The sequence below is a fragment of the Prionailurus viverrinus genome, chromosome C1 (genome assembly GCF_022837055.1).
Source record: "Prionailurus viverrinus isolate Anna chromosome C1, UM_Priviv_1.0, whole genome shotgun sequence".
Classification (NCBI taxonomy): domain Eukaryota; kingdom Metazoa; phylum Chordata; class Mammalia; order Carnivora; family Felidae; genus Prionailurus; species Prionailurus viverrinus.
The window spans coordinates 13,612,577-13,724,779 of record NC_062568.1 but is presented as its reverse complement, the minus strand read 5'-3'; the positions used below and the strand labels follow the sequence as shown (position 1 = coordinate 13,724,779).

General features: G+C 49.3%; 3 protein-coding genes and 2 long non-coding RNA genes across 6 annotated transcripts; 3 read left to right on the top strand and 2 right to left on the bottom strand.

Moving 5' to 3' along the window:
* Nucleotides 1-28,812: 28,812 nt before the first annotated feature.
* Nucleotides 28,813-41,856, top strand: WNT6 (Wnt family member 6). The gene is made up of 4 exons (XM_047873840.1): nt 28,813-28,892; nt 38,641-38,861; nt 39,111-39,445; nt 41,036-41,856. The coding sequence occupies exons 1-4, from the start codon at nt 28,813-28,815 to the stop codon at nt 41,495-41,497; spliced, it is 1,098 nt and encodes a 365-aa protein (XP_047729796.1). The 3' UTR covers nt 41,498-41,856.
* A 6,433-nt stretch (nt 41,857-48,289) lies between these two features.
* WNT10A (Wnt family member 10A) lies at nt 48,290-60,453 on the top strand. The gene is made up of 4 exons (XM_047873839.1): nt 48,290-48,745; nt 49,795-50,057; nt 56,495-56,874; nt 59,293-60,453. Exons 1-4 carry the CDS (start codon nt 48,636-48,638, stop codon nt 59,788-59,790), a joined length of 1,251 nt encoding a protein of 416 aa, XP_047729795.1. The 5' UTR covers nt 48,290-48,635; the 3' UTR covers nt 59,791-60,453.
* A 544-nt stretch (nt 60,454-60,997) lies between these two features.
* On the bottom strand, nt 60,998-64,063 carry LOC125173272 (uncharacterized). 2 transcript variants are annotated; one of them, XR_007154981.1, is made up of 4 exons: nt 63,774-64,063; nt 62,593-62,816; nt 62,134-62,304; nt 60,998-61,445 (listed from the first exon to the last, which is right to left on the bottom strand). It is a non-coding gene; the product is annotated as an uncharacterized LOC125173272 (long non-coding RNA). The 2 variants fall into 2 exon arrangements; XR_007154980.1 differs by having other exon boundaries at nt 62,134-62,816.
* Nucleotides 64,064-79,303: 15,240 nt separating this feature from the next.
* LOC125173160 (uncharacterized) lies at nt 79,304-96,096 on the bottom strand. The gene is made up of 3 exons (XR_007154943.1): nt 96,085-96,096; nt 81,212-81,219; nt 79,304-79,455 (listed from the first exon to the last, which is right to left on the bottom strand). It is a non-coding gene; the product is annotated as an uncharacterized LOC125173160 (long non-coding RNA).
* A 9,289-nt stretch (nt 96,097-105,385) lies between these two features.
* Nucleotides 105,386-106,498, top strand: CDK5R2 (cyclin dependent kinase 5 regulatory subunit 2). Its single transcript, XM_047873368.1, has one exon. It carries the CDS (start codon nt 105,386-105,388, stop codon nt 106,496-106,498), a length of 1,113 nt encoding a protein of 370 aa, XP_047729324.1.
* The last annotated feature ends 5,705 nt before the right edge of the window (nt 106,499-112,203 follow it).

Sequence of the window (112,203 nt, the reverse complement as noted above, 5' to 3'; positions counted from 1 at the left end):
GCGCACCTGGAATCTGGAGGCCTGGGCCCGGGCTCCCTCCTGGGTCTCCAAGGACAAGCTCGAAGGACTTTGCGATGGAGGGAGGTGGCTTGGAGCGCTGCGGGGGCGCCAGGTGGGAGGAAGTGGGCTCTCAGAGTCCTGGGTTCCTTCTCATCGTTGTCAGGCGCCAAAGGAGGGAAAATGGACGCAGGTAGAGCTTGACTGTCTTCCTTGTACACACTTCAGTCGTGGGAGGTGCTGAAGTTAGAAAGGGCAAGTTGGAGCCAGCAGAGAGGCTGGGGACAAGGGGTTTGTGGGTGGTCGCGGGAGAGCGGGCATTGTATGCCCAAATGTCCTCATTTGAGTCCCAGGAGCCTGTCCCTCTCTCTGCTGGGGGAGCTGGAGTGGGATGGGCGGGGCAGGTGGGGAGCTAGAATCACTGTGAAGGTGTGTGGTGGGCTGGAGGGCCCAGAGTGAGAGACCTCTGTTTCTACCAGTGGTTTGGAGGTGGGTCCCAGTGTGTGGGAGCCCCCGTCCCAACATCCCTCTGTGCCCGCTGTCCCTACATTTCCCGGTGCCAACAGGATCCCAGCCCGGCTCTGGTGGCTGCCCACCCCCCTTCCTTGGCATTCCTGGGGCCTGAGTCAGCGTCCAAATCGGGAATGCTGACCCAGCTGCCCTAGCTCCCCTCTCTCTGCCCCTCCTTCCAGCCTCTTCCATCCCAGTCTCTGGCCCTGGAGTGGACACTCAGTAATGGGTTACTGGATTTTTTGCTGAATGTATTGAACACATTTCTCATCACCCCTCAAAGCCCCTGCACTGCCTACAGGGAGGGTGGAAGAGAACAGATCGGGAAAGAGACTCTGCCTTTCCATGTGCCTTTCCATGTGACTCTGCCACCCCATGTTTCCAGGGGTGAGCACAGCTCTTCTTCGGTGGGATGTTCTTGTCTTGTCCCAGCCGATGGAACGTCTAAGGTACAGCTAGTGGGACACTTCACCTGGTGGAAAGGTCAAGTGGACCATCTTTGGAGATATGTGATGTGTCTACCTCCCCCACCCTTAAGCTCTGGGCCACCTTCACAAGCAGGCCAGATACAGAACAGGTGCAGCTCACACCATTGCCTTCTCCTGCCATACTCCATTCTCCCCTCTACCTCAGGCCTGTTCCACCTACAGGGCCAGTAGGAGAGCCTCTTCTTCAAGAAAGTCTTCCCTGGGGGGTCTGGGGGGCTCGGTTGGTTAAGTATCTGACTCTTGATTTCTGCTCAGGTCATGATCTCATGGTCTGTTAGTTCAAGCTCTGCATAAGGCTCCCCGCTGACAGTGAGGAGCCTACTTGGGATTCTCCCTCTCCCCTCCCCCTTTCTGCCCCCACCTCAAAATAAATAAATAAGCTTAAAAATGGTTAAAAAAAAAAGAAAAGTCTTCCCTGATGGCATCATTGTCCCTTGCACTGGTGTCCTTATAGCTCAGGATCTGTGTGCATATCTCAGTGTGCACGGAGCGGACATTTACGTAACTATTCACGTGTGAATATCCTTTATCTCCAAGTAAACAGTGGGCACTTTGATGACCAAAATATGTTGGCTGCGTGTCATGGAAGGCGTGTTTTATGGTCAGACGGACCTGATTAAAATTCACACTCTGCTGTTAGTTTGCCACATGACCTTAAAAAGCACTGCTTGTTTTCTCCGAGGCTGATTCTACTGATGTAAAATAAGGATGAAAACATTCTGGGGCAAACTGCCAGTCGCCTCCCAATATCTATTTTTCTCTTCTTATTTTAGTAGTAGAATCACTTGAACTTCAGCTGAAGCGGCTGCATATAATAAATACTCAGATTCCCAATCTTCTAATCGAAGCCAAATGAGGCCTTGTGACTAAATTTGACCAAAGGGATGTGAGTGGAGAGGATGTGGGCAACTTCCAGGTCAGGCCTTCCACAAAAGAGGGGTGGGTTCGCCTTTTCCTTTTCCCCTTCTGCTGGCTGGAATGCTCCTGCAATGGCAGGAGCTAGAGCAGCTATCTTGCACCCAAAATGGAAGATGCTTGTTAAGGGTTTCAAAGTCACCCTACCAGCTGTAGACCGTCTTACAGACTATGATATGAGAGAGAAATAAATTTTCCTATTTAAGTCATTCTTAAATCGTGTCTTTGGTAAAGCAACCAAACACGCATCCTAAGGAATGCAGAATTTGGTGTCTGTAAGTGGCACTGCTCTAACAGTATAAAACAAGTGGCATTGGTTTAAAGACTGGGGAGCAGATAGCAAAGAAAAGTATTGTTTGCTGGTAAGGTGGTGACCATTGTTATGTGACAGCAAAACCTGTGGTGTGGCAGTCATCTATAATGCTTTGGAAGGTCAATCACGTGCTAACAGAGCCTAGAAGTCACAGAAACTGGATGGAAACAAGACTGTTGGTGAGTATTGGCAGTTGTTGGCTGTTGTCAGCGAAGACCTACAAGAGGGATGAGCTCAGCCTAGTTGTAAGAGGTGGTTCGGAGGAGGCAGACTTAACAAAGGTTGTGCCGGGAGTTCCAAGCCTCTCTCAAGCACTCTGTTCAGCAAACAGTGGGAGCTGGCCTCGTAGGCAGAGCAAGGGAGGCCCTCTTTACAGCCAGACATCTTTTTTTCAGATGACCTCAAGAGAGCCACCAGCAGTTTGAGAGAGAATAGAAAGTATACCACAGAAATTGTGTCTCTATGAGAGCATTGGCTGTGGTTACTCAAATATGGAACCAGTCAGAAGGCTTTTAAGATTTCGAGGCTGTTGCATTGGCCGAGAAACGATAAGCTTGGTCACCAAAAGCTGGTATGACACCCCCCCCCGGTGACCCCCAGCCCCCCTCAGACCTGCGCCAGCAGGAAGAGGTCTGTGGAAACTGTAAGGTCTGCAGAGACATGTTTTCCAGTGCAGCCGTGGAGGGTGCTGTGTAAGGGAGAACTTCCCAGGATGCAGCACCGGAGGCCAACAGGACAAGAGAAAGGGGAGGTCTTCTCAGAGAGCAGAACGAGTGGCAGCCAGTTGCATTGCCCAAGAACTTACTCCTCTGTGGGGGGAGCTGCTTTGCAATTCCAGCCCAACTAGATTTAGTAATTGATAAGATTCGGGGACTCCTGTTCTGAGGGGATGTTTTAATTGGGTTTATCCTGTTCCTCCTCCGCTGTTGTCTGTGGGGAGTGGGAGGAGCAGATTACTTGCCTTTTAGTTTACAAGTCACGGGACCATGGGATCCCATCCACGCCTCATTTTTCAGAGCTGGTGTGGTGCCCGGATGCCTCCCTTCGAAGGCTGCTGAATGTGTTCTCTGCTCAGGGTGGCCAGATGGTGGGCTCTGGCAGAGCAATATCTATTCTCTCCTTCTTTTTCCTCTATGAGTGATCCCCACAATTTTAGCTAAGTGTAACGTTATATTTCCCAGCTTCCTTTGCAGGTAGTATGGCCACGTTACAAAGCTTGGCTATGGGATCTGAGCATCAGCATTGTATGCAAACTTTCAGAATGACCTTAGAAGGAAGGGGCAGATTTTCTCCTTCCTATTGACTGGAATTCTGATAAGAAGGTCAGAGCTGGAGCAGCTATTTGAACCCCATGGTGGAAGATGCAGGTTGGAAATAGTAGAACCTCTCCCATCCCCGTGCGACCTTCCTCTGGACTGTTATGTTAAGAGAAATTAACTTCCATCTTGCTTAAACCACTGACATGTCAAACCTTTGCTACAGCAACCAAGCCTCTCCCTAGCTAATGCATTACACTGCAGGATCAGGGTAGGGTTAGAAATTCCAATATATATAATGATCCTTCACAATTACACAGCAAACCACGTTGGGCGCAGTATCTCTTATAATCGCTCGCAACCCTGTGTGGTAAATATTATTATGTATTTTTACTTAAGTGGTAAATATTTAATATCTATGAATGTTGTTATATACTCCTTATTAAAGTTCTACAGATGAGAGGGGCTCCTGGGTGGCTCAGCCGGTTGAGCATCCAAATTTGGCTCAGGTTGTGATCTCATGGTTCGTGGGTTCGAGCCCCTGTGTCAGGCTCTCTGCTGTCGGCATGGAGCCCGCTTCAGATCCTCTGTCTCCCTCTCTCTCTCTCTCTCTTCCTCCCCTGCTCATGCTCATGCTCTGTCTCTGTCTCTCTCTCTCTCTCTCTCTCTCTCTCAAAAATAAATAAACATTAAAAGAAAGAAAGATTTTACAAAAAAAATTTACAGATGGGGAAAATTGAGACATAAGGAGGTTAACTTGATCGAAACCTCAAAGCAGGTGAGATGGAGCTGAGAGTCAAAGTCAAAACCAGCGTTTCTGGGCTCTGGCCCCACACTCTTAAGCACCAAGTTTACTGTAAATAAAGCACAGGCCTGTCATGTAATAGATGCTCAGTAAGTGGTTACTATAATTATTGCCTCGCCACCTGCTTTCAGTCCCCCTAGACCTCCGGCTACAAGGCTCTGAAGGCAGGCAGGCACGGGGCGCTCTGACCGTCACCATGGGATGGTGTCATCAAGGATGGCATGGAGGAGGGCTTCAGCTGGGGCAGACCCAGCACTGCTCAACACTACAACCGTAGCGATCTTCCAGTTGAAAAAAAAAAAAAAGCTCCCTGCCCTGCCTTGACCTGCCCCTGCCCTTTGCCTCTCAGAGCTCCCACACCTGCTCCTGTGGCCAGGCGAGCCCTACCCATTATCATTGGCAGGACGAATCAGCAGAAGATACTGGCTTTGGCTGGGAAATAAATACTCCTTGGATGTTTGCTTTTAGTCTCTGGTCATGGTATCATATTTCTTGAAACCCTATTTCTTGGTTTGCTCTCAAAACTGGGTGTAATAAGGACTTGCACCCTGACCCTAGGGTGAATTTGGCTGCCATATCTGGATAGCTGATTTGCCTGGGACATGGGGTCGGGATCCTGTTTAAGCGTTATTTTTATATCAGAGGGAGAAAAACAGCTTGAGGAGGCCAAGTGGAGTAGCCTGATGAATTACAAATGGGGTCCGCTGTGCCAGAGTGGTTGGGAGGCTGTGAGAGCACCCTTCATGTCCGTCATCCAAGTGTTCCGGCTCTCATCCTATCTGTATGTGGCTGAAATCTATGTCAATGTTCCAGAGACCTAGTGAGAACCAGCACCTAGTTAATGCAGTTTATTCTGCCTCAAAGGCCTCATTGCTGAGCTTTTTTTCTGTGAGCTGTTGGAGACTGAAGTGGACAGATGGTGCTTTTGTCCACTCAGTATCCACTTACCCCTCTTTTGGCAACCCCCCAAGTTCTCCTTCAGGGAACCACAATTTCTCTGATCTCAAAACACATGGTTTGCAGAGGGGCTTAACTGTGAGCTCCAGGAGGTATACCTCTGATTCAATCTTGGCCAATCAGCACATCACATTCCCCTAGCCACAGCGAAAGAAGCGTTGACTGAACTAGTTCCGATACGGGTGAATCTTGGGACTTTTGTTAGAGTGAATAGGAGCACTTTCCCACTGGATTTGGAGCTGTGAGGATGTGAATGTGAAGATTTTGCTACCACACAGACTACAACTGCCTGAGAATGAAGGGAAAATGAAGGGCAAAAGAACCGTGACATGATGAGAAAGACCAAGTCCTCCTGATAATTACTGAACCCCTGGATCAAGCTATACCTGAAGACTTACCACTGGGTTTTTCAGTTACGTTAACCAGTAGAATCTTTTTTTTAAGGCAGTTTAAATTGAGCCTTCTGTTACCTGTAGCTGAAAGATTTCTGATACCAGAGTTAACAAAGAAACAATATCTCTATACTTTCAAAGGCTTCTGGGGATGATCTTCAGTCACTGAACTTTCCCAAGAAAAACTGCACATTTGAAAAAGCTATTAGAGCAAATCAATAGGGTAAAAAGGTACTTGGAGAAAATACAGTGAAGGAAGAATTGGAATGGGACAGGTTCATGATTAGTGAAAGAAGGTTTCCTAAAGAAGGTGAGTTTGGATACAGAAATAATAATGATAACAACAGCAACTATTTACTGAGCCCTAACTATGTGTTTGACACCAGGCTAAGCAGTTTACAAATGTGGCAGAACAATATGTTGAAACAGTAGCCCAATCGAGGGGTGCTTTCTTCTACTCTGTAGCCCTTTTCTCCCTCAAACATGGAGTTTCCTTATTTATTGCTTCAGGGAATAAATGATACAGTGCAAAGAAAAGCAGCCTCTGGCTTTTAAGTTTCAAAAGTGAAGTCTTCTGGGAGGAAAGGGAATACCGTTGGCTTAAACAAAAGATTTGGGAATTTTGGCAGGCTAACTTATTCAGAAAATATATCCCACTAAAAGCAACTAAAATTGCTGGATAAAATATAAAGGGCATCTTCCTAAAAGCCCTGAAAAGACAAGATAGTAAAGAACTTCCTAGGCTCAACTGAAAGGAAAATGGGCACACAACAGAGTTAGTGAAAAGAGACGTGGCTCTGCTCTAGGGCATCTGACAATTCTAGCAAGAGCCATCCATGTAATGGGAGCCCAGGATGCACACAAGCTGGGAGTATGAAAAATTGGTATCTAGGGGCGCCTGGGTGGCACAGTCGGTTAAGCGTCCGACTTCAGCCAGGTCACGATCTCGCAGTCCATGAGTTCGAGCCCCGCGTCAGGCTCTGGGCTGATGGCTCAGAGCTTGGAGCCTGCTTCCGATTCTGTGTCTCCCTCTCTCTCTGCCCCTCCCCCGTTCATGCTCTGTCTCTCTCTGTCCCAAAAATAAATAAACGTTGAAAAAAAAAATTAAAAAAAAAAAGAAAAATTGGTATCTATAAAAAAAACTGGGATCTCAAAGGACCACACCCTCAGAGTAAGTGTAATCCAGAAGCAAACTAGCTCTTACAGAAATATACAGACAAGGGTTTCCTCATCTGAGTGGTTCAGAGAGTGTCAAACCTTGAACTTGGTTTAAGGTGGTACTAAATCAGTCATGACTCTAGCTGCCTGGAGGAAGCAAACACAAATGCCCTCTGGACAAAGCTTCTTCAAAGCAACAAATGATTCCAACAATATCCAGCACATAGTTGAAAATAACAAGATACCGTAAGAATTGTGAGTAAGAGCCAGCAGAAAAGACAGAGCAGGAATAAACCCATAAAAATTTCAGAAACTGGAATTATCAGACACATCATATTTTGACAACATGCTTATTACGTTTAATGAAATACGAGACAGTTTGAAAAAGTATGGAGCAAATAGGAAACTAAGAAAAACAGCATAATGGATTCTTTTGTTTTTGTGTTTGTGGTTCTTTTTTTCATTCAAAAAATGCTTATTTATTTTGAGAGAGAGAGAGGGAGGGAGGGTCAGAGAGAGAAGGAGAGAGAGAATCCCAAGTAGGCTCAACACCATCAGCACAGAGCCCCATGTGGGGCTCAAACTCATGAACTGTGAGATTATGACCTGAGCTGAAATCAAGAGCCAGGCACCCAACCCACTGAGCCACCCAGGCACCCCTCATTTTTTTTAAGATTTGATTTTTAAGTAATCTCTGCACCCAACATGGGGCTCGAACTCACAACCCTGAGATCAAAAGTCGCACACTCTATCAGCTGGGCCAGCCAGGTGCTCCCAGACTTTTTGAAAAAGCAAACAGAACTTCTGGAAATGAAAAAGACATAAGTGAAAGTAAAAAATAAATGAACTTAACAACAGATTAAGTGCAGCTGAAGAGAAAACTGAATGTAACATCAAAAGATGTTGCCTAGAGTATAATAATACAGAAAGTAAAAAAAACTAAAATTTATATGAAAGAGAGTAAGAAACATAGAGGTTAAAGCAGAAAAGCGCATTTAAATGGAGTCTCAGAAGGAGAGTGGAGAGAGAATGGGGTACAAGTGCTATTTGAAGCGATTGCTTGATGTGTTCTGGAACTGATATATAATAACAACCCCCAGATTCAAGAAACCTATGCATCCCCAGGAGGATACATGAAAGAAACTCACACATAGAAACATCATAGTGAAAATTGCAGAAAACCAAGGAAAAAAAAAAAAGATTACAATTGAGCCTTGAACACATGGGGTGAGGGGCTTTGACTTCCTGTGCAGTTGAAAATCCGAGTGTAACTTTTGACTGCTCCAAAAGTTAACTAATACCCTCCTGTTGACTGGAAGCCTTACCAATAACACAAACAGCCAATTAACACATATTTTGTATGTTATTTTTATTATATAGTTTTTTTAAATGTTTATTTATTTTTGAGAGAGACAGAGTGTGAGAGAGAGAGGGAGACACAGAATCCAAAGTAGGCTCCAGGCTCTGACTTGTCAGTGCAGAGCCTGACGCCGGGCTTGAACTCATGAACTGTGAGATCATGACCTGAGCTGAAGTTGGATGCTCAACCGACTGAGCCACCTGGGCGCCCCTTAATATATACTGTATCCTTACAATAATACCCAAATTTTCTTAATTTTTTCAATATTTCTATGCTATGTGGTTTGTGAGTTTTTTCAAATTGCCATAAATCTCCAAAAAATTTTCCAATATATCTATTGAAAAAAACTCACAAATAATCAAACCCACACAGTTCAAACCTATGTTGTTCAAGGGTCAAATATACTTTCTTTTTTTTTTTTAACTTGTTTTATTTTTTATTTTTTAAAAATTTACATCCAAATTAGCATATAGTGCAACAATGATTTCAGGAGTAGATTCCTTAGTGCCCCTTATCCATTTAGCCCATTCCCCTCCCACAACCCCTCCAGTAATCCTGTTTGTTCTCCATATTTAAGAGTCTCTTATGTTTTGTCCCCCTCCCTATTTTTATATTACTTTTGTTTCCCTTCCCTATGTTCATCTGTTTTGTCTCTTAACGTCCTCATATGAGTGAAGTCATATGATATTTGTCTTTCTCTGACTAATTTCACTTAGCATAATACCCTCCAGTTCCACCCACGTAGTTGCAAATGGCAAGATTTCATTCTTTTTGATTGCTGAGTAATATTCCATTGTATATATATACCACATCTTCTTTATCCATTCATCCATTGATGGACATTTGGGCTCTTTCCATACTTTGGCTGTTGTTGATAGTGCTGCTATAAACATTGGGGTGCATGTGTCCTCTCAAAACAGCACACCTGTATCCCTTGGATAAATGCCTAGTAGTGAAATTGCTGGGTCGTAGGGTAGTTCTATTTTTAGTTTTTTGAGGAAACTCCATACTGTTTTCCAGAGTGGCTGTACCAGCTTGCATTCCCACAAATATACTTTCAAAGAAATAACAGTCTAATACCTAACTTCTCAATAGAAAGTGGAAACCCAGACGATGGTAGAATATCTTCAGTGTGCTGAAAGAAACTTCCAACTTACAATGTTACACAAAAAGAAAATTTACAAAGAAAATGAAAAATGTCTTGTATGATGGACAAAAACAGGGGGCTCATCACCTCAGTAAAGGAAATTTTTAGGGAACATGCGTCAGAAAGAAAATGATCCTACAGAGTAGATCTGAGACTTCAGAAGGTATAAACATCAAGGAAAGTGGTAAAAATGTAGATAAATGTAAATTAATCATAACTGCAAAAAAAAAAAAAGAGAGAGAGAGAGAGAGAAAGGGATAAGGATTATAATGTCCTGTGGGGTTAGAATTAAAAGTGGTGAAAAATGGAGTACCTGAAGCATTTGAAAATCCTTGTATTATCTGGGAAGAGGAAATGTTTTGGGTTTTGATTAGCTTTAGATTTTGATATATTAATCATGAATGCTTTAATGTCTAGAAAAATAATACAAATAGGATTAATAAGTAAAAGAAGAAGAAACTGAAAGATTGGGAGAGAGAGAGAGAGAGAGAGAGAGAGAGAGAGAGAGAAAAGAAACAAAAAACAGAGAGAGAGAGAGGGAGAGAAAAGAAACAACAGAACAGGCAGGACAAACAGAAAGCACAAAACATTTAGGAGAATAAATATAAATAAGAGCGAGACTTTCCTGGCCCCAAGAGGAGACAGAGATGTCTTGATTTGGCAGGAAGACAAGAATCATATGGGAAACAAGGGTGAGCAGAGGTGGGCTCTTAAGGAAGGAGAGCTCTGCCCTCTACACCCTCACCCCCATTTGGTTTTTTGGGATCTGAGAGCAGATGTGGTCTGTGCCTCCTGACAGAATCCAGAGTAGAAAGGGATACATGGTGTATGTGGGGACACAGGACCTTACAGTGCTCCCCCAGACCCAGCACAGTAAAGGGGCGGCAAAATGATCCTAGCACCCAAGAGCAATGCAGCAGGGGACCAAGCTTTTGAAAATTATATAACATTTCCTATGACCCAGCATAGCATCCACACAGCAAGAATGTTTATTGTGTGCCCAAGAGTGGGACAGAAATTGAGAGAGAGACAGAGAGAGAGAGAGAGAGAGAGAGAGAGAGAGAGATTGCTGTTGGGAATGAGGGACAGCACAACAGTGACCTGTACACCCCACCAACTGAGGACCAGATGGCTTTGATGGGTGCCTCAGTGGATGCTGGGTGGAAAGATGATGTCTGGGGACCAAGTACCTATTCTCACACCCCAAAGCTCAGCCTTTACAGAAGTGCATGGGAATTTAGACACAACCCCAGGGAAGCTGAGGAGACTCTGATTTAATTGAGATTAAATGTCTCAGAGGGTAAGCTGTATCAGTCGGGATGGTTTCAGACACAAGTAATAGAAAACTCAATTCAAGTTGGTTTAAACAAGATGGAGACTTATTGATTCACTTAACAAGTTGATTGATTCTGGTTGATTTAATCCAATGGCTCGGGGCGCCTGGGTGGCGCAGTCGGTTAAGCCTCCGACTTCAGGGGTCCGTGAGTTCGAGCCCCGCGTCAGGCTCTGGGCTGATGGCTCGGAGCCTGGAGCCTGTTTCCGATTCTGTGTCTCCCTCTCTCTCTGCCCCTCCCCCGTTCATGCTCTGTCTCTCTCTGTCCCAAAAATAAATAAACGTTGAAAAAAAAATTTAATCCAATGGCTCTGAAATATTTTTCTTTTGATTCTCTTACCTCTCCTTTCCTCTGGTGCCAGCTGTAGGTATTAAGGGAATGGAAGCAATTCTGGGTCCTTTATCCATGGCCGACAACATCCAGAAGAAAAGACAACCTTTTTCATTTTTTCCTGTCCTTTCTTCTAAGAGATGGAAACATCTTCCAAAAGCCCTTGGAAAACTTGTTTCTTTTTTTTTTTAATGTTTATTTATTTATTTATCTTTGAGAGAGAGTTGGGGGGGCAGAGAGAGAGAGAGAGAGAGAGACAGAGTATCCCAAGCAGGCTCTGCTCTGTCAGCACAGAACCCCCTGTGGGGCTTGAACTCACAAACTGTGAGATCATGACCTGAGCTGAAATCAAGAATAGGACGCTTAACCAACGGACCCACCCAGGTGCCCCTGTTTGTTTCTCATTAGCCCAAGCTGAGCCATGTGCGCATTCCAGAACCAGTCTCCGTCATTGAGAGAATAGATTTGACTGAGATTAATCAGGGGTCATCCTCAACTGAAGTCAATTCTCCCAGTTGCATGGCTAGCCCAAACGAGGAGGAATAGAATGGCTATTACAGAACCACCAGAACCACAGTCTTCTCCTGCAGCTGCCCAATAAGCATATACATACTTCATGCCATGTTACAGACCACTTCAGACATCCCTGTGTCTAAATGACATGCACTCGTGCCCTTCTGAAATAGTACCACCTACACTTCATCTAGTTATGTATCCAGTGGCAAATCCAGGATCTCTGGGAGACGTGCAGACCTCTCCATCACATCAGTAATGTGCACCTAGATGTAAAAGAAAATGGGTAGGGGGATGAAGTGACCACTTCTGGTTGTGTGAGCTTGGAAAACTCTGACTCTGGTGCCCTCATGTATTAAATGAGAATAATAATGTCTGCTATGCAGGTTGTGAGGCTGGTTTAAATTGAAATCGTGACAAAAATAAACCAAGGAGAGCTGTGTATATTTATATCCCAGCTGCTGATCCATAATAAAGCTGTCACGTTTGCAGCTAATGTGCCAAAGTTCTGCAGCTCAAAGTGATCCCCTTTTGATTAGAAAAAAAAAAAAAATCTCTGCTCTTTTCCCCTGGGACTAACCCTCTTCCTTACCAATTCCTTCTAGGAGGTTGAACACGTTCTGCACATTGTGAGATCCGTTATGCTGGGCTGCAGTCTCACTGCCATGCTGCCCTCTGCACTTGCCATCCTTCTCTTTGTTGACTGAGGCCACCCTACTGTCCACACCACTGCCTGTGCCATTTCCTTATTGCTCTGACCACAGACCTCTGTGGCTTCTGTCCCTCTCTTTGGCCAACAGAAACTTTCCATCTACTTCTTCAGATTAGCTATTTCAAAACCCAAGCTGCTGGCCTCAAGTAATACCCTTCATTCCCTTGCACCACAGCTTCCCCATTTTCAGAATCTCAGAGTGTGGAGGGGGATATGGATGATGGTCATGTGTAGCCTCACTTCCCGCCTGGATTCACAGCATCCTCCAACATCTTGACCCTACTTGACCCTCTCTCCCAGATTTCTTTCACACAGTAATTTATCTTGGGGACCTATTAATGATCTCATTCTCTCTTTCGTTTCCTCCCTCAGTGTTATGTTCTTCATAAAATCCCAGTCCAACAACTGTACATGTTTAAATAACAATAATAAGCCAGGTTCAAGTTCTCTCCTACATAGTCCCTGAGTAGTATGCACACTTGAGTGGGTATCTTTCCTAAAATGCCCTGGTTTACCTAGAGGCCACAGAGAACCTTTGAGAAGAGTCTGGGTCTCAACAGAGCTCCTGCTCTGCCCAGCCAAGAAATGTTACCACACTAGCCGTGTGACTATCAGCAAATCACTTGCTTTCTTTGAGGCTTGATTTCCACATCCCTGTAATGACTAAAGCAGGGCTGAAAGGGGAATATATAGCAGTAAATACTCTGCAAAAGTATTTTGCAGAGTATTTTTGCAGAAAAGGGGGAAGGAGAAAGATGGGAAACATATTTTAGTAATAGAAAGATATCCGGGACACATTGCTAAATGGAAAAAGCAAGATGCAATCATGTACATAATAATATGTACTACCTTTTGTATATGAAAGAGGGATTAGACTATACATTTATGTGCTTGATTCTGCACAAAGAAACACTAGTAGGATTACATGAAACAACAAAAGTGGTCATCCAAAAATAATACATTAAATGGATCACACGTCATGATCAAGTGGAATTTATCCCAAGGATGCAAGGATGGTTCAACATCCACAAATCAGGCAATGACATAAATCACATTAACAAAATGAAGGATAGAAATCACATGATCATTTTAGTAGATGCAGAAAAACCACTTGACAAAATTCAACATCCATTTATGATAAAAATTCTCAACAAAGCTGGTATGGAGAGAGCATACATTAACATAATAGAGGCCATATGTGACAAGTCCACAACAAACATACTCAGTAGTGAAAAGCTAAAAACACCTTTTCTTCAAAGATCAGGAACAAGACAAGAATGCCTCTCTCACCTGCTTTACTCGACATAGTATTGGAAGTCTTGCCAGAGCAATTAGACAAGAAGAAGAAATAAAAGGCTTCCAAACTGGAAAGGGAGAAGTATAACTGTCACTATTTGCAGATGACATGATACTATAAAGAGAAGACCCTAAAGACATCATCAAAAAACCATTAGAACTAATAAATGGATTCAGTAACATTGCAGTATACCGAATCAATACACAAAAATCTGTTGTATTTCTATACACTAATAATAAGCTATCAGAAAGAGAGATTAAGAAAACAATCTCATTTACAACTGCATACAAAAGAATAAAATACTTAGAAATAAATTTAAACCAAGAAGGTGAAGGACCTGTATACTGAAAACTAATGATATTAATGAAAGAAATTGAAGAGACATATATAAGTAGAAAGATATCCATATTCATGGATTGGGAGAATCAATATTGCTAAATTGTCTATACTACTCAAAAACAGTCTACAGATTCAATGAAATCTCTATCAAAACCCTAATGGCCTTTCTTACAGAAATAGAACAAATAACCTTAAATTTTGTATGAAATCACAAAAGATCCTAAACAGCCAAAGCAATTGAGAAGTAAAGCTGGAGGCAACACACTACCTGATTCCAAACAATATTACAAAACCACAGCAACTAAATCAGTTTGGTATTGGTATAAAAACAGACCTGTATATCTATGGAACAAACCAGAAAGCCCAGAAATAAACTCACATATATAGGGTCAACAAATTTACAAAAAAGGAGCCAAGAATGTACAATGGAGAAAGAACAGTGTCTTCAACAAACGGTGTAGGGAAAAGTGGAGAGCCACATGCAAAAGAATGAAAATGGGGGGTGCCTGGGTGGCTCAGCTGGTTAAGCATCTGACTTGGGCTCAGGTCATGATCTCACACTCTGTGAGTTCAAGCCCCATGTTGGGCTCTGTGCTGACACCTCAGAGCCTGGAGCCAGCTTCAGATTCTGTGTCTCCCTCTCTCTCTGCCCCTCTCCTGCTCATGCTCTGTCTCTTTCAAAAATAAATAAACATTAAAAAATTTAAAAAAAAAGAATGAAAATGGACCCCTGTTTCACACCATACATAGAAATTAAAGTGGATTACAGATTTGAATGTTAGACCTGAAATCATAAAGATCCTAGAAGAAAACAGGTGGTAAGCTCTTTGACATGGGTCTTGGTGATGATTTTTTTAATTTTTTAATTTTTATTTTTTTTTTACTGTCAAGTTAGCTAACATAGAGTATAGTCTTGGTTTCAGGAGTAGATTCCCGTGATTCATCACTTACTTACAACACCCAGTGCTCATCCCAAAAAGTGCCCTCCTCAATGCCTATCACCCATTTAACCCACCCTCTAACTCCCCACCCCATCAATTCTCAGCTTGTTCTCTGCATTTAAGAGTCTCTTATGGTTTTCCTCCCTTTCTGTTTGTATCTTATTTTTCCTTCCCTTCCCCTGTGGTCATCTGTTAAGTTTCTCGAGTTCCACAGATGAGTGAAAACATATGATATCTGTCTTTCTCTGACTTACTTCACTTAGCATAATACCCTCCAGTTCCATCCACATCGTCGCAAATGGCAAGATTTCATTCGTTTTCATTGGTGATTTTTTTATCCTGACATCAAAAGCAAAAGCAAAAATAAGTAAGTGGGACTAAAGTAAATTCAAACTCTTCTGCACAGCAAAGGAAACCATCAACGAAATAAAAGGCAACCTAACAAATGGGAGAAAATGTTTGCAAACTATATATCCAATAAGGTGCTGATGTCTAAAATATATAAAGAATTCACGCAACTCAATAGCAAAAATACAATCAAATTTTTAAAAATGGGCGGGAGATCTGAATGGACATTTTTCCAAAGAAGATATACAGATGGCCAACATGAAAAGATGCTCAGTATCACTAATCATCAGAGAAATGCAAATCGAAACCACAATGAGAGATCACCTCACACCTGTTAGAATAGCTATCATCAAAAACACAAGAAATAACAGGTGTTGGTGAGGTTGTGGAGAAAAAGAACCTTTGTGCACTGTTGGTGGGAATGTAAATTGGTGCTGTCACTATGGACAACACTATGGAGTCAAAAGTGAAATTACCCCGGCCGCCTGGGTGGCTCAGTCGGTCAAGCATCTGACTTCGGCTCTGGTTATGATCTCATGGTTCATGGGTTCAAGCCCGGCATCAGGCTCTATGCTTTGTATTCTGTGTGTGTGTCTCTCTCTCTGCCCCTCCCCCACTCACTCCCTGTCTCTCTTTCTCAAAAATAAACAATAAGACATTTAAAAAATGTTTTAATGGAATTACCCTATTATCCAGCAATCACACTTCTGGGTATTTCTCTGAAGAAAACAAAAACACTCACTCAAAAAAGATATATGTATCCCCATGTTCAATGCAACATTATTCACAATAGCCAAGATGTGGAAACAACTTAAGTGTCTGTCGATGGATAAACAGATAAAGAAATGTGGTATATACGTAAATGGAATATTATTCGGTCTTTGAAAAATGAATTCTTGCCATTTACAACAATATGGATGGACTCTGGGGGCACGGTGCTATGTGACATAAGTCAGACAGAGAAAAAACAAATACCATATAACCTCTTTTATATGTGGAATCTAAAACAAACCAGAACCAAATTCATAGCTGCAGAGAACAGATCGGTGCCTGCCAGAGACGGGGCTGGGGTGGGACAAATGGGTGAAGGGGGTCAAAAGGTAAAAAAGAAAAGTGGTTGCCTATGGGATTTGGCAGAAGATGGGCAGGGGGATGGGGTAGATGAGAACAGGGTGGGAATAAGATTTCTCCATGCATACTTTGTTATATTGTCCTGGTTTTTTGAACCTTATGTCACCCATTCAAAATAACAAATTTTTTTTCTTTTCAAATTTTTGTTTAAATTCCGGTTAGTTAACATACAGTGTAATATTAGTTTCAGCAAAACATTTTTGTCTTAAAAAATGAAAAGCATAAAAATAAAAAGATACAAAGTTGGCCCATAATCTTACCATCAGAGAATCCCTGTTGAGGTTAAAAAAAAAAACAACAATACACAAAATCCACGATGTTTGAGAATTCCCAGTTTTATATACAGAGGTATAAAATTGAAAAGTAAAGCTCCCTTTTCCTGTTTTCCCAAAGGTAGCCCCTGTGAACAGTTCCTTGGGTTTCTTTCCAGAAGTTTACCCATTTATAGAATTTATCCTGGCATACTGTTTCTTGTCCGCTTCGTGAACCATATGTCTTGACCCTGTCAGTACATGCACAGAGCTTGTATTTTATGGTATTTGCTGTAATATAGATAATTATTTTCCTACTGATGGACATTTTAGGTTGTTTCTAGTTGTTTCTCCCCCCCCCCCCATTACCAGTAATGTGCTAATGAGCTGTCTTGTTTAAACATCTTGAGGGGGCCTCGATGGCTCAGTTGGTTGAGCACAAACCTTTGATTTCTGCTCAGGTGATGATCCCAGGATTATGGGATCCATCCCCGACTCTGGTTCTGCACTGAGCAGAGCATGGAGCCTGCTTAAGATTCTCTCTCTCTCTCTCTCTCTCTCTCTCTCTCTCTTCCTCTGCCCCTCTCCCCTGCTTGCATGCTCTTTCTCTCTCTAAAACAAAACAAAAATCCTGAGATGGCAAATACATTTTGAACTTAGATGAAGCAAGAATGATGAATTTTGAATCTTCTGTAGAATACAATACTTTCCCATGATGCTGCATTACTTTTCTCCAAATATTTAACAATATTTGTGTCAGGAGAGGGGTTGGGGAGAGATCTCCAAACCCCACCCAACAACAGAGGCCGTCAAGGGAGGGTTGTGCTAGAATGGAAAGTTGCCTTTTTTTTTTTTTTTAAGTTATTTATTTATTTATTTTGAGAGAGGGAGAGAGAGAGCACCAGTGCGAGCAGGGGTGGGGCAGAGAGAGAGAGGGAGAGAGAGAATCCCAAGCGGGCTCCCAGCTGTCAGCACAGAGTGCCGGATGCGGGGCTTGAGCCCACGAACCTGGAGATCAGGACTTGAGCGGAAATCAAGAGTCGGAGGCTTAACCCGCTCAGCTGAGCCACCCAGGCGCCCAGGAATGTTGCTTTTGAATGCCAGCTGTTTGGTCTCTAATTGCCGTTAGTCCAGAACCAGACTGGGACACCGCTCTCCCTGTCCTTACCCAGAGCTCTTTCTTCTGAGGAGCCTGCCCTCTAGTCAGTCTCTTGGGTACCCCAACTCCCGACCGAAGCTTGCACGGTTCCCGTCTCACTATGGCTCTTTCGGCCCTCTACTGGATGGTGCGAAGGGAGCCTCGAATCTGCGCCTCAGGGTCTGGCGCCCTCTGCTGGCATAGAGGACTCACCACAATTGGCAAAGGACGGTCAAACGAGCACCTTGGCTTAGAGCTCATTCATTCCCAGCCCCCACTGTCATATGGGGAAACCGAAGCAGCAAGTGGGGAGGCGATTGGCTCAAGGACACAAAGCAAACGAGCTCCTAGGACCAGAACTTATGCCTCCTGACCCATCTTCCAGCACTGTTTCCAGCACACCGTTGTTGGAAGGAATGAAGACATAGGAGATGCCAGACTGGACTCCAAGACTGGGAGAGTCCACCGGCCACACATCCCTGGCAGCTCTAAGGAACTCTCATCAGGGGAGGGAACCCTCTGCTCAGCTTGCCCTCCGCTGTGTTCTGAGGCAGTGACCCTCCTGCCCTCTCTGGGACATGTCATTATTCCCCCTCAAAGCACGGAGTAGATTTAATAAAGCTCTAAGTATAGACTGTGCTTCCCCGTACACCATTATTTGTAGGCCCTTTCGTGGATTTCGCCATATCCACAGACCACCTAGACTATACTTCTACTTAATACTTTTCTTTAAATTGCCTCATCTTAAACTTAAAAGGACATACATCACCCTTTCTGCGGATGACGATCCATAGATACCTCTGGTTCCCTAGGAATTGTCTTCGAGTCTTTGCTGTCTTCATTTACTGCAAGAAGGCCTGATCTTCAACCTGAATTCTTTATTTAGAAAGTAACCATTAGGGGCACCTGGGTGGCTCAGTCGGTTGAGTGTCCGGCTTCGGCTCAGGTCACGATCTCACTGTTTGTGAGTTCGAGCCCTGCATCGGGCTCTCTGCTGTCAGCGCGGAGCCTGCTTCGGATCCTCAGTCTCTCTCTGCCCCTCCCGTGCTTGCATGCTCTCTCTTTCCCAAAAATAAATAAATACATAAACAAACAAGTTAGTTTTTAAAAATAAAAAAATAATAAAAACCATTACTAGCGAGTGAATGAGAGCTCGGTTTATTTCAGATACTGACGTCTGTGTCTTCACTATATTATTGAATCCTCATTACATCTCTATGGGGTGGGTATTCTTTTTAAGAAAACTTTTTGATGTTTATTTTTTTATTTTTGAAAGAGAGAGAGAGAGCAGGGGAGGGGCAGAGAGAGAGAGGGAGAGAGACAGAACCCAAAGCAAGCTCCAGGCTCTGAGCACAGAACCCCACGCAGGGCTCGAACTCACAGACCGTGAGATCACAACCTCAGCCGAGGTCAGACGCTTAACCGACTGAGCCACCCATGTGCTCCAGTGGGTATTCTTATCTCAGGGGAAGGTGAGGCACAGGCAGGATCATTAGTTGCCCAACAGCTGGCAGATGGCTGAGCTGAATTTGATCACACTCTTTCTAAAGCCAACCGATGTGACCTTGTTGTCTTTTGAAATTAAAAGTAAAATGATGCAAAGCTATAGTGAAGAGATGATGACGGGAGGGACTCTGAATGCAGGGGAGGCAGACAGAGGACATGAGAGGGCAGTGGGCGGGGCCATGTTGTGACGGGGCAAAGTATGGTATCCTGGCTTATAGGCATAGGGGGCATCAGAGGACCTGTGTGGTGTAAATCCAAGGGGGTGGGGGCAGAGGGAGGAGATGCAAGTAGCTAAGAGGGGCATTCCAGGTTCTATCTTCCTGATGTCCTGGGGAATGCCATTGACACTGTTAGATATCCTGTGGCCCCTTCTGATCACTTACGGGTCGTTCAGTAACATTTTCTCCATGGGAACCCCTTTCAATGGGCACCGGTGCTGGGCCGTGGTGGGCTGCGTGGAAACAGGCAGCGGTAAGGTGCAACAGAAGCACAATCTGGACTCCCACCTCTACCACCCGATGGCCATGACCTTGGCCTCAGTTTCCCCATCTGCCGAATGTCCCCCTAGTAAACACAGAGATGCACCACCCAGGTTCCCTTTCACAGAAGGAGCTGCTGCCCACCCATGAGGAGTGGGGTCAACAGACAGTGTCTGGGTGTCAGCTCCTTCAGGGTCCGCTGCAGAGAACATACTCTTCCTTTCCCGGGGATGCGCGCATATCTGGTGACTGAGTGAGATAGGGGTATTGGGGCCTGGCCATTTCAAGCCATGAGGGACACTCTAGTGGCAAAACTCCCCCCAGAGCAGGCAGTGCCTGTGCTGATGGAGGCTTAGCTGAGCCTCATCACAGCCCCACTTCTCCCTCTGCCCAATCCTGCTTCGGCCTCCTTCCTTTTCAAAAACACCCTTTGCATCCCAAAAGCCATCTTGGCATCTGGAGGACCCAATCTGTGACATACCTATTTTACATGCCCAGGACAAAGGAGGCGTGATGCTAGGTTTGATGAAATGATGCTAGATATGAATCCAAATCCAGGACCTCCTTCCTGGCCAGTCCTAGATGCATTTTGGGTAGAGGCATGGAAGGCAGTAGGGAGGTAGGGCTATGAGGTTCAGTGCCAGCCCCAAGGCATGATCTGGCCCTTATGGAATCAGGGCAAGTGACTTAAAGACATAAGGGCTGAAGGGCAATCGAGGGAAGCTTCTTGAAAGAATGGCACTGAGGAAGATGGCTGGTATTTCAGGCATGACATCATTTTCGTTTAGTGGCTCCACAGACATTTACTGAACATATATTATATACAAGATCCTGTGCTAGCAGGTGGAAAAATTGGGGGGAAAGCTTCAGGGAAGGTCTCTGACCTTGATTGTCCCAAGGGGCATTCCCCAGCCCCATGAGCTTTGGACATCTTCCTAACTAGTTCCCTCCTTATTTGATTTCTTTTTATTGAATAGCTGAAGTCTCTATAAGAAAAAAAAAAAAGTTTCTGTGGTGCCTGGCATGGCTCAGTCAGTTAAGTATCCAACTCTTGGTTTTGGTTCAGGTCATGACCTCATGGTTTCATGAGTTCAAGCCCCACGTTGGGCTCTGAGCTGACAGCGCGGAGCCTGCCTGGGATTCTCTCTCTCTCCCCCTCTCTCTCTCCCTCTCTCCCTGCCCCTGCCCCTCCCCCACTCATGCAATCTCTCAAAATAAACTTAAAACAACAAAAACAAAAACTGAAAACAAGCTTCCACCAGAGAGCCAATACGTAAGCGAAATAACTCAAAATGCTTCTTCACTGTTGAATAAAATCAACTAATTATAAGACTTTTAATTCTCTTCTGATCCTTATAGCTGCGTGAATTGTTTCTACTTTGTAGTCTTTGTAAATGAAAATAACAGTTCGGGTGCTCTTTTGGTAATTCAGCATTATTTCGTAGAGACTGTTTCTTGTGTCAATGACATGAACATTTTTGTCAGTTTAATGCCTGAACAATATTTTATAGTGTGGCCAACATACCCCACGGCTAGCTAGGCATTGCATAAGCCTTGGGGTCTCCACTAACATGGAAAAGGCAGCTGTTTTCCCATGCATAGTTTCTTTGTTTTTCTCTTAAGTAACCTACACTGGGTATTAGTCCCCAGTGACATCACACAAGGGATATGATCAGCGTTGAAGCATGCTCTCCAGAAAACTGGGAAATTATATATCTTCGAAAGTTTTATTGTTAACAGGTTGGTGTTCTTCCTGGTTCGCGTTTTTATTTTGTGGTTTTTTTTTTTTTTTTTTTTTTGAGACAGAGAGAGAGACAGAGCATGAACAGGGGAGGGGCAGAGAGAGAGAGAGAGAGACACAGAATCCAAAGCAGGCTCCAGGCTCCAAGCTGTCAGCACAGAGCCCGACGCAGGGCTCGAACTCACGGACCGCGAGATCATGACCCGGGCCGAAGTCGGACGCCCAACCGACTGAGCCACCCAGGCGCCCCTCTGGTTTGCATTTTTAATCTGCATGTCTCTACTACACAGACCTTCCAGAAAGCATTTGCTCCTGAGGGACAGTGTGTTATCTTGCCAGGAGGTGGCGCTGTGACCCTGTCCTTAGGCACCGTGGTATCAGTGGTCGGCCGGGGAGTGGGCCGTGTGCATGCATCAGCAGAGAGGATGTTAAGAAATCCCCTGGTCTCCCCTGGAGCCCCAGTTCCCCCTGAGTTCAGAGACCTGGTTTTTGGTGAGGCGGTGACACCACACGTGCTGGGGCTGCTATGCCCGGCCCTGCAGTGTACCTTCCGTGCTTTCAAAGTTCAAAAGAACCCAAGTTTATGAAGGGTTCACTGCAGGCCAGATAGTTCACACCCTGCGAAACCAAACAAAAACAAAACCAAAACAAAAAACACCTCATAAGCAAGTGGAGGAAGAATATACAGACAAAATCAACTCTAAATGCTGTGCTTCCTATAAAAAAGGTTCAAAGTGCTATGAGTTAATGAGAATTGGAGAGGCCACCTTCCACAGTGTGTGGATAGGTGTGTGGGATCCGGGAGGAAAGGCACAGCTGGGCCTGCTGGGGCGGGGAGGCGGGGGAGCCGAGTGTGGAGGAGGCCGGGGTTTGGGGCCTGACCAAGAGCCACAGTAAGCCTGGAGCTCTGGTGGAGACGAAAAGGAAGGTGAGGCGGGGAGCCCAAAAAGAGACAAACCGTGGTGGGACCTGAATGCCAAGCTAAGGAGTCCGGACTTGATTCGGGAGGTGAAGTTATGCAGGTTTTTACAGCAAGAAAATGGCAAGGTCGTATTTGTGCTTTGGCAAAATCAGCCTGAGGTTGAGCTGATCCAGTGGTTTTCCTTCCGTGTTCTATGGACACATTTTCCTCCTCATCTCACTGACAGCTCAGAAATGGTTGCTACCATTGCCCCCTTCCCTCATCTGGAGGTGCTCTTTCCTCGGCTTCCATGAAACCACGGTGCTTTTTCCTCTTACATTCTGGAGGCCCTCCTCATTCTCCTCTGCAGCCTCTTCCCCCTTCATCTGGCCATTAAATACTCACGGGGGCTCCTCTCCCTCTGTATTGTCTCCTGGGAGATCCTGGCCCTGTGCTTGGCTTAATTACACCCTGCACCAGGATGACTCAGCCCAGGCCTCCCCTCTGAGCTCCAGAGCCATATATCCAACTGCCTACTCCCGACAGGGAATGTTTTGGAAGCATCTTTAATCCAGGTCCCAAACTCCCACCCAGCCTTGCCTAATGCTGGCCTTCTTCCGGTGTTCCTTAGCTGAGCGGACCCACCACCATTCATCTGGCCAGGCCAGGGAAACATCTCAGAGGCACCCTTGACGCCTCCCTCTTCCTCGTCCCCTTTTCCAGCCTCTCCCCAAGCCCACTTGACCCTACTTTCTTGACACTGACCAGAACTGTCCACTCTTTTTTATCACCCCTGCCATTTACCCTGGCTTTTCCCCCGGGCCACTGCAGGGCCCTTGAGCTGGCCTTCTGACTTCTGCTCGGGCTCCCCTGCCAACCCCCCTCCACACCACGACCATCTCTTCAAAATGTAGAACTGGCCATGCCACTCACTGTCCCGGGGAAATCTCTACAGTGGCTTCCTGCAAAGGCCCAAGGGAGTGGTTTTCTTCTTCGCCCTTTCTTTTCTTAAGCCCTTAACCCTGTTAAGATCATGAACACAGAAAAGAGCATAGAACAAATGTACAATTGAACACCCTGAAACCAACTGCCATAAAGGGAGACAGAACGTTGCCAGACATCCCATTCCGTGTGCTCCTCAAAGTAGGACAACCACCTCCCCCCACCCCTGAGCAACTACCTAGCCTGACTTCTATGGTAAGCATTTACTTATTTCTGGCATCTGACCACGTGTCACTAACTACTGTAGTTCAACTTTGCCTGTTTGGCTTTTTGTTTATATGTTAGTTCTCCTTTAATCTAGAGACCACCCCCCCCCCAATCTCTTTTTCTTCCCTCTTGCAATGTATTTGTCTTGTAGAATTCCCATTGCGTTTAAAATTAGAAAAACATTCCCTTCCATGCCTGTAAGGCTTTACTTGGTTTGATCCCCCTAAATCTCTCTAGCTTCAGCTCCCACCAGGCTGCTTTTCACTCTCTTTCAACCCATGCCAACCTTGATTCAGTGCCCCCACGCCTTCTCCATCCCCCTGCAGGGCCTTTACCAAGGCTGTTCCTTCGGCTTGAAATGCTCTTCCTTCTCTTGGGTCTCCCGGTTAACCCCACCTTATTTTTGTATCTCAGTGGGAGCATTCTCTCCTTGAGAAGGCTGCTCCTCCTTCCCTGACCTGGCCAATCCCCACCACCAGAGCCTCACAGCCCTTCCCTACTCCTCAACAACACAGGTCAAGGTTGCGTTTTTCCATTTGTTTGTAAGATGATATGATTAATGACCATGAGCTCCTTGAGGTCTGCTTTTCTTCACCATTGTTTCTCCGCTACGTAGCTGGGTGCCTGGCACCTAGTAGGTGTTCAATTAAAAATGTGCTGGCTGCTGCCCAGGGATAGCCAGCAGATACCAGCACGATTAGGAGAGTCACCGAGACTGAAACGTCCTGATTCCCTCAGAGGTGGGACCTGAAGCAGTGTGGAGAGGGGGTGTCTCCTGGAGAAGAATGGAGAGGAGGGTGGAGGCTCCCCTCAGAATACCTGAGGCCATGCCAGGGTCCTTCTGCCCACCCCCAGGCCCTAATGCAGGAGCCAGGTCTGGACTGGGATGGCCGGAGAGGCTCCTGGGTCTGACCACTCCCACCCGGGGCCACTGGGGCTGAGCTAAGTGGAAACAAATGTTCCCTGGCTTTTCCTAGCCCAGTCCTGGTGGGCGAGCAGCCCCTCCCTCTCAGCCCCTGCTCCCCTTCCCCTCCTCAGAGCCCCTTCCCAACCCCCTCCAGTTCCTTCTCCCTTTGACTGATGGGGTGATTGAAAGGTTGGGGCATAGGTAAGGGTGAGAGATACGGAAGATGTGGGGGCAGGTGGGCCCTGTGGGGAACTGGAGCCTGGGGTCACCTTGGACAAAGGCCCAGAGGGCGTCTCAGGAAACTAGGTCTGCAAGGCAGGGATTCAAAGAGCTAATGCTGGGAATCAGGGATCCAAGCTCCCACCCTGGGCTGGAAAGTCGCACCATCCTGACTTCAGGTGGGCTGGGAAAGCTGGGGTAGGGCCATGTGGGGGTTCGGGAGGGAGAAGAAAGTGACCCTTTTTATTTCCCCTTCTCTCCATCTCTTTAGAGAGGAGGACTAGCCTTTCCCCTCTATGTTCTCCGGGGCCCTAGACACCCAGGGCCCTTAGGAATTCTCAAGTCCTGTCACCACCCTAAAGGAATGGCAGTTGGGTCCCCTTGCTGGGGAAGAGGGAGGGCGATGCAGAGGGAGGGAGAGAGGGAGGTCCCTGGGAGGGGAAGGGTCACAGGCCCAAATTCCTGGGCTCCTGCAGCTTCAGTCATTCTGAGAAACAAAGAAGCAGAGAAAGTGATTTAGAGACAGACACAAATGGAAACCAAATTCTGGAGATGGGAGAGACACACTGAAAAGACACACGGAAAGATGGGGAGAGAGGATCTAACAGACAGAGAGCTCTGCTTTCCCTGCAGCGACTCTGATGTTATCTGTCTCCAGCTGCCTCTCTCCCCCTCCCCAGTCCCCACCTCTGCCCCTCCTCCCGCTCCCACTCCGCAGCCAGACATCCTTGTGCTCCTTCCGCCTCTCTCTTTTGCATCAGGGCCTACATGTAGAGTTAAAAGGTTTTCGGGACTGAAGGCAGAGCCACGGAGGAAGAGGTGGAGGGGGCCCAGTGCCCAGAGGACAGGCAGAGGGGGATCAGAGAGGCACCACCCCCCTCCATGCTGCCCCCTTCTGGGCTGCTGTGTTCCCATTCCAGTCTCCTGTGAACGTTCCTCCACATTCATGCGTGTGCAGAGGTGGGGGAGGGGGGAGGGGGGAGATGGGGTTGCATGTGCATGTAATCTCCAGAGAGGCAGGCATGTGTCTCCGTCTGAGTCAGCCCATCTGTGTGTCCATCTGTACCTGTAAGTGAAAGTTATCCAACACTGTCGAAGGGAGGCGAGGGTGTTCTTTGGTGTCTGTGGGTTATCTGGACGCCTGTGCCCAGCTGTGGGTATGTGTGAGTGTGCACGTGTGTGTGCATGCATCTTGATCTGTCTTTGTGTACTTCCGTCTCTATCCCCAGGCCTGCTCCATGAAGTTTTCTAAGCTAATAGTGGGGGACTGAAGCCTCAGGGGCATCCGAACTCATCTCTCTAAAGGTTCGGAGGCCATAAGGGCATTTGCTCTGGTTCTGCCCATACGCCAGCCAACCCCTAGAGGGGGGTGCAGAGAAGGCAAAAGAGAGTGAGCAGAGACACAGTTGCCCTGGGAGCCGAGGATTGCCCATCACAGACTCCAGCAGACCCCTTCTCTGCCCCAGTGCTTTTGCAGGCACTACTGGGCCAATAGATTCTGCAATGGGACTCTGGGTGGGGGGGTTGCGGGGAGATGAGGGCTTAGGGAATCCAGGGATGGCCAAATATTCTGTACGATCTGGCCAGAGAGTGCTGCAGGAGGGGTGGGGCGATCTGTGTGTGTTTGTAGGAAAGGTGGGGGGTGGGGGCAGAAAGGCCGCCTGCGGGGGAGAAGGCTTCTTGGCAAACGCCCCAGTTTCCTGCGCTGATCCCTGCTCCCTGCCACTGCTCCCAATTCTGTTGTTTCAATAACATCATTTTTATCCACCCCACAGAGAGACTGTGTCTTAGGAGAGGGAGGCGAGGGGCAGGGCTAGGACATGAGGGGGTGGTAATGGAAAGAGGCTGGGGTCTGGAGACAGCAGGGACTAGATTTGGGGCGCTCCCTCCTCAGGCAGAGGCAGGGCGGTCCCAGAGCCCTGGTCCCCTGATGACAAAGACAAATACATTAAAATTCTTGCCTCGGAGAAGAATGCAGGATAGGGAGAGCATTTCATAATCTGCAATAACAGTAGCTGGGTGGGGGCAGGGGTGGGTAGGGGACTTAGAACCCAGGCAGTGATTCCCAGGGGTCTGGTCACTGGCCACCTGCAGCCTTTAGGAACCCTCAAAGCTCTCCAGATGCCTGTTGAGCACCATCTGGCCTGAGTGTGTGCCCAATCTGGGTATGTCTTTGAGTATGTAGTGTCCACAGTTGGCATTACCCTGGAAAAACAGCAACTGTGTACAAAATTAATAGGTGCAAGGGCCATGGGCGGCAGCTGGATGCTATTAAAGGCTAAAATGGGAGGGGGCAACATTTGGGCCTTGTGCCCCTCACTCTCTCTCCCTCAGCCACTAGGGGCCCTACCTCTTCTCTAGAGTGCCCCAGCCACCACCACCACCCGCCCCCCCCCCCCACCAAAATTCTCTGTACCCAGTACAGGGAATTAGACTGACACAGCTTGGACACGACAGCCATGGAGTTGGGTTCGCAGCAAACCTAAGGAAGCAAAACTTCCCTCTGCGCCTAGGGCAATGTTTCTCCATTTCGGTTCTCCACTAGCTCCTCTGACCTTCCGCAGATCTGCCTCCTCTCCTGGGTTAGGCATCTATGGTCTTCTGTCGCATCCCCTTAGTCCCTCAGCTTCATCTCTATCCACTTGTCCTCACTCTCTTGGGGACTCAATCTTGCCTTGTCTCTGCTCACCAAGGATGTTTATCTCTTTAGGCGGTGGCTTCCCTCCCTCCCAGAGTTCAGGTGCTATCTCCATCCTAAAAGACCAGGAGCTTTCCTCTGAGTACCTGAAGTTTCTACCACTAGGGAGACCCCCCCCCCCCAACGGTTGATGCCACTCTAGCTGGTGGTGACAGGGAGACTGGCCCTTGCTGAGGAATGTCCTGCACCACCTGTCCTTCGGCACTCCTGGGGCACGCGGGGGTGGAGCAGGGACTGCAGCCACAGCCAGTACGCTAGGCTTGATGAATGGAGCTGTCCCTCCTCCCCACGGAGCCTTTGATCCCTCCCCCCCACCTGGGGGGTGGCAGGGGCATCAAAGACATTTTTGTGGCATTAGAGAATCAGATAAACGCCATCTCACCTGCAGCTGGCTCTTCCACCCCTTCTGGCCCGGCCAAGTTGGGGAAGCCACGAGAGGCAGGCACCCGCGGACACGCGAGGCCCGGCTGCCCTGAGTTCTGCCTCCACTAATCTCTCGCAAGACTGCAACCTCAGCTCTATCGCTCGCTTACACGTGCGAGCGCTTGAGCGCAGGCCATCAAGAGGTTCCTCTTGCTGTCTAATCTCCCCTTCGCAGCCCTCCACCCCCCTCCCCGAACGCGGGCTCGAAGAGGCGGGGTGGCTGGGGGAGCGAGAGCGGAGGCCTGGGGCTTCCTCCTTTCCTGGGGAAAGGCTGAGAAAGGGGCGTGCGGCGCGGAGGCGGGGCCGGTAAGGGGTGACCCCTCCAGAGTCCGCCCGGCAGACAGTAGAGTTCGACACCCCTTCCCGGAGCACCCAGCGCCCCAGGCAGACTTCCTCTCCCGGCCCCCTCTCCAGCATCTCCCTCCGAACCACCGCCCCCACCCCCCCAACTCCCTCATTCCTGGGAAGTTTTCTCTCTTTACAGTCAACAAACCTGTCAAACGTCTCCCTTCCAGCCCGTCCCCCATTCCCCAGCTCCTCTTCACCCCCCCCTTACCCCTCTCCACCCTACTCCCCCGCCCCTCGTTGCCCCCGACTCTGGGAGGCGGCGGGGTCTCCCAGTCCGAGAGAGGCAAAGCGAAGGGGCGAGGCAGGCGGGTCCCGCAGCCACCGGCGCGCTCGGGCCCCGCCCCGGGACCTCGCACCCGCCCTCCGCGGAGCTCCGCGCCTCCAGCCCCGGGGCGCACGGCTCCCTCCCGAGAGTCCCGCCGCCTGACTGTCGCAACTGCCACCCCACGGCCCCCCTGGCCCCCGCCCCCGCCCGGGCCCAGCTCCCCTCCCACCCCCGCCCCCGGCTCTGATTTCTTCTCCCGAGCGAGCTCGGCGGGAGACACAGGCGCTGGCTGCCCCGTCCGCTCTCCGCCTCCGCCGCGCCCTCCTCGCCCGCGATGGGCCCCCCCGCCGCCGCCGGAGCCATCGCCTCCCGGCCGCCGCCGCCGCCGTAGCCGCGCTCGCCCCGAAGCCCGCGCCGCCGCGCGCACCGGCTGGCCCCGCAGCCTCGCCCCCTGACCGCACCGGCCCGCGGTAGAGCGCTCACGATGCTGCCGCCCGCGCCCTCCCTCCTCGGGCTGCTGCTGCTGCTGCTCCTGTGTCCCGCGCACGTCGGCGGACTGTGGTGGTGAGTGCTGTGTCGGGCTGGCTGTCCCCGTGTGGCTACTGAAGCTCAAGGGTGGGGACTTCGGGACTGACTGGCGGGGAGGGGTGGCGGGTGGCTCAGAAACGCGGTCCCGCTGCTTCTGGGCAGTACCTGCGAGCGAGCGGGAACCCAGCCCTAGGGCAGCTGGGGAGGTGCCGGGAGGTGCGTGCCGCTGTCCTGCCAGACACCGCCTGGGCCACTTCTAAACTGCCACTCAGATGTTCCTAAACCCACACCCCGCACATTCTATTGTATTTCCTCCTACCTTGTGCTACACACCCTCCCCACTCTCTTTCAACCCCCTTCGGTTATGCGCTCAATCCAGGTCCTCAAGGAACTGGCACGCGGGTAGGAAAGAGCTACCGGGTAGACGGCGGGAGGATCTGCAGTGAGAGATCCAAAGAAAAGAGTGTGTGAGGAGGGCCCTGGATTTAGGGGAGGAGGACTGGATTTGTGGGAAAGAGAAGAACAAGGTGGTAAGCCACAAAGCAGGGAAGGTCCAACAGCTGTCTCTTCCCCGCCTTACTTTGCTTAACAACCCACCAGCTTCTCGCTGAGAAGCTGAGTGCTACTTCAAAGTGGTAGTGGCGGGGGAAAAACGTAAAGGGAAACTGAGTCAGGACCGCGGTTTTCTCTACATCCTCCCCCCAGAGCAAAGAAGAGGAGGAAAGACAGGAAAGGGACCTAGGCTCCGACCCTTCCAGATGTGGGGGGTCAGAAATGAAAAAAATGCAGCTCGGGAGGTACTGAGAATCGTGAAGGGTCGTGGTGGAAGAGAGGGAGGCCTGGCCAGCCAGGAGATGGGGACGTCTTCCCAGACCTGGCCTCCAGACCGGGCCCTAGCTAGAGCAGACACCTACGCAGCTAAGGTCGCGGGAACTTTGAGCCTTGGGGATGGACAGCAACTAGAAAGGTGGGTGCCGGGTCGAGACCTCTCAGAGATCCGGATCCCGGAGACTTTCTTTTCCTTCCTAGTCTCTCTGGAGCTGCAAAGACCCGCCTGGAATAGATCAGAGTTTAAAGAGGAGGGACTTGGACAATACCGCTGATGCGTCAGCCAATCCTAAGAAAGCAGGGTCTAGTCTATTTGCATAGGGCCATGTCATTGGCTGGATTCCCTATCCTCCGCTCCTCTTCCACCCTCCCCCCCCCCGTTTGGATGGAGGGGTGGGGCAGGCAGATCCTTTCCCCCCCCCCCCCCCCCCCCCGGGAGATAGAGAGCTGGATGCCCACACAGGGAGCTGCTGGCTGCTATCCCTCTTTCGTGATGCGGGAGAGATGTCCCCTGGGGGTGTCAGTGAGGGAGCAAATCGAGGATGACCCAGTCCCGGCCAGGGAACATGCGTCCTTCGATCCTGGCTTGCTATAATGCTGTGTCAGTTTTGAAATAGACCTGAGATCTAATCTCGGCCGACAATAAGTCTGTGACCTTGGCAACTCACTTCTCCTGCGCCTCAACGTCTCAACTTTAAAACTGGGAAACAGTCTCCCTACCTGGTAAGCTAGATAGGAGGATTAGATGGGAGGATCTACAAAATGATCTGACACTGGGAGGTGCTCCATCCATAAGTGTAAGTCTCCTCCTCCACGCTGCGGGTTTTCCAGGCTAGAGTTTGTAGGGGTGAAAAGGATTAATTTAAATTTAAAATTCCAAGAGTCCCAAGCAAAACTTTGTAAAAGAATCTCTGTCTTGTTTCCCAGACACACATTTCTAATTTTGCCCTTTCTCAAGGTATGGGGTCAGAGGTCTCTCCCAGATGGTAGCCGCCCTCCCTCCTCTCCTTTTCCATTTATTCCAGCTCATTGTCATCTTTCCAGTTAGAACAGCACATCTTCCACGACACTGTCTTTTTGTCTTTCCTCCCTTGCCTTCTGTGTGTTCCTACTGCACCCCATGCATGGGACAACCATGCCAGTTACTGCGTTTTACTGACAACCGTCCCCTCTGTGGTCTCTCTTCCCTGCTCCGGGAAGTCAGAGCCTTTGTCTTTGGGCCCTGGAGGCTAAAGGTGCTGGGGAAGTATTGTGGAATGTTGCTGAATTGGTTGCTTCACCTTCCTGGGGCTTGTATTGTGGGGGTTCTTTTGTTCAAGAGGGGCTGGTGGGTGGGTGACAAGCCAGAGGGAGAGAGGTCTGGTCCCTTGGAGACTGACCCTGAAGCTGGGAAGCAGGGAGTGGGGGAGGAGGTGAGGAGGACAGGTGTAGGAGAACACAGGGGCCTTCATGGCTGCAGCTGCAGAGCAAGCTGGGTGAAGAGTGAGAGGCTGGGGTGATAAGGTGTCCAGCAACTGCCTCGCTCAGATGCTTCCCACAGAGAACCTGCCTCTCCCACCTGCACTGGCCCCCTCACTCTCCTCTGTTTCTGACACTTCATTCCTTTGGTCTGAGCCCAGATTCCTTTCTTGGGATCTTTGACTCTACTTGCTGACACTCTTGTCCCCACCCCATCCTACCATTGCTCTCTGAGATTGGGCTTGGGCTGGTGGGCTGGACCCAGCATCCCTGTGGCCTAAGGCTCCCGTCACTCTTTGCCCACCCCTCACCCCCACACTGCCCTTTACCCCAGCTTCACTTAGGCTAGTAACTTTATCAGGCTAGGGGCTTCCAGTTCGTTCTTTGACCTGCTTGCTGGCCCTCTTTTCCCTGCTTCTCAGAGAATGCTAGCCGGGCTGGGGCTCTAGCAGTAGGCAGGGAAGCAGCAGCCCTGCACACCATCCTGACATGCTAATAGCCTCCAGGGTGGGAACAGAGAGGACCCCAGGAACGCTGAGTGACTGGATTGTCCTGATTAGGAAAGGAGGGCTCCTGTAGGGGAATGATCTAGGGCCTGGAATAGGCTCAGGTACCTGGCTCCAGGTTCCAGAAAAGTCTCCCTTCCGCTTCCTTTCCCCCTCCCCCTCATCCCCCCTCCATGCAATGCATGCTTTCTAAACTCTGCCTCCGGCCTCTCTGTCTGTCTCTCTCCCATCTGTAACCATATCTTTGTAAATCACAGAATCCCAGATTCCAGGACATTGGCCAGGCTCTCTTGAGGTCATCTTGTCCAGCCCCCTGCCTGCAGGCCATCCAGCATGTGCCCTGGCCCCGACAGATCCCATTTTGAGACCGAGGCAGAGAGAGAAAGTCTGTGGCTTCCTGGTCACCAGCGCCCACCCCACCAGCCTGGTCTCTGAGCCCCTCCCCCCTCCCCCAGGAAGTCCTCCTCAATGTCTGACCCATCTTTATTTATGCTCTCAATCAGTGCATGTGGAAAATAGCTCACTCTCACAGAATAGATCAAATCAATCTCCCTTCTCTCTTCCTCTTTCCTCTTTCTGTTTTATATTTTCTATGAAAGAAACCAACCCTCCCCCTTGTTCCACTAGCAAAAATACCACCCAGTCTCACTCCCTTCCCCCATCTCATCTTGCCTTTCTCCACTCCCCCCCTCCCCCTCACCCATTATGGAAAGGAAACAGGAACCAGAGGCCTAGGACAACCTCATCTCTGGCCCCACAGGGAGTCAGGGAAAGGACCCAGGCTTCTTCATGACACCCAGGTTTTCCAGCTGGGATCCCCCCTCCACCCCAGGCTGGGCTTGGCCATCCTCCTCCATCCTGTCTTTATCTGACCCTTTGTGGACAGTCCTATTCCTGGCCCCCACCAAGCTCCCGGCGGGGTGGGAACTGGGGTGGGGTGGCCACCCAGTACCCCCCTCCAGGCCTCCCGCCTTGGCAGCTTCCCCTGGAGGGAGACAATGGGGCTGTGAGCAGAAAAGGGCAGGGGCAAAAGGAGGCTGGCTCTATCTGGGCCAGAGCATGCCCCAAGCCCACCAGAGCCCTGGCACTGTGACATTTCCTGGGGGGGGGGGGGGGCAGCCCCCTCCTGCCCTGTTCTCATCGGAAGCCAGGAGTTGGTGGGGGGAGGTCAGTGGGAAGTTTGATCACCAGGGCCCAGCGAGGGGGATTCCAGAATGTGTACTTTGATGGAGAAATGCAGCTGTGGAGGGGATGAGGCGAGGGCGGGGTGGGGAAGCCGGGCCGGGGTCAGGCTGGCAGCAGCAGGGCGCCTGGCCAGCGGGAGCCGGAGGCGCTAGGGAACACAGAAGCCTGTCCCTAGGGACTGGGCAGAGCGCCCTCTAGCCTATGTCCTCCTTCCTGCCAGAGGCGGGGTCGGGCGAGACCATGGGTGCTTCCCCTGATCCACCTGAGGAGGAGCTGAGGGAGGGAAAAGGTCGCTGGGAGGGAGCTAGGGAGCTACGGTTTTCCACCTGGCTTCCAAAGCTGGTTCCTCCAGCTCCAAGCCCTCCATTTAAGCCAGAAATTAGAAATTAGATCTAGAGAGGACTTGGAGATCATCTAGGCCAATCATTTCACTTATGGTTAGAGGTCCAGCAAAGTCCAGGAACTGGAGGGGACTTGCCTCAGGCCATCCAGAATGCAGGCAGTGAGCACTAGGGCTGGGAGTCTACCTCCTGCCGAGTACCTCATCCCTGCGTGCAGTGAGGGGTGGGGGGGTGCGGTCAGGAAAGGGGTACAGGGCCTTCCACAGGCCCTTTCTGCTCCCCACCCCCACCTTCACATGGGTGCTCCCCACCTCACTATGGGAGACCAGAAGACACATGACAGATTCTCCTCAGAGAATCCAGTGTGTGTTTGGCGGGGGGGGGGGGGGGGGGGGGGGTCAATGTGTCCACTCCTTTGCCTCCCACAGCCCTGACCAGTAGGAAGCCCTCTTGACTGGTGACGTTCATCAGGGAAGGGAAAGCCCCTGCCTCTTCCAAGAGCCATGAGAAGGAGAGCAGCGTGAGGAGGTGGGAAGGACAGTGTCCAGGACGGGGCAGAGGGAACCAAATTGGGCCAGCGTGGGAGAGGGGTGGAATGGGGTATCTGGTGGGCGGTGGGGAGGCAGGGGTTAATGGAGCTGGGGCATCACTGGCTTTGATGTGGTGTTTGGGGTGGGGGTAGTGGCTGGGGGATGGGGAGCAGTAATTATCGAGTTAGACAGAGCAGGACAGGACAGGCGGGCGGGCACAGGCCCGGGCCCAGCCGCCTCAGCAGCCGTCAGGCAACATTTTTCTGCCCCTTCTCCACCACCCACCTCCCCACCCCCATACAGCCCCCACCCACAGCCCCAGGGCTCAGGGCTCCCTCTGCTGGCTCCTAGGAGGTGGGGGTCAGACTAAGGACCCTGGGGGTGGGGAGTGTGAGGAAATAGAGGGTGGCTGGCCAGGAGGCCCTTCAGAGGAAGTCGGGCACCAAAAGGGTCTGTGATCTCCTTGGCCTCGATAATCCACTCAGGAGTGCTCTCTGGGGAAGGGGAGGGTCCCGGAGGGTGCTTCTGGTTCACAGGCAGGGCCGGTGAGGGAGGAAGGAACACAGGGATCCCAGCTGAGAAGTCAGGGCAGACAGCTGGAGGAAAGGGTGTTCTCGTGAATCCACAAACAGCTGCCTGCACGCCTACCATTTGCCCTGCTCTGTGCAGGCCCAAGACATGAATGGGGGTGTGAATGGGAGGACAAAAAGCACTTTGCTAGAGCTCACCGTCTGGGCAGGCTCTTCTCATGTGTACCAGGGAAGTTGTCAGGTATCATGACTCCCATTTGATGGTCATGGACACTGAGGTTGCGAAGGTCAGGTCTCATTCATTCAACAAATATTAAGTGCCCACTTCACATGCAAGGGACTTGCTGACGTCTTAGGAGAAGCAAATGGCGGAGCCCAGATCGAAACCCAAGTCACAGACTCCCCAGACTCTGCACGTGTGCCACGAATGACATCGTGACACATCGTGACATCGTGACAGCGTGAGATCTTTGTCTTTAGTGTGTCTTTCACCTAAGTGGAGAGAGAAGACAGGGCGACACGACAAAATAGTTATGCCACTGGCAGGATAATGAGCACCCCCAGATGAGCGACACCTGAGGTGATGGGGGGGAGAGGTGGTCAGTGAGGGCTGGGCTCAGGGGCAACAGGGATCTGAGGTGAGCTCGGAAAGATGCTGGATGTGATTTTGATGACTGAGGGATTGGGAGGGGGTAGCTCTGAGTCCAGAAAGCTGGAGGTGTTATCTGGGATGGATGCAGTGAGCCAACCCTGCTTGGCAGAAGGGCTGTGTGGAGGATGGTGTGCGAGGGCATCTCAGCTCTTCCGAGACCCCACGTGGTCATTCCCTCCAGTCCCTTTGGTTTTAAAGAGATTCACCCAGAGGCGCCTGGGTGGCTCAGTTGGTTGAGCGTCTGATTCTCGATTTCGGCTCTGGTCATGATCACAAGGTTTGGTTCATGAGTTTGAGCCCTCTGTGGGGCCCTGAGCTGACAGCCCCTCCCCCGCACACACACATGCTCCCTCTCTTTCTCAAACAAATAAACTTAAAAAATAACATTCACCTAAACTCCTTGAAGTACGGATTCCTCCATTGAGTGGCCAAGGTCGGCCACCTCTTTCCTCAGATGTTCGTCTGTATAACGGGGGTGAAGTGGGTAGAGGAGGAGTAGATGGTTTCTGGCATTCCCTTTGGCCCTCTGAATCTGGAGACGGAAAGGTAGGTTAGGCCAGAACCTGGGGCCCCCAGGGCTTAGAGCTACAGATGTTGCCAGTAGGAGCTGGCTGTCCCTAACGCCACCTCACTTGGCTGTCGATTCTACCAACCAAGGTCCTGGGAGGGAGATTTTGGCATCTGCCAAGCCAGTTAGAATGGCCAACCTTAGGCCTGTCCCTTCTTGTCTGCAAGATTTCCTTTAGGACTAGCCTCATTTTTTCTATGCCCAGGAATGGCTATTTGATTAGGATCTCAGATCCTACCTGCTATATATTATATAACTCCTACACCACTGTGCTTAGCTCCCCAAACAAGCAAATGCTCCCAAAAGGGTACATCTTCTCTGGGCTGACCCAGGCCAATGCTGACTCAGAGGCCAAAAAAGCAGAGTTGATTCCCTGAGGAAGCAGAAGGGAAGAAAGGAGGGTAAAGAAAGAGGGGAGATGGGGGAGTTATTTCTTGATGTTATGTCCAGTGTTAACTTGGAGGGGACAAGGGAGCTTCTCGGGCAACTTCTCCTGTTTCTGAAGCGCGGAGAGAGAGCTGACTTGCCCACAGTGGCTCAGCTCACCCAGAGTTGACAGAGACCAGGGTGCAGAAGTGACGCTTGATGTTTTGCCCGATGCCCTACCCCCCCACCCCCACTCCTCTTCTGGACTTTCCTTTCCTGTGACTTGGGGATGGGAGCGAGGACGGGAGGGCAGGGAGCAAGCTGGTCCCTTGGGATTCTAGCTGCTACTACTGCCCATCCCTCCTCCTGACCAGCTTGTAAACAAGCCTTGTTCCCAGGCAGCAAGCCAGCCTGGGGAGCCAGACCCGGACCAGCAACTGACTCTGGGGCAGCCCCTCAACCCTGCAAAGGGCTGGCCCCACCTCTGGGAGGGCCCTACCCTTCCTGCTCCTCCCGATTTCTCTCCTATCTCTAGCCCCTGGCAAGCAGACAAGGTCAGGAGGTTTTTGCTTTTCTCCCTGCATACCCCCACCTTCTCTTGCTTCCCTAGGGCAGGAGGAGGGAGAGGAGAGGGATGGGGTCAGAGTAACCTTGAGAGGATAAAACCAGTCAACCTTGGGAAATTAGGGAGTTAGCAGAGGGCAGGGCTGGGAAGAGAGACTGGGGAGCTTAGTGGCATGGGGGGTGGGGTGATTTGGGGAAGAAGAGTTTGCAGAGCCCCAGATTCCCAGGTGGAGGCCTGGACAATCAGGTGGCAGGAAAGGAGCTGGACAGTCATGGGGAGGCCTGCTTCCCTGCCTCTGCATCCAGTGGGGGGTGGGCAGAGGAGGGGTGGAGAGAGAGGAAGCTGATTAGCAGCCATGGAATCTCATGTGGACAAGGGCCTGGACTCAAATGAGGACATTCTCCTTAGAAGGCTCATTCATTCATTCATTCATTCATTCAAAAACATGGATTAAATGGTGTTCGTTGTAGTATTAGAACAATCATTTGTAATATTGTAGTATTATAGTAATCATTTGCACATTTTCATAACAAAAGTTGGGGGAAATACGAATTAAGCACCTAAAAATCTGCCACAGGAAACAAAAGAAAATGTCAGTTCTAACTCCCAAGGTGCTCATAGTCTTATCTACTGACCATGCTGGAAGTCTTCTCAAATCCTTTTTGTAATGAGGTGGATAAATGGATGGGGGTAGGGGAGGATCGATGATACACGGAGAGAGAGAAAGAGACTGACAAACTTGTGGTCACTGGGCCACTGGGAACCACCTTGTGCTGCCCTATCCATGGCACACACTATCCACTGCTCCATCCACCACTTTTCTAGGGTTGGGAATGGGCTGGGGCTGGACCTTTCCAGGCTGCAGTTGGAATGCAGTGATGGTCAGGTCCTAAGCATGGAGGAAGGAGTCTGGACTATAACTCTTCACTGAGAAAAGAATTTTGGCTCCAGGACTACTTGGGTGGGGAGGCTGACAATGATCTGATGGGGTGGGGTGTGTGTGTTGGGGGGGGGGGGAGTAGGAGACCTTAGAAAGAACTGAACTTACACATCTTCTTGCAACGGCCTCTTTAAGCATCTCGCTCCCCAGAGTTGAGAAGTTCTACCTTAAGACCTAAATTCTTCTTGCTGCTGTTCAAGCCCATTACATCTCATTGTTGTGGGGCCAGAACATGCCTGGGCAGCCTGTTCTTGTGGAGCAAATGGGGACAGGGGGGCCGATGGGCATGAAGGCTAAAATGAAAAGTAGGCCACCTTGACCTTTGGCACCTATCTCCTACCATTTTCCTCGACATTTTCTATCTCCTGGTGCTACTTCTCCCCACCCGGAGTCTTTTTCTGTCCTCTGCTGAAGGGTTTTTGTGTGATCTCAAATTACTCTCAGGTCCAAGTGCTCCGCCCACTCATTCCTGCAGCACAGGGACCACAGCTAAGCGTTCATCAAATAAGAGCGATCTGATTCAAGGAGTTCCACTCAGCTGCGAGTAACCTTAACCTTCAGGGGTCTGGTCTATGGAAACCAAATAACAGCTCTCTCCTTAGGTGGAATGAAGGCTGGGAACGGAAGGATTTCTGGAAGTGTGTGGAACTTCCCATTTCGGTCTTTACCCACACCAAGCCAAACAGGCATTCCCCTTCCCCAAACCAGTTAGGTCACAACCAGTGACGTCAGGGCCTGGCCTGCCTTGCCGGCCATCCTGCTCTGAAAAAGTCACAGACCCTGGAACGAAAGGGTAGTGTCACTTACTTCACCATAATGCTTCAGAGACTCAGTCCCCCAGCTACTTCCTCCTGCTCTCCAGCTCAGAGAGATAGAGGATATCCTCCTGCAAGGGCCCACCTTAGGGATCAAAGCCCAACCTTCCCATTTTACAGAAGGACAAACTGAGCTAGAGAGGGGGTGTGAGCTTCATCACCCTTTGGGGTCAGGCCTGTTCTTTGTCTCCCTTTTGGCTCACCTGGTGCCGGGTGCCCTCACCTTGAGTCAAATTCCTAGAAGGACTTATTAATGAAGATGTGCACGGAAGGATAAGGCTGAATCCTTGCTCTATAGCAATTTCGGTCTCAACTCTAGTGAAAGGGGACATGGGACAGAAAGAGAACCAGATGGGACAATCTCACACTCAGTTGGGGTGGGGGGAGAGAAGAGGCGCGTCCCAGCGCCTAGCTGTGGGCTGAGCGGGACTGGCCTCCCTCCCCGCCCCCGCCCCAGCCCTTTGAGTTATATCTTGGACGTGCTGTTCTTTGCTTTCCAGGGCGGTGGGCAGCCCCTTGGTCATGGATCCTACCAGCATCTGCAGGAAAGCGCGGCGGCTGGCAGGGCGGCAGGCTGAGTTGTGCCAGGCCGAGCCAGAGGTGGTGGCAGAGCTAGCCCGGGGCGCCCGGCTCGGGGTGCGGGAGTGCCAGTTCCAGTTCCGATTCCGCCGCTGGAACTGCTCCAGCCACAGCAAGGCCTTCGGGCGCATCCTGCAGCAGGGTCAGTGTGGGGAGAGCACCTGGGGGGGGGGGGCTGCTTTTTCTTTTCGGGGATCAGAGGAGAGGGGGGGTTGGGGGGGGCGGCTGCGGGAGCCCCACCTCTCCCGCCGGTCTGTGGGTACCCTGTCCCGACCCTGCCTCCCAGCCATGCTGCCTCGCCCACCGCAGCGCCTCCCCCCTCCCCACCACCCCCGGGGACCCAGCCTCGGTCCTGCCGGCTGACTTCCCCCATCCTGCCCCCGGCCCGCAGACATCCGGGAGACGGCCTTCGTGTTCGCTATAACGGCCGCGGGCGCCAGCCACGCCGTCACGCAGGCCTGCTCCATGGGCGAGCTGCTGCAGTGCGGCTGCCAGGCGCCCCGAGGGCGGGCCCCGCCGCGTCCCCCGGGGCTGCCCGGCACCCCTGGGCCCCCCGGCCCCGCCGGCTCCCCCGACGGCAGCGCCGCCTGGGAGTGGGGGGGCTGCGGCGACGACGTGGACTTCGGGGACGAGAAGTCGAGGCTCTTTATGGACGCGCGGCACAAGCGGGGCCGCGGAGACATCCGTGCGTTGGTGCAACTGCACAACAACGAAGCCGGCCGGCTGGTGAGTATGGGCAGGGGTGTGTAAGAGAGTGTGTGGGTATGAATGTGTGGGTATGGGTAGGTGTGAGTGGACGTGGGTGACGGTGGGGTGTGCGCGAGCGTGTTTGTAGACGTGTGAGGAAATGGGGGTGCGAATGAGGGCGTGTATGTGCAGGAGTATGTTAACGTGTGTGGGAGCCAGCGAGGCAGAAAGGGCGCACTTGGGAAGACTGGCTGGGGGCATGTGGATGGGCATGTGGGAGGCAAGGTGGCCAGCCTAGAAGAGGGAGTCCCTTGGGAGGCCTAGGAAGGCCTAGAGCTGGTGATCTAGTGGGCAGGATGGGGAGGGGACACCCAGAGAAGAGGACTCAGGACCTCAGGTAGGGAAGACAAACCTCTGAGACCCGACAGGTGAGGCAAAGGCTGGGATAGGTAGAGATCTGGCTACCAGCACAGGGACAGAGGAGGGTGACAAAAGCTGGGGGATGAAAGAGAAGACAGAAGCTGGGGCAAAGGTCTGGAGGTGGAGGAGTTGGGAGAAGTGAGGGAGGCCAGGGAAAAGGGCCAGAACGTGGCCAAGGAAGGCTTGGAAAGGTGTGAAAGACAAGGCTGGTGAAGGTAGGAGGGAGTCAGCTAAAGGCCAGGAAAGCTGTGACTGAATCTGGGCATTTGCCAACTGGCTGCCCACCAACTCCAGACTGGGCCCTGCCTCTCCCCTTCCCTCTGCAAGGAGGAGTCCCCATACCCCCACCCCCACCCCCAGCTCTCGGTCAGATGTTTCCAGGAGGGAGGGTGAGAAAGGAAAGAAACCTGGGAAGGGGAGGGGGGCGCACAAGTCTGCATTTCAGGTTGGTCTCTGGACGCTGAGCTTCCACAGATGATATTGCTGAGTCATCTGACACCATAAATCTTAGTGGGGTTGTGACTCTTAGACCCCAGCTTCAGGCACAAATTGCAAATAAGGGGCAGGGGTTCTGGATTCTGGTTCTCAGTAATGCATTCACCGTCGGCCATCCTGAAACCTATGCCTTAGTTCTAAGATGCTCTAGGGACCCCCCCCCCTCACATCCCGTGTCCTCTAGGGTTCAGCCCTGAGGCATCAGGCAGGGAGTAAGAGGGGGCCCAGAGAGGAATGTCCAGACAGGCCCACATACCTGTCAGACGCCCAGGAGGCTGGCTCTGCTCAGCCCTGTCTGGGGCCGAGAGGGGCAGCAACGAGGGGGCCCTGCTGGCAGAAGGAGGTTGGCAGGAGGAATAGAGCAGGACAGCTGCAACCCCTCCCTGCCTCTAGGGAGACTCTCACCCCAGCCGTCAGTTCTGCTTTCTCTCTCTCCCATTCCCTGACTTTGCGTCCTGCGATCTCTGCTGCACACTGCACCCCACTCCCCCCAACTCCTCTCACTCTTCCAACTTTGTAATTTTTCCTTCTCTCCGAGCTGTTGCTCCCTGGGTTTCCTCGTCTCCACCTTGCGCTCTCTTGGTTTTGGTCTGCTCTTTTCTCTCTTCCGTCCACCTCACCCTCCCCATCTAATTTTTTGTCGGTCCTCTGGACCTTTCCCCCACCCCGTACCCCCAATCTGTCCGCATCCGCCGGCTCCTTTGCTCCCTGCAGGCCGTACGGAGCCACACGCGCACCGAGTGCAAGTGCCATGGGCTGTCGGGCTCGTGCGCGCTGCGAACCTGCTGGCAGAAGCTGCCCCCGTTCCGGGAGGTGGGCGCGCGGCTGCTCGAGCGCTTCCACGGCGCCTCGCGTGTCATGGGAACCAACGACGGCAAGGCTCTGCTGCCCGCGGTCCGCACTCTTAAGCCGCCCGGCCGCGCCGACCTGCTCTACGCCGCCGACTCGCCCGACTTCTGCGCTCCCAACCGGCGCACCGGCTCGCCGGGCACGCGCGGCCGCGCCTGCAACAGCAGTGCCCTGGACCTCAGCGGCTGTGACCTGCTGTGCTGCGGCCGCGGGCACCGCCAGGAGAGCGTGCAGCTCGAGGAGAACTGCCTGTGTCGCTTCCACTGGTGCTGTGTGGTGCAGTGCCACCGCTGCCGCGTGCGCAAGGAGCTCAGCCTCTGCCTCTGACGCGCCGTCTGGCTCTCCAAACCGCGCGCCCCTCGGCATCTGCGGGACCTCTGGACTCCGGAGGGGGCGCTGCCCCGCTGCTCGCAGCGAAGGTCCATCTTCCAGGCCTCCGCCAACTGTGAGGCGGCCGGGCGTGAGATACACGCCCGCCCACGAAAGCGAGGGGCGCTGAAGGCCATCCACCCCGGGGGGAGCGCTCTGGAGGGCCCCCGGGGGAGGCTATGTAGTCCCTCTCGCTCTTTGGCCCCCATATGGAAAGCAAAGAGCCAAACTCGAGGCCTCTGGACGCAGGACGCCTTAGAACTGCTGGCTATGGGGTGGGTGGGTGAGTTTAGTATCAATAAAAATATTTAAACCAATAGGACTGGGCCCACAGTTTGGGAGGGAGCTGGCCTCCTGGGGGCCACCATGGGGCCAGGCTTCCGAAGGAGTGTGTAAAGGAAGATGGTTTTGATAGAACTAGCATCTCAGGGGTTATCACCTTAGGTCCCTATCTCCCCTACTGAATTAGGTTCTCCTGGCAACCGTGGAGAAGAGTGCGGATTCTTCTGGTTCACCCTTGTCAAACATCTCTGGCCTGGATCTGCAAGCTGGGAAAAACCTAACTGTCCTTCTTTAAAGGGACAGACTGAAAAGGTCTAAGAAAAGAAGATCAAAAGCCTCTGGTAGTGTACTCAGCTCTCAGTCCAGCCCTCATCTTCTCTGGGGAGGGTGACACCTTTATCTGCCCTTCTGTTTCTGTGATTCTTGGGGACTTTGAGGGTAGACTTCTAGGGCCACCCAAGCCCATAGGATTAAAGCACTTTATAAACTGTAGAATGTGATGAGATTATGTTATTAGTAACATCAGGCTTTTTAACCACCCAAACTAACTTCATTGAAAAGACTGCCCCATCAGCATTTCTAATCACACTCAGTGGGGGAGGATGCAAAGTTGTCCCAAGTTTCTCCGGGCACCCAAGCACATTTCCTCCCTTCTGATTCTTTCTCAGAAAGCTGATGTCGAGGCTGCAGGGACAGGGAGGAAAGGTTGGAGGTTCTGGGTTCTCCAGAGCTGGATCTCATGCCTCCATCTTCCCGCAGAGAGAATGGGGCGGGGCCATAGGCAAATGGCTAGGATTCAGAGCCCCAATTTTCCCACAGTCCAAATACTGCAGGAGAGAATGACTGCCTAGGTGTGTAGGCAAAGCATGAGCTTTGGATTCAGGCACTCTGTGTTTGAAGCTGCTGCTGCTGCTAAGAAGTTTACAATATAGGCATGTTAGCCTCAGTTTCTTTGTCTATATAATGGAATACCATCATGTTTCAGTTATCCATTGCTGCATAACAAAGGACCCCCGAATAATTACTTCTCCTGATCCTTTAGGTTAGGATTTTTTTCAGAGTTCAGCTTGGTGGCTCTGCTCCTTATGGCAAGGACCAATGGTTGTGGTCATTCACCTGGCTGCCTTCTGCAGTGGCTGGGCCAGGCTGAACAGTCTAAGAGGCTTGACTCATATGTCTAAGTAGTGCCTCGGAGCTCCTCCAGGGTCTCCTCCTCTCCATGTGGCTAGCTTGGGCTTCCTTACAGCATGGGGGCCTTGGTTTAGTTACACTTCTTACCTAGGCTGGCTTTCAAAATGGACATGCTGAGTGTGAAGGCAGAAGCTCCTTAACAGTCCAGCCTTGGAAGTGACGCAGCATTGCTGTCACTCCCTGTTGGTCGACACAAGTCACAGAACCAGTGAAAATTCAAGGGAAGGGGAAAGGGACACCATCTCTCACTGGGAGAGTGGCACCATTACCAGGACCATTCACATCCTCATAGAACCATGGGGAGGATTCTTCTGAGACATGAAAAGCACTTAGCATAGCATGTAGCACGATAGTTTATGTCAGGCTTATATTTAATAAATGGTAGTTTCTGTGAGAGTGGGAATAGAGAACTGATGCCTTGCAGGTATTGGGCAGACCTTGATTGCAAATGAAGATACTCAACTCAAACTAGCTTAGGTCAAGGGAATTAACTATGAAAAACAATTAAAAGGGAATTAATTACCTGGGAAGTGCAGGGGTGAGACTGAATTCAAGCACAACTGAACCCAGAGGGCCAGACGATGTCATAGGTCTTTCTCCCTTGTCTTTTTCCCTCACTACCCGCCCCCCCAACATCTATGGTTTCTAGCTTATCTCTGCCCTTCTTTTCACGCTGCCTTCATTATCTCCTGCTGCAGATAGACCTTCTCTATATGTCAGCCCTATGCCCACATTCTTAGAGCTGGTGATCTAAAAAAGAATGGCTTTCCCAGACAAAGTCCTAAGGAAGACCCTGATGTGGTCAGCTGGGGTCACTTGCCCACCCCCAAACCAATAACTGTCCAGGAAGATGTACTACCGTGACTGGGACTGGCAGCCTGAGCTAAGACCACAGGTATTGGGGGCACAGGGAGGAGAGTAGAGTTTTTCAGTGAAACAGAAGGAAAGGGAACTCACCCTGGACGTAACAGACCTTAACCATGGCTTTCAGTGTATCTGTCCTCCCTCCCCACAATGCCTCTGCATCTGCCTCTTGACCTAGCCTGGTTCAGCCCTCAAGAATCACGTTTGGGATCCCAGAGTGAGGCATATATGGAGAGGGGTATCAGGCTGCAGTGGGAAGGGAAGGGCATCTGAATTTTCCTTCCTGCCTCATCCTGACTCCTTTAGGTCAAACGCCCGAGCTTCAGAGAAGTTGGACTCAGAACGTTCAAATGCCCGAACTTCAGAGAATCTGGACTCAGAACCTCTTCTACTCAAGGGGGTTTGACAACTTACCAAGGGTGGGAGTGGAACTGGCATCATGGGCAGCATGGAGGAGAAATGAAGCTTACTAAATTACAGTTATCTTCAGGGCTCTGCCTTCCCCAGGGCTGGGTTCAATACTAAAAAAAAAAAAAAAAAAAAATCTCCTGCACTTCTCTCAGGGACCACAAGAGGGTGCACAGAGCCCAGCTTCCCTATTAACAGGGACCAACAGACAGGACCTGCAAGCATCTGCAAGCATCTGGCTCAGAGAGCCGTGGACAGGAGAGGGTAGGATGAAAGGAAGCAAGGAGACCCACGGACCAGCTTGGGCCAAGCTGCTAGGGTTCCAGACTGTCTCAGACCTCTGGGCTGACCCAGACCTAGGGGCAGACGCCTGCGTCCCAGTGTCTATTGCCAGGTCTTGGTGCGTGGTGTGGAGTAGGTGATGCTAGACTCCCCCATGGGCCAGAGAAGGAAACTAAGACAGTGGCATGAACTGACACCACCCCAAGCAGGTGAAAAGGAATTCAGAGGAAGTAACATGATAACAGTGAGGAAAGGCCTAGTTTGCCAGCTTGACCTTGATCAAGTCAATTAATTTCTCCGAGCCTCAGTTCTCCCGTCATGGAATGGGGGTGCCTGATAGCTTTTTAGTACACTGGAAGAGAGCACTGCAATCTTCGAACCGATGGTCTCATGTTGGTGGTCCATTTTCCCTGACCAAGCTCAGCAGGAGTCTGGGAACTGCCTTCTGTGAAGGGTGAGAGCCTTGGCCTGAGAGGCACCATTTTGAACATTATTTTGGTCATCTTTAAGCTCAGAGATGGCTCTGTGCTCTTGCACTGCTGCCTGGGAAGAAGGCGGGAAGCAGAGCTCAGAAATACGCCCCCCCTCAACCCCCTTGCTTACCCAGCTGCTCAGCCCCAGGCACAGTCTGAGCCATGAAGGTTCCCTGCTGGCTGAGTGGTGAGGGACATGTGGTACCAGGGACATGGGGGAAGAGCACAGAGGCGCCCCAGATGTGTGCATGACCACATCAGGGACAGCCAGAATGCAGGCAGATGGGTGGGGAAGCTGCTGGAAGGCCCAGGATCAGCCTAAGGCCAAGGGCTCATTTCCCCTTCCTTCCAATGACCAAATACACTAGGAGTTTGGGGGACTCAAGCAGCTAGTTATTCCCCCTTACCTTGCTGAGGGGCACTGGTCCCTGAGGCCTGAAGGATGGGATAAAAAGCTCTCTTCTCGGTCTGGGGCTGCCTTCCCTTCCTCTTCACCAAGATGTTCTCTTGCAGAACATCAGGACTGAGCTTGGCCTGGTCCGGGTTGGGGCTGTGAGAGTCCCACCTGTTCTCACCCTGGTGCCTCCTCTAGCCCTCCCTTCCCTGTAACCTCCTCCAGGGTTGCCACAGCTGGAACCATTCTCTGAGCTGCCTTTCATCTCTGGTGCCCCCCCCCACCCCCAGTGGCCCCTGTAATTGTGGTCTCAGCTGGCGGCTGCGGGGGCTGGGGCTGGGCTGAGGGCCAGAGCCAAGGGCAGGGCCAGGGTGGGGTCTGGGGGTTGCTGATAGGGGCTTGCCCATGGCAGGGGTCATTTGGGACTGGGGCTCCAGTCACACACTCTTTCTGGGCCTCATCTCCACATATGCCAAGGCCCCTGTGCCTACATATGCCCTCTCCTCTCTGCACTGAGAAGTGCCCCAGGCTTGGGTACTTTTAGACCCTCATGACATCAGGCCAGAACTACGCCCCAGTGCAAACAAGGCTTGAGAATCGTTATTTGCCTCCTGGGATTTTCAAAGAAAGGGACTTCTCCCTCTCTTTTACACCTCTGTATTTCTTGAGCTGTTAGAGGGTGGGGGAGCAAAGAGACCTCCCCTCGGCAGAGGCAGGTCAAAGGAAAAAGAAATCAGTCCCTCAAGCAGGTCAGCAGAATTTCCCAAATGTGGTCCTCATGAAAATCACTTGGGATACTGCTAGAAATGCAGACCCCCAGGCCTTGCCCCCCGACAGGCTGATTCAGCTGCATTGGACCGGGAATCAGTATTCCCCACAATGGCGTACCCCAGGGGATACCTATGATGAGGCATCAAGCCTGGAAAGGCTAGTGTGAGCTGTATCTGGGGAGTAAGGAGGTCTGCAAGCTGGATTATGAAGCCATTCCCTGTCCCAGGTTGGGCCTCTTCCTAATCCTTTCTGGGTCTCAGTTTCCCCAACAGCCTGGCTTGTCCCTGTGGTGTCTTCTCCCACCTCAGGCTCCTGCCTACCTTCCTGTGCTGAGTCTGGTCGTGCCCTATCCTTCCCCATACCCCAAACCCTCCCCAAACTCTAGTCCCAAGCTGTCCCTGTCCTGCAGCATGGTGAAGGAGAGTGGGGAGGGCAGGGGGCGGCTGGGGTCAAACAAGGCTCTGGCTGACGCAGACTGCTTCCTGCCCCCGGCTGTTTTCCTGCTGTCCAGCCAGACTGCTCCCCCCATTGCCCCACCCCCACCCCCAGCAGCCTCAAGCCCTTAATTCCTGACAGCTGCGATGGCTGCCGGCAGAAATGGGGGGAAAGGAGGGGGGAGGATGCCGTCAGCCTGCTGTTGCTCGGGCTGCCCCCACCACCTGACAGTCTGGGGACAGGGAAAGCCCCACCCCTCTCCCCCAATTCCCCAGGGATGGGCAATTCCAGGAACGGGCCCCTTTTGTCTCAGAGCCCAGAGGCTCCGGTAGTTTGTCCTTAAACCAGGAGAGGGCAATGAGGTTGGGAGGGAGGTATGTGTGTGTAGTAGAGTGAGAGGCCTGTGCCCATTGTACAGAGGAGGATGCTAAGGCCACAGTGGGAATAGGATTCACTATCGGGGCCCAGGTTAGAACCAGAAACAGAAGCTGGAGCCTCTGTCCCTAGCCTGCTGTTTCCTCAGGTCCTTGCCTGGCTGTAGTGTTCAGCTGGGGCGAGAGGACATGAAGGAATCCCAGAGAGGAGTGGGCCTGAGTCAGGAGTCCGGTTTTGGGTGGCTCCCAGAGAACCAAGTACAGGTAGCAAGGGCCAGGCAAGATCTGGAGCATCTGCAGGAAGGCCCAGGCAAGCAGCGCTCAGTGTTGGGGCCACTGCTGCTGTGCTCAGAGTCAAGAGGACTGGGTTGGATTCCAGCTCTTCATTTGCTGTGTGACCTTGAGTAAGTCATGGCCCTCTCTGAGCCTCATTTTCTTAAGAAATAAAAGGGGACAAAATACACACTTTTGGGATTAGAAGGCTCTCTAATACCTCTCCCAGGGTGTGTCACCCCAGGGAGTTCTGCTCCCAGACATTTACTGGAGTCCCAGCACTTTGACCTTCATTGGTTCACTGATCAGATGAGGTGAGCCTCAGTAACCTCATTTCATGAAAGGGCAGAGGGTGGCTCAGTGAGCACGAGGCACCTGTTTAAGGTCACACAGGGAAGAACAGCAAAATCCAGAGGCTGCCAAACCCCTTTACGGGACCCCCCCACACACACACCTGCTACACCAGCCAAGCCTGGGAAGTCCCTCCTGAGGTGGGAGAGGTGGGCAGGGGGGCCAGCCCCTCCCCTCCAGTCCCTGCAGGTGTGTATGTTGGGGAGGACCGCTCCCCGACAGCTGTGTCTCAGCCAGACACACACACTTCGCAGTAACACACACCTTCTTACACAAACCAGCGCGCCCGGCACTGGCATCTCCACGTGCACGCGCGCACAGACCCCAACACCTCTCCTTCCCCAGCCCTCTGCACCGCCGCTTCCACCCCGAGTCCGGAGCCGAAGGGCGCTGTGGCCTCAGGACCCATACACGCCTCCACCCCCCGTAGTGACGTCACCTGGGGTAGAGCCCTGAGACACTCTGCGGGGGGGGGGAGGGAGGAAAGGGGAGGCGGTAGAGCTCCCTGTGCCGGGACAGTCACTCACTCTCTGGGCGGTGGGGCCGGGCACAAACAGCGCCGTCCCCCCTTCAACACCACCCGCCCCCCCCCGCCCCCCGCCCTCCTCGCACGCCCTCGGAAGCACAGGCTCGTGGCGCTGCTCTGGGGGGCTCCCGGGCACCCAGCCTCTCATCCCCAGCCCGCAGCACCTCCGGGCCCCCCTTACCCTCGAGAGGCACCGGGAGTTGTCGCAGGGGGGCCTCGGGAAATTCCCCGGACCCCTGTGCCAGGAGGTGCCCGGTGCGCCCGCCCGCCCCCCCACCCCGAGGGCGGTGCCCGGGGGCGCTGCCCCATGGAGCGGGGAGGCGGGCGCCGTCTGCTCTCGGAGCCGTGACCCGAGTCGGAGCTCCGTGTCGCAGCCGCCCCGACCCCCGCGGATCATGCGCCGTCGCCCCTGGCTCGCCGGTCCCGCCGGGCTGTGAGCCCCCCACTCCTGGCCCGTCACGGCCCGCGCGCCATGGGCAGCACCCACCCTTGCCCCTGGCTGCGGCTCCGACCTCGGCCCCAGCCGCGGCCCGCGCTCTGCGCGCTCCTGTTCTTACTGCTGCTGGCTGCCGCCGTGCCCAGGTGAGCCCTCACCTTACGCCCCGCCCTCCTGGAGAGCTGGGACCCCCAGCCACGGGGGCCTCCGGCGTTCCCTCTGGGGCAGGGGACCCTGGAAGGAGGGAGGGACAGTGTCTCAGAAAAGAGCTGGTGCCCAATGAAAGACAGTGCCCTCACAGGAGGGGGCTGAACTGGTGACAGAGTATGGGCAGTCCAGGGAGGCAAGGCAGTGCCCAGGAAAGTGATGGCTACTGGAAGAGGAGGTGTGTGTGCGGAGGGGAGCAAGTGCCAACCTGGAGTCCATGCCAGGCCAGGGGAATGCACCCCTACCCCAGGAGTAAGCTCAGACTGCGTTGCTCCTCCTTGGAGATCGCTCCCAGACAGGGGCATGGGTTGGGGGCTGAAAGGGAGTAGTTCAGGTGGGGTCACTGTGACACTGCAGCTGGAAGGGTTCTCAGTGTGTGTGTGTGTGTGTGTGTGTGTGTGTGTGTGTGTGTGTGATATTGTGAGCCCTGCAAGCTATGTTGTTAAACAGCAGTCTGTGTGTCCACATATATGTGAATGTGCGAGCTTCTGGATCAGTGTATGTTAAGATGAACACGTGTGTATGCTTGTGAGTGTCTTTGTGTACGTGTGTATAACGATGCCTGACTGAAGCATGCATGCGTGGAAGTGTTCCTGGGTCTGGGTGGCCATCTCCATGTGTGCAGCAGTGTGTCTGTGTGACTGTGACTGTCTGAAACATGTCTTGGGAGTGGTCTCCTGGGGATCGCTACGTATGTGAGCATCTATGCCTGGGGATGTACTTATGAAATACTGTGTACGCAGGCATTTCGGATGTGTGTCCATTTACACGTTAACCTGTGTGGGTGTGCGGCTGGCTGGGTGGTGTCGGAGGAAATGAGAGGATCAAGGACAGGAGAATGCTTTAGGAATATACATGATGGGCCAAACCTTCAGAAGCAGGCGTTGGAGAAGAGGAACTGTGGCCTTTGGGACTGAGTGTAACTTGTTGAATGGGGCCCTCCTAGCTCCCCAAAACACTCACCCACACCCAACCCCCACACCTGCAGGTCTGCACCCAACGACATTCTGGGCCTCCGCCTCCCCCCGGAGCCTGTGCTCAATGCCAACACGGTGTGCCTAACGTTGCCGGGCCTGAGTAGGCGGCAGATGGAGGTGTGTGTGCGCCACCCCGACGTGGCCGCCTCAGCCATCCAGGGCATCCAGATCGCCATCCACGAGTGCCAGCACCAGTTCCGGGACCAGCGCTGGAACTGCTCTAGTCTCGAGACTCGAAACAAGATCCCCTACGAGAGTCCCATCTTCAGCAGAGGTAGCTGCCCCTCGCCCTTGCCCTTCTGCCCACCCCATTCAGCACCCCACCCCCAAAGCTATCTGCCAACCATCCCCACTGCCTCAAGCTGGCAACCTCCCCAGGTGCCCATCTACCAACCATGCTGCTCCTCTGCTCTTTCTGGTCTTGGACAGTCCATGGGGGCCAGCCAAACGGGGAAGATGTGTCTCCAGCCTGCGCTGGGTGGGCTGACCGTAGCAGGTTCTGTGCCCGAGAGTTGACTCCTGGGTTATCCTGCCTGGTCATTGACACTGTATATCTCAAGCCTGGGAAATATAAGTATCTGTCACCTTCCTCAGTTTACCCTCTACCCTCTAGTAAACAGCACTTGGGATGGAGAGCCCGTGATAAAGTACCCAGAGTCAGTACGGAGGACTTTTGCCAAATGGGGTAGGTGAGGGAAGCTGGGGCAGGTAAAATGTCTGTACTTCTGCAGAAGTTCTTCCCGGCAAGGTACACCCCAGCCTCTGTGTCATTCTCACCGCCCCCGAAAACCTTCTCTGAATCAGAGGCACTGGGTGTGTGCCCGCCTCCTGCCCAGCAGGCCCGACCGCCCTGCCAATCCCTCTTCCCCTCACAGCCCAGAGAAGCCACAGCCCGATCCCTGTCCTCCCTCTGTGCCTTCTGAGTGACCCAGGGCCCACCCTGACAACCCTTAGGGTTGGAGATGGCAGGAGGCCTTGTCACTCATTTCTGTTCCCACCCGTCTCCTGCCCTGGTACCTTAGGCCTTGCCTCAGGCCTTTTGGGGGAAGATAGGCGTTATCCATCTCTCCTCTCAGCTGCTTGAGTGGGACAGTGTGGGGACCTGGCTCTGAGACTTGTCCAATTTTCTTGCCCAGTGGAGGAGGAGTTGTACCCCTATATTCTGTGCCCTTGGGGTCCAGAGGCTTCTAGGAGAGTCAGACTCTAAAGCACCCTATTCCGGAAAGAACTCGGCAAGCTGGGGCCTTTCCCTTTTCACCAGGACCCCTACTTGCATCCCCTGGGCCCCCAAGTCAGGGGCCACCGCCGCCTCCTCCAGCCCGGCCCCAGGCCGCCCGCCCCGCCCCCGCGCGCCCTCCCCACCTCCCTCCCCCGCGCGCCCGGGGCGCTGTTTCTATCCTGCCGAGCCCAGCCCGACGCGTGTGGCGGCATGCAGCCGCGAACTAATCCCCGCGGGCCGCGGCAGACGGCTCCCGGCCCGGGCCGCGCGGCTCTCCAAGGGGCACCCCCGCCCGCCCCTGCCCCGCGCTCCCGCCCCGCCCGCCCTGCCGCACCCAAGCCCCACCAGCCGTCAGTCTGCGGCTGCCCGGGACCCCCGGCGGGGCGCCCCTCCCCGGTCGGCCCCGCGCTCGCCCACGCCAAGTGACAGGCCTGTGCCTCTCTCCTGCCCGGGCCGGGCCCCGCCGGTGCTCGCCGCCGCCGCGCGCCTGCTCCCACTCCGGGTTTCTAGGTCACCCGTGCGCTCCCCGACGCCCCGTTTCCCCTCCAGCACCCGGCCCGGGAGGTGAGGACACCGGAGGCCTTGCTTTGGGTTTTGCTCGCGGGGGTTTGAATAGGCGCTGAGGTCTCACCCCTGCCGCTCCAGATGAGGCAAGGCAAGACAAGCTCTTCATCCCTCTTCCCCGCCACGGTGTCCCCAGTTCCCCTCTGGGCCTCCTGCCCCCTCTAGATAGAGCGCGCCCACGCGTCCTGATTACTTCGCCCGCTTGAGGCCCGTGTGGCCTGGTGGAGGACGTGGGGTCTTTGAAGCTCAAGGGTGAGTTCAGAGCGGTGGAAGCACGCGGGGTTGGCGCGGTGCCAGGCGCTCCCGGGTTCACCTGCAGTTTAATAAGCAGGAGGTGAGCTGGGGGGACTGGTAGGGGGAGAGGTTAGGGGTGGAGGGGGGGAGACTTGCCGGGGCTAGCCAGGGCGGGGCAGCGCCCAGCGCGTGGGGAGGGGCGGGACAGCTGCGGCCGGGCTCTGGCAGGGGGGCTGGGCTCTTTCCTTTGGCCTTGGAACACTGTCCTACCTATGTGGCTTTTGCTCCTGCATTGAGACATCCCATTTTCTACTTGTCCCTCCTCGGAGGGGACTCTAGGCTTCTGGAAGAAATTGCCACTTTCTCTTTCCAGGGGCCACCATTACAGCCCTCTCTCACTCGGTATCTGTGTTCACCCTCCTCTGGGGTTATGTCGCTGTCCGTCTTGGCCCATCACTTCGAGGACTACCTAAATTTGAATTCCACGGGGTCACTCTTGGTGGCAGCCATTCCCCTGGATGGGGTCCTTCCCCCAGTTCCCCTTCTTTTCAAGTTATGAATTGTCCCCTGTGGGGTCAGGTGACCTGTTTCCCCCAACTGGAGTACTGGTTGCTGACCGCTCTTCCAACCCAGACTGCCAGTGGGATTCTCTTCAAGGTGCACTCTGCCATGTTTAAAATTCAGAGACTGCAGGGAGGAGGTGGTCCCTGGGACCTGCCACCTTAATACTGTTACTGCCATCTAATTGTCCTGACATCTCCCTGAAAATGGGTTGGGCTGAAGGGATGGAATTCCAGTGAAGGAGAGAAGAGTGCTTGAGCACCTGGAGTGGACAAGCTTGGGAAGGCAGGGCCCAGACCCATCTGGAATGGATGGAAAGAGGGGGCATGAGGCTCTATAGCAAGCAGGGTTCTCAGCCCAATGGAAGCCCACAGTTTGAGAGTCTGGCCTCTGTTCTCCAAGGCTCTGGTTCTTTCTTCTCCCACCTCTCTTTTACATTCATCCTTGAGGAGTCTTGGTTTTATGGCTAGGCCTCCAGGCGTGGGGTGCGTGGTGGCACTCAGATGAGGAGAAGAGGCACAGGCAATTATATCCCAGGATCACCTAAAGTTCCATTATTCTAATAGCACCCAATGAATTCGCTAATACTTATTAAGTACTTGCTGTTTGTCTGGCACTGTTCTAAAGCACTTTATCTGTACTTTAACATCCTCGAACAATCCCCATGCGATAGGTCTTATTAGTATCTTCATTTTACAAATGAAGCTAAGAGAGGTTGGGTAGCTTGCCATTAGTCACACAGCTTGTAAGTGAGCTATAGAGCCAGGACTCAAATGCAGGCCAGCTGTCTTTAGAGATTGCACTCAACCCCCTGCCATACTGCCTCCCAAGCTCCCACCATGTGTCCAGAGGTGAGTGGCACAATGGAGTAGTCCAAGAAATGAAACTCACATGCACACACACACACACACACACACACACACACACGCACAGATACCTACCTTTGTTTGTACAAACGTGTAGCCACATTCAGTGTCACCCCTAAGTGTTCCCACATGCACACAACCTCTTCCTCTCTCTCAGGCCAGGCACATGAGCATGCACAGATTATATGCATGGAGGGAATGGAGACCAGATCTCTCCCCTTCCCTCCCTCTTTGACTCAAATAGGCGGGGCTCAAGCTTCTCTGACCCCTCCTGGTTCCCACTGGCTCCTGAATTCTCTCTCCTCCATGCTCCCCTGCCCTCCAAACCTCCTCCCCCAGCCCCTTCCTGGCCGTTGGCTGCAGCCTGAAGGAGCAGCTGACTCCACTTAGATGCTGGCAGTCCCTGTCCCAGATCAAAGGCAGGACGGCTAATTGTGCGTCTTAACAAGCACCCCCCCTCCCTCCATGCTCCAGGCAGCCCAGCTGGCCGTGGCCCCACCCCTCTCCCCCTCCAGCTGGCCAGATGGCACAGTGCCTGCGTCTGCCCCAGACAGCCGGGGCCAGGACCGAAACTGGGGCCCTGAGTGGGAGCTGGGGGCAGAGGCCCAGCAGTCTGGACTTCTCTGAATCTTGGATGTTGGAGCAGAGGGTGGTCACACAAGCCCTGCCTGGTCACCACTAAACGTGGCTGTGACAGCTGCCAGAGGCCATGGGATGGTGTCTTTAGCTGCCTTGGGTAGGTAGGGGTGTTCTATGTAGACTGTAGACTACATTTTTCCAGATTCCTCCAGGCCTGCCTCTGAATGTAAAGAGCCTGGAAGATGGTGGTTGGTCTAGGCTGGCACATCCCCCTAGACCAGCCTCTTGCTCTTTCTTGGTGCTGTGCATAGATAGGACCATGGAAACTGGAAATTGGGCTGGCTGGGTTTCTTACTCAGGAACATGTCTTCCCTAGAGCCAATGTCCTTTAGCAGCCAGTTCCCAGGCCTGGGAGCTGAGAGAGCTGGGCCTGGGTCCTGCTCTGGTTCTGCTCTGTAACCCCTGTGACCTTGGGCATCCCCCTTTTGCACAGTGTGTGTGTGTGTGTGTGTGTGTGTGTGTGTGTGTTGGAGGGGGAGATGATTTCTGAGGCTTGGGCTGCTTCTGGAAGTCTGAGTATTGCCATTTGTCCTAGGAGTGGGCTAATGACTCCCCTAGCAATAAGGGAAGCGCTCAGAGTTCCACAGCTAAAAGGCAAGGGATAAACACAGGCTGTGCTCCCCAGGGACTTAGGTCTGCCATTTCTCTTGGGCCCTACATCCCATGTCAGTGTCTACTCCTCTTTGGCTCCCACCAATTCCCAACATCCCCTTAAAAGGCTCCAGCCCAATCCTCATCCCCTCCTGTCTGTTCATAGCTGGGCTCCTTACGGAAAGGGTCTGGAGATGCCACAAGCTGGAGAGAGAAGATAGACAGGGACAGCCTGCTTCATGGGCTTCTAGTGGCCCATGTGATTTATTCTAAAATGGGTCTTGAGCTTCTGGGCTCTGTCCCTGACTGGGGAAAACAAGAAGCAATGGCCTAAAATTACAGCAGTAGTGAGTGAAGTCAGACAACAGGAAGAACTTCTCAATAATGGCTAATGTTTGTGCAGTACTTACTATGAATAAGGTGCTCTTCTAAGTACTTTAAATTTACTAACTAATTTAATCCTTGGGACAAAAATGAAGCAGGTAAAAACAATCTTGTCTTGCAGATATGAAAACTGAAGCACAGAGGTCAAGTCACTTGGTCAAAGTTGGGTAGCTATTAACAGTTAGTAAGTGGAAGAGCCAGGATTTGAACCCAGACAATCTGGCTGCTTGAGAGTTCATACTTTTAACTACTACACGTTTTGTCAAGTTTTGTTGTTGTTGTTGTTGTTGTCGTCGTCGTCGTTTTGGCTAGACAAGAAAAGGAGGACAGGACCCTATGATGCAGAGGGTGAGTGTGAGGGGTAGGTTTGGGCTAGGGTCTCTGTTCAGTCCTGGTTGGCTCTCTGAGGGCTACGGGAACTCCCAGAGCATGTGCTTCCAGGCTTCAGCACTAGGATGGAAGGATCTAGAGTTTTTTTCCTCTGACTCTCTGGCCTCCCGCAAGCCATCAATCTCCAGCCAGGTCTGGGCTTCCACGACAGGTGCCTATGGCACAGGTGAGTTCTCCTCTTCATATGGAGGCTCTCATTGCTCTTGGCTTCTTCTCCCACTGCCCACACTCTCTCAGTTCCAGAGACTGGTCAGAAACCTGTAAAATGCTCCTAGCTGGTCCCCTCTCAGATGCAGAATAAGGAAGAAGCAGCTTGTGGGGCCAGGAGCCAGACCGTCCTCTGTAAGTAGGCCTCCCCCTGCCACAGGCCCAGACCTTCCCAGAGGATGGCTCAGGCTGAGAACACCGAGGAGAAAAGTAGTGTAGACAAGTCCTGGGCCCCTGCAAGTGGTCGTCAGGGGCTTTGTGCTCCAGAGCATCAAAAAGAAGGTGTCTGCCTTAACTCACCCTTCCCTCTCAATTTTCAACACTCCTGCAGGGCAATGGGCTTATTTCCAGCATTCCTCAAACAACCTCTTCAGATGACCTAGACCCACTGCAGGCAGTGTGGCTGGGCAACGCCCGTTTCCGAGCAGATTTTCTGGGATGTCCTGTGGACAGGAAAAGGGGAAACTCTGCTGGCTCTTTCCTCTGCCTCTTGAATCTGGCAGTCAGGGAGTGTTCTGTAGTGGGGCCTAAGGGGTGGCACCAGGCAGGCAATCTTGGGGCCGGGAGCTGTCAGAGGACACTCTCCTCTTAGTTACCTTCTGCCCATGAACATCTTCTGGGGCCTGGAATTCTATCTCTAGTCATTTATTTTTTTAGCTTAAATTTTGCCTTCTTTCCGCAGGTTTATTTTTAAATTGCAAATATCACATGAGAGGTAACAGATGAAGTCCCTGATCTGAAAAAGAAATGTTTCCCAGATACTTTATGCCCAACAGGAGAGAGGTAGACACGAATTCTGAGCTTGCTAAGGGTGATGTTAGTGGAACAGGGAGTGAAGTACAAAAGAGGACTCTGGGGAGACCTCCCACACTCCACCCTGCATGCAGAACTTCTGATGTGATTTCTGCCCCTCTTCGAATCTGTGTCCTTGTCCCAGACCTTCCCCCAACACTGCGCCTCCATTTCCCCTTTGTGTGGTAAGAAGGTTGGGCAGAGAGGGCAGAGGGATGAACGTGGAGGCCCCTGAGAGTCCTTTCCCTGGATCTCCACCCTCAGGTTTCCGAGAGAGTGCCTTCGCCTACGCCATCGCTGCAGCGGGCGTAGTGCACGCGGTGTCCAATGCCTGCGCCCTGGGCAAACTGAGGGCCTGCGGCTGCGACGCCTCTCGGCGCGGGGATGAGGAGGCCTTCCGTCGGAAGCTGCACCGCCTGCAGCTGGACGCGCTGCAGCGCGGTAAGGGCCTGAGCCACGGGGTCCCGGAACACCCAGCCCTGCCCCCTGCCAGCCCGGGCCTGCAGGACTCCTGGGAGTGGGGCGGCTGTAGCCCCGACGTGGGCTTCGGGGAGCGCTTCTCGAAGGACTTTCTGGACTCCCGGGAGCCTCACAGAGACATCCACGCACGCATGAGGCTCCACAACAACCGAGTTGGGAGGCAGGTGAGAGCCCCACACCCGCCTGGGCCTGCTCCAGATCCCTCTGCCTAGGGCTCCTCCCTTCCCCCCAGGCCTTGCTCTGGGACCCAGAGCTCCCCCCTTACTCAGCAACTCTCTCATTGTCCCTGCCTAATCCAGTCATCAAACATGCATTGGATACCTACTGTGTGCCAGGCACTGGACTAGTCTGGGATGCAAGGATGAGAAAAACCCTGTCCTGGATCAGCCTGCTCGCTTTTTTTTTTTTTTTTTTTTTTTTGTGGTGAGCACTGGATGGGGGCGGGGGGTGGTGGGGACAGGGCTGCAGACAGGGCCTCCGGGGCCTTGGCCTTGCTCTGCCTCTCTGTGGCCTCCCCTATAAAGCAAGAAGGTTGAACTGGGTCATCCAGCTCCCTAGTCTCCCCTGCCCTGGCCCAGCTCTAACGTTCCATGATTCTGTGCTATCCTATGCTGTGACCCTCTACCTGTTCTCCCAGCCTTTCTGTGCAGAATGAGGGATTCCTGCAAGGGGAGGTTCCTCGGGGCCACTGAGGTCCTGTGTTATGGTTACCTTCCTCCTTTTTCTCCCTATCCTTGAATGTTCGTACTCCCTCAAAGGTCATAAATTAAAAAAAAAGAAAAAGAAGAAGAAAAAGAAGAAGGAGAAGAAGAAGAAGAAGAAAGGAAAGAAAGAAAGAATCAATCGCTTGCATTTATTGAGTGCTTACTATGTGTTAGGTACCGTCTGGAGCACCACACCACATCACATATTAGCCTTTTTAATCTTTACAACTACCTATGAGGGTGCTAGTAGCAGCCTCGTGTTCAAATATGGAAAGTGAGGTTCAGAGAGATGAAGAAGCTTGCCCAAGGTGGTGCAGCTGGTAAGGAAGGGATAGAGGCGGATTCATCGCCGGGCAGCTGAGCCTTTCGCTCCACAGGGTCGTCTGCGCTGGGTGCGTGCCTCCACTAAGATGCCTCCTTAGCCTTCGTGGTAGCCCAACACCCTCCTTTTCTGGCTGTTCAGCCCCTATGCCTTCTCTCGGCTCTGCCTGGCCTGCTCAGGCCTCATTTCTGGCTTCCCCTCACCCGGCCTGGCACCTGCGCCTCCTGACTCCCCTTTCTCCTGTCCTCTGGGCCCGGTGCTTCACCGACTCCTTCCACAAAGACTCGGAGCTGATTCAGCTCTTCCCATCCTGACTTAGAGGTGAAGTAAACTGAGGCATATCCACCCTCAGGTCACATCCAGCTTCCACCCAGCCCTGCCCTATTAGTGCAGCTCTTTTCCCAAGCTTCCATGCTATCCCAGCCCATACCAACAGTGCCTCCTACTCCTCGTTAAACTGGTTAATTAATGGCTGCTGTCTGTGGGAAGCGAATGTTCTGGAGCCGTTGGCCAGCCGAGGCCCTGGGCTCGGTCCTCCATGGTGTTGCCACCACAGGCTGCACCTACAAGCTGCGGAGCCCTTTAACACTCAGAGGGCAGGGTCTTGCTCTTCTGGCCCTAACCGCCCAGGTGTGAGGGCCCCAGATCACTGGTCTCCCTGTCTGCAGCTGTGTTTTGGAATGGAGTCCCGGGAAAGGAAGATGTCTCCAGTGTCTCTAATGAGGATAATGTCAAGGGGTCCTTTGGGAGGAGATTCTAGGGCAGGTTGAGAGTTGGGCAGGGGGTCGGTATACCACACCCCTGTAACTACCTCCCTTGGATGCTTGGGAACTTCTCGCTTTCATTGGGCTGAGGGTCTGGCTCTCTGGGGGCTGCTCCCATTCTGTATTCAGGTAGAGCTTTTGGCCCCGGTTGGTGCTCACTGTTCCCTAGGAGGAACTGTGACATTCAGCAGTGGGCAGAATAAGCTCCAGCCGGTATAATGGGGTGAAGGGGAGACTCCTCAGCTCCTGTCCCCTCCTTAGGCTCCCTGCAAAGGGCTGCAGGGCCCAGAGAAGGAAAGGGGCTTTCTCAGCCTCCCCGCAGCCCCCACTCACAGCCTGGATTGAGGCCAGAGGCTTTGGGGATAGGATACAGTGGGGCCAGCAACCCCCTGCTTCTGGCCCCCACCTGAGGGATGGAAGGAGAGGGAATTTCCCTGAGGATCTGGGATCCCCCCTCAGGAAGCAAGAGCCTCCAGCCCCAAGAGCCCCCTGCAGCTGGTGGGAAAGGAGAAGACGGGAGGAAGGAGGGAATTCCCCCAGGACCTGGCCTTGTGGGAGGCGGATGGGAGAACAGCAGAAGAGCAGGCGGAGTTCTTCTCCCGACTGCCTGGCTCAGGAGCTGTGCGCCCGCCTCCCCACTCTGCCCCGCTTTGGGCCTCAGCTTTTGCATCCGTTCAATGGGAGTCGGTTTCAGAAGTCTCCGAGGAGATTCTCGCAGGCCAGTGCCTGCGCTGGGAGGAGGGCCGTGGGGCCGACCGCGGGCGTCACCCCTCGCCGTGCCTCCCTCTGCAGGCGGTGATGGAGAACATGCGGCGGAAGTGCAAGTGCCACGGCACGTCAGGCAGCTGCCAGCTCAAGACGTGCTGGCAGGTGACGCCGGAGTTCCGCGCCGTGGGGGCGCTGCTGCGCAGCCGCTTCCACCGCGCCACGCTCATCCGGCCGCACAACCGCAACGGTGGCCAGCTGGAGCCCGGCCCCGCGGGGGCCCCCTCGCCAGCCCCGGGCGTCCCGGGGCCGCGGCGCCGGGCCAGCCCCGCCGACCTGGTCTACTTCGAGAAGTCGCCCGACTTCTGCGAGCGCGAGCCGCGCCTGGACTCGGCGGGCACCGTGGGCCGCCTGTGCAACAAGAGCAGCGCGGGCCCCGACGGCTGCGGTAGCATGTGCTGCGGCCGCGGCCACAACATCCTGCGCCAGACGCGCAGCGAGCGCTGCCACTGCCGCTTCCACTGGTGCTGCTTCGTGGTCTGCGAGGAGTGCCGCATCACCGAGTGGGTCAGCGTCTGCAAGTGAGCGGAAGGCTTCCTTCCCCTCCCTGAGCCTGGCCCTCTGCGGCTTGCCGTCTTGGCCCGGCAGCAGCGTCGCCCTGGCTCCTGGGAGAGGAGTTTGGACCATCTGATCCGATAGGAACCTCCCGGCTCTGAGGGTCAAGTCTGCAATCAGGGGAGAGTCCAGGCCTGCCTGGACCCCACCACTCACTTCTGGGGGCTCCGGGACTGATTTGCCTCCCTGCTTCTTGCCCTAAGCTTAGACGGCTCAGTTGGGCTGGGGATTGCCCGACACCCACACCAGAGGGCAAGTGTCAGCCAGGCAGCCTCTGGGCCTGTCTCCTTTCGTGCCTTCACCTCTAACCCTGGAAGCTGAAGGGCAGGGGAAAGATGATTAGAAAAGAAGAAATGGACGCAACTGAGCTGAAGTGATTCTGTAGAGGCCTAGGATGCCCTCCCCCAAGGGCCTCTGTCCCTCATCATTCATTTAACAAATATTTATTTTGCATTCTTTGTGGCCTGGCACTCTGCAGGGGACGATGGGTGCTGGGGAGACAGATGTGAATAAGAGAGACACAGCCCCGGCCTCTTGGAGTTTACATTCTGGTTGGGAGAGAGGGACAATAAACAAGTAAATATACAAACCAGGTCATCTCAGACAATGCTCTGTACCACGAAGCAAATAAAGCACGGTGCTGGATGTAGAGTGATGTGTGGGGAGTGGGGTCCCTTTAGTGTTTATTTTTTATGTTTGCATTTTAAAAGCCTGTTTTTATTTGAGTACAGTTGACACGCAATGTTACGTTCGTTTCAGGTGTACAACGTAGCGATTCAACATCTCTATACATCTGTCACCATATAATGCTATTACAATACCACTGACTCTGTTCCCTATGCCGTGCCTTGTAGTGCTGTGACTAATTCATTCCATAACTGGAAGCCCATTATCTCCCACTCCCCTTCACCCATTTTGTTCATCCCCTCGCCCGCCTCCCCTCAGGCAACCATCAGTTTGTTCTCTGTGTTTATAGGTCTGATCCTGCTTTTTGTTTGTTCATTCATTTGTTTTGTGTTTTAGAGTCCACATAAGAGTGAACTCATGGGGTATTTGTCTTTACTAGTCAGACTTATTACACTTAGCATAATACCCACAAGGTCCATCCATATGGTTGCACATGGCAAGATCTCCTCCTTTGTTATGGCTGCATGTATACACACACTCACACCCCACATCTTTTTCATCGATTCATTTATTGATGAATAAGGTACGAGGTATTGATGAATAAGACACATAGGTAGGAGTGTGGCCTCTTTAGATAAAGTCATTGGTCTGGGAAGGCCTCTCTGAGTTATGTTACTCATGCTGAGACCTGTGTGCCGAAGACAGCCCCGCACAGATTGAGGGAAAGGGCTTTCCAGGCCGAGGCCATGTGAATGCCAAAGGTCGGTGGTGAGAGAGATCTCCTCAGGAGGAACAGCCAAGAGGCCAGTGTGATCGGATGAAGCAATCAAGGGCAGGTTAGCAGGAGAGGAGCTCGGAGGGCAGGCAAGAGTCACATCACATGTCCCTCTGGGCCATCGTAAGGAGTTGGGATTTTCAGAGGAATGAGAAACTTTCAGAGGGTCTTGAACAGGTGAGTGTCATGGTCTGATTCCCACATGGCTCACTGTGCTGGGGAACTGAACGAAGAGGGGAGGAGTTAACAACAAGGGGCCAGTTAGGAAACTACAGCCATCTTCCAAACCAGATGGAACCTGCCTGAATGGAGGCTAAGGGGGATGTTGACAAGAAGCTGGATCCGGAGCTCTCAGTTCCGGAGCTCTAGCTGTCCACCTTGTGCCTGAGCCCTCTGCCACAAGCCAGGACGAGTGGCGGTGCCCAGCAGCACCCTTCGGCAGAGACAGACACTCTGCGAGGAGTAATCCTGGGCAAGACCCAGCTCAACCCAGCCAGCCCAGCGCCCCAGGGAGCAGGTGGGGCTAGAAGGTGCGGCAGGGAGGAGGGTGGTGGGGGAGGGCCAGGAGACTCACTGTCTGGATGCTGGTCTCTCTGCGTGCATGCAGGGGAGATGGGGTATGTAAGTAAGGCCAGAGGCGAAGGGACATCCTTCCTCGGCCTCCTTTGTCCCAAACCCTCAAGGAGGAGGGCGGTAGAGAGGGAGGTAGAGTGGTCGGGATCTCAGAGAAAGAACACTTCACCTACTTCATCCAGACCTCCTGCTGCTCCAAGTTGAGGATCCTGCTTCCTGCCTCATTTTACCCAGAATGGCACCCTTCTGGATGAACCAGACAAGGATGAAGTCTTGTTCCTTTTCCCGATTGCCAGCCTACACGAACCCCCATATTTCCTTAGCCCATGTCTCCCTACCTCAGGGTAGGGGTGAGAAGGAAAGGCCGCTCTCCTGGTGGTGTATCCCTGTTGGGAGTTTTGCCCCAACTAGCTTGCCTTCAGCTTCCTCTCCTCCAACTGCCTGCATCCCGGCAGCTCCTGGACATGCCTACGACAGCCAGGCCTTCCACATGCTCAGCTCCGCTGCTTCTGGGGAGGACAGAGTTTCTCTCCCCAACCCCCAAAAGACAGCCCCACAGGCAGGCGGGTTAGAGTCCCCCCGGGGAGGAGGGGTAAGCAGGAGCAGCCCGACACACCTGCCTCATTCCTTTCCTCTTGTTCACCCAGGAGGGAGCTGTGGGGGCTGGGTTCCCCGCCCCCTTGCTCCCTCCCATCCCAGGGAGGAGGAGAAAAGAGGTAGGGGGTGAGGAAGAGAGGCCTGAGTGGGGAGCACTCCCACCCCCAGCAGTGTCCACTGTGTATTAGCTTTGACCTCACCCTCCGGTGCCTTCCAGGCTTAAGGAGCACAGAGCCAGGGGGAGGAGAGACTGGAGAGATACAGGATCAGGGCTGGGATAATGAGGTAGGAGCAGGAATACTGCAGAGCCTGCTGCCTCCAGAGAGGAGTGAGCGGTGGGGTGGGGCAGGGGCTGGACACCACGTTGTGGGGGGAAGGACGTGTTCCAGTCAAGTCCTGGTGAGCTGATATATGCCGGCAGGATCTGTAAAGGAAGAGAGTGAAAGTTGGGGAAGGAACAAACAAGGCGTTACCCACTCCATATCCTCCCTCCGGGCCAGAAGCTGGCTAGGGTCTCAGGGCAAAAGCTGGAGCCCACAACTGAAAAGGGGGATGTAGGATCTGGCAATGGTCCTAAAGGGAGATGTGGAGGTGATGAAGGGCAGGAAGATAGGGCCCAAGGGGCACGGGGCTTAGGCATCCTGGCTGAAGGCCGAGACAGAAATCAATGTGCTGACTGGAAATTGGGGGTGATGGAGGTAGATGGGAGGAAGAACTTGCCAAATAGCTTGGGGGAGGACCAGGGTTGCAATTTTGGAATAAGAACAGATGGTGGACCATAGATTAGAGGGGAAGGGAACTGTCCTGGTCCCCAATACCTTTCACCTTGATGGACCCTGGGTCACCTCCTTGCAGGAGGAAAAACTAGTATGGTCTGATAGAGCCTGGATGGCCCCAGCTGGAGGGAGAGGGAGAACTAACAGAGAATGAGGGTGGTGGACAGATCAGCAGGCAGTGGTCAGGTTAAGGGTCAGGGAGCGGCAGCCAGACCGGGGTGGGGATCAGAACCCAGGCATCCTGCTTTCCAGTCACTCAAGGTCCCAGGGCTGAAATAAGAGGAAAGAGGCAGAGGTAGAGGCCCTAACAACTCTAGGAAGACCCAGGATGAGAAGCTACGTCAGCTTCTCCAAGCCCTCCTCCTCCCAGATCAATGCGCCCCCAGCTAGCCCCCGGCAGGGGGCCTTCCACGTTGGAGTTTGGCCAGGCTCTAGTCGCGGCCCCCTTCCTCCCCTCCACCACCCCCCCTTCTCATGTGGTTGCCGGCAGCTGCCTGCGGTCGCCCCAACCCCTGCGCTCAAGGCACGGGGACTTTCCAACAGGGGAAAAAATGACTTAATGAGAGTGGGAGCCGGGGGCGGGAGGGACAGGTCCCTGTAATCACCGCTCCACTGTGGGGCCTGTGCGCCTCCGGGGCCATTCCGGGCTTCCTGCTGCCAGCGCCCCCCTCAGGCTCTGTTGGGGAGGTGGACGGGCTGGGGACAGGGGGATCCCTTTTCAGGTTTCAGACTCTTTGGGCCCTCTGGCCACGTTTGCTCCCTAGGCTTGAGGCGCGTGGAAGCTGGGACGCCCCATGATCCCTCTCCAGACTTTGTCCTTGAAGTTGCGCGGGGGTGGAGGGGGATGAGTGGCAGTCTCTCCTAGGAGCCAGGGTTCTCTGCTGGTGGATTAGAGGGGTGAAGGATCAGGAGTAGAGCCCTGTGCCACTTTGCGCCTGCGCACTTCGAAACTTCCCCGGTTACTGTGGCAACCAGGGCAGTCGAGGTGTGTCCGCGGGGCTGGGAGGCGCCCACTCCCCCTTTTCTCGCCGCCCTGCGGGCCAGGCCCGGCCGCTGCGGTGCGCGGGGGTGGGGGTGTGCCGTTACCATGGCAAGGGTGCGCTAGGAGGGCACATTCTTCCCCAGGGTGGGAGCGCCCTGGGGATACGAGAAGAGGGGGGGGGGGTGACGGGGGCGGCAGAAAGGGAAGCGGCGGGTGGTGGTGGAGGGAGGGTCATAACGAGGGGAGGAGTCTCGGACAGGATGAACCAGGGCTCCTTGGGGTTGGGGTGGGGAGTTTGGAATCTACCCCCCTCTGCCTAGCTCTCCAGAGACGTCCAGCTCCTCCTCCGAAACTCTCGCTAGGGTTCAAGCCCCTCCGTCCCCACTTTCCGGGGAAGGGATCCCCTACTACCGAATGGAAGGTCTTTTAGCTTCCCCCTGAGACCAGGCTCTGCGAGCTTAGTGTTTGTCCCTTTCCTTCCCCCACCCCAAGCGAAGCTGCAGCACAGACTGCGACCTGAAGCCCTGCAATTAAGCCCCTCGCCCGCCCCTGCGCCGCCCGCCGGCCCTCTGCCAGACCGGGCCTGCACCGTCAATTACAGCCGTGCGCAGCAGCTGATTACTCCGGAGTCAGGGAAGCAGCCGGGGTGGGGACAGCTGGCAGGCCAAGGGGGCGGGGTCCCTGGGGTTGTCCCCGGCCCAGGATCCTTAATTGGAACTTCGAACTGCGGCCCTCTAGCCCAACTTCTCCGCTGCAGGCAACATGGGGGGGGGGGCGGGGAGGGGGGGACAGGTCTAGTTAGTGCTCTGTCCGGCTGTGCCTCAATTTCTCTCTTCTTGAATGCACACCGCACCCGGGCAGAAAGAGTGCAGGGAGGTTGTGTGTGGTGTGGTGTGGTGTGGTGTGGTGTGTGGTGTGTGTGTTGGACGTCTGGACTCGAGGGCTGGGTACTCCAGAAGCTCAAAGCCCTCAAGGCCGGCTCTCTTTCCCGCCGCAGACAGTCGCGTGGGTCTCCCCTGGCCCGGAGCCCCACCCGGTGGACCTGGCTCTGTCTTGCTGAGCCAGCCTCAGGGTGGCTGCCAGCCCATACTTTGCTTTTGTGGGAATCAGAGTCCCTTCTGGGCAGGAGGCTTCTTTCTCCTCACTTCTGCCCTACAAGGGAAGGCAAACTAGGACCCTGCAGAGCAGCGATGGTGGCGTATTCTGCCATCACCCTTGCCCCTGCATCCCGTCTTCGCTCTCTCCCTGCCTGCAGGCCTGGAGGGGCTGGGGTTGAGCTAGCGTCTCCCGCGGTCCAGCTCCCCACATCTGGCCGGCAGCTGGCACCCGCCCACTGCGTACTGCTGTGGCCCCAGCGCCCTCTGTTGGTGAGGAGCGGTGGTGCACTAGCTTTCGAGCCTGGGCCGCCCGCAGCCGCCGCCACCACCACGGGTCTCGCTTCAGTTCTTCGGGTCTCGAGGTCCACCCATTCGGCGCCCCTTGTCCTGGGGTACAACCCGACTCCTTCAGCTCTTCGAATTCTGCCGGCCGTGGCCTCGATGACCTTTCCTCTGTGTACTTGAAGTCTCTGTGTACTTGAAACCTTGTTCCGTGTGACTTAGCTATCCCCCAACCTCTCATCCTCCCTAGTCGTCCCTGCTTCGTGGGCAAGTTCTGAGGCGCGGTCTCTCTGCGCCCAATGCAAAAGTCCTCAAATAGGAACATGATTACATAAATCAACGCCCATCTGCTCAATGGAATTCTTCACAGCGTCCTTAAAAGTGAGGTGGTTGAAGCATATTTAGTGACTGAGACAGTGTTTGCTCTATATGGTGTGTGTGTGTGTGTGTGTGTGTGTGTGTGTACAAGATACAAAATAGCACAGGGCAGGATCCTTCCTTTAGTGCAACAAAAATTTATAGATGTGATTTGAATTTTAAAAGTCTAAAATAAGCAGCAAATTGCTAATGGAAACTATTTCTGGATGATGGGATTATAGGTGGTTTAAAATTTGTTCTCTTTATCCACACTTTTGTTTATAATGAACACGTATTACTTGGGCACAATAATTCCATATTCAGAATATTTTTGGCCCCAAATGTGAGCATTGCATATAATGAGAATATACTAAAGAAAGAAACCTAAAACTAGGAATTAGGGAGATCTGCCATCCTGACAAGAGCTAATATGATTATGTCATTAGGATTTTCTTCTTAAAATCGTGATGGTTTGTAGTGAAAGCAGGTTTCCAGCCTCTGAATCCCAAGGCCCAGGATGCCAAGAAGTTGTAGAAATCCATAGGCACAGCCAGCATTCTCGTGATGAATAACTGATTTAGCTCCCATTATGCTGCATATGTAAACAGCTGTTGCCCTGATTGATAACATAGAAACAATTTTGTAAGTTTAATACTTTTTTTTCCCTCAGTCTTGCTCCTCTTCCATCTCTTTGCAACATGACACATCATTAACTGCCCTCTCCTTAGAAATATTCTACTATTTTGTGCACTGGCTGACCACGCCCCCTCACTCCCCACTGCCTCAGGGATTTCATTCACTCCTTCCTTGTCTTTTTTCTTTTTATTTGATGTAAAAGAAAAATTACAATATACAAAGAACTTTCCCCTTCCTTGAACCACTTGGGAGTAAGTTGCTTACATGATGTCCCATCACTCCATATACTTTGGTGTATATGTCTTACAAAAAAAGGACGTTCTTGGGGCACCTGGGTGGCTCAGTCAGTTGAGTGGTTGAGTGTCTGACTTCAGCTCAGGTCATGATCTCACAGGTTCATGAATTCACACCTCCCGTAGGGCTCTGTGCTGACAGCTCAGAGCCTGGAATCTGCTTCAGATTCTGTGTCTCCCTCTCTCTCTGTCCCTTGCCCACCCACGCTCTCTCTCTCAAAAAATGAATAGATTTTTTTAAAGGACATTCTCCTACATAACAATGCAATGCTCATGATCAGGAAATTAACATTGATACATTCATATTGTCTAATACCCAGACCTTATTGCACTTTCATCAATTGGCCTAATGATGAAAGGATCCAGGTCCAGAATTATTAATTACATTCAGTTATCATGTCTTTCCAGACTCCTTCAGTCTCAGACAGTGTCTAAGGTTTCTTTTGCTTTCGTGATCAGGACAATTCAAAAGACTGCAGACCTATTATATTGCAGAATGTCTCTCAATTTGGGTTTATCTGTGTTTCCTCATGATTACATTAGGGGTATGCATCTTTGGCCCCATTATTATAGGCGTGAGTGTTTTACTTGTTGAATCGTTATTTATTTTGATGCTCAAAAATTTCCCAGATTTGGCCACCTGCCAAGCTGGCTTCTATCATAATTCTTTGAGCACTTCCTTACTTCCAGGCTCATCTTGTACTTTCTCTGCTCCAGCCCTGCAACCAGCCATTTATCCAAGGCACCTTTGTTCTTTTTTAATGGAGAGTGATATTTAGAAATCAAGATCTGGGTGCTAGGTGTGTTCATTGTTCTTGGAGTGTCACTGCTTTTGGGCCTCTCAGTGGACAGTGCTAGGAAATATATATATATATATATATATATACACACACACACACACACACACATATATATATATACACATATATATACACACATATATATATATATACACACACACATATATATGTGTATATATATACACACACACACACACACATTTCTATTTATTGATAGATCAATCTCTCTATGCAGAAAGCCAAGAGTGCACACCATACCTTCAATTCCAGTCCAACACCACAAGGTTTATTCTAATTTTCTCCCTTTCTGGGGTGCCTGGGGGGCTCGGTTGGTTATCTGACTTCGGCCCAGGTCATGATCTCACGTCTCATGGGTTCAAGCCCCACATCAGGCTCTGTGCTGACAGCTCAGAGCCTGGAGCCTGCTTCAAATTCGGTGTCTCCCTCTCTCTGCCCCTCCCTTACTCTCTCTCTCTCTCAAAAATAAACATTTAAATATTTTCATTTTCTCCCTTTCTATTTCTGTGGTGTCCTCCTCCCTTGTTAGAAGGGTTATTTAATCCCTTTGTAAATCGCTGCCATTGCTGCTGCTCCCTCCACTCCCCTTGCAGACTTCAGCTTCTCCCATCTCGGCCTTGATAGCCTATGCTAGGCTAATGCACCCCTGCCCCTTGCCCTCACAGGAGTGTTTTACTTTGGGCCCCCATCATGGCTTGGGAGCCAAATTATTCCTTCCAGGCAGGAAAGCTGGGGACAGTTTTACTCTTTCTTGAAGCTCTGGATATAATTCTCAATTCTTTCTATTCAGTAAATGGCAACTGCTCTCCTAGCTGCTCCTATTAAAAGCTCTGGAGACATTGGACTCCTTTATTTCTCTGACACCTCACATGCAATCTATCAGAAAATCCTGTCGGTTCTCCTTCTGTTTATTTCTAGAGTCTGATCACATGTCATGTCCTCCCTCATCACCATCCTGGTCCAAGCCACCCCGGGTCTCTTGCCTTGAATGACTGCAGTTGTCTGCTAGTTGGTCTCCCTGCTTCTGCCCTTGCACACCCCCAGTCTACTCTATATATAGCAGCCAGAACAATCCTTTTAAAGTGTTAGTCATGTCGTGTGCTTCCTCTGCTCAAAATTCTCCAAAGTCTTTCTATCTCATTCAGAACAAGAGCCAAAGTACTTGCAATGACTTGCAAGGCCCTACAGGATCTGGCTCCCACTCCCATTCCCACCTTTACCTCTTTTCCTACTCTTGCCCTTACCCATTTACTTTAGCCACACTGTTCTCTTGGCTGTTCTTTGCGGAAACCAAATTGTCCTGCCTCAGGGCCTTTGCACTTACTATTCCCTCTGCCTGAAATAGGTTTCCCCTAGTAACCATGTGGATGTTGCCTCTCTTCATTCAGGACTTCACTCAGATATCTCCTTACAAGAGGGGACTTTGCAGAACAACCTATCTTATCTAAAACAGCAAACTTCCTCTTCCTTTTCCCTTGCTTTATTTCTCTTCATAGTACACATCACATATCTGACATATTTGTGTATTTGTTTACTGTCTGTCTCTGTACTCTATAATGGAAACTCCATGAGAGCTGAGCCCCTCTTTTATTTTTTTTGTTGTATGTCTATGGCAAGAATGGTACTGAGTACATAGTAGGTACTCAATAAATACAAGTGAATGAATAAATGAATGAACATCTATGACAATGACTACCAATTTGTCTTCAGGCCCAGCCTAGGATTTTTCTTGAAGTTCTGGCTGCCAGTTAGATATGTTCTGATGTGGGTCTGTGGCACCACAAACTGAAGCTTTATTAAAGCAGGTTCATTATCTCATGTATGTACTTATTAATTTAGAACTGACTTTGTTTTCCCCACAGCTGTCTTCCCAATGCCTAGAACAGTGCCTGGCATAGAGCAGGCAATTAATAGTTGTTGAATAAATGAATGGAAGATTTCCCCCTCCAAACTGTTTTCCCTGACTTGCTTGTTTCTCTTTGTAACATTATTGTTTTCCTAGTTGCTAAGACTCAAAACTCTGTCAACGTGGACTTTCCCTTCTCTTCTTTTTTCCATATCCAGTCAGTGGCCAAAAGCTGCTGTTTCTCCCACTTCTTTGGCACTGGCAATATTGTGCTTCATCATACACCCCAAACGTCATGAAGACCTCCCAACTGGCCTCTCTCATTCCTGTTTTTCTCTCTTCAATCTATCTTTATCAGATTTTTCTATTTTTTCTCGCCCATAAAGTGCTCTGATCATGTCACTTCCTCTGGCTGAAGATTTCAATGGGTCTTTGTGCCGATTAGGGTTCTTAATTGCAGACAACAGAAATGGACTCTGGTTCACTTAAGTAGAAGAGAAATTTCCTGGAATGATATCCGGAAACACACAAAATTGACATGAAGCCTCCAGAATCAGGCTCGGGGAATAGTCAGGAACCAAGAGAGGCTAAGGAACCAGAACCTCAGTCAGGTCTTGCCTTAGGATCAACCTGATTACGGGACTCTGCTGTTTCAGTGTAACATGGTGTGCAAAGGAGAAAAACTGGAGGTGATGGCTTGTGGCATATCATGGAGGGCTTCAGGGAAACAAATCATAAGAGACTCTTTTTTTTTTTTCAACGTTTATTTATTTTTGGGACAGGGAGAGACAGAGCATGAACGGGGGAGGGGCAGAGAGAGAGGGAGACACAGAATCGGAAACAGGCTCCAGGCTCTGAGCCATCAGCCCAGAGCCCGACGCGGGGCTCGAACTCACGGACCGCGAGATCGTGACCTGGCTGAAGTCGGACGCTCAACCGACTGCGCCACCCAGGCGCCCCACAAATGTGTAATTTTAAAAAAATAGAAAAATTTTTTGTATTACCTTTTTAAAATTTGTAGTTTGATGTAATTTCTCATTATAAATATTCACATCTGTACCTAATTTTGTTCTTAAAATTTTATATTCTTTTTCTTTTTTTAAAATTTTTTTTTTAACATTTATTTATTTTTGAGACAGAGAGAGACAGAGCATGAATGGGGGAGGGTCAGAGAGAGAGGGAGACACAGAATCGGAAGCAGGCTCCAGGCTCTGAGCCATCAGCCCAGAGCCCGACGCGGGGCTCGAACTCAGGGACCGCGAGATCACGACCTGAGCCAAAGTCGGATGCTCAACCGACTGAGCCACCCAGGCGCCCCTATATTCTTTTTCTTAAAGGGGTCCTATGAAATGATAAAAACTTCAGGCCCCACAAAATCTAGATACACCCTTGTGCAGTTGTCATTTCCTCCTAATCACTCTGATCAGGGCAAGGCATGTGTTTATTCTCGTAATTTCTGAGATGGAAGCAGATGGAAGCCTGGAGAGGTTAAGTTGCTACTGTGACTGGCAGAATGAGAATTAGAACCCAGTCTTTTTGGTTCTCAGTTCAGACATCTGGTCACCATGGACAAGTGCCCTATTCCAAAGGCTTTTCCCTTTAGTTTTCTGTGAATAGGGCTTCAGTGCATCTACTTGGCTTGCCCTTGGGTTCTGGGTTGTACGTAGTTCAGGTGAGAGGTGCAGCGAAGCTAAAAGGGGACAAGTTCTGTTTCCGAAGCGCCCCCACATCTCAGATGATGGCAGCCTGCTCTGTGGCCTTCTATCCACCGCTCCCAGCAACGAAAGGCCAGCATTTGGTGAGAGAGAACCAAGAGCTGTGGCCACAGGTCCTCAGTCTGTGTCAGGGTGAGAAGTGTGGAATCCTTGAACAGAAACAGAATCAGCTGGTGAACCGGCTGTGTGTGAATATTCATGCGAACATGTCTTTTGTTATTTCCCAAGCCAAGTATATTTTTGGTCGGTTTCCTTGGAGACTTGAGAATAAGGAGAGGTCTTACCAAGTGTAGGATAATTTTGCTAGCTCTACTTCCTTTCCAGTTCCCCAAATTAGTCACTCCATCTCACTACCTGGACTGATTTTGTCCAAGGTCACCAACAACTTCTTTGTTGCTAAATCCAACTTTTCAGTCCTTACCTTAATTGACTGTCCCCTGCTATTGGTGGGGTCTTTTGAAATGCAAATCTGATCATCTCCACTTAAAAATCCCTCAGTGGCTCCCCATTGCTTTTAGGATTAAGATACAAATCTCTAACTTGCACGGTCTGCCCGTCCTCTTCCGTCCAGTCACACACACTGAATCTTTTCTCCAGAGGCAAGTGCTCTTTTCTAGATACCAGGATTTTTTTTTCTAATTTTTTTTTTTAAGTAAACTCTACCCCCAACTTGGGGCTCGAACTCATAACCCAAGATCAAGAGCCACATGCTCTACAGACAGCTAGCCACAAGGCTTTTGCACATGTTACTATGTAATACATTATATTATATACTATATGTGTGTGTGTGTGTGTATACACACACCAGACCTACTATTTACCAGACATTGTTTTGGTGCTGGGACTACAGCAGTGAACAAAACTGGCAAAAATTGCTGCCATTCTGGAGCTCACCTTCTGGTGATTGTTTTTTACTGGAATGTTCCTCCCCCTCCCTCTTTTGCTTGCATGGTAAGGAGTTTATTTATTCCTATTTATTATTTTTATTTTTTAAAAAATTTTAATGTTTTTATTTATTTTTGAGACAGAGAGAGGCAGATCATGAGCAGGGGAGGGGCAGAGAGAGAGGGAGACACAGAATCTGAAGCAGGCTCCAGGCTCTGAGCTGTTAGCACAGAGCCTGACGCGGGGCTCGAACTCACAGACTGTGAGGTCATGACCTGAGCTGAAGTTGGATGCTAACCGACTGAGCCACCCAGGTGCCCCTATTATTAGTTTTAAGTAATAGCTTTGTTAAACTATAATTCACATACTATAAAATTCACCCACTGGAAGTATACAGTTAAACTTGGTATATTCATAGTCACCACATATTCACATAGTCATAGTGAATATTCATATTCACCACAATCAATTTCAGAACCTTTTTATTACCCTAGAAAGAAACCTGTAGCCATTAATAGCCAGCTCCCCCTACCTTCCACAAATTCCCCCGCCCTAGGCAACCAGTCTACTTTCTGCATCTGCAAAATTGCCAAACCTGCATTTCTTATAAATGAAATCGTACATTATGTGACCTCTTGTGACTGGCTTCTTTCACCTAGCATAACGTTTTCAAGGTTCATTTATGCTGTCATGCTGAGTCATGTGTCAGTACTTCATTTATGTTTTTATTGAGATATAATTGATGTATAATATTGTGTAAGTTTAAGTACTTCATTTGTTTTATTGCCAAATAATGTTCTGTGGTGTGATAATCCTACATTTTGTTCATCCATTCATCAGTTGAAGGACATTTGGTTTGTTTCCACTTTTTGCCTTTTATGAGTTATGCTGCTGTGAATATTTGTATATCATTTTTTGTATGGACATATGTTTTCATTTTCTTGGATATATAGCTAGGAGTGGAACTGCTAGATCATATGGTAACTCTATGTTTAACATGTTGAGAAACCGCCAGACTGTTTTTCAGAGTAGCTGCGCCATTTTACATTCCCACCAGCACTGTATGAGAGTCCCAGTTTCTCCACATCCTTGCTGTTACGGGTCGAATTATGTCCCTCCAAAATTCATATGTCCCAGAGTCCCTCAGAATGTGAACTTACTTGGAAATAGGGTCATTGCATATGTAATTAGTTAAGATGAAGTCATATTGGAGCAGGTTGTGCCTCTAATCCAATATGACTGGTGTCTTGTATTAAAAGGAGAAATCTGGACCCAGAGACTCACACACAAGGAGAATGCCCTGTGAAGACTGGAGGTAGGCTGCCACAAACCAAGCGACTACCAGAAGCTGGGACAGAGGCTTGGGACAGATCCTTCTCTAGCCCCTTTGGAGGGAGCTGGCTCTGCTGACACCTTGATCTTGGACTTCTAGCCTCTGTTAAAAGCAAGACAACAGACCCACAGTGGAGTCACTTATACTAAGTCCCACATCGCCAAACTGAGAGTTAACTTAATTATAGTTTCAACTGTCCCAGAAATGGAATCTTAAATCAGTCAATCAGGAATCACCTGATCAGCACTAGATAGACCTCTGCCGTCCCCTAAGGGAAAGTAACTCGCAATAACCAAGCTCCTTTTTTGCTGCTGTAACTTCCTTATTCCACTGTCTTCTGCCTATGAAAGTCTTTCATTTTGTACAGCTCCTTAGAGGTCCTTTCTATCTGCTAGATTGAATACTGCCTGATTCAAATCAGTTTTTGCTCAAATAAACTCTTTTTTTTTTTTTTTTTTTTTTTTTTTAATTTGAGACAGAGAATCTTAAGTAGGCTGCACTCAGCACGGAGCGCAAGGTGGGGCTTGATCTCACGACCCTGGGCCAAAATCAAGAGTCTGACACTCAACCAACTGAGCCACCCAGGGACCCCAGCTCTTAGAAATTTTAATGCGCTTTAGTTTATATTTTAACACGTCTAAAACTATGCGATAGTAAATCTATTGTTTAAGGACTCAGTTTATGGTACTTTGTTATGGTAGCTTTAGCAAACTAATACATTCTCCAACACTGGTTATTTTCCACTTTTAAAGTTATCATTATGACTATCCCTTTGGGCGTGAAGCGATATCTCGTTATGGTTTTGATTTGCATTTCCTTAATGCAAATGATCTGGAGCATACTTTTACATGCTTATTAGCCATTTGTATGACTTTGGATAATGTCTATTCAAATCCTCTGCTCATTTTTAAATTGGATTATTTGTCTTTTTATTATTGAGTTTTAGGAGTTCTTAATATATTCTAGTTAGAAATCCTTTTTCAGATACATGTTTTGCAAACATTTTCTCCTGTGCTCAGGGTGTGTTTACACTTTCTTGATGATGTCCTTTGAAGCACAAAAAAATTTAATTTTGATGAAGTCCACTTTACCTATTTTTTCTTTTGTTGCCTGTGCTTTTTATCTAGTGCCTGCCTGTCTTGATCTTGCTCAAATGTTACTTCCTCAGGAAGCTCACATTCCTTTGGTGTATGCTCTCACAACCATCTTTGTTATTACAGATTTGTTGGTGAGATTTATTTGATTGTCTTCCCCATTAGATTGTGAACTCCAGGACAGTAGAGTCGAAGTCTGCTTTTTCTCTCTCCGTTGTGTCCCCGGCACAGTGCCTGCTATGTAGCAGGTGCTCAGAATTATTGAATGAGTAAATACAGGCTTGACTGTATGGGCTGGTACCTGCATGAAACACTCTTCAGTGGTCTTGATTACACCCACTCTCCTGCTTCTACGTCTGGATTGCTCCTCAGGTTGCCCTGCTGGTTCTTCTTCCTTTACTCATCCTCTCTTCTCACCCTCCACACTCTCTTTGCCTCCACGCTCAAGGCTCTGATTATCATCTTAAAGCTAATGACTCTCAAGTCTCTTTCCTGCATAGAAGGCTCTTCTAAGCTGCAGACCTGCATATCTGACTGTAAAGAATATGTATGCTGCAGTTGTTGAGTGTTCTATCAATGTCAATTAGGTCAAGGTGGTTGATAGTGTTGCTTATACCTTCTGTATCCTTACGAATTTTGTCTACTTGTTTATCCCTTATTGACAGGGGGATGTTGAAACCTCTGAATATAATTCCAGATTACCCCTTGCAGTCCTATTAGTTTTTGCATCATGAATCTTGGAGCTCTGCTTTCAGGTGCATAAACACTTATGATTCTTGTGTTCTCCTGATGAGCTGACCCCTTTGTCATTATATAATGACCTTCTATATTCCTGGTTATATTTTGTCTCTGAATCTACTTTGGTATTAATATAACCATTTTGGCTTTTTTTTTTTTTTTTTTTTTTTTTTTAGTGATAGCATGGATATGTCTTTTTCTACCCTTTTAGTTTTTATCAAAATATCTGTGTCTTTATGTTGAAAGTGTCTTTTTCTTTTTTTTTAGGAGACACATAGTTGAATCTTTTTGTAAAAATCCAAATTGACAATCTGCCATTTAATTAATTCAGTTACATTAAAAAAAATTTTTTTAGGGGCGCCTGGGTGGCGCAGTCGGTTAAGCGTCCGACTTCAGCCAGGTCACGATCTCGCGGTCCGTGAGTTCAAGCCCCGCGTCAGGCTCTGGGCTGATGGCTCAGAGCCTGGAGCCTGTTTCCGATTCTGTGTCTCCCTCTCTCTCTGCCCCTCCCCCGTTCATGCTCTGTCTCTCTCTGTCCCAAAAATAAATAAAAAACGTTGAAAAAAATTAAAAAAAATTTTTTTTAACGTTTATTTATTATTGAAAGGCAGAGAGAGACAGAGCATGAGCAGGGGAGGGGCAGAGAGAGAGGGAGACACAGAATCCGAAGCAGGCATCAGGCTCTGAGCTGTCAGCACAGAGCCCGACGCGGGGCTCGAACTCACAAACCGTGAGATCATGACCTGAGCTGAAGTCGGACACTTAACTGACTGAGCTGCCCGGGCGCCCCTAATTAATTCAGTTACATTTAATGTGGTTTTTAAATATGGTTAGGTTGATTATTACCTTGCTATTTGTTTTCTATTTGTCCTCTCTGTTCTTTGCTCCCTTTTCCTCCTTTTCTACCTTTTGGATTGAGTATTTTTGTTACTCCACTCTTTGCTTCATTGGATTATTAGCTATAACTCTGTGTTTCTTAATTTAGTGGCTGCTGTGAGGTTTATAGTACACATCTTAAACTTATCACTTTCTGTGTCTTCAAATTCACTAATCTTTTCTTTGCAATGTCTAATCTGTTCCTAATGTCTTTCTATCTCACACATTGTAGTTTCATTTGTAGATGGTTAATTTAGTTCTTTTATTTTTACTTATTTAAAAAAAAATTTTAATGTTTATTTATTCTTGAGGGAGAGAGAGAGACAGAGTGTGAGTGGGGGAGGGGCAGAGAGAGAGGGAGACACAGAATCTGAAGCAGGTTCCAGGCTCTGAGCTATCAGCACAGAGCCCAATGTGGGGCTTGAACTCATGAGCCATGAGATCATGACCCGAGCTGAAGTTGCACGCTTAACCAACTGAGCCACGCAGGCACCCCAATTTAGGTCTTTTAAAACTTTCTTCCATGTATTCACTTAACTGTTGAGCATACATAATATAGTTACTATAACTGTTTTAATGCCCTTGTCTGCTAATCCTAAAATCTGTATCAGTTCTGGGTTGGTTTTAATTAATTTTTTTTCTTCCTTTTAGATAACATTTTTCTGCTTCTTTGTAAGCCAGGTAATCTTTGGGTGCCAAACACTGTGAATTTTACTTTATTGGGTGCTGGGTTATTTTCTGTTAACTTTAATTATGTTTGAACTTTGTTCTGGGATGCAGTTAAGTTACTTGGTAACAGTTTGATCCTTCCAAGTCTTGGTTAAATTGGACCATAAAGGAAATCTTTGCAAATCTTGCAGGATTAAAATTTGACAAATAAGCTGGAAATCAGTAAAAATAAAATATTAGACTTCCGGTTTCTGGACTTAGAAGTCACCACTCTGTCCTAACAACAAATAAAAAGTGAAACAAACTGAAAAATTAACAAGTCTTTGATTTGTAAGAGAAGTGAGGTCATAGGGCAAACCACTACCCCCCCCCCCCCCCCCTTGGCAAGAACCAATGAGCAAATGAAGAGAATCAGAGCTGGGGTCTGGGAACCAGAGCTATAGCTTATGATTTGCTCAGAGCTGAGTATGACCAATTCTGAGAGTTAGAAACTCCAGGGGGAACACAGTCATCCAGAGGCCCCCAAGCTTTTGTGAGTTTTACCTTCTGTAATTCTTTACTTTTTCAAATTATTTAAAAAAAATATTTATTTTTGGGAGAGGGAGAGAGTGGGGGAGAGGCAGAGAGAGAGGGGAACAGAGGATCTGAAGTGAGCTCTGTGCTGACAGCAGAGAGCTCCATGTGGGCCTCAAACTCAGGAGCCGTGAGATCATGACCTGAGCTAAAAGTTGCGTGCCTAACTGGCTGAGCCACCCAGGCGCCCCTTACCTTCTGTAATTCAACCCAGATCTCACAGTGAATAAATAGAAAAATTTCTGCATGCTTCTGGCAGGGGGAGGAGGAAAAGGAACCATTTTGAAATACACTAGAGCATTCTGTTTGTCTTAGCAAGGTTGGCTTCTGGAGAAACTATTTAACTGGAGTCTAACTTGCTAGGGTTTATCAGAGCTTAACTGACCTGGAGGAAGGGAAATACCTAACCGCAGCTCCCTCTGGCCATCCTGTCCCACCTAATATGGAGTAGGAGGGACTGAGAAGCACATGTGAAGTTCACAGTCCAGAGGTGTAAGCTCACTAAAAGACTGAGACCTAACCATAGGACTGTGGAATGATTTCTCTCCCCCTATAATTTACCACATTCCTAAAAACTGTTTATAATGGTTCCTTTAGCCCAGTACATCATGCCTGGCCATTAAAAAAAAAAAAATCATAAGACATATATGTATTTAATAATGTGACTCTTTAAAAATTTTTTATTTAATTTATTGTTTTAATTTACATCCAAGTTAGCATATAGTGCAACAATGATTTCAGGAGTAGATTCCTTAATGCCCCTTACCCATTTAGCCCATCCTCCCTCCCACAGCCCCTCCAGGAACCCTCTGTTTGTTCTCCATTTTTAAGTCTCTTATGTTTTTGTCCCCCTCCCTGCTTTTATATTATTTTTGCTTCCCTTCCCTTATGTTCATCTGTTTTGTATCTTAAAGTCCTCATATGAATGAAGTCATATGATATTTGTCTTTCTCTGACAGACTAGTTTCCTTTAGCATAATACCCTCTAGTTCCATCCATGTAGTTGCGAATGGCAAGATTTCATTCATTCTGATTGTCGAGTAATACTCCATTGTATGTATATGCTACATCTCTATCCATTCATCCATCAATGGACGTTTGCCGGCTCTTTCCATACTTTGGCTATTGTTGATAGTGTTGCTGTAAACATTGGATGTGCATGTGCCCCTTTGAAACAGCATACCTATGTACCCCTTGGATAAATACCTAGTAGTGCAATTGTTGGGTTGTAGGGTAGTTCTATTTTTAATTTTTTGAGGAACCTCCATACTGTTTTCCAGAGTGGCTGCACCAATTTGCATTTCCACCAGCAGTGCAAAAGAGATCTTTCTCTGCATCCTCGCCAACATCTGTTGTTGCCTGAGTTGTTAATGTTAGCCATTCTGACGGGTGTAAGGTGGTATTCATTGTGGTTTTGATTTGAATTTCCCTGATGATGAGTGATGTTGAGCATTTTTTCATGCATTGGTTGGCCATCTGGAGGTCTTCTTTGGAGAAGTGTCTCTTCATGTCTTTTGCCCATTTCTTCACTAGATTATTTGTTTTTTTGGGTGTTGATTGATAAGTTCTTTATAGATTTTGGATACTAACCCTTTATCTGATATGTTTGCAAATATCTTCTCCCATTCCATCGGTTGCCTTTTAGTTGTGCTGATTGTTTCCTTCGCTGTGCAGAAGCTTTTTATTTTGATGAGGTCCCAATAGTTCATTTTTGCTTCTGTTTCCCTGGCCTCCAGAGATGTGTTGAGTAAGAAGTTGCTGTGGCTGAGGGTCAAAGAGGTTTTTGCCTGCTTTCTCCTCGAGGATTTTGATGACTTCCTGTCTTATGTTTAGGTCTTTCATCTATTTTGAGTTTATTTTTGTGTATGGTGTGAAAAAGTGGTCCAGTTTTCCCAGTACCACTTGCTGAAGAGACCCTTTATTCCACTGGATATTCTTTCCTGCTTTGTCAAAGATTAGTTGGCCATATGTTCATGGGTCCATTTCTGGGTTTTCTATTCTGTTCCATTGATCTGAGTGTCTGTTTTTGTGCCAGTACCATACTGTCTTGATGATCATAGCTTTGTAAGACAGCTTGAAGTCCAGTAACGTGACTCCTTTTTAATGTTTATTTATTTATTTTGAGAGAGAGGGAGAGAGAGAGCACATGTGCAGGTGAGTGGGGGAGAGAGAGGGAGACAGAGGGAGAGAGAAAGAGAGAATCCCAGTCAGGCTCCATGCTCAGCATAGAGCCCAACGCAGGGCTTGATCCCACAATAGTGAGATCATGACTTGACCTGAAACCAAGAGTTGAACACTTAACTGACTGAGCCACCCAGGCACCCAAGACATAGTAGAAAGAAGAAAACACAGTTGGAAAACACAGAGCAAGTATCAGAACCAGACTCAGATATGGCATGTTGGAATTATCAGATTGGGAATTAAAAACAACTATGATTAATATGGTAAGACATCTAATGGATAAAACAGACAGCATGAAAGAACAGAGGGACAATGTAAACAGATGGAAATTCAAAGAAAGAACCAAAAAGAAATGCTAGACAGTTAAAAACAAAAACAAAAACATCATTGTAATAGGAATGAAGAATGCCATGTTAGTTATACTTCAATTAAAAAAATAATTCAAAAAAAGAAAGAAATGAATGCCTTTGATGGGCTTATAGGTAGACTGGACATTAATGGCTGAAGAAGGAATCTCTGAGTTTAAGGATATTTCATTGCAAACCTCCAAAACTAAAAAGGAAACAGAAAAAGACTGACAAAAGCCAGAACAGACTTTCCAAAACTGTAGGGCAACTACAAGAGGTGTAATATACACATAAGGGGAAAACAGAAGAAGAAAGAGAAAGGAACAGAAGAGATTTGAAGAAATGACTGAGAATTTTCCCCAAATTAAGTAAGGTCAGACACCAAACCATAGATCCAAGAAACTCAGAGAACACCTAGCAGGATGAATAACAAAGAAAACCACATTTAAGTATATTTTATTCCAACTACAGAAATTCAAAGATAAAGAAAAAATCCTGAAAGAAACCAGAACAGACAAACCCCTTACTTATAGAGAAGCAAAGATAAGAATTACATCCAACTTTTCCATGAAAGCATGGACACCGTGCAAATGCAAGCAAGAAGAGAATAGAGTGATATATGTACACACACACACACACATACATATATGTATATTTATTTTTAAAGTTTATTTTTGAGAGAGAGAGAGAGGGAGCATGGCAGAGAGAAAAGGGGAGAGAGAATCCCAAGCAGGTTCTGAGCTGTCAGCACAGAGCCCAACGTGGGTCTCCATCTCATGAACCGTAAGATAATGACAACCAAAATCGAGTCTGACGCTTAACCAACTGAGCCACCTAGGAGCCCCAATGACATTTTATTCTAAAATTACATATGGCAGGAATATCAATGAACATATATTTCATAAGAAACCAAGAACAGCTCATCCTTTTAAAAATTTTTTTCAAATGTTTTATTTTTGAGAGAAACAGAATAAGCAAGGGAAGGGCCAAGAGAGGGAGACACAGAATCCAAAGCAGACTCCAGGCTGTGAGCTGTCAGCAGAGTCCAATGAGGGGCTCAAACTCATGGATTGCAAGATCATGACCTGAGCCGAAGTCGGTCGCTTAACCAACTGAGCCACCCAGGTGCCCCAAGAACAGCTCATCCTTGTACAGCCTAGGACATAATTTGAGAACTACAAGATGACTTAGGACCCTAAGTAAAACTTGTGACTGGGTTATAATTGTAATGCCTTCAACATCAGAAGGGCTTCAGTTTCTTGCCATTATGGAAACTCAGCTTGGTTTGGTTTAGTGTGGTTTGGTTTTTTGATTCTCCTACTCCTCCTGCTGGCAGCCAAACTCTTCAAACTCTTCTCTGAATATTGTTTGTTCGTTCTTGGTTTTGCTTACTCATGTCTTCTGCTTCCTCGTGGCTTCAAAACCTCTGTGACCTGTCATCTCTTTGTGTGTTCAGTTTCTCAACTTGTCATCAGCTTCAACTGCTGCATCTCAATTTCAGCTCCACAGGAGAGTGAATCTGATTGGTTCAGTTCAGACGTGGTTGATTCTCTTGGGCAAAGCTCTTGTGCCAGACTAGATCATAGTCATCCATTCATTTGTTTGTTTAACAACTATGCATAGGCCACTAGCCAGCTTCTGGATTGTCTGTCTATAAGATAGGTGCCCAATCGTGATCCAATAGCTATGCTTGTGTGGAGTGGAGGACAAGGTCATAGAGTGGTGAGAGGATGGGAATCTATTTTTTTATGTTTATTCATTTTGAGAGAGAGAAAGAATGAGCAGGGGAGAGGGAAAGAGACAGAATCCCAGGCAGGCTTCAAGCTGCCAGGGCAGAGCCAAATGCGGGGCTTGAACCCACTAACCATGAGATCATGACCTGAGCCGAAATGAAGAGTTGGATGCTTAACCGACTGAGCCACCCAGGCACCCCAGGATGGAGATGCATATTTCAGAAACTGGGGGCTATGGACATACCATGCATTCTACCCCATGGCCAGTTCAGGGGGGATAATAATTGGTTTCAGCAAGGCGTTTGACAGATATAGTTGAAAACAATTCAAAATTAACAACCCTGGTATTGAGAGAGTGATATTTTGTATTACTTGTCAGCAAGAGTATCTTTTGTTTGAGATGGGAGTATTGAAGGTGATAGTTAACTTGGGGGGGGCAGGGGGAGGGGGAGAAGAGTTCTTTTTAACATGAGAACTAAAGAGTGATTCTATTCTGCTGTGATGTGTGGTTGTAGGAGCAACTACAAGAAGGTGAAGATTCCGGAGGAAATTCTATCCCCTAAAACAATGATATCGATAATTTTGGTCTGGAAGATATTCTGAGGAAAGAAGCTTAGAAATGTTTGATTTTTGAGCATGAATTAATGTATAGTTCATAAATTAAATAAACGGATTCACTAAGTAATTGTTGAGAGTATCCTCTTAGATGCTGAATGATGTTAGCCAAAAATGGGAATTTGACATTGACATGTTCTTTCCTATTAACAGATCCAGTTTCCTCCCTCCCTCCCTCCATCCTTCCTTCTTTCCTTCCTTTTTTCTTTCTTTCTTCCTTTCTCCTTTACAATGTTTTTCTTTATCAAAAAAAATTAAGAAATGCATCATGCACACTTAAGTGTATTACATGAATATGTATAGTTTAAAGATTAATAGCCCAATGAACTTCCATGTACCCACTAACTCAAGTTAAGAAACAGAATGTTATGAGGGTCTCATATGCTCCCTGTGGGCTCTTCTGCAATTATCTCCCCCTCCCCCTTCCATAGAGACAACCTTTACCGTCTTCTATGTTAGTTATCTTTATCTAGTAGATATTGTAGATATCTAGTATCTACAATTATCCTTATAATTTGTAACACCTCTGTATTCCTCTCCCATATATTGTTTTGTTTCATAAAACTGAGTTACATGCACAAAGTTGGATCAGTAAGGAGAGTGCCTAGTTGCTGCCTTAGATAAAGGTCCACAGAAGAAGTTTACAGGGCAAAGGTACAAGTGAATCTATGAAAATTAGGACAAAATTGGGGCACCTAGTAGTGTCAGCCAAATACTGCCCATGGGCAGGGATATGGTCACAGAGAGTGGGCAACTTTATTCTTCTGATTTGAAGTTCCCACAGCCTACTACCAGCTCTTAGGAATGGGTCCGAACAAAATATTTTTATGGGAATGAAATAGAAATATTCAGACAGGAGGGCATTGAGGGAAGAGCAGGAACTTCATCCACACATGGTCAAAACAAGCCTTCTGGTGATGCTCCCAACTCCAGAACCAGCTAAAAGTTTCCAGTCAACCAGAAGAGCTGTGGGAATGAGTTCCTCCAGAAAGAAGGGATGAAAGGCTCACAATACTGAGGACAAGGATGAGGATGATGAAGACAGTTGAGCACTTACTCCAAGCCTGCATGGAGTGAGGCAGGGTCCATGATTGTCTCATTTCATCTTCATAACCACCTGAGAGGTAGACATTAATATAATGCCTATTGTCCAAATGAAGAAACCGAGCCTCTGGGACATTAACTGGTTCAAGGTCACAGAGCTGGTGACTTGAAGCCTGTGCTTTTAATGGAATATTTTCCAGGGATTGAGTCCACATTATCTGCTGGGAGAGAGATGAAGGGACCAGCACAGGGGGTGAACTGATGAGAGCATGCTTGGGCTAGTGAGGATAATAATAAGAACCATAGTCAACCCTTACTGATTGTGCACTAATTACCCAACACTGTTTTTAAGCCCTTTTACATGCATTAACGATGTGAAATAAAACCCAGATACAGAACCCTAAATACACATGAGGGGCCAAGCTTGAGGCTTTTGGAAAGACTTAGAAATACCTTCTGGCCACATTAAACAGCAAAAAAAAGTCTCAGCTGCACTGTAGACGTTCTTTCTGATCAGAGATATCTGTTCCTTCACAATTTATTTATGAAAGGCCTTTTCTCCCAAGCACTGTTCTAGCCACTGAGCAGAGAACAGAACAGATTCCAGAATAAGGAGGAAGTCCAGAAACATAAAAATAAATATTCAGAAACATCCATATTTTTACCCTCTCATCACCACGATCAGCAAAGGAAAATGATAAATACTGTTACATTTGTGACCAGGTACTACACGTCTGTGTCCTTGCCTCATTTCATTTCCGCATACCTTTACCGTGAGCCACTTATGTGCCAGGCACCACGTGTGAGGGTGCTGGTTGAAAGATGAAGGTGAAGTTTCTATCCTTGAGGAGCATAGTGGGAGACAGACAGGTAAGTGAATAATTATGTTATAGGTGATTCATGCTATGCCTGAGGTGTGAACAAAATTCTGTAGGAGCGGAGTAGAGTGACTAATTCTGCCTGGAGGTGTCAGATAATGTTTAATGGAAGAGAAGGCTAGGACATGGGCAGGTGGAGATGGGGAGAAAAGACAACTAGAGAGGAGTCATTTCTGGATAGAACAGGCAAGTTACAGGGCTAAGTTCTAAAATATGGACTACGCAAGGACACTTAGGCCTAGACACAAGGGTGGGGTGGGGGCGTCCACAAGGATTAATGATTTATGGAAAGGAGGATCAAGGCTTATGTTGCTACCAGTTAAAATGACTGAGTTGATAAGCAACCCGCCTACTGTTTCTCTACCCCGAAGCCACTCAGACATCTACCATGGTTTTTCCACTCTAAGTTATGGTGTCAGAAAGACTTAAAGCCCTGCTGTACACATTAGGCGAAGGGATATAAATTGGCACAGCCTGTTTGGAAGGCAGATTGGCAACATATATAAAAATTACAAATGCTTCATATATCTTGTGACCCAGCAATTTCACTTCTAGGAATTTATCTTCAGACTCATTCACTCACACATGAAATAACTTATGCACAAATATGTGTCACATCATTGTAATATCAAAAGACTGGAAACAAATGTTCATCAAGAGGGGGTTGGTTAAATTATGATATCTCTTTAAAATGAGATACTATTCATTCTTTAAAAACTAATAAGGTAGCTGTTTATGTACTGTTTGGAATGATAGTCAAATGAAAACAGCAAGGGGGCAGAACCACTCTTATGTAATGGGGATGGAAAGAATTCAAGTCCTCTGTGGAGTGTTCCAATGAATAAAGAACCCTGGACTTCCCTGCCTCCAGACTTCTTGTGATATTTGATGAGAAACTCTTTACAGTTTAAGCCAGCCAAATTTACGCTACAAGCATTCAGACACCTAATGTGACTTGTAGCCAAAAGTATTCAGACACATAATTCTGAGGTCTGCAGAGGTCTTTGTGTTTAGACCTGGAATAATGTGGAAGAGGGAGTTAAATCTGTGATACGCAGAAATTCTCCAGTTTACTTCACTTTAACTTCAGTGGGAACTCCCAGGCGCTTCTTTCCTCTGGGTATTCTGAACTCTGGACCTCAGAGCAGGCAGTCATTCCCATGATAAAACTGTGGGGGTTTCTGCACAGGGATGCAATCTGGCAGGATTCAACCTGTCTGGTTACTTTTTTTTTTTTTTAATTTTTTTAATGTTTATTTACTTTTGAGACAGAGAGAGACAGAGGATGAACGGGGGAAGGTCAGAGAGAGGGAGACACAGAATCTGAAACAGGCTCCAGGCTCTGAGCTGTCAGCACAGAGCCCGACACGGGGCTCGAACTCACGAGTCGTGAGATCATGACCTGAGCCGAAGTCAGACGCTTAACCGACTGAGCCACCCAGGCGCCCCGGTTACTTTTTAAATATAACCTGATCAAAGCAAAACAGTTAAAAGCCTAGTAGAATCTATTTGCAGTCAGAGGGGCAAGATGGCAACGCATGGGATGCTAGAATCAAACCTATGACCTGGAATTCGAACAACCCATTCTCTACCCACAGGAGGATCCAGATAATCCAGACTTGCTGTTGTGACTGAAGAGGTGATAAGTCTCTAGATCAAGCCATGTGGTCTGACCACTGAAATTGTCCTGCCAGTATCATTCAGACAATTTTAAGGACTCACAGTAACTTACTTGTCCTTTTTTTTTTTTTTTCCCAAGAAAAATATTTTTTCCCCTGCACTCTGCCAGATGCTGAGGATACAATAGTGAGTAAAATTGAAATGGCCTTGCCTTCACTGATTTATAGTCTAGAGGACGGGGTGGCAGTTAGTTGAATACTACTTATTATCAAATAGGTGCACAATTACAACTCAGCTGAGTAGTATAGAGGAAGGGTTCATGGTAGGTAAGAGTGGGTACCTATGTTAGAGTGAGATCAGGGAAGGCCTGCCTGAGGAAGTGACATTTGAGCTAACATCTGAAGAATGGGTGGGGGTTAACTAGGCAATGTGGGAGAAGGGCAGTCCAGGCAGAAGGAGCAGTTCCTGCAAAGGCCCAGGGTGGTGATGGTGTGGGGGGGGGTGTGGGGGGGGTGGGCAGAACACTCAAAAACTAGAAGGTCATTGTGGTTGGAGGGAGAATGACAGGGGTGTGCTGGGAGGCGAGACTATAGCCTGGCAAGGCAAAGCCAAGAAACATGTAATTATAAGATTGATGGAAAACCATACATGACATAAAGTCCTAGTTGTCCCCCAATGTCCATTTTCCCTCTATTTCTTTAATATTTGAACTCCAGAATTTTGGCTTGGTACATGCCTATCCAGTTGAAGATCATCTCCCAGATTTCTTTGCATATAGGTTTGCCCATGTGACCACATCTAACCAATGGGTTGTGAGCAGAAGGGCAGGCCTCCATTTCCTCCTATTTTCTTCTCTATGGACATGATGGTCAGGACTGGGGGAGCTATCCTAGACCATGAGTTGGAAACCATATGCTGAGGACAGCAAAGCAACAAGATAGAGGAAAACTATCCCCATCACCATGGTGTAGCCATACTGGCCCTGGACTGTTAGAGTATATCTGACAAACTGATAAACTTCTAACTTGTTTAAACTACAGCTTTTTGGTCTTTATATAGAAGTTTTACCTATATTCTTAGACTGTTATGGTTGGAATTTTTTTGTTTCCCCAAAATTCATATGTTGAAATCCTAACTCCTAATGGTGTCAGGAGGTAGGGCCTCTGGGAAGTGATTAGGTCATATGGGTAGAGCCCTCAGGAATAGGATTGGTGCCCTTACAAAAGAGACTCTAGTGAGCTCTCACCCTTTCGGTGATGTGAAGACACAGTGAGAAGACTTGGTCCTCTATGAATAAGGAAATGGGCTCTCACCAGACACTGACTCTGTCAGCACCTTGATCTTGGACTTTCACCCTCCAGAACTGTGAGAAATGACATGTTTGTTGTTTAAGCCACTAGTCAATAGTATTTTTGTTACAGCAACCCAAATGGACTAAGACAGTAACACACCATTGAAGTGTTCTAGGTAATGGAATCAGATTTCCATCTTGAAATAATCACTCTGCTGTGTGGAAAGCAAAAACAGAACATTCAGAAGCCATTGCAGCTCCTGATGGAGGAGGATAGTATCTTGGATTTGCAAAGTATTAGTGAAGATGGGACTAGACCCCATTGGAATACCTTTTTCCTGGTATAGTGGAAAGTACCATGGACTCTGGCCTCAGGGAGAGCTAAGTTCTGAATCCACTCTTCTGTAGCTGCAATCTTGGGCAAGTTACTTAGCTTCTCTTAGTCTCATCTATAAATTCATATTGAGATTCTTTTTAAGGGGTGTATGGTTAATTTTAAGGTAGCCTTCAGACTGCAACTGTAATATCAGCTCTTCTCTAGGTCTCCAGCCTGCTGGTCTACCCTGGAGACTTTGGACTTGCCAGCCTTCATAATCACTCTTCTTTAAGATAAATGAGCAGTTCCTTAAGATAAATCTCTCCCCTCTCCCTCTGTTTCTATGTACGTGTATGTATATCATATGTATATATACATATTTATATACACATACTATGTATATATGCATACACACATATCCTATTAGATTTGTTTCTCTGGAGAACCCTAGTACAGGGGTAGACTTTCTATGGATATATAATACATGTACAGGTAAGTACACAAATATGAAGGGTACAGTTCAATAAATTTGTACAAAGTGAATAATATGCTCAACCACCATTCACAAGAAGATATTGACAACTGAAATTCTGTGAAGATAGCTGTAGCAGAGGCATAGTGTTTTACTCTAAATCTCTACCAAAAAACCCATCAAAACAAAAAGAAACAAAACAACAACAAAAGCCCAAACAGAACAATTAGATAGTAAAACTAAAAACACAACGATAGATATACAACAAAATTAGGTAGCAAGATATCCTCATGAAGCCCAAAATACAAGTGGGTGTAGACAAGGCAATAAGACCTTCATGGAATTGGCATATATGCAAAAGAAAGCAGAGGAAAGTCGTGGGCTTCTGATGGAACTGAGGAGGACACCAAAATAAGCACTAGGTGTTCATGGGTCAAATTAAGAAAGCAGCAGAAATTGGGAGGGTTTTTGCCTAACTATTAGTTGGTGAGTACAAGCAGCTTGAGCCAAGCTCTGAAATAATTGGGGCACTCTAGCCCTTGTGAACTCTCAAGACTGGTCATCAGGGCTCTCTGCCAGGATAAGATCCCACATTAAGAAGAAACTGCTGGGGGAAGAATCAACATTGAGCAGGATAGATATAATAAAAATAAAGGGGCGCCTAGGTGGCTCAGTCAGTTAAACGTCCAACTCTTGATTTTAGTTAAGATCATGATGTCACAGTCATGGAATCTCATGGGATTGAGTCCCGTGTTGGTCTCTGCACTCACAGTGTGGAGCCTGCTTGGGATTCTCTCTGCCCCTCCCAGCTTGTGCACTCTCTTTTTTCCCTTAAAATAAAATAAAAAGATAAGGATCAGACAAAAATGTGGAGGGTAGGAGAGCCAAGAAATCTTAGTATGCTTCCTATGCTTTATTTAAAAAAAATTTTTTTTAAACATTCATTTTTGAGAGACAGAGCGTGAATGGGGGAGGGACAGAGAGAGAGGGAGACACAGAATCGGAAGCAGTCTCCAGGTTCTGAGCTGTCAGCACAGAGCCCAATGCAGGACTTGAACCCATGAACCATAAGATCATGATCTGAGCTGAAATCACAAGTTGGGACGTTTAACCGACTGAGCCGCCAAGGCATCCAAGCCATCTGGGCATTCCCCATATTCTTTATTACTACATGAAAATAACAGAAAGGGGAACTCTGTGAAGTTAGAAGAGCTGTTCTGACCCCCACTTCCCTAAAAGCTCAGGAAAATTAATTTCACATAGAAATAAGCTACAAAACTATTGGGCCCAAATCAATTACAGTTATAAGAAAATAAGAAGCAGAACCACAATACTACCTACAGGCAAAGAAAGCATGCCAGGAAGACATGCCCACAGAGCAGATAAAAACTGTAACCATAGCTATTTAGAAAGGAGATAAAAGACGTTAAAAATAATACAAGACATAAAAGGGCAACCTAAATCAAAGTTAGAGACACTCTAAAATGAGGTGACAGGACTCAGAAAAGAATTAGAAATGAAAGAAAAAAGTAATTTCAGAAGGAAAGGCTGCATTGGAAAAATGCTTGAGTGAATTAACAAAGCAGATAATACCTTAAGAGAAGTCGAAGGGTGAAAAGGAAGAAAACATCAAATATTGAAATGAAATTTAAAGAGAAAAAGGATTCAAAGAAGGAAAATTACAAATATTGAAGATAAGCAAGTAAGGCTCAATGCACAGTAAATAGAAATCGCTGAGGAGCAAAATCAAGGTAAGGGCCAGAACAGATAGATGGGTGTGTCCCCTTTCCCCACCCACCCCTACAGTGAGGGCTCAGACCAACCCCCCAAAGAACTGAGACCTCCTGCCAACAGCCACATTAAATGAGCTTGGCTGTGGGTCTTCCAGCCCTATTCAAGTCTCCAAATGACTGCATTTCCCTCTTTGCAACCTTCATTGTAACCTCAGAAGAGACCCTTCCTTAATCAGGACCATCCAGCTAAGCCACTCCCAAATTCCTGATCTAAGAGGCTGGGAGATAATAAATGTTTATCATTTTAAGCCACTAAGTTTTAGAGTGATTTTTTTTAATGCAGCAAGAGATAACTAATATAATGGGCATTAGGGTAGTTTCCAGTATAAGGCCATTTCAGTATCCCTGCTAAGCTTAATATATGTCTTATCATGAACATATGTGCATTTCTTGGGTATAAACCTAGGAGTGAAAATGCCATTATCTTATTTAAAGGGGCAAGGATAGATTTTGGTGGGGCCTAAAGGTTATATAACCTTGGAGTCCTTCTTAAGAAAAAGATTATAAAATTATGAATATAATATTAGGCAGGAAAGTGAATATTTATAATAAAATAAATTATGAATTCTAAAAAGCTGACACAAATATCACAAAATCTAGAAAAATTAACAATATTTTAATATCCTAAAATATTTTTGTTCTACATTTCTTGATTGGATACTCTGTGATCCCATGTTTACATGACAACAATTTTATAGTATCAGTGTCTAAGAAAGACTGGAAAGAATGTAGTCTTTCCTCTAGAATGGGTGATTAAAATAATTTTTTTTTATTATTCATAGCTTTAAAGAATTGGCTCTGGCTTCAAAACTGATACTGTCATGTCAGTTTTTAAGATTGTTGTCTGATTTGGAAAAACTGCTACCACGTTTCTTTCATATATGAGCCATATGATTTCAGGACATAGTCAAATACATTCCTGACAAGAGGGAAGTTCCATTTTGGTGTCTGAGAACTGAATTCTCCATTTATAGTTTTACACACCTGATTGGAAGAATCTTCCACAGGCAAACTTCTGGGTCCCCACATTTCAAACCTTGTTTGTCTTCCTTACACACTTCTGGTGCTAGGTACTATAGGACATGCCCTTTTTGCAACATAAGCTCTGATCTGACATATGCATTTGTTGGCATAGTGAATGGGCACTGGTCATCATTCTGGAAGACAGTCTCACACCAGAATGAATTAATAATGAACTATACAGAGAGATGCCTTTAGATTACACAACTATAGTTCAGCATAGGTTGAACAGTACTCCCCCACCAAACGATTTGTCCATATCCAAACCTCCAAGACCTGTAAATGTGACCTTACTTAGTAAAAGGGTCTTTGTGGTTGTAATTAAGTTAAGGGTCTGGAGATGAGATCATCCTGGATTTTGAATGGGCCCCTAATCCAGTAACAGGTGTCCTTACAAGAGAATGGTAGAGGGAGACTTCAGAGCCAGAGGAGAAGTTGATGTGAAGACAGAGGCAGAGATTAAAGTGAAGTGTCTACAAACCAAGGAGTGCCAAGTATTGCCAGCAACTACTGGAAGCTAGGAAAGAGGCATGGAATGGATGCTCCCTCTGAGTCTGCAGAAGGAATCAAACCTGCCAACACCTGGACTCTGAACTCTAAAAGAGAAATATCTGTTGTTTTAAGCCAGCAAGTTTGTGGTAATTTCTTAAAGCAGTTCTAAGAAACTAACAGAGCCACTGAGTCCCAAATTTAGCTTGATCCCACAAACCACCATAGAGTTTCAATATCTTCTGCATAAGGGAACATAGAAGCGAAGTTGGAGTGGAAAGAAACAGTAGTCTTTTTTAATTTTTAATGTTTATTTTTGAGAGAGAGACAGAGAAGGAGCGGGGGAGGGGTAGAGAGATGGGGAGACACAGAATCTGAAGCAGGCTCCAGGCTCCAAACTGTCAGCACAGAGCCCCATGCGGGGCTCGAACCCACAAACCGCTAGATCATAACTTGAGCTGAAGTTGGACGATTAACCAACTGAGCCACCCAGGCGCCACAAGACAGCAGTCTTAACCAATTTGGGTCAGAAAAGGTATATAACTCTGACTACATGATTGGGCCTCTCCCAGGACTTTGGAAGGGTCTGGCCAAGTGAGAACCCCTGTGGCTTACATTTAATAAGTTTTACAGGGGAGCTACCTCTGTGTAGGAGGCAGCATAATGCTATAAAGACAAGCACCAGAACCAGATGGCCTGGGTTCAAATCCCGACTTTATGACTAGCTGTTGACTTCAGACAAATAAACTTTCTGTTCCCCAATTTCTCTCTCTGTAAAATGTGAATGATGAAAGCATTATCTCCCTCATAGGGTTATTGACCCAGTTAAGTAACATGATACATATAAAGTGCATGATACATGTAACACATGTAATAGTAGATGCCCCAATGTAAGTATTCAGTATGTACTGGCCATTTTATGATTTCCTAGGCAAGGCACTGTACTAGGCATTGGGGCACAAAGGCAAATGAGAAATGGTTCTTGCCTTCAAGAAGCTCACCATCTATAGAGGAAATAGATGTACAAAATGATTATAATACAATACTTTAAACGCAACAAGGTGGGCACTCTGTGTCCCAGATGTTATAGGAGCACAGGGAAGGATCCTCAGCCTAGCTTGACAGGAGATAGGGCTCATTCAAGGAAGGTTTCCTGGAGAGGGTGACATCTAACTGGAGACTCTCATTATGTCTGTATAACTGGATGGTTTGCTGAGGTATGTTAATTCTTGTACTTTTCCTGAGTTTATTGATCCAAATATCTATAGAATGCCTACTGTTTGCCACGCACTGTTCTAGGTGCTGGGAATACTGTAATGAACAAAGCTAGCAAAAAGCCTTGGCCTTACTTATTTTGAAGTGTATTTAACAAAATAAGTTGGATAGAGGATTAATATGTGATAAAGCAAATATAGTAAAAGGTTAATTATAGACAGTAGATGGCAAATATGTGGATTTTCACTGTAGCATTCTTTCATTTTTTCTGTATTAGAAAATTTTAATAAAAAACATTGGTAAAACAAATACCTGCATAATCAAACACTGTGCATCCATTAAAAGTGTTTTGGTGAGATATTTGCTCTAATAAGAAGGTGAGTATTATCTATTACAAACAAAACATACAAAATAGTAGTTACAGTTTGATCCAGCTTTATTTAAGTGTATACGGAAGAATTAACATTGGGAACAGCACATGCAAACGTCCTGGGCAGAGGCTTTTTCTGGAAGATTTGAAGAACTGCAAGGAGGCAGCTAGAACTAGACAGGAGTAAAGGAGGTGAAAGGTAGCAGATGAGGTCATAGAGATCATGGGTAGGGGCAAGGTTGGTTAGGCTCTTTTGGTTATCTGTTTCTGCATAAGAAATTATCTCAAATAATTTGCTTAAAACAGCAACCATTTTTTAAACATCTCACAACTTATAGGTCAGGAATTTGGACAAGACTCATTTGGGTGATTTTTCTGTTCCATGTGGCATCAACTGAGGTCACTCAGCAGTGTTCAGTTAGCAAATGCGTCAGTCCATAGGGTCCCCAAATGTTTCCACTGTCATGTCTGGTGCCTTGGTGGGGATGACTGGAAGCTGGACCCCTTTTCCTCTCTCTGTAGTCGCAGGGTTTTTCCATGTGGTGTCTCCAGCAGAGTAGTTGGATTTCCTGCATAGTGGCTCAAAGTGCCAAGAGCAAATGTTTTGAGAAACAGGAAATAGAAGTTGCCAGTCTTTTAAGGCCTGGCCCCCGAAATGGGTATAGTGGCACTTTCTGCCATATTCTAATAGAGTAGTAATGGAGCCCACCTAGATTCAAGGGGTGGTGGTGGGCACCAATACACCTCTCGATGAGAGGAGTGGCAAGGAATTTGTGGCCATCTTTAACATAGGCCCTTGTAGGTCATAGCAAGGACTTTGGCTTTTACTCTGAACAAGCAGGGAGCCATTATTAGAGGGTTTTAAGCAGAGGAGTAACATGATCTGGCCTCCATTTAACAGGACCACCGTAGCTGTCATTTTGAGAACAAACTGTAGGGAAGGAAGAAGTAGGAAGACCAGTTAGGAGTCTGTTGCGATAAACCAAATAAGAGATGATGGTGGCTTGGGCCAAAGTGGAGACAGAGGGATTGTGAGAAGTGGAATTCTGGATATTTTGAAGACGGAACTATTAAGATTTGCTAGGGGATTACATATGGGCATGAAATAAAAAGAGGAATCAAGGATAATCCCAAAACTTTTGCCCTAAGCAATTAGTAGACTAGAAAGGCTGTTAACAGAGATACAGGTGACAGCAGGAGTAGCTTGGGAGAGGGTATCAGGAGCTGGTTTTTGACGCATCAAGATGCTATACATCCAAGTGGAGATCTCAAGTGAGCTGTGTGTGTGTGTGTGTGTGTGTGTGTGTGTGTGTGTGTGTTTGCCTTTTCCATGGGATGCAATTCTATGGGATAAAGATCTTGTCTAATTTGTTCACTGCCTGGCAGGTAGTGCCACTTCATAAATATTTATTTGTTGAGTATCTAAAGTTCATATATTACCACAATGAATTATTTCACATAATCTGCCAATATCACAAGTTGATGAGAATGTGGAGCTACAGGAACTTGCATACATTGCTGGTGAGGGGTGGTGTGAGTAATTATAACTACTTAAAAGAACAATTTAATAATGTCTAGCAAAGTTGAAAATGTGCATGCTCAATACCCCAGCAATTTCACTACTGGGTATATTCCTAGAGAAATGACTGCACATGTACACCAGAGACATGTAAAATATAACAACATTGTTTGTAATCATAAACAATTGAAAACAACCTAAAAAGCAGTCACGAGGAGAATAAATAAAATTTACTCATGCAGTGAAATGTTATGCAGTGGCAAAGGCCAACATCAACAAGGATAAATCTTACAAACTTAACATAAAGCAAAAAAAAAAAAAAGCAAGTTTCAGATTAATATAGTATGGTTTCACTTACATAGTGTTAAAATATCGACAACTGACCTTCAAGAGATAGAAAAATACATAGATACATAGATATATAGGATTCGAAGATGCCTCCATGTTCCTCCTTCTCCACATTACTCCCGTGAGTAAGTACATTATACACTATGTTATATGGCACAGGGGATTTTTTGCAGATGCAACTGAAGTTACTAATCAGTTGACTTTAAAATAGGGGGATTATCTGGGTGAACTAACCTAATCATACGAACCCTTCAGAAGCAGGAAGTTTTCTCCAGCTGGTCAAGGAAGTGGAAATAAGAGACATTCCAGGTGTGATAAGGATTCGATGCACGATTGTGGGCAGCCTCCAGGAGCTCAGAACAGCCTCGGGCTAACAGCCCACAGAGAAATGAGGACTTCAGTCCTGTAACTACTAAGTACCGCTGACAACCTAAATCAGCCTCGAAGCGGGCTCTTGCCCAGAGACTCCAGATAAGAAAACCGCCCTTGATTTCAGTCCTTATAAAATTGTATGTAGAAAACCAAGCCAAGCCCGCCTGGACTTCTATCCTACAGAAGTAAGCTAATAAATAGATGTTGTTTTAAGCCTCTAAATGTGTAAGTTTGTGGTAAATGTTATGTAGTAATAACACACACACATTTGCTTAATCAAGGACCTGCACATGTAGTAAGAGAATAAAATATATGGAAAGGGTAAACACCAAATTTAGAATGTTGTTTATTCTCTTGAGTGGTTGGTGATAGGGAAGAGGCTATTGGGAAGGAGAAGATAAGGGGATTAAACTGTGTAGGCAATACTTTATTTGAACTAGGGGGTAGATATGTTATTTTATCTTTTATACCTGAATTTTTTTTTTTTTGCTTACAATTTCTTTTAAATATTTTTTTTTAATTTTTTTTCAACGTTTATTTATTTTTGGGACAGAGAGAGACAGAGCATGAACAGGGGAAGGGCAGAGAGAGAGGGAGACACAGAATCGGAAACAGGCTCCAGGCTCCGAGCCATCAGCCCAGAGCCCGACGCGGGGCTCGAACTCACGGACCGCGAGATCGTGACCTGGCTGAAGTCGGAGGCTTAACCGACTGTGCCACCTAGGCGCCCCTTAAATGTTTATTTTTGAGAGAGAGAGAGAGAGAGAGAGAGAGAGTGTGTGTGTGTGTGTGTGTGTGAGTGGGGGAGGGGCAGAGAGAGAGGGAGATGGAGAATCCAAAGCAGGCTCCATGCTGTCAGCACAGAGCCCCACATGGGGCTTGAATTCATGAACCGTGAGATCATGACGGGAGCCCAGCGCTTAACTGACAGAGCCACCCAGGCCCCCCTATTTTTTATACTTTTTGTGTGTCACTTATCACATAACAATTTTAAAGATTTCTGACCCTCAGTCATAGCCTAGAAATGGTACAAATGACAGACTTTGAGATGCTCTTTGGGCTTGGACAATGTGTTCCCCCAAAGGACTATGCTAGACACCTTTTGTTTTCTGGAAAGGTTTATAAACTTTGGGAGTAGGATGGAGTCCCCATGACAACTAAGACTGAATTTCATTCCACCCAATAGGATTATGCTACAAGTTGGATTTAATTTAACAAAAAGAAGAAGAAGAAGAAGACGACGACGAAGAAAAATTTTGCGTACTCAGATTTGTGTTGCGCGAACGAATAAATGAATGAATGGAGAGATGAATTATGAATGAATGCCCAAGTCTCATAGAATCACCATCAAGATTGTGCTTTTGGACCAGAGTGGGATAGGAAAATATTGTCCCATTAAAGAATAATCCACAATTTGAAAGTAAAAAACCTTGGAGTTAAAAAAAAAAAAAAAAAAAGACAGGGATGCCTGGGTGGCTCAGTCAGTTAAGCAGGTGACTTTTGACTTGGGCTCAGGTGATGATCTATGTCATGGTTCATGAGTTCAAGTCTCGAGTCGGGCTCTGCACTGAGCCTGCTTGGGATTCTCTTCCTCTTTCTCTGCCCCTTTCTCTAGCATGCGCTCTCTCTCTCTGGAAATAAATAAATAAATAAATAAATAAATAAATAAATAAATTTTAAAAAGACAGACATGAATCATACAGTAACTGAAAATTTTGGTTTGACTGGAGCCCCAGCCCCTCCCCTGAGAGAGCTCCCCAGAGGCAGGACAGACAAAGTTCTGGAGTTCTGGCCAAGAATCCTGGGGCAGCTTAAAGCTCAAGCCCACCCCTTCCCTGGCCCTCCAGAGACACTGTGCTAATGGCCCTGATGATAACAAATGGTTCTATGTGACCACAGCTGCCTCTTACACTGGTTGGAGGCAAACTTGATTCAGAACCACGATGGAGGGTGAAGCATCAAATTTCTTATTTCAGCAGAAAATTGATACCTAAGGAATGCAACCTGGCAGCTGTCCAGAAAGAAGATTTGACAGTCGTGTGGGCTGTAGGGAAAGGGCTTTCCTGTCCCAGGGCTTTTACTTTGAGGAAGGGCCATGATGAAGAACTCCAATCACCAGCTCTGCTTTGGACAGGGAGGTCCGAGGACTGTAGCAGGAAATAGGCATTGGGGTCAGAATCCACGTTGGGTCAACAGTACCTCTTCCAGATTCAGCCTTTCACTGGCAGCTGGATGTGAGAGACTACCCTCCTCAGCCATTAAGACTAAACATGTATTTCTCTGATGTTACCAACGCATTTCCAGAAGGAAGCTTGTTAGGCAGGATTTTTTTTTAGCTGGCAGATATTAGATTTGCAACTCAAATTACCTTAAGATTAGGAAAAAAGTGGGGAGGAGGGGCATTTATGGGTCATAGACCTGCATCAAGCCCAGCTGGATACAGCAGCTAAAATTACATCAGGAATGTCTCCCTCCATCTGTTGACTCTATTTTCCTGTGTATTAGTTCAGATGACCTCTCTCCATATGGGGGCCAGAGAGTCACCGGCTCCTCAAGGCTTTCCTCCCACCAGCTTAGGGGGATAAAAGCACCTCATTCCCAGTAGTTCTAGAAAAGCTCCAAGAATTGAGTCTCATTGGACTAGTTTTAGTCCCCAGCCCATGCCTGATCCATTGTGACCAGGACAGCAACTGCTTGAGTCTATCTTGGATCTAGGCAGGCAAACCACATGGATTAGGAGTGTGGAAGAAGCAGGTTTCCCAAAGGCAAATAAGGTCTTTTGTTGTTGTTGTTTCTGTTTTTTATCAGAGGATGCTTGGCCAGCAGCAACTATAGGGAGCAAAACAGAAAGAACAGGTGGGATCTAGTCGTTTCCCGGCATTTTCTTTTCCCTCATAATAATTTCTGACAGTGATGCCACCTTAAGCCCACCTGAAGAAATTATGATTCCACAGATCTGAAGCAGAGCCCAGAAATAGTATTTTCACAAAGTTCCCCGAGGTGGTTCTGCTGAGTAGAGTAGTTTAGGAACTACTAATTAATCTAGTGGACAACCTTCTTACTCTGCTCCCCACTAAAAATCACAAGTAAGTATATATGGGGCTCAAGCTTATAACATTAGAATTGCCTTTTTACTCAGAGGAGGTGAAAATAAAGGATTGTCTTTATATTTTGAGATCAAGGAGATGAAAGTATAAATTAATGAACCTATTCCAAAGCCCATCCCCCACCTGCCCCTAATGCTGGACAAAGAGGAGATAAATAGAAGTGGCTCCTAAGATGCTGGACCAGGTAGCAGGCCCATAGGAGCTCTTCACACACACAGTAACTCATTAACTCTCCTGCTCTGAGGGCAATAATCTGTCACTGCGACCAGGGAGTTGCTGAGGCCTGGCTCTGCCTTGGAAAAGGTGTATACCATCATCACAGCTTAGAGTCAGACAGGGAAGGCCATGGATTGGAGAGACCCAAGACAAGGCAGAGGAGCTGGACCTTACTTAAAAATTGATTTTAACTCCCTGCCAGTAGTTGCTTAACCTTGAGGATTCAGGACAAGCTGGATTAGCTGCAACGGTGGAAGGTGGAGGGGGATGGGCGGGATTAGCCAAATCATCCAATTCCATCCTCTGTAACTGATCATAGGACACTGATCAATTACCACTGTTATTATTGCTCACGTCTCTATCATCTCTGTTGTATGTTCTTTGAAGGCTGAAACCCAAACTCACACTTTTTCCTGTTCCCAGCACCCAGCCCAGTTGGTTATACTATAACCTCGTAGGTTATAGTTTCTCAAGTAGTATTTGCTAATATGGATTTTATATTTTTTAATATTTATTTATTTTTGATAAAGACAAAGAGCATGAGTGGGGGAGGGGCAGAAAGAGGGGGACAGGGGATCGATCCAAAATGGGCTCCATGCTGACAGCAGCAAGCCCGAAGCGGGGCTCCAAGTCACAAACCATAAGATCATGACCTGAGCCAAAGACCAATGCTCGACTGACTGAACCACCCAGACGCCCCTGGATTTTATAATTTTTCAGGACATTTTCTCAAAGCCATAGTCAAACTATGGGGTCAGTATGGTGCCTGGAACATAGCAGGTATATAGAGGTTCACAAAATTAGCAAGGCCTGCATTGGACCAGAGAAGGGGAACTGATATGCTGTCAGGTCTTCATTACCTCAGGAATCAAATCAAACAAGCCCCCAGGGACAGTCTGAGTCGCAGTAGCTGCCAGCACAATAGCCAAAAAGAAAGGACAGCTGTAAACTTGGATGTCAAAAACCAAACCAAAGAAATGATGATACTGCCTTGGCCTCAATGAAGAATGTTCTAATGAGGAAAAAACAAAACAAAACGTGGTCATGGTACACTCAAGTAAACCTCTCCTGCTCTGTAAAAATAATGGTGGCAATGTAATTTGTAATAATTCACATTTTATGAACACCAACCACCATGGCCGTGTAGTATACAAGCATTGTGAGATTCAATAAAATCTTACAACAACCCTGTGATGGTCTACTTTTATAGACCTCAAAAGAATTAAGAAATTGTCCTAAGTCTCCCAGCTCATAAGTGGAGAAGCTGTATTTGAATCCAGACCTTTATGACTCTAGAACCCACATAGGAATCCCTACACTGTCTCTTTTAAGGTGACAAATATATTCTGTGCTATTTATGAACAAGTCAGATCTCTCCCTGGTCCCTCTGTCTGTTAACAAAGGAATCTGGCCAGTGAGCCCCTTATTCAATCCCAAAGGAGACCTGGACCCCAGGCTCTGACTCACTCAAGAGACAGCTCCTAGAACTTCAGGGCCCCTGGATGCTTCCTGTGTTTTGAGATAACAAAGGCTTTCATGGTCATGACTAGAGTCTAGGGACCAAGTACCAAGCAGGGGTTGTTGGGGCAGAAGAAAGCACACCTTGGGGCAGAGAGATGAAGGGAACATCTGATCTGGAGTTCCCAAAGGCCCTCTTTTCCCCCAAGAGTCTCCAAGAGCAGAGTTTTCAGACCTCACTGGGGCTAGGCCAGGGCAGACAGAAGCACCTACCCCAGGGCACAGAGGTCTTGTGCTCGCAGAGTGGACTTGAGACATAGAAGGACAGGGAAAGGGACATGGAACTAGATGAAGACCCAGCCACAGCAGCAGCTTCCCTGCAGCCACCTGCCTGGTTGAGATGGAAACACTGATTCCAGCTCCAGCCCCCAGACAGGCTAAGAATATCCCAGAAAAGCAACAGCCACCACCCCCGCCCTTCTTGATCTGCTCCTACATCTGGAGTGCTATGCTGGGTGCCAGCAGGGGCAGGGAGGAGATAGAGTGGGGGGTGATGCTTGGGGTGGGTATGAAAGGGAGGAGGGGGAAAAGGGCTTGGTAGAGGCAAGACAAGGTGAGCTGACAAATAAAGCTGGAGGGAGCTGGGAGGATTGGGCCCAGAGAGCTGTGCTCAGGGGGCAACAAAGGAGGTGAAGGCAGGGGCCAGGGAGCTAGGGAGAGAAGATTGAGGGGTGAGGGTGAGAGGATGAGGAGGGCTGGCATCAGTAACCTGGAAGGGAGACCTTCTTTTATGAAAGAAGGAAGCAGAGCTTATGGCAAGGAAAAGGAGCTCCCAGCTCACCCACATCCTCCCCTGACCCCAATCTTGGGCCTCCAGTATCTAGACATCAGTCCCTTCTCTCCCTGCCTCAGGGCACTTCTTCCTCAGCTGTGCTTTCCAACCCTATTCTCTGTTCTAAAACACCTGTTTTGGGCCTCCTCAGTTAGATCCTAACAAGGGGCCTGCTGGAATGGGAAGGAGGTGAGAAGGTGGGGTCTTCCTCCTGACAGCTGGCAGCACCTCCTTTGTCAGGTTCATCTTTCCTCTCTGCTCATCCCCTTTCCCACTCCCCACTGTTGCCCGGGGAAGTCTTTTCCCTTGGCTGCCTCCCCGGACCTTACTCCTCCCCACACGAGCTCTCCTGGACTAAGAGCTTCAGGAGAGGGAAGGAGGGCTGGGAGGGTGCATGTCCTTCCCCTTTGCACACCTCAGGAGGTGAGACCCTGGTGGGGACACTGGATCGGTGAAGGAGTCAGAGGCAGCAGGATCCAGGCATTCAGATGCCCAGGCTGAGTCTCCACCCTGGCTGTTTTAAGGAACTTTATTGCCATCAGCCTCTCTGTAGGAGCCCCCTGGAGACATAGGTTGCAATGACCTTAGGTCCTGGGGCCTCCAGCCTTAATGTTCACTGGGGAGACCCTGGACTACCTTGGCATCCTGCCCTTTGTCTCAGAACCTTTCAGGGGCCCCACTAAAGTTTGGAGGGATCTGGGGAGGGAGACCTGTGAGCCTGAGCACCTCCCCTTCATCTCCTGGGCTGAACTGCAGAAAAGCAGGCCTCACATGGATGCTGTGCACACAAAGACTGAGCCCGTCAGGCAGAAACAGACTAGGGAGAACCAGACAGTGCTGGAGCTAGAAAATGAAACAGATTCAGAGGATGAGTTTTATTTAGAGTCAGAATTGTAGAATTGGAAGAGGATTTAGGAATCATTCTTAAGTCCAATCCCCAAGATGTTATCTCCTTTCATTAATATTCATTTTTTTGTCCAATAATAAAAGTAAGATATATAGAATCCCTGCATTTTAATATGAAGGAAAGGAGGTCCAGAGAGCTGAATGACCAGAACTACCTCCTGCCTCCTGGACTATGGCCTCTCAGAAAAGGAGATAAAAGGGTAGAAGAGTCTGAGCAGCATTGCCTGGAAATGTTGCCTTAAAGATGGGGCTCATCTTCCCGGGGGTGGGGGTCAGTGAAGGGCTCATCTCTCAGGTGAAATTGGTGGTAATCCTCATCAACAAGGCTGTGTTCCTACACAGGCTAATACCCTGGTCTAAGCCCTCCAATTCTTGTTTTGAGGTCTGCAGTTCTTGCCTTAAAGAGGCTGCAGGAATAACCATTTATCTGGACAGGGCACTGTTCTAGGAAATCTACAGAGTGATGGAGACAGACAAGGAGCCTGGTCTGGGGGAGGCGGGGTTCTCATCTCTGGGAGTCTAATACAGCCAGCACTGTCCCAGAGGAGCACCCACATCCATGAGAAATGGACAGAGGAGATGTGACATACAGATACTAATACAGATAATTGAATCAATCACAGAATATAGACCCTAAACATAACCCAACTAGAAAAGTACACTTGCAGATGCGGTGGGAAAGTCACCACCCTTCTATAAAGCCCATCGTCTCCCTGAAGTTTTTCTCTTTTCACTATACCTATTCCCCTTGGCCTCCACCCTGTAGAGACATAATCTCCTCTCCTCCGTAAATGTTTGTTTTTAAGTTGATTTATTTAGTTTGAGATAGAGTGAGAGCGAGAGAGTGGGGAGGGGCAGAGAGAGAGAGGGCAAGAGAGGGAATCCCAGCCAGGCTCTGAGCTGTCAGTGAGCTGGACTCTGGGCTCAAACTCATGACCATAAGATCAGGACCTGAGCTGAAATCAAGAGTCAGACGGTTAACTGACTGAGCCACCGAGGCATCCCAATGTTGTTGTTGTTTTTTTTAATAACAGAAATGCTGTTGTTTTAGGATCTGTTTTGATTATTTTGTCTCCTTGTCCTTTAAAAATTCCATCCATAGGGGCTCCTGGGTGGCTCAGTTAGTTAAGCATCTGACTCTTGGTTTTGGCTCAGGTCCTGATCTCTGAGTTGTGAGATTGAGCTCTCGGTCAGGCTCTGCATCGGGAGCCCAGAGCCTGCTTGGGATCCTCTCTCTCCCTCTCTCTCTGCCCCTCCCCTGCTCTCTCTCTCTCAAGATAAATAAACTTAAAAACTTTTTCATCCATATTCATTTTGCGTATCTTTGATTCAGGACTCAGAGCTCAGCCTTTAATTAACCAAGTTGTTATGTAGCAGTTGCTGTTGGGGAAAGAGTTTAGAAAGATCGACCTCAGGAAGAGCATTAGGTCCCTTCCGATCAGTCCAAAAAGGCTTCTTGAAAGAGGTGGATTTTCAAGAGTTTGTCAGAAGAAGGCAAGGTAGTAGTTTGAGGGAGGGTTCTGGCCCAGAGGTAGTTGCTCAGAGATTCAAGAGGGATAACCAAAGGAGGAGGGTGGAAAGTGTGTGAGCCAGAGAGAGGGTCTGAGGCAGGACAAGGTGAAAAATGAGAAAGGGAGTAAGACCTTTTAAAGCATCTGTTTTGGGGACCCTGAAGCAGGGAAGAAAATTCTTGATTCTGACCCAGAGGACAATAGGAAGTCACAACCGGGCCTGGAGTGGAGGTACCATGATGGCAACATCTGTGGGTGCTGCATAGAAGATCTTGTCCTACGTGACACCAGTAATAGGCCTTGCGTCAATGAGGGACTCCCGGGAGCAGAACTGGGAGGATCCACGTGCCGTTCAGATCCACGTGTTTCTGCTAGGGCAACTCAGTCTCAGTGGGACCTGTCCTTAACTACTGGTGAGCCTACTGTTCCTTGGGCGCCAGATAAAGGCTGACTCAGAAGCCCTTATAGGAGGAAGTGGGACCAATTATAGGAGCTGAAAAGAGGGAACACTTTTTTGCAACTAGGGGGAGAAGAAGAGGTGGGGTAGGTCATCTGGGCTGCAAAAGTATAATGATCAGATGTAAGGGAGCAGGAGAGACTCTGCTGAGAAAGTGCTCACTGGGTGCTGAGTCAGGAAGGGGGTACAAGTCTGTGTGCATATGGTGGTAAAGAGATAGGGAAACACGACAGCCACACCATAGGCCTCCAGGAAGGTGTGAGTGAGCAGGGGCTGTGGGAGAGCAGAGAAAAGCCAGTGCCTCTGGTGGCAGAAACTGCAGCCCAAGGCGATTCTGGAACAGCCTATACGGAACAAACCACATTCACACATACTCATACACGCAAACCCTGACAGCGGTAGTCCCTGGAAGTCATTTTGGTGGTCTATGAAGAACATGGAGGTGATTCCAGGGATAATCCTGAGGATTTTGCTGAATCCCTAAGCAAGGGCTTCTCTCCCCATCATACCTACCTCCAAGGCCCACTGAAGACTTCTGTGTTGGGAAGCCACAGGGAGCAAGCCTGGAGAAGAGTGGACACTGTCCCATAAAGCAGACAGAACAGACCCAGAACCAGCCTGGATGTGCAGGTAAGGCCCAGAGGACAAGGCCTTATGGGTGCTGAGGAGGAAACAGAGAGACCCAGAGAGCAATGGGCAGGACCTAGCCTAATATCTTGCAGCTGAGAGTGGGGACAGCTCGGACATGAATGGCAGGAAGAATCTAACAATGAAAACCCATCTCAACCTGGACCCAGGGCTGGGCTGAAGGTTGGGCCAAACCTCTTGGGCTTGGGCCTCCCTCTACACAGGAGGCGCTGTCTGCTGTCTGAGCCAGAGGAGACCAATCCATCCAATTTCTAGCATTTCCCCCAGGAACCAATCATTCATCACCCACCCAAATGTGGGATCAGGGTGTGTTGGTGAGGGAGAAGAACACAAGAGGAGCCACCCAGGGACCAAAGCCTAGGGCCTCTCCCCACAGACTCAGCTGCAGACAATCAGGCCAGCAAACAGCAGACTCAGGAATACATATCTGAGGGTCTTGCCATCCCCAGAGCAAAGGCCCCCAAGGAGGGGATTGTGACCTGCTGGAAGGTCGGGGCCCTGCCAGCACCCCATCACAGGCAGAGCAAGAATGCACCTGCTGCACTCCTCCACAACCTCCCCGGTGGTGGCTTCATGGGACAAAGGCAGGGGAGGACAGCGAAGAGATAATCTACCCATGGCCAGATTGGGGAAGCCAGAGCAGTTCGACCCAGCAGGTGCCCGGGCGCCTTAATGAAGGTACTCACTGCCCACCCTGCCCCCCCAACACATAATCAACAGCGTGGAGAGTCTCTTCCCACTGCTTCTCTGCTACCACGATCCAATGCATTAAAACAAGCTGACCCAGGGCCTTAGGACTTGGGGCGGGGGAGAGCAGCCAGTCCCCTCTCCCCAGCTCTGACCCTGAGGAGGCCCTTGGAACCAGGGCCACCTCCTCCTCCTTTCCCCTTTCTGGTGAAGGGAAAGGACCAGAGACAGAGGGTAGGGGGTGGGGCGGGACTTGAGATAGGCATGCGAGTTCTATTGGTCAGAGGAGCTGCCGGTCACAAGGGCAATTCGGGCGAGGATTGGCTGCGTGAGGCGGGGCGCGGCGCTGCTAAAGACCGGGCCCAAGGGGTGGGGCTGACGCTGCAGCTGGCGCAGCTCAGACCCCGAGCAACCGCCGCGGAGCAGCCAAGCAACCACCTTCCCCTGCCCATTCCCGCGCCCGGGCCGGGGCTAGGCCCCCAACCGCCGGGTCTCCGGGGGCTGCAGTAGCGGCGGCGGCGACAGCGGCGCCGCCCGCGGTTCCCGCCGGGGCCCGGGCGCCGGCCCCGCTCTGCAGGATGGGCACGGTGCTGTCTCTATCCCCCGCCTCTTCGGCCAAGGGCCGGAGGCCCGGCGGGCTGCCCGAAGAGAAGAAGAAAGCGCCGCCCGCGGGGGACGAGGCGCTGGGGGGCTACGGGGCGCCGCCAGCAGGCAAGGGCGGCAAAGGCGAGAGCCGGCTCAAGCGGCCGTCAGTGCTCATCTCGGCGCTGACCTGGAAGCGCCTGGTGGCCGCATCTGCCAAGAAGAAGAAAGGCAGCAAGAAGGTGACGCCCAAGCCGGCATCCACTGGCCCTGACCCCCTGGTCCAGCAACGCAACCGCGAGAACCTTCTCCGCAAGGGTCGGGATCCCCCCGACGGCGGCGGCGCCACCAAGCCACTGGCGGTGCCGGTGCCCACCGTGCCCGCGGCCGCTGCCACCTGCGAGCCGCCGTCGGGGGGCAGCGGGGCCGCCCCGCCGCCGGGTTCCGGTGGGGGCAAGCCTCCACCGCCGCCACCCCCAGCCCCGCAGGCGGCGCCGCCGGTGCCTGGCGGCTCGCCGCGGCGGGTCATCGTGCAGGCGTCCACCGGCGAGCTGCTGCGCTGCCTGGGCGATTTCGTGTGCCGACGCTGCTACCGCCTCAAGGAGCTGAGCCCGGGCGAGCTGGTGGGCTGGTTCCGCGGAGTGGACCGCTCGCTGCTGCTGCAGGGCTGGCAAGACCAGGCCTTCATTACGCCCGCCAACCTGGTGTTCGTGTACCTGCTGTGCCGCGAGTCGTTGCGCGGGGATGAGCTGGCGTCGGCCGCCGAGCTGCAGGCCGCCTTCCTCACCTGCCTCTACCTCGCCTACTCCTACATGGGCAACGAGATCTCATACCCGCTCAAGCCCTTCCTCGTGGAGCCCGACAAGGAGCGCTTCTGGCAACGCTGCCTGCGCCTCATCCAGCGGCTCAGCCCCCAGATGCTGCGGCTCAACGCCGACCCCCACTTCTTCACGCAGGTCTTTCAAGACCTCAAGAACGAGGGCGAGGCCGCCGCCGGCGCCGGGGGTCCACCCAGCGGGGGCGCGCCCGCAGCCCCCTCCTCCTCCTCGGCCGCCAGGGACAGCTGCGCGACCGGAGCCAAGCACTGGACTATGAACCTGGACCGCTAAGGGATTCCCAGGGCCGCGCCCGCCCCCCACCCCCATCCCAGCCCCTGACACGCACTCGGAGCCCCCGGGACCATCAAGCCGCCGCCGCTGTTATCGCCGCTCCGCGCCGCGGCCGGAGGAGGAGCCGCCCCTGTCCCGCAGGGGAAGGTGGAGGCCAGGACGCCAGAGGCCGCGGCTCTGAATATGCTAGGCATAGGGTGGGGGATGCGCGTGGGAGGGGAACCCCCAACCTCACCCTTTCTGTCTGCCTGTGCCCCATGTCTTCAATTCTACCTGGGTCTCCTCCTTCCTTTCTGTGTGCGTCTCTAAGTCCATGTCCCTTGGTCTTGACCATTTCCCGGCCTTCTTCCTCTACCTTCATCCTCCGGTCTGCCTTCCCATCTCCCTCTCTGCCTTTCCATTTTCGGTACCTTGGGTGTGTATTTCCGTCTCCATCTTACCCCCCACCTGACTATCTCTCATTGCTCCCGTTTCTCTTTCTGCACCTGTGTCCCCAGCTCCCCTTCTTGTTCTCTTTTTTTCCTCCCTTCTGGCATGTGTCACCATCTTCCCTCCTGTCTGCTCCCCCTCCCCCCCACCCCCACCTATGTCAGCTTGCATTTCTTCCCCCGACTGAGCCCTCATATCCCTCTTCCCAGACCAAAGGGACTATTAATTCTTGATTTGAACGGACTGAGGTGCGGCGAGAAACTGCAGCCCTAGGAGCCCAGACAACCACCTGGATGGTCCTTCGCCCCACCCCCACCTCCTCTCCCTACCTTTTCCAACGTGTTGCATGCCGGGAGTTGGGGGGTGGGGAGATGCCGGCTTCAAGAGGCTGAGGTTTGGGAGCAAAATCAACCTAGGAGGCCACCCCGGCGGCGGCGGCGCCTCAGCGGAAGGATGGGAGGAGACAGAAACTCTTCTTACACTGGGGGAGGGGCACCTCCTCTTCCTTATCCTTAGGTGTTTTTGTTCCCCCCACCTTTTAATTTATTTGGTTGTTTCCAGAGGGAGGGGGGAGGGAGGGGTGTTGGGCTGGGAGCTGTCTGAGGTGCTGATTTGAGGCCGGACCGGAATCCTCCCGGGAGGGTACCAGGGACTGGGTTGGGCCTGGTGCCGTGTCCAAGGTGCCAATGATGCGGGCCGACGGCGCGGGCTGCACTGTCTGTCTGTCCGTCTGTCCCGGAGAGAACTATAAAGCGCTGGAAGCGCCTGCAGATGGTTTTGCGCCGGCCTTTCTTTGGGCCCCAGGAGGGAGGGAGCGGGAGCAGGAGTGAAACTGTCAGAGGCACGGCAGGAGGACCCCCACGGGCCTCGTGGGGAAGGTGGGTACCTGAGAACTGTTACTCTTTCCGTCCCCTCGCCCCCCCGCATTGTCTTCCGTTTTACAGAGAGTAAAGTAGCCAAAGGTTGAGGCCTGGTGATAAAGCTGAATCCCCTCACCCACTCCACCTCCATCTTGTCTCATCTAGCTCTTCATTAACGCACAGGCTATTTAGGGATTACGTGATGAGGACAGCAAAAGTGGTTCCCTTTACAAAGTAGTCCACTGAAGCAGAACTAGCTAGTTATGATAGCTGCTTTTCTCTTCCTCCACCTCTCCCCACTATATATGCTGTCTAGAGTCCAGTCAGGCCTAAGTCTGTGCTCACTACTCTCAGGTGGGGCCTAACTGTCACACTCAGCTCCACACCCTTCTTCCAACATGCTAGGTTGTTTCAAGGCCGTTTCAGTCACACGCCCACCCAGGACAGCCTTGGGAAGTCCATCCCTGCTTAAGATTCAAACCTGGCCCCTTATCCCCAGGGAGGCTAGGTAGGACACAGGCAGCCTGGGAGACAGGAGCCATTCTTTGGGGTTGAAAGAACAGAAGTAAGCTCTTTAGCCTGAGATTCCTGTTCCATTGCCTTCTTAGCCACGTGGCTAAACGCCCCATTCAGTTTCATTGGCCCGAGGAAGCCTGGCTCCAGTAGAGAGCTGGCGTCTCTGACCCTAGTAGCCGCCCAGACATCAAGCAGCTGGAGTCAGAACCCCGCGAGGCCTGAAAAGACTAGGCCCGGGTTCGCTGTCCGTGGTGCTGACCGGCGCGCTTGGGCAGGGTGGGGGCTTGTAGGGGCAGGAGGAGTTACAGGCTCAGCTTCAACTAGATTTTCCGGATAATTTGGGGAGTAGGTTGTGGTCTCTTCTGGTGGCGAGTTGCAGGAGTCTGGCAGGATAACCTAGGATGCCGGCCTCCATTTACCCTCCTAAGAGGACAGAACGCGACTCTCCCTCGACCTCGGCCCAGCGCCCTTGCACCCGGCCTGGAGCCGGAAATCCCCAGTCCAGATTTGTGAATCGAATTCCCGGGGGGGAGAAAAGGGAGAGCAGGCGGAAGGGAAGGCGGGAGCAGCCGCCCATTGGCTGGAATTTGGCGCAGTCAGCGCGGTGCCGTCATCTCTCCGGGTTTGGGAGGAGGGAGGGAGGAGCACTCGGGTCACCCCGCGGCTGTCGCCATAGCAACCAGACTAAGCGGGCGGGGCCACTTTCCACTCTCCCCACTCTAGCGGAGGAAACCATCCTAGTCTGCCTTATTTGGAACTAGTTAGCAAGACTACTTGGTTGGAACTTCTGCGTTAGAAGAGTATAAAGTGGGTGGGAAAGAGAGACGATAGTCTACCGAGACTCCCAAACATTCTGCTCTCTGTACTGCTCCTGAACCCATAGAAACAGCATCCTCCCTTTACTGCACACACGCACACACACACATACACACACCCGTCCAGGAACCTGTGGTCTGGCACTTGGAGACTTAGAATGAGAAAAAAAAACCTCAGTGCGTGGTGTCAAATTAAATCTCACTTTCCTTGCCATGCCCGGAGGCATGAGACACTGCCATAATCCGATTAGGGGGTAAGCGACTGGAGGAGGATCAGCATGAATACACGGAAGAATTAGCATCCTGGGTCAAACCTGGTCAGACTCCTGTTTTCTCTGGGAGGGGTGGTCACATGGGGGAAAGGTTCAGTCTTCTGAGAAGGCAAGGTGAGAAGGGAGAAGGTGCAGAAACAGTGTCAAGTGCCTTCTTTTTCTGCTGAGAAACGAACCTCACGACAGTGAGTCCAGGCTGAGGAGAGAAGTGGTGAAGAGGGCTCAGAATTCTAGAGAAAGCCCAGCCTGTGTGAGGGGTGGACTAAGGAAAGAATGGAGATGGAGGGTAGGAGACAAAAACCCAGATGGAGCCATGACTCAGCACTTCCCTTGGCAAAGGACCAGGGTGACTCTCCCAGCACAGGAGGAGCAGCAGAGAGGGGAGGGGAGCAGGAAAGCAAATGTGTGGATAAACAGTGATCTTGTCATTTGTTGCTTTGATATACAACCAAAAGCATACATTTTAACCCAGAAAGGAGATACATAGGCATTTACACTGATGAAGGCTCCTTCAGTCATGACATGTACACATCTCCACTGCCCACTTACTTGCCCCTCTTCCTGGAGCAGAGTACATTCTGTCCCGAGAGATATGCTTGTCTGTCCCTGGAATACCTTGGTACTTAATGGGAAAGGAGAAATGCAAAAAAAAAAACAAAAACAAAAACAAACAAACAAACAAAAAAAACCCCTGCAGACGTGGGGGCGGGGGTGTTGGTTGTCATGGTAACTGCTTTGCCTGCCAGACTGAATGCCCAGCAACCGGAGCATCTGGCAATATCCAAGGGGACATCCTGTGGCCTCTACCCATGGAGACTCTGCCTCAGGCACCCAGATGGGCATCTCTGGAAGATTTCTACAACAGAGGCTGCCACAGCAGCCCTTCTAGCCACACCCCCATGAGGAAAGACAGCTGACAGCCAGGTATGGAGGGCTGACCATCTTCACATGTCCCACTTTAAGTGGCACTCCTGACCCCTTTATACATGATAGACAACATTTGCTGTAAGTGGCCTCAAGACAGCAGATGTTAACAGTTTAAGGACCTTTATTAAGACCATTACCTTCCTTCTCAGAACCTTGCTAAACACCCTACAGGAAGGTCACCTATAGCCCCAGACTATGTGTGTAAATGGGTAGAAAAATTGTTCTAGTTCAATGATGAAAGATTGGGTGCAAGATAGATAAACTGTAGGGGATAGTCTCAGGATTCAATACATTAGTTGACCTTAGTTTAATACATTGATGAGATTTAGAGGCAGTCTTTCTGTTGCACTTGCTGGCTGGATAGCTAACTTTTCACTCCAGCAGCCTCCACCCCTATTTTTTGTTTCTTCTTCCTTGTGTCTTCAGTTTAACCTCTTAATTCCTGCATTAACATTTTCCCAATCTAACTTAGGCTTTCATAGTTTCCCTCCCCCCCTCAGTTTTCCCCGCTATTTCTTTAGTAATTAGCTTCTCCTAAGGTCTCTTTCTACTTGGATATATTGCCCACAGCAGTTACCCCCCTCTCTTAAGATTACTCCACTTCCATTTCTTTACGCCTCTTGGTCATAGTCTCCTGTGACTGATATTTAGCTTCAAGTCCATAAATCATAAAGTTTCTCTGTGTGCATTTTTATATATGACTACCTAAAAGGAATCATTTTTATATATGACTACCTAAAAGGAAGGTGATGATAAACAATATAAACAGGGAAAGAGGTATTCCATTATAATCTTTCTACATTTAACTCCTTAAAAAAAATTACATGTAATCCCAGAAAAACACAGAATATCAAGAAAGCATAAGAAAGAAGAGTAATGATGGAGGGCTTGCCCTGTCAGATATTTAAATGTATTAAAGAGCTAAGGTAGTTAAAATATATGGTACTGACATAGGAATAGACAACAGGACAAAATAGATAACCCAAAGCTAAACCCTGGCATACATGGGAATGTAATATATGATACAGGCATCATTTCAACTCCATTGGGAAAAGATGGATTAGTCAGCATATGGTTTTGTACAACTGGGTAGTCGTCTATATTAAGAAAAAAGGCCAGTCCTTCCTCATTCTTTATCCCCAAATAAATTCCAAATTGGTTTTTTTAATGTAAAGAAAAAAGCTACAAAATCCTTAGAAGAGGAGACAGCTTAAAAGTACCTACTAAAAATTTAAATGCACATAACTTTTATTTAAATATTCTGATTTCTAGTATTGACCTTAGAGAAATACTTGAATATGTGTACAAAGAGACATGACAAACATATTTTTATTGTGTTATTGTTTGGAGAGAGATAAATTAGAAACAACCTAAATATTCACCAGTGAGTTAGGGGTTAAACAAATTTTGATACAGCCATATTACTGAATACTACAGTATTCAGTTAAAAAGAATAGATTGGACTGTATGTACTGATGAAAGATGTACAAACCATGTAGTATCATTAAAAATTGCATAACAATGTATACAGTATAATTTATGCAAAAGCAAAACAAAACTAAACCTTAATTTGTGTGTGTATGTGTATGTGTATAATAGAAGCTTGAGAAAAATATACATCACTCTTAATAAATGACTTCTTGGAAGAAGTGGGATTGATTTTGTCCAAAGACATTCACCTTATCTATGGAGTTTAATTTTTACAATAAAAATGCACTAGCATATTGTTTGCATAATTAGAAAGTAGTAGTTAACATATGGCAATAGTCCAATTATAATTTTAAAAAACTTGAGAAAATGAAGAATATTTATTAGTATTTTTACTATTGCATATGAGTTGGGTACAGAACATCTTTTTAGGCATAGACATTGAAGGAAAAGATTAA

What these genes read in the sequence shown, in the direction of transcription:
- WNT6 (XM_047873840.1), top strand. Translation starts at nt 28,813, where the DNA reads ATGCTGCCGCCCGCGCCCTCCCTCCTCGGGCTGCTGCTGCTGCTGCTC. An exon ending in CACGTCGGCGGACTGTGGTG is followed by an intron (nt 28,893 to 38,640) that starts GTGAGTGCTGTG and finishes TTTGCTTTCCAG; the next exon opens with GGCGGTGGGCAGCCCCTTGG. An exon ending in CGGGCGCATCCTGCAGCAGG is followed by an intron (nt 38,862 to 39,110) that starts GTCAGTGTGGGG and finishes CCCGGCCCGCAG; the next exon opens with ACATCCGGGAGACGGCCTTC.
- WNT10A (XM_047873839.1), top strand. Translation starts at nt 48,636, where the DNA reads ATGGGCAGCACCCACCCTTGCCCCTGGCTGCGGCTCCGACCTCGGCCC. An exon ending in CTGGCTGCCGCCGTGCCCAG is followed by an intron (nt 48,746 to 49,794) that starts GTGAGCCCTCAC and finishes CCACACCTGCAG; the next exon opens with GTCTGCACCCAACGACATTC. An exon ending in ACAACCGAGTTGGGAGGCAG is followed by an intron (nt 56,875 to 59,292) that starts GTGAGAGCCCCA and finishes CTCCCTCTGCAG; the next exon opens with GCGGTGATGGAGAACATGCG.
- CDK5R2 (XM_047873368.1), top strand. Translation starts at nt 105,386, where the DNA reads ATGGGCACGGTGCTGTCTCTATCCCCCGCCTCTTCGGCCAAGGGCCGG.